We start from the raw sequence: 144179 nt of genomic DNA, 5'->3' as shown, positions 1-144179 counted from the left end.
GTGAATATCTTGCCAAGGTTCGTGTTCTTGTTTCACTGCCTTCCGGTCTTCCTGCCTAAAGCTTTTTTCCGGAGGCTGGAGCGGCTTATCAGCGGGGCGGCACGGTAGCACGGTGGTTAACACTGTTGTTTCACAGCGCCAAGGTCCCAGATTCGATTCCCGGCTTAGGTCACTGTCTGTGCGGAGTCTGCACGTTCTCCCCGTGTCTGCTTGGGTTTCCTCCGGGTGCTCCGGTTTCCTCCCACAAGTCCCGAAGGACGTGCTTGCTAATTTGGACATTCTGAATTCTCCCTCTGTGTACCCGAGCAGGCGGCGGAATGTGGCGACTTGGAGCTTTTCACAGTAACTTCATTGCAGTGTTAATCTAAGGCTACTTGTGACAATAATAAAGATTATTATTATTATATCGCATTCGGATGGAGGTCTTACAGAGGGCGAGGCGGAGGGGGAGGGGGGTGCGTTGGCGCTGTTGAACCTGTTGTTTTACTACTGGGCGGCCAATGCGGAGAAAGTGTTGGGTTGGTTCGTGGACCAGGATGTTCTCTGGGTAAAGATGGAGTTGTGATCATGTAAGGGATCGTGCCTGGTGTGGGGCATGTGTTCAGGTAATTTCAGGTGCGTGATTGGGTCCGGCAAGCGTCCTCGACATCCCCCGAGGTGCTGCTGTCCACTTTGCTGGAAAGGATTGTTTCCCGTGCAGGGTTGGAGGAGGGCATTATGTCTGGGATATACGGATGGATCATGGGGAGGAGCAGGTCTCGGTGGAGGAGGTGATGGCTAGGGTGGGAGGAGGAGCTGGGTCCCATTTTGGAGGAGGAGGAGTGGAGTGAGGCTCTCCGCAGGGTGAATGCTATGCAATCCTGCGGGAGGTTAAGTTTGATACAACTCTAAATGTTCAGGGAACATCTGACCAAGGCCAGAATGAGTTGTTGTTTCAAGGGGGTGGAGGATCGGTGCGAACGGTTTGCGAGAGGGCCTGTGAACCATGGGCACATATTCTGGTCCTGTCCCAAGTTGGTGGGTTTTTGGGGACTAATTTTTAAACTCCATATTGGCAATTATAAATGTGGCCTGCCATTAATTGCAATATTTGGGGTGTAGGAGCAGCCGTAATTGAGGACGGGTGCGATGCCGGATGCGTTGGCTTTTGCCTCCTTGCTGACTCAATGGCAGATCATGCTGAGTTGGAGGCAGGCGTCACCACCCAATGCTGCAGCATGTCCTGGGGAACCTAATGGAGTTTTTGCATCGTGAGAAGGCTAAATTTATGATGACGGAAGCGATTGATGGGTTCTGTCACGGATGGTGTCCGTTTATATTGCATTCAAGGATCTGGTCACTGTTAGCTGCTGGTGGGGATACTATGTTGGGGAGGTTATAATTGTTGGGGGGGGTTGTTTTTCGTTGGGGTGGTTTGGTGAGGTTGTTGATCCATGCTTTATTGTTTGACTGTTACTTATGTATAAAATGTTAAAAACTCAATAAAAATATTTTCAAAAAAAGAGGGGAGTGGAGGGTGGAGTGGAGGCTGGACAGGGGAGACAGATGAAGGCTGGAGGAGGGTTGGAAGGGTGACGTTGGGCATGAGAAAGTGAAACGGGGGAGTGTGGCAAGATGGGGCGGTGTGTTAGAGGATCTGATGTGTCGACGGTGGGTTCCTTGGAAGAGAACTCAGGATACCAGTGATAGGAGGGAACTGGCACAGTCAGAGGTAGAAGTGGAATACGGTACGGTGGGAGGTTCAGGATGTATTTCTGTTAAGCATAGCTGACATCAGTGGGGGTGAGGGGATCATGGCGGGGGAACAAGAAAGGTGGCACGGATAACAGGAAGGGGCAGGGTCGTGGTGGGCATGGACAGGGTAGAGAGTGTGGGCCCTGAAAGGAGGAAAGAAATGTGGGGGTAGTGGCAGGGTCTAGGGTGACGGGGGGATGTTCAAGGGTAACAGAGGAAAGTAAAGATCACATTGTGTGGGTCAATACTGATGGGGAGGATCAATGTTGAGGGGAGGGGTGGTAAAAGGTAGTGGAGCGGGTTTGGTAGGAGATGCGCACCATCTCTTCAGCAACAAGGCAACGCCCTTGATGTCAGACTGTGATACATCAAAGTAGAAAGAGAGTCTTATCAGCTGAGTGGAGCTCAAGGTCAGAACAATGGGCTGATGAAAGGGACAGCCTAATAACCAGGAGGAAACCATGTGACAACAATGGTGAGTTCAGATCCTCTTTCTGTGATGAAATCGGCACAACAGCAGGCTTGTCCCAGAACCACGTGTCTCATCACATCAAGATCCCAGCAAGGTGTGACGCTGCCATTCATTCTGTGCCATCGGCTGCAATCAGAGGCAGGGAGGGAGGGAAGGAGGTGGATGCCTGAAGCCTGGTGGAGGGCTGCCAACTTGTGACTTCCAACCTCCATCCTCCTGGGCGAATTGTCCTGGCTGACAGGAGACCACACTGTTGGTATTCTACACTGCAGAGGCAGTATTCTACACTGCCTCTCTATATAGAATTTCGAGAGTGGTGGAGGCTAGCAGAAGTGTCCAAGTCATGGCTCCCGTCACTCTGGTCAAAGAGTAGTGTCTACATGAGCAATCATGTGAGAAGGGGAGGAAGACCCATCTCTGGAGGACGTCCTTTACCTGGAAAGGATGACCGCAGCAAGATAATCAACAAGGCTGATGAATGATCTCCCACACGCGAATGACGTCTGCCTGAGATTGACGGGTCTTGCTCACCCATCATGGTCACATATTATGCGCCTTTGCTGATGACATAGAAATGAAATGAAATGAAAATCGCTTATTGTCACGAGTAGGCTTCAATGAAGTTACTGTGAAAAGCCCCTAGTCGCCACATTCCGGCGCCTGTCCGGGGAGGCTGGTACGGGAATCGAACCATGCTGCTGGCCTGCTTGGTCTGCTTTAAAAGCCAGCGATTTAGCTCGGTGAGCTAAACCAGCCCCTAGAGGTGGAAACAATGCTTAGCTACTGTGGTGAGATCGTGTGGGAATCAATGCATCTGAAGTTCCAGATGGGAGTGGGGGGGTAGAGGTTTCACCCCTGAATACCCAGGGAATGTTGTATCACTGGAATTTCCTTGACTCCATGAGCTTTGGAGAAGGAAGAGAGCAGAATATATTTACAATGGTGCAATGTATATACCATGGGTGAACACCCCCCGCACCCCCCACCGCCACCCCCCACCGGCACCCCCTTTTGCCACCAGTGTGCATTCAAAATGTTTACATTTTCCTTACTCTTACGCTAGGAATAAGTGCAGCCCCAATATCAGCAGCAGAGGTGGAGGCAGCCAGCTGACTGCTATGCCCTACTGCCTGAAGTGATTTTGGCGTCTGTTAAGGGTCTCCTGCACTGGTGAAGGTGCGTGCTGTGTGCCCCTCGGCCTGACCTGCTGGTGGTGGAAGAATCATTAGCAGAGGAGAGGTGGAGTGGCAGGGCACCCATTGAGTGTGAAACAAAAATAGAAAATGCTGGAAAACCCAACTGGTCTGACCGCATCAGTGGAAAGAGAAACAGAGTTAATGTTTTGAGTCCACATGACTCTTCTTCAGAGCTGAAGAGGAGGTTGGAATGTGCTGGATTTTATCCTGTTGAGGGGTGGAGACATGGAGCAAAAGAGAAGTTCAGGGGTACATTGGAGGTCAGGAAAGATTATAAAGCAAAGATGCCATGGGTACCAGACAAATAGAGTGACAATGATAGTATTGAAGAATAAAGTAATAGAGGCATAAAGGTCAGCCCTGTCTGAAAGTAAGATAGCACAATGTGTTAATAGTTGAACAAGGGTTAGAACTTTCTGAAAGCAAAACGTGAGAACAAGAAACAGACTGGCACTTGGCGACAGTGGGAGGGTGGCGAGAGGGGGCTTGGTAAACAAATTAAGACAATGGAGGACAGGGTTCATGGTCTGCAGTTGTTGAACTCCATGCTAAGTCCAGAAGGCTGTAAAGTGGGCAAACGGAAGATGATGTTACGTTCCTCCAGTTTATGTTGGGCTTCAATGGAATATTGTAGCAGGCCGAGGACAGAAATGTGAGGGTGAGAGCGAGATGGTGAACTGAAATACCAAGTGGCAGGAAGGTCGGGGTCATGTTTGTAGACTGAGCGAAGGAGTTCCTCAAAGTGGTCACCCACTTTGAGGTGGTAAAGGGGCAGGGGTGATACTTCCTGCCATTACATGGGCACGTGCTGTGGGAAAGATTGGGGTGTTGGGAGTGATAGAGGAATGGACCATGGTATCACGGAGGGAATACTCCCGACAGAATGCTGACAGGAGGATGCCCTGTGAGGATGTTTGGCTGGCGCTCCTTCTCCCTCTGGGGGCCTGAAGGATCAGTCCTGATGTATTTGAGGGGAAAGGGTGCTTGGCGGAAGGTCAAGGTGTCCTGTTGCTGCCTCACCTAGCCACAACTGGATTCCACCCACTGCGACAGTGATGGAATCATGTCTGAACATAAATCTGGCAGAAACGGCTGGACCTGGGACTCCAAGGCAGCTGCTTTCCTTCTCATGGAAATTTGCAAACACTCGCATGCCGGAGACACATCTACTGATGGTTGTCTAACAACTCCGCCTGATGTTCCCCTGCCTCCCTTTGCATCGCTATCTTTTGCCCTGGGGCTAATTACAGAAGCTTATCATCAGATTCCGACTCTGCAGGGACCTGGGCTCCTGCAGTTAACGGAATGCCAGAAACCTCAGCTATCGCTGCCTCTCTCCACTGTGGACCTGTGTCTGTGAGGTGATCATCAGATTATAAACACAAGCCTAACATAGATCTGGGACCCGCAAGGCGTGCGTCCCGGCTCTGGTGGAGAGTGCAGGTGAATGCAATGATAGCCCCACCTTTTCTTCCTCCGAGGTGGTCTGGGGGCTGGGGCTTTCTCTTGTGGAGGACAATTTCCTCTCTCTCTCTCCCTGCTGGAATGGAGAAAAGAGAGATTGAGTGACTGTTTAAGCTGGCTAAAACATTACACATAACTCACAGTCACTGTCCTCGAGTGTTGTCTCTGAAAAATGGATGCTTCCTCACAGGGTTGCTTGGGCAGTCCAATCTTGCTTTTGGCACAGGCATGGTCTGTGTCCTTTCCTGCCAGCTCTACAGCCTGCTCCTCAAATTGGGCAATGTGCTGAACTCCGGGGTCCCACCTCCTGTCTTGTCTCTCCCTCCTGTTGTGGTCTGTCTCGTCCTGCATAAAGCCAGGCGGATTGAGCATGCGCACTGTAGATGACAGAGCAGTTCAGGAGGTTGCGTGACTGCTGTGCGTGCTGAGCTCTCACCAGTGAGGCCATCACAGCTTTTATGAGGTGATAATGTTAGAGTGCCTGTCAAATTTGTCCACAAAAACCCAGGACAAATCCAAACCGTCCCATCAATCACTGCTCCATTAGTACACTCGCGACCATCAGTAAAGTGATGAAAGTTGTCATCGACAGTGCTTTAAAACAGCACACTCGGCACTAATTTGCTCACTGATCGATCCCGGCCCTGGGTCACTGTCCGTGCGGAGATTGCACATTCTCCCCGTGTTTGCGTGGGTCTCGCCCCCACAACCCAAAGATATGTGCAGGGTAGGTGAATTGGCCATGCTAAATTGCCCCTTAATTGGGAAAAAAAAAGAATTGGGTACTGTAAATTTAAAATAATAATAATAATTTGTTCACTGAGGCTTACCTTGGGTACTGCCAGGGCCACTTAGCTGCTGACCTCATTACAGCCTTAGTTTAGACATGGAAAAAAAGAGCTGAACACCAATGGGAAGGTGAGAGTGACATTTGATTGAACGTGGCATAAAGGAACCCTAGCAAAACTGAAGTAAATGGGAATCAGGGGGGAAACTGTCCACTGGTTGGAGTCATACCTGGCACAAAGGAAGATGGTTGTGGTTGTTGGAGGAAGGTCAATCATCTCAGTCTCAGGATTTCATTGCAGGAGTTCCTCAGGATAATGTCCTCGGCCTAGTCATCTTTAACTGCTTCTTCAATGACTTTCCCTCCAATATAAGGTCAGAAGTCCTCTACAACAGATGGGCTCTGCAGGGGCTTGGATGCATTAATACCCTGGAAATTACATTTTAATTTAATTTGTTAAGCTTCCAGTTGACCATTTATATTGGTTACAGTGCACCATCATGATCTGTCACCCCTGACATTTTTGTTTAATTTACTGACTAGTGTTTTAGTCAAAAAGGAGTATAAAGGTCAGAAGTGAGGAAGTTCGCTGATGATTGCACAATGTTCAGCAGGATTTGCAATTGCTGAAATACTGAAGCAGACTATCTCTATTTACAGCAAGGCCTCAACAACATTCAGGCTGGGGCTGATAAGTGGCAAATAACATTTCACACAAGTTCAGGCACTGAGCATATCCAGCAATAAAGAATTTAACCATCAGCTCTTGACATTCAATGCCATTACCATTGCTGAATCCTCCACTATCTACATATAAGGAGTTATCACTGACCAGAAACTGAACTAGGCTCACCATATAAATAATGTGGCTATAAAAGCTGGTCAGAGGCTGGAAATTCTGCAGAGCATAATTCAACTTCTGACTCTCAAAAGTCTGTCCACTTTCCGCAAGGCAAACGACAGGGGTATGATGGAATACTCTCCACTTGCATGGATGAGTGCAGCTCCAAACACACTCAAGAAGCTCAAAACCACCCAGGACATAGCAGTCCATTTAAATGGCACCATGTTCGCCATCTTCAACATCCGCCACTGGCCCACAGTGGCGGCAGTGTATACCATCTAAAAGATACACTGCCGCAACTCACCAAGGCTCCTTCAACAACATCTTCAAAACCCACAAATTCTACCCCTTGAAGGACAAGGGCAGCAGATGCAATGGGAACACCACCACCTGCAAGTTCCCATCCAATGATACTGTGGTATTTTCAGGATGGAGATTAAACAACAGACTGAGTTGCGAATCTTAAGGGCGGAATTCTCTCATTCCGCCGGCGGCAGGTTTGGTAACAGGAGTGAAATATCCACCCGCGCAATATCACGTTGCAATTCTCCCACAGGGTGGTTATAAGGCGGGTTCGTCTTCCCACTGGCTGGTGGCGTGAATCCCATTTGCATTCATTTGCATCTCATGAATGCTCATTAAAACAGCTGGCCACCAGTTTGCAGTCGGGCTTTCCAATCTTCTGTTACCCGATTGCTAAAGAGTGGCATACGCAAGGCAGTCCTCAGTTTAAAAGAGACTTTGAGGTGAGTGCAACAGCCTTCTGCCAAAGTACTACTCTGCTCGTGATGCACTGTATCTCACTCTGCCGGGGCAGACCAGTTCCTACCCTCCATCTCCAGCTGGTCTTCACGGACAACACCTTGCTGCTGGACCCATGGACCATCCTGTGTCACCGAATCGGATCAGTACTGCATCTGGAGTTGGGGAGTACATGGGTCTCCTTCTTCCTCGTGTGACAGACCAGTGTCTATCTGGACAGCACTGTGCTGCGGAATTCATGCAGCCACCACAACAAAGGTTCAAAGATCAACTGGGAGTGGAGTGTGATGTGCGGCTGGCGGGGAAGGGATAGGAAGGGGGGGGGAGTGACCTGATGTTGACAATGGGGGCAATGTGGAAGGAGGCTGTGCAAGGAATGGGGGGAGGATGAGGGTTCACAATGCCAGGCAGGGGGCAAGGAGGTGGATGAAGAAGATGAACAATGGAAGGCAGAGGGAAGACCAAGAGAAGGGAAGTTGGACCCTGACAAGGTTCCATGAAAAGCTCACAAATAAATGGTCAAAGGGATACCGCATTGTTTACTAGAAGGGGTACACAAAGACTCGTCAGGCCACATGCACCCCTTCCTCTCCAGCATCACCACGCGATGGACCAACGGGCCTCTCAATGAGTCGAAGGGCCTCTTCTGTATTGTATGACTCGTGATGTGCAGCGTAAGGTCCAAGGGGGGCAATGGCGCCTCGCAGCTGATGGGCTCAGGGGGAGGGTGATTCAATCGAGAAATAGACTTCTTGAGGCTAAAGCTTCTTCTTGACATGCTAGCTCTTTGTTGCTGATGTCCTGCATGGTCTGGTAAATACAGGTGAGTTGGAGAGAGTGATATGAGTGTACTGGACTGGAATCCAAGATTAAGGAAGCAGCAGGAAGACATTTAGGAATCGTAATACACAGAAGCAGAATCAACATGGTTTTATGAAAATGAAATTGTGTGTGACAACTTTATTAGAGTTCTTTGAGGATGTAACAAGCAGGGTGGATAAAGGGGAGCCAGTAGATAGAACATAGAACAGTACAGCACAGAACAGGCCCTTCGGCCCTCAATGTTGTGCCGAGCCATGATCACCCTACTCAAACCCACGTATCCACCCTATACCCGTAACCCAACAACCCCCCCCCTTAACCTTACTTTTATTAGGACACTACGGGCAATTTAGCATGGCCAATCCACCTAACCCGCACATCTTTGGACTGTGGGAGGAAACCGGAGCACCCGGAGGAAACCCACGCACACAGGGGGAGGACGTGTAGACTCCACACAGACAGTGACCCAGCCGGGAATCGAACCTGGGACCCTGGAGCTGTGAAGCATTTATGCTAACCATCATGCTACCCTGCTGCCCACTAGTAATGTAATGTATTTGTATTTCCAAAAGGTATTCAATAAGGTGTACCAAACAAAGTTATTGTACAAGATATATTAGCATGGATAAAGGTTTGGCTAACCAACAGAAAACAGAGTCAGGATGAATGGGTCATTTTCAGTTTGACAAACTAGCTAGTGGAGTGCACAGGCATCAGTGTAGGGTCTCAAAGATTTACAATCTATATCAATGACTTGGATGAAGCAACAGACTGTATTGTGGCAAACGTTTCTGACAGTAAAAGATAGGTGGGAGTTCAAGTTGCGAGGAGGACCCAAACATCTGCGAAGTGATACAAATAGGTTAAGTAAGTGGGCAAAAAAAGGTGTGTGAAAATGTATGGTTGTCCACTTTGGTGGGAAGAATAGTAAAGCAGAATATCATTTCAAGAGAGAGGGACTACAGAATACTGCAGTACAGAGGGATCTGGGTGTCTTTGTACATGAAAAAAAAAGTTAGAATACAGATTCAGCAAGTAATTAGGAAGACAAATGGAAGGTGACCTTTATTGCAAGTGGAATGGAGTATAAAAATAGGGAAGTTTTTCTATAACTATACTTAGCATTGGTGGGACCACACCTCAAGTACTGTGTACAGTTTTGGTCTCCAAACATGCATTGGGGGCAGTTCAAAAGGTTCACTAGGTTGATATCTGGGATGAAGAGGTTGTCTGGGTAAATGTGGAGCAGGTTGGGCTGATACTCATTGGAGTTCAGAAGAATGAGAGGTGATGTTATGGAACCATGTCTGAGGGGGATTAACAGGATAGGTGTTGAGAGGGCATTTCTCCTTGCGGAGAGAACCTAGAGCTAGCAGTGTAACTTGAGAAGGGTTTTTAAAAATGTTTTTATATATGCACATCCCTTGCTGACTTCTTAACTATCCTTGAAGAAGTCGCTAAATGTTTTCCATCTCTGGGCAAACTCCTCCACAGTCTCTCGCAAGGTGAACTTAATTTTTTCTAAACGAGGAAAATTCTGCCTGGTCACTCACCCACACCCCTTGGTTCGGCAGCCCCGAGTCCCTCCATTACAAGAACCGTCTCCGGGCTACCAGGGAGGCAAAGGCCAAGACGTCGGCATCTCTCGCCCCCTGGACTCCTGGGTCTTCCAACGCTCCAAAAATCGCCACTTCGGACTCGGAACAACCTTCACCCTGAGCACCTTAGACATAACGTCAGCGAACTCCCGCCAGAATCCCTCCAGTTTCGGACAGGCCCAAAACATGTCGACATTGTTCGCAGGCCCCTCTGCACACTGCCACACCGATCCTCCACCCCCTCAAAACGCCTGCTCATTCTGGCCACCATCACATGTTTCAGGGTTAGACTTTGGAGGTTGCACTGGAAGTCCAGGCTGAGTAGTCCAGCGCAGAGGTTGGGGAGGGCGTAGAGCCGGAAGTCGCTGAACTCTATCCCTGGATGGTGAGGGTTGCGGTACAGCACTCCCGGATCTCCACGGAGTGGGATCCGGAGGCCAGGGAGATTCTCTGGTTAATTGGGTTTACCGCGAGCGAGCAGCGTCTTACTGTGTCAGGGTGGATGAAGCTCTCGGTCCTCCCGGAGTCAAGAAGGCATGATGTCTTGTGCCCATCGACCTTTACCGTCGTCGACACGGTTGCGAGGTTGTGCGACCGGGACTGGTCAATCGTGATGGAGGCGAGCTGTAGCTGGTGTTGGAAGGCCCCTGGCTGGTCGGCGGCGGTTGCAGGCGATGAGCGACCCGATGAGGTGCCCGACAAGTAGGGGTCGTGAGGCGGGGAAGATGGTGGCGCCCATGGCGGGCGGCGTTAAAGATGGCGGCGCCCACGGACTGCACGAGGCCTGATGGGAGGAAGATGGCAGCACCCACGGGCCGCACGTGGGTCGCGGGGGCAAAAATGGCGGCTCCCACGGGTCGCACGTGGGGGTGCAGGAACAATGAGCCTGGTTACAGCGGCGATCGAGCGGGTCTGGCACACAGCAGCGAAATGTCCTTTCTTCCCACAGGCCTTGCAGAGTGCGCACTGCGCCGGGCAGCGCTGCCAGGGTTGCTTTGTCTGTCCGCAGAAGTAGCACTTGGGACCCCCGGGGTTGGCTGGCTGCCGCGCGGCGCAGGCTTGGGGTTGGCTGGTGGGGGTCACTGGTGGGGTCCACGATGGGGTGTTCGCTGGTGTGATCCAGGATGTCCAAGAGGGGGGCGCCGTGCTGTCGGGTGCGTACGCTTGTACATTATGGCAGGCGACCGTTAGTGAGATCGCGAGTTTCTTGGTCGCCGTGAGGTCGAGGGTAGCCCCTTCTAAGAGGCGCTGGCCGATGTACACCGACCCTATGCCCGTAACGAAAGCGTCACTAATTAGGAGTTCGGAACGGTCAACGGCCGAAAAGGCCTGGCAATCGCAGTCCCTCGCCAGGGCATGCAGGACACGCCAGAAATCTTCCACAGGCTCACCAGGGAACTGATGCCGCGTGGGCAGGAGATGCCTGGCATAGAGTTTGTTGGTCTGCTGAGTGTAGTTCTCTTTCAGTAGCGCCACAGTCTCAGCGTAGGTAGGTATCAGCGCGTCCCTGATGAGGGGAAAGATATCGGAGCTCAGTCGCGTGTACAGGATCTGGAGCTTCTGTGCCTCTGTGGGTTGTTCTGTCGCTGATCCGAAGTAGGCTTCAAAGCAAGCTAGTCAATGTGCAAAGGCCGACTTGGCGCTGTCTGTTTGAGGGTGCAGCTGCAGGCGATCCGGCTTGATGCGGAGATCCATCTTTTAAAAATCTCTGCTTAATAAATTGATGCACTATCAATTACGGCGAGACGAGAGTAGAGTGTAATTGAGGCTTTATTAAGCAAAGATGTGTAGCCTCCCGCAGCTGCTGCTGAAGTGGCTGCAGCTCGGTGAGCACACACATTTATACTCCGCCTACTGGACGGAGCCAGCAGGCAGGGATCTACCCCATACCTGTAGTATTATACCTCATATGTGATATATACAACAGTGGTGACTACCACAACCGGAGCACCAGGAGGAAACCCACGCAGATACGGGTCACACGATGCAGCCTGAAATACCCCAAACTCACCCATATTGTCCTTACACTCGCTGCCGGCGCCTGATACAACCGGACCCAATCCACAAGCCCCTACCTGAACCCAAACCGCCTCAGTATTTCCCACAAATATTCCCATTCTACCCGATCAAAGGCCTTCTCCATGTCCACAGCGACCGCCACCTCCATATTCCATCCCTCTGGGGTCATCATTATAGCATTCAACAAATGGCTAACGTTAGCCGACAAATGCTTCCCCTTTACAAACCCCGTCTGGTCTTCCCTTATTGTCCACGGCTCACAGTCCTCAATCCACGAGGCCAGGATCTTTGCCAACAGCTTATAGAATTTACAGTGCAGAAGGAGGCCATTCAGCCCATCGAGTCTGCACCGGCTCTTGGAAAGAGCACCCTACCCAAGGTCAACAACTCCACCCTATCCCCATAACCCAGTAACCCCACCCTATCCCCAAACCCAGTAACCCCACCCAGCACTAAGGGCAATTTTGGACACTACGGGCAATTTATCATGTCCAATCCACCTAACTTGCACATCTTTGGACTGTGGGAGGAAACCGGAGCACCCAGAGGAAACCCACGCACACACGGGGAGGATGTGCAGACTCCACACAGACAGTGACCCAAGCCGGAATCGAACCTGGGACCCTGGAGCTGTGAAGCGATTGTGCTATCCACAATGCTACCGTGCTGCCCACAATGCTACCGTGCTGCCTGGTGTCTACATTCAGCAGTGATACCAGAAGGTAGGACCCACATTGTTCCCGGTCCTCAGCTGTCTTCAAAATTAAGGATATTGAGGTCTGTGATAATGTGAGGAGGGGTTTCCCCTTCTCCCTCATTTCATTAAATGTCCCAACCAGCAGGGGCTCCAGGTCTCCCAAAACATTTTACAAAATTCTACCAGGAAACCATCTGGGCCTTCATCACCCCATACCCTCCATAACCTCCACCAGTCCAAAGGGTGTTCCCAATCCCTGTACCAGGTCCTCCTTGGGGAACTCCAACCCGTCCAGAAAACTCCTCATTCCCTCTCTCCCTGGCTGGGGGCTCCAATTCATATTCCCTCTCAGAAAAGTTCTCGAACACCCCGCTCACCCCATTGGGTTTCAGACCACTCTTCCCCTCCCATTCTTCACCTTACCGATCTCCTTCACCGCCTCCTGCTTCCTCAGTTGGTGAGCCAACTTCCTACTCGCCTTCTCCCCATACACATGGACTTCCCCCCTGTCCTTCCGTAATCGTCCCGCCTCCTTACCCGTAGGCACCACAAATCCATTCACCGGTGGAGTATAGTCTTCCTCCAACACCCTTGCACCTTTTTAACTTCAAAACATCTGCCGGCAACCAGGGAAAAGGACCGAAAAATCTGCCTCAAGTAGGAGCTGCCAAATCTGTGACCACTCACTCCATGGCCGTCACCGGAAGTCCGCTTGAGAAGGTTAAGACAGAGATGAGAAGGACTTTCTTCTCTCGGAGGATCATGAACCTTTCGAATTCTCTACCCTAGAAGGATGGAGTGGCTGAGTAATTGAATGTAGACTGGGATGGACAGACTTTTGAATTTTAGTGGAATCGAAGGTTATGAGGGACGGGCAGGAAAATGGAGTTGAGGCCAAGGTCAAATTAGCAATGATCTTATTGAATGTTGTAGCAGGCTTGAGGGGCTGAATGGCCTATTCGGGTCCTATTTCTTATGTTCGTAATTTCGTATGAGAGGAGTAAACTCAAAGAACACTCTGCACATAATCAGGATCCTTCCCCTACGCCAATATGCTTATAACTATGTAGTTTTATCAGGCCTTTCACAACTTGCAAGAACCATCAGTGAACCTGTTCAGACGCCAGCTAACATATCTCATCAGAACTTCATAATTATTTTCAGAACTTATTTAATAAGCTCCCAAATAGTCCTTCTTGAAACCCGTTAATAACTGCTTTCAGAATAATATTAATTATCCATTTTAAATCAATATTAATAATCCTTCTCAGAGTTCAAGTAATTCTTCTTAAAGACCGTTAATAATCCTGAATATCAATAATAGTCGTCCTCACAACCCCATTAATGATCGGATTCAAAGCTCTGTTAAGGATTCTTCTCGGAGCCAATTAATATCCATCTCTGCTGGCCCAGCAGTACCCCCCCCCCCCCCCCCACCAATCACCAAGCAGTCCATTAATAACCCTCCTGGCTCCCTGTCAGCTCATTAATAATTTCCCTCAGTAGCCAGTTACTAACCCTCATTACTGCACTATTATTATGCTTCTCCTTTTTTTCATTTGTTCATGGGATGTGGGTGTCACTGGCTGGGCCAAGATTTGTTGGCCATCCCTAATTACCCTTGAAGGTCAACCACATAATAATAATAATAATCTTTATTATTGTCACAAGTAGGTTTACATTAACACTGCAATGAAGTTACTGTGAAAAGTCCTTAGTCGCCACACTCCGGCGCCTGTTCGGGTACACAGAGGGAGAATTCAGAATGTCCAACCTACCTAACAGCACGTCTTTCAGGAAGTGTGGGAGGAAACCGGAGCGCCCGGAGGAGACCCACGCAGACACAGGGAGAGCATGCAGACTCCACACAGACAGTGACCCAAGCCAGGAAGCGAACCTGGGACCCTGGAGCTGTGAAGCAAGGTGCTAATCACTGTACTACCATGCCGCCCATTTAGGCCAGATCAGGAAAGATAATAATAATAATGATCTTTATTGTTACAAGTAGGCTTACATTAACACTGCAATGAAGTTACTGTGAAAAGCCCCTAGTCGCCACACTCCGGCGCCTGTTTGGGTACACAGAGGGAGAATTCAGAATGTCCAAATTACCTAACTGCACATCTTTCAGGATTTGTGGGAGGAAACCGGAGCACCCGGAGTAAACCCACGCAGACACAGGGTGAACGTGCAGACTCCACACAGACAGTGACACAAGCCGGGAATTGAACCTAGGACCCGGGAGCTGTGAAGCAACAGTGCTAACCACTGTGCTACCGTGCTGCCCCATGACAGAGTTCCTTCCCTAATGGACATTAGTGAACCAGATGGATTTTTGCAACAATCAATAATGGTTTCATGGTCATCTTAAGACTTTTAATTCCATATTTTTTTTAATTGAATTCTAATTTCACCATCTTCAGTGGTAGGATTTGAACTCAGGCATTACTCTGGGTCTCTAGTTTACTGCTCCAGTGCTTATGCCACTCCCTCCTCTTGTATCCCATTAGACTGCTACTAGCTCTCTTCAGTAGCTTGTTCTCTAGCTGAGGTAACCAGATGAGTTAAGCCAGAAGATAAATTCACTTGAGGCAGGGGCTTTGGGCTTGAGGCGCACATGTCCTTGGAGTAGGTAGTTTGGATTCTGCACACCAGAACAACATAGGAGGCATTAAAATTTAGGACAAGAAGAAAAGCAAAATTCTTCCTCAGAAAATCTGGATAAAGAGTGATGGTCAAGTATGGAGATGGCGTGTCTGGGGTAGATTGCTTACATCCTAGAAAAGGAGTGCACGGTAACAGATACGCAAGGTTATCCTAATTTATGAGACGACATTCCAGGTGGGAATTATTTTCATGCCAGCCAATCTGAAGCACTTGTGACGCAACATTGACATCTATTGGTGCAGTGGCATTTGGCGCATGAGGATCACATGATAGTATTCTCAGAACTGGTAGTTTCAGAGCAAGTCACCTGGCATTGTTTAAGAGCTGTGCCTTCAAAAGAATATGAACCATTGTCAGTAGTTAATTTGTATTCAACAATGAGAGCTTCCCTGGATAGGTGCAGGTCATTAACCCTCTTGGTATCCTACTTGTGAGCATATAAACCTATAGATTTGCTTATACTTTATATTGATATTACTAAACCAATAAGTAAATTCATCTCTGACATCTGAACCTATACAATATATATTCACCTCCTCGATTAATCTAACAAGCTCTATTGCCGGATGTTTCCTGTGCAATGCAAGGTTCGACAACAGATGTTTTCTGGCCAGCTGTTCCCTGACTGGGGATTTTGCATCCAGCCAAAGCAGTCTCTCCCATGGCAGGACCTAATAAAGGAAGGTGGAGTATCAGAGGATAAATGAAGAAAAAAAAATCATTGCAAAAGACAAAGTTACTCACATTAGACGAGTAGATTTAACAGATGCCAGTGTCACAGGATTCAGCACGGAAAATGTTAACAACAGTTTTGCACTGAGAAGCTCTGACAGGAATCATGTTTAGCAGGGGCCTGGCTCCACTCAATAATGAAACTGAGAATGGATTGTACATTAATAATGAGCAAAGAGGTGGTTGAGAGAAGGATCCCGAGGTAGGCAGTCAGCAGCACCTAGTGGAGCAGGCAAGAAGAGGACACCAAGACAGGCAACCAGTCAGCCCAGCCTAGTCTATGGCTCCAGAGCAGACCAGATCTTTCGGTTTCTCCCCCACAATCCAAAGATGTGCAGGTTAGGTGGATTGGCCATGCTAAATGACCCCTTACTAGTATCTAAAGGTTAGGTGGGGTTACGAGGATAGGGTGGAAGATTGGGCCTAGGTAGGGTGCTCTTCCGGAGAGTCGGTGCAAACTCGATGGGCCAAATGGCCTCCTTCTGCACTGTAGGGATTCTATGATTCCAAGCAAGGAACCAGTCAGGCGAGGGAGGATGTAAATTGGGGCAGAGGCCTACACTGACCTTGGAGTCGGAGAAGCACACCAGTCAACTGTTTGGATAAGCGAGCACTGAATTTGAAAGAGTGAAACTAAACAGTGGCCTCAAAACAGTAAAGTCATAAGTTGATTAGTCAGCATAATATAAAGATCTATGTGCAAAAAGCTAAGATAAGCCGCTACTTTTAGGAAAAGTGTGTAAATAGCTGTATTATAGAAAAGTGTAAAAGTTTTACATAACCCTTATGTTCTGTGGTGATTGTCCCCTTAAAGGACAACACAATCGAGTATGAGTCACATGGTCTGGGTGACCAATTGGGACTCAGCGTGGCAAATCTCTCCAGGGGGAGGAGTTCTTTGGAATAGCTGTGAACAAGCAGCTCCTGTGACTGACTTGTAAATAAATCCCTTTATATTCCACCAATGAAGTCTCTGAAAGTGCAACATTATATCTGGCCACAAAAATCTTGGCATTGCTTCTGACCCAAAACCTGTGAGTATCCAGTTTTAATTGAAGTCTAAGAAAAATAAAAAAAATACACTCACCAGAATGCCTCTCTTTGGGCGAATAGAGCCATTAAACTCCTCCGTGGAGGACTTGGCATAGTACATGGAAAGCTGCAGGTACTATTTGCAAGCAAACAAGATAAGGGAGGAGGTGAAACACAAAGCAATTCTCTTAAGTGTTTGTGGTAGACAGACCTATAACCTAATCCGCAGTCATACTGCCCCAATCGCGCGGTCCTGCCAATTGCATTTGCAAGAATCAAAGGGTGGATGTTAAATCTGTCCGCCGAATAATGTATTTTCAAGCACCAACCTGGGACTCATATAACAAATGTGGGCACTCTTGCGAGAAAGTGCCATATGTACTCTGGTATCACAAGTAATCATCATGGCATTAACTTTTTTAGACATATTGGTAGTCTGTATGAGGCAGATCAGGAATTGGGCCAATTGAGATACACTTCTGTCCAAAGTGAGAGACAAGAAACTTATAGGATGGGTAAATGAGACAGTTTCCGAGGAAATAAAACCATTCGTTTACCCAGGGCCGGCTCAAGGCACCGGCAACTCGGGCTGTCGCCCGGGGCGCTATGTGCTCGGGGGCGCCAGAGACTCGGGTCCCGCGCATGCGCAGTTGGGCCGGTGCCAACCAGCGCATGCGCGGTGGCCGCCCGCCCCCAGGGCGGCCCCCCGGCTCGGTCCACCCCCCCCCCTCAGCCCCCCCCGCCCCGCCCTCGGGTCTGCCCCCCGCCCCGCCCTCGGGTCCGCCCCCCCGCCCCGCCCTCGGGTCCGCCCCCCCTTCGGGTCCGCGGGGTTGGAGCCGGTGAGATCAGACAGTGTGTAACCCGGGGAGGATGGAGCCAGTGAGATCAGACAGTGTGTAACCCGGGGAGGATGGAGCCAGTGAGGTCAGATAATGTGTAACCCACATTAAATGTGCCGAAAGCATGCAGTAATAATAACATTTTGATGTGTACTGTGGATATTTCCTGGAGTCAGGCAGTTGCAGGCATGAAGTAAAAGAAAGTAACCTAATTTATCCTGTCAATATTTGTCTCCTTTTCACTGCTACGATGATCAGATCAGTGAATGATGGAGTGCGGAGGAATCACATGGTGGTTCGTAAACAGGAATGATAGACCGTAGAACAACAGGATTGTGAGAATGTGACGACATGGAGAATGCAACAGGGAACAATTAACTGCAATGGTTTTGTGCTAATTCAAACCACATTGGTTGTCTCTTGGATTTGTGCACGACCCAGTTCACTGAGGAAAGAAGTCCTGTTTATTCTCTCTTTCACATCTCTCTTCCCACCCCCCTCCCATCTGAAGGTATTTGCTCTTACCCTTGACTGCGTGCTTCTCCACCCTGTGCTTACTTTGCCTTGAGCCTTTTCAATTCCGTCCCATTATAAACTGTGTTCACCATTTGCAATTTAACCTTGAGATCTAGTGGGAGTGGAATTCCCGTGAATGGTGGGAGTTGACTATTTCCATTTGCAGTTATTTACTCTCAGTAATTTCCTTCATTGCCAGGGGAACAACCTGTGAGATCTTAGTCCAAGAGTTGGTTGTTATAATTTATACGTGAAAGACAGTGAAACATTCAGTGTCAACTCCTGTCTATGTATTCTCTGGTCTGGGAGTGGGACCATCATCTGGAATCCTGGAATTTCCATACCTGTGAAACAGGGTTAGAACTAGATGGTTCAAAGAAGGGTAGTTTGCTGTTTTCTCCCCCCACAATAGCAGATTATTTGGATGACCCCCCTCGGGTCCGCCACCCCCGCCCCTCCTCGGCCTCGCCCCCCCGCCCCTCCTCGGCCTCGCCCCCCCGCCCCTCCTCGGCCTCGCCCCCCCGCCCCTCCTCGGCCTCGCCCCCCTCACTCCCCCCCCCCCCCCCCCCCCCCCCCCCGCGCCCCCCCCCCCCCCTCGGCCCCGGCCCCGCCCCCTCGGCCCCGCCCCCGCCCCGCCCCCCCGCTCGCCCCCCCCCCCCTCGGCCCCAGCCCCGCCCCCCCCCGGCCCCGGCCCCGCCCCCCCCAAGGGCGCCGAAGTTCAGCTTGCCCGGGGCGCCAGCAACCCTAGAGCCGGCGCTGCGTTTACCTGCAAGAATGAATTGCGTTGTCAGGATGGCATCATAACTCTGGGGAGCAAGAGTAGTGGTTCCTGTACCAGGCAGAGAGCTGCTCCTAACTGAATTAAGCGGCACTCACCCTGGCATATCTAAGGTAACGATGCTCGCCAGGAATTATATGTGCTGGCCTGTCTTTGATGCAGATATAGAAAAGCTTGTGCATCACTGCCAACTGTAACAAGCGTTTCCTGCTACAACCCCACCTAACCCTTGTGAATGACCTGACTGGCAATGGGTACAAATCCATATTGATTGTGTAGGTCCATTCATGGGCACACTGCTTTTGCTCGTGATTGACGCACATTCAAAATGGATTAAGTCTTTTTGAGTTGAAGTCATCTACATGCTAGCATTGAAAGAATAATGCTTTTCAATTCACAGATTATCTTAAGTCATTGAATCAGAAATTGGAACTGTATTCACAAGTGCTGAGTTCCAAAACTTCACTGTTCTCAACAGTATTAAACACATCAGAACTGCGTCTTGCCACCCGGCATCAAACGGACTAGTGGAGAGAGCCGCCCAAACTTGCAAGTCTGGCCTAAAGAAAGTGTCAGGAGGAACCTTGGAAACCAAAATCTCACGTTTCCGACTTAGCAACCGTATCACTCCAACAACGGGAGTTTCACCAGCACAGTTGCTCATGAAATGTTGTTACAGAATGAGACTGGGCCTCAAATTTGTTTACAAATTTGCCAGGGAGGGTAGAGGCCAGGCAAAGTAATCAGAAAATAAGCCATGATTCACATGGTCCAGCACGGTAACTAATGGTAAATGAAGCCATATCTGTGAGAAATTTTGGTAGTGGATCCCTGGTATTATTGTCTCTGGGACTTAACCTCTTTCATACCAAGTGGACGTGGAAGGACAGATCATTTGTAAACACATGAGCCACATGAGGAGCAGAGTGAATCTAGTGTTGGGGTCAAGGATATCACTGAATAGCTGACGGGCATTCTTCAGGAGAAGGGTGAATACCAGAGGTCATGGTTCACACTGATACCAATGACATAGCTAGAAAGAGGGTTGGGGTACTGGAAGCAGATTTTAGGAAGTTAAGAAATAAATTATCTGTGATTACTCCCAGAACCATGTTCCAGTAAGTATAGAAAGGTTGAATGAATGAACTTGTGACTGGAAAAATTGTATTGGATGGAGGGATTTAGATCTCTGGGGCATTAAGACTGGTTCTGAGGCAGGTGGGACCTGTATGCGGAAGACAGGTCACATGTTACCAGGACCAGGGATAATAATCTTGTGGGGATAGTTGCTAGTGGGGAGCATTTAAACAAGCTCTTCAGGGGTAGGAACCCGAGAGGGAATTCAGGCGAAAATTAAATCTGTTAATGGGAGGTAGAAGAGTAGTAAGCAGATGAGGAAGGCAGCAGAAACAAATGCCAGCATAAAAAAAAGTAAAAATTTGGAATAATGTTAAAAAGGCAGAATTCCTGCGTCATTTTCAACAAGGTAGGTGAATTGATGGCACAAATAGAAGTACATGGGTATGATCTAATCTACAGGTCAGAAGCGTGGTTACAGGGTGACCAAAGCTAGGATCTAAACATTCAAGGGTATCCGACATTTAAGAAGGACAGGCAAAAAGGAAAAGGAGGTGGGGTAGCTCGGATAATAAGGGATGAGATCACTATATTAGTGAGAGTGAATCTGTGATTGGAGGAACAGATCCACTGATAGGGCAGTATTCTCCATGGCTGCCGCCAAAATCGGGAAATGCGATTGGGCGGAGAATAGGTCCCGACGCCAAAATCGCGACGAGCACCAATTTGACACCAAATCACAATTCTCCGCCACCTCGACAGCGGCGTCAATGTGGTCCGGAAAGCATGTGCAGTAAACACATTTTGCATATCTGTTATACCGTCAATTTACTGTGGGACCGTGAGAACGAGTGAAAATTATGCTTTATTATCTATGAACTCGCCTGCCAGAGTTGGCTGTACAAATGACTGCCACCCACAGGTGGCCGATCTTATATGTGGCCCCGGTCACCGGGGTTCCAGTACAGTACCTGAAAGTAGCCCGTACCATCACTTCCAGGTCGTAGATCACATCATTCTACAGACAGTATAGACAGCTCATGCATTAGTGAATACATTCACCACATTTACCCCCTGTTTCAAAAATCAAGTCCAGCGGGGGTGACGTGTGGTCATCAAATATTCAGTCTGTCTGGAGGCTGGATTGTTCTTTTAGACCTCCTCTGCTCTAGCGATGCGGCGGGCATGGTTGTTGCAGATGGTGACTCCGGGGGCGTTGCCTCTGGAGCTTGAGCCTCAGTCCGGGATGTCAGAGACGGTTGGGGTATGGGGGTAGACAGGGGAATGGTGGGTGGCGGCAGTGTCGGCGCGGGACAATATAGGAGGTTCAGGGGGGCATGAGGGGCGCTGGGGGTGGCGGTAGGCAGCGGGGAGGGGGGCGCGTTGGCAGGGGAACCAGTTGGCGCCAGGTATCATAGGGAGACCGTATCTTGCGGTCCGTCCTGGTGCACGATCTAGGCGTACTGGGGGTTGGCGTGCAGCAGCTGGACCCTCTCAACCAGGGGATCGGTCTTAGGGCTCCTCATATGCCTCCGGAGAAGGACAGGTCCCGGAGTTGTCAGCCAAGATGGAAGCAAGACCCCGGAGATTGACTTCCTAGGGAAGGCAACCAAAAGATCGTGAGGGGTCTCGTTCGTGGCTGTGTAGAGGAGTGATGTAATGGAGTGGAGGGCGTTGGTGATGCGACCATCAATTCATTCAAAGACATGAGTGAAGTAAACTGTGGATTTAATCGGCTTACAACTGAGCCTGCCTGCGACTAAACTGAACTGAGGGCGGGCTCGGAAGACCGCAGCACTTTATACTTCCTGCTGGGGGCGGAGCCAAGGGCGGAGCCCTGTACATGCCCCTTATCTCCCCCTGTGGGCAGAGCAGATGGAGTCCACAGGGACACAGTAATATACAGTGTGGATTTATAGGTTATAAATTCACCACATTCACCCCCTGTTAAAAAAATCATGTCTGGCAGGGGTGACGGGTCTATAAGTTTAGTCGGTCCGGCGCTTGAATCGTGCGTTGAGACCGACGGAGCACTGGAGTTGCAGCCGCTTCGGATGGCTGTGGACAGATGTTCGGTGCGAATCCGAGGGTGGACTCCGGGGGTGGTTCTTCCAGAGCTTCGTTCTTGCAGACCGGTGTGACGGGTGGAAGGGGGCGCGGAAAACAAGTAGGTGCAGGGGTGCAGGGCGTGGGAGGTCGGGTGGGGTGTAGTGTGAGGGGTACCTCGGCGGTAGTGGTAGTAATAGTGGTAGATCCTGCAGGTGCCAGGTCCCAGAGGGAAACGGTGTCCTGTCGGCCATCGGGGTGTTCGACAAACGGGGTTTGAATGCAGGAGTAGGACCCTCTCTACCAGGGGGTCTGTTTTATGTGTCCGGACGTGCTTCCGAAGGAGGACACGGCCCGGTGTCCTCAGCCAGGATGGAAGCGAGGCCCCCGTGGTAGTGCCCCTAGGGAAGACAAATAATCGATCGTGAGGAGTCTGATTTGTGGCCGTACAAAGAAGGGATCTAATTGCATGGAGCGCGTCGGGCCGGACCTCCTGCCAGTGGGAGGTCGGGAGATTCCTGGACTGTAGAGTCAGTAGGACGGTCTTCCAGACCGTCGCGTTCTCCCTCTCCACCTGCCCGTTCCCCCTGGGATTATAGCTGGTAGTGCTGCTCGAAGCGATGCCCTTGTCGAGCAGGTACTGACGCAGCTCGTTGCTCATGAAGGACGAACCCCTGTCACTGTGGGCGTAGCTGGGGAAACCAAACAGGGTGAAGACAATGTGCAGGGCTCTGATGACTGTATGGGAGGTCATATCGGGGCATGGGATGGCAAATGGGAAGCGGGAGAATTCATCTATAATATTGAGAAAATAGATGTTACAGTTGGTCGAGGGGGAGGGGTCCTTTGAAATCAATACTCAGTCGTTCAAAGGGCTGGGATGCCTTTACCAGGTGGGCCTTGTCTGGTCTATAGAAGTGCGTTTACACTCCGCGCAGATCGGGCAATTCCTGGTGACAGCCTTAACCTCCTCGGTGGAGAAAGGCAGATTGCAGGCCTTGATGTAGTGGGCGAGCCGGGTGAACCCCGGGTGGCAGAGGTCATTGTGGATAGCCTGTAGTCGGTCGTCTTGCGCGCTGGCACATGTGCCGTGGGACAGGGCATCTAGGGGCTCGTTGAGCTTCTCCGGACGGTATACGATATCATAATGATAGGTGGAGAGTTCAATCCTCCACCGCAAGATTTTGTCATTCTTGATTTTGCCCCGCTGCGAGTTATCAAACATAAAGGCAACCGATCTCTGGTCGGTGATGAGGGTAAACCTCCTACCTGCGAGGTAGTGCCTCCAGTGCCGTACTGCTTCCACAATGGCTTGGGCTTCCTTTTCGACTGAGGAGCGTCGAAGTTCCGAAGCGGAGAGGGTACGGGAAAAGAATGCTACTGGCCTCCCTGCCTGGTTCAGAGTGGCAGCGAGAGCGACCTCTGAGGCGTCGCTCTCCACCTGAAATGGGACGCATTCATCCACCGCTCGCATGGCGGCTTTGGCGATGTCCTCCTTGATGCAGTTGAAGGCCTGGCGGGCCTCGGCTGACAGTGGGAAGTGTAGCCTTAAATAGTGGACAGGCTTTGTCCGCATACTGGGGGACCCACTGGGCGTAGTATGAGAAAAATCCGAGGCACCTCTTGAGGGCCCTGGAACAGTGAGGGAGAGGGAGTTGTAAGAGGGACGCATATGGTCAGGGTCGGGTCCTAGGACCCCGTTTTCCACGACGTAGCCAAGGATGGCTAGTCTGGTCGTGCGGAAAATGCATTTCTCCTTATTATAGGAGAGGTTGAGTTTTTGTGCGGTTTGGAGAAATCGGTGGAGGTTGGTGTCGTGGTCCTGCTGGTCATGGCCGCAGATGGTGACGCTATCCAAGTACGGAAACTTGGCCTGCAGCCTGTACTGATCCCCATTCGGTCCATTGCTCTTTGGAACACCAGCCAGAGACAGACACTTTTGCACGCTCTCCTTCTTTGTGTGGGCCCCATCTAACGCCCCCTGGTGACATGGCGGCCCGACACCAATGATGGCGAGCCCCGCCCACAATGATGCCAAGCCCCACTCCGAATAACATCAATGCTTTCCTGACCCCACCCAGCTTCAGCTCACGCAATGCAAGGCATAGAAACCCAAAATCTTACCCTCACTGCCCAGTATGGTTGCCTCCCAGCCCAGCCCTCTCACTCTCAGCCCTGCTGCCTGGCTGGCCTCTGACTCTGGTCAATTCACCCTCCTGCGGCTGGCTGCTGCTCCCCAATACCCCCACTGCCTGCCTTGCCTTCTTCGCAGCTTCTGATCACCTCTCAGCTCTCGCTCATCTGGCCAAACCTCAAGCCTCGATGACTGCATGTGCTCCTGGCTGGCTGACTGGCTGCTGCTGCTGGCTATCTGGCCTGGTAGCCTCTGTTCGTTTTGGTTGGTTGCCTATCCATCCTCCTCAGCTGTAGCCGTGAAGGCAAGAGTCGCTCTGTGGCTCACCTCTACAACCGTTGGCCAACGCCTCCTCCATACCTTGCAGAAGGCTTTGCAGTGGGACAGACTTACATGTCCCCCCCCCCCGGACTCCACTGGCTACAGTGCTGTGTGCTTCATTGTAAGTTGCCTCTGGCCCAAGCTTTTTTCAATATATATCAACAATGTGGATGTGGGAACTAAATGTGAAGACACCTTTCTTCAATTGTGTGGAACCTTGGTTGGACCACATTTGGAGTATTGTGTACCTGAAATTTGGTTCCCTTACCTAAGGAACAATATACTTGTCGTAGAGGGAGTGCAGCAAAGGTTCACCAAACTAATTCCTGGGGTGACAGGACTACTCTGTTTGGACAGACTGAGAAGACTGAACCTATATTGGGGCAGCACGGTAGCATGGTGGTTAGCATAAATGCTTCACAGCTCCAGGGTCCCAGGTTCGGTTCCCGGCTGGGTCACTGCCTGTGCGGAGTCTGCACGTCCTCCCCGTGTGTGCGTGGGTTTCCTCCGGGTGCTCCGGTTTCCTCCCACAGTCCAAAGATGTGCGGGTTAGGTGGATTGGCCATGCTAAATTGCCCGTAGTGTCCTTAAAAGTAAGGTTAAGGTGGGAGGGGGGGGGGGGGGGGGGGGGGGGGGTTGTTGGGTTACGGGTATAGGGTGGATACGTGGGGTTGAGTAGGGTGGTCATTGCTCGGCACAACATCGAGGGCCGAAGGGCCTGTTCTGTGCTGTACTGTTCTATGTTCTATATTCTTTGCAGATTAGAAGAATAAGAGATGATCTCATTGAAAAATACAAAATTATTAAGGGGCTAGAGAGGGTAGATTAGGAGAAGGACTTTCTCCTGGCTGGGGGGGAAGGGGGGGGGGGGGGGGCGGGGGTTGTCTAGAACTAGGGGACACAGTCTCAAAATAAAGGGCAAGCCACTTTGCAATGAGATGAGGAGGAACGTCTTTACTCAGAGGGTAATTCCCCCCCCCAGAGGGCTGTGGAAGCTCAGTCATTGAATATGTTCAAGAGATTGATATGTGTCCGCATAATAGTGACATCAAGAGTTATAGGAAGAGTTATAGGAAGTTATAGGAAGAATGCAGGAATGTGGCATTGAGATTGATTATCAGCCATAATCTAGTTCAATGGCAAAGAGGTTTGAGTAACCAAATGGCCTATTCCTGCTTCTATGTTCCTATGAACACAGGTAGCGTAGATGTTTGATTATTTATCAGCCAGTTAATTAGGTAGTCATATTAATGACAGTAGTTTTTTTTTTCAAATATATTAATTTCATTTAAATTCATTGGCTGATTTTGTTCCGTTGTTAGGGACAGGGGAGAGATACCGACTTAAACCAGACGTCCACAAAAAATAGGAACAGGAGTAGGCCATTCAGTCCATCGAGCCTGCTCCGCCATTTAAGTCCAGTTTCCTGCTTTCTCTCCGTAACACTTAATTCACCAAATGATTAAAAACCAATCAATCTCAGCCTTAAAACTGTTCAAGGACCGGCCTTCCCAGCTTCCTGGGGTAAAGAATTCCAAAGATCCGCCACTCTTTGATTGCAAAAATTCTTCCTCAAATCCGTTTTAAATGAGCACCCCCCTTGTTTTGCCACTCTGCCTCTGGTCCTACATTCTCCCATGAGTGGAAATATCCTCCCAACATGTACCCTATCTAATCCCTAAAAATGTATGTTAGAACATAGAACATACAGCGCAGAAGGAGGCCATTCGGCCCATCGAGTCTGCACCGACCCACTTAATCCCTCACTTCCACCCTATCAGCGTAACCCCATAACCACTCCTAACCTTTTTGGTCACTAAGAGCAATTTAGCATGGCCAATCCACCTAACCTGCACGTCTTTGGACTGTGGGAGGAAATGGGAGCACCCAGAGGAAACCGACGCAGACACGGGGAGAACGTGCAGACTCCGCACAGACAGTGACCAGCGGGAATCGAACCAGGGACCCTGGTGCTGTGAAGCCACAGTGCTAACCACTGTGCTACCGTGCTGCCCTGTTAATCTTATATCAACTGCAAATTCTCTACCCTTCTGTCAATAAGCAGTGTGGTTTAATTTAGGTGCGATGTGTATTCCAAAACCCCACTTTGTATATGATCAGCTTTTCCACAAAGTCACCAACAGCAGACATTCATGGATTTTTAAACCAAGAGCATTATTTATTAATCGGCACTATTCCTGGAAGAATTTATCGCTACTTCGCGCACTACATTAACTCAAGAAATATACAGTAAAAGAAAGGAGTTTCACTTGTACAAATATTAAAACCAAACAGAACAGTTGTCAGTTCATATGTTTGTAAAGGTTCTGTGAGAGGGTAAACTTTTCCACTGTTGAGCTGTGGTGCACACAAGCCCACACAGCTGATGATGGGATTTTTTTGGAGTTTCTTTGGAATAAGAGATGGGCAGGATGTGTGAAAAGCCTCGGTAGGTCTTGTAGCTGGAGGACGCGTTTACTTTTCCAGGTGAGCACAAGATATTTCAGCAGAGGTTTCAAGGAGGCTTCAAACTTATGGCTCCGTAAAAGCCCAATGATACAGCTTACTTTGTGCAGTGAGGTTTCTTCTGTTGTTACTTCTGCATTCTGCAGCCTGCAAAGCCAACAGAACTCTATAATAGAAGGCTTTCCGTTTCAGGGACATGCTCTTTGGTCATGTGACAACTGGCCATTGATGCACAATGGAATGCAATTGATAGACTGTTCATATTAACAAAGTGGCTTCCACCTCTCATGGTCAGAACCATCAACATACAATAGAGGCAGAAAGAGGTTCTTGGCAATTCCTTGTGCATAATCAATATTGGCAGCTCTCCTTTGTAACTTGGCTGATCTGGAGTCAGAAAGTCTGAGGCTTATTGTCTTTATTGTGTTGAGGTAAGTCCTGGCAACAGGTGCAACATTCCACAAGGGTGTTGTCTGGGCATGGCCACCTGGAATCCACCTTTTCAAAGCTTCCAAAATCTTGGCTAACTTTCATTCCCAAAAGTCAGTTGACCTGTGGCAGGCATCTTAATGAGCAGCAGTGTCCTTTTTTAAAGAAGGCATACAGGTTCTTAAAATAACAAGGACTAGGGGACACAGATTTAAGGTTTTGGGCCAGGGATGACGGATGTGAGGAAGAACATTTTGTACGCTGTAAGTAGTAATGATCTGGAACTTCAACCCATGAGGGTGGTGGAAGTGAAGATGATTAATGATTTCAAAAGAAAATTGGATGGATGCTTGAGAGAAATAAAGTTTCAGGGCTATGGGACACAACAGGGATATGGATTGCTCCACAAAAGGCCTGCATGGATTTGAAGGGCTGATTAGCCTCCTTCTGTGGCATAATTATTCCATGACACTCTAACACTCTAGGTGATATAACATTCTGGGTTCTGACATCCCCAGAATCCAAATTACACTTTAGGGACTTAATCTGCATGTTTCTGGAGTTTAATTCCTCTGTGGGTTCTGTGATTCTGTGGGTCACTTTATAATGCTTTCACTGAGTCAAATCTATTGAGAACAAAAGATTGTCAGATGAGATGTAATGTGGGAAAATGTGAATTTGTCAACTTCAGTAGTATACTAGTTAATGTTAATGAGATCACATTTGGAGTACTGCATGTAGCTATGGTTTCCTTACTTGCGAAGGGATATAATTGAATTGGAAGCAGTTCAGAGAAAGTTCACTTGACTGATCCCTGGATTGAAGGGATTAAATTCTGAAGAAAGGTTTAGCAGGTTGGGCTGAGACCCATTGGAGTTGAGAAGAGTGAGAGATAATCTTACTGAAACATACCGTCCTGAGGAAATTTGACAGTGGATGCTAAGAGGATGTTTCCCCATGCGGGGGAGTCTAGAATTAGGGTCACAGTTTACAAATTAGCGGTCTTACACCTAAGGCTGAGATGAGGAGAATATATTTCTCTCAGGGTTGTTAGTGTGTGACATCCCCTTCCCCAGAGAGCAGTAGAGGCTGGGTCACTGAATATGCTCAAGGCTGAGTTAGGTAGATTTCTGATCTACAAGGGAGTCAAGGGCAATGAGGGTCAGGCCAGGAGCATGGAGTTGAAGCTACGTCGAATCATCCATGATGTTATCAAATGGCAGCACGGTGGCATAGTGGTTAAACTGCTACCTCACAACGCCAGGGACTGGGTTCAATTCCGGCCTTGGGTGACTGTGTGGAGTTTGCAAGTACTCCTCGTGTCTACGTGGGTTTACTCCGGGTGCTCCGGTTTCCTCTCACAGTCCAAAGATGTGACAGGAGGATTGGCCATGCTAAAATTGCTCCTTCGTGTCCAAAGGTGAGGTGGGGTTCTGGGGTTACAGGGATATAGCAGGGGAGTGAGCCTAGGTTGGGTGCTCTTTCGGAGGGGTGCAGACCTGATGGGCCGAATGGCCTCCTACACTGTAGAGATTCTATGGATGGAGCAGGCTCAAGGGGCCAAATGGTCTACTCTTGCTCTTAATTATTTAGCTCGAGAACAGACCAGTGCTACTTAAATGGGTGAAACTGAAGGACACTCGGGGAAGTTTAATACAAGAGTGATGTCTGATTACACTTTTAAGCACCTTGGGTGAAGTGCAGAATATTACAGGATTTGTGGGGAGGGGGATACATAACAAATGAGTCAAATAGTGTTTTTGTTGTAGGGTTAGTTGGATAATGCACAGTGTTATCAGTTTACCACGTAAAGCACAATGGGCTGGATTCTCTGAGCCTCCGCTCCGAAATTGCGATCGGCGCGGGGGTGGAGAAATCCGGACCGATGACGCTCCCGCGATTCTCCGGTCCCGGAGGATCGCTCGTGAATCGCGCGTGAGCGGACTATTCGATTCAGGTAGGGGGCCATTGACAGAGGCCCCTCTCGATTCTCCGAGGAGAACTGGCCGAGTTCCTGACGGCGTGGTTCTAACCACCTATCAGGAACAGCTGGTGGCAGCTGCGGACTCATTCAGAGAGGGCGAACAAACGTCATGGACCCACGGGCAACCGCGATCTCCGGGGGGGGGGCTACATTTCTGGTGCCGCTCCGTGGGCTGAGTCCGCCATGTCCCATGGGCTGCCGCTGTGCGCATGAGGGATTCCTGACCGTAAGTATGGGGGCCTGTATCCGCAGCCAGAGCTACGAGAAGCACTCCGGGCCCTGGCAGCCCCCTGCAGGTAGAAGAATCACTCAGGATTTTCTTCAGGAAAGTCCCGAGTGATTCGCCAGCATTTTTACGCTGGCGTGGGGACATGGTCCCATTATTGGAGAATCCCGCCCAATATATCCCATCATCTGGTGGAGTGGTGTCGCTCTAAGCATGTTAATTGCTGTTAAGTAAGCAAACACTCAGGCCGGTAAGAGTTTATTTGTTGTTTGATAGGGAACGCTACAGAATTGAATGTGCTTCAGGATACAGGACCACTGCACAACTATGTGCACCATCCCACATACCTATGCATCTAGTATTGAATACCATGCTGAACAGGTGCATGCTATACTGCACAACCAGGGGCTGGTTTAGCTAGGGGATGGTTTAGCACAGGGCTAAATAGCTGACTTTTAAAGCAGACCATGGCAGGCCAGCAGCGCAAGTTCAATTCCCGTACCAGCCTCTCCGAATTGGTGCCGGAATGTGGCAACTAGGGGATTTTCACAGTAACTTCATTTGAAGCCTACTTGTGACAATAAGTGATTTTCATTTCATTTCATTTTCAAACAGTGCACTGCACGCCTGTGCAACCACTCAGCGCATTCACAGTGTGTACAGCACCAAACATCTGTGCAATAGTACAGCAGGACTCAGTACCGGTGGCAATTTGGTCTTTCGAATTGTAGAATCAGTGCAACACAGAATGAGACCAGTCCTTTGAGCCCAGGTTGACTCTCTGCAATCCCACCTCAACCTTTCCCATAATCCCCCAAAACAACTTCTCCTTAGATAATTATCCAATTCCCTATGGAAAACTATTTGCTTCTTTCAAAGAAATAATTTTTCCAATTTAGGGGCAATTTACCTTGGCAAATCCACCTGCCCTGGACATCTTTGGATTGTGGGGGTGAGACGGGGAGAATGTGCAAACTCCACACAGACAGTGAACTGGGGTCAGGATCGAACCCGGGTCCTCGGTGCCGTGGTGCTAACCACTGGGCCACCGTGGCACCCCCACTATGGAAAACTATGCTTAAATATGACTCTGTCACACTCTCAGACAGTGCAGTCCAGATCCTAACCCTCTGAGTGTAAAACAGATTCTTACGTATTATGTCATGACCCCTTTGGTGCATTTTGTAATCTACTTTCCTTTGTTTCCTGAAAAAAAAGCAGCCATCCAGAAAGCTCTTGGAATAAAACGTCGGCAATGAGCTGTGCGGAGGCAGAGATCCCACCGTCTTTGTCACAAGACCAGCAATCAGTGGGGATGGTCAGTAATCCCTTGTACGAAGTAGTTGACAAGACGCAAAACTCCATCTCAAAGAACGAACAAGCCTTCTTGTGGGACTTGAGGAAAGGTACCCCTCCAAGAGTGGAGAAGATCCCCATTCCTTCCGTTTCCTCTGCTAATCAACTGGCACAGGCTTTGGCAAGCAAGGAATCAAACAGGCCAGTGCTTCCTCCAGTGCCACAGAGCAGGAGCCGATCGTACACCTGCTCGGAGGTGAGAAGGCCAGGCCACAGGGTGCCACACGCCAAACAAGTAGGGACCATGGCTGATCTTTCAGGTTCTGGGCCCACCTCACAGAGTATGGAGCCTTCCCCCACCAGGCCCCCATTGCCGGTGAAGAGTCAGAAAGTGCTGCGGCTACAGAATGCTGTAAAAGATTACAGGGAAACCTCGGAGCTGCCAGGTCACGCCAAGCACCGCGGCAACGGGACCATGGGGCAACAGACTAGCGTGTCGGTAAGTAAAATACATACGTAAAACATGGTTCCTAATAAATCCAATCCAGTAAGGAATTCAGGAGTAACTCAGAGAGTGATTGGAATGTGGAACTCACCATCACATGGAGTAGTTGATGCATTATGGGTGGTCTGATTGGGAAATTTGCAGGTTGGTCGTATCATTCATAGTGAAGAGGATAGCTGTTGACTACAGAATTATATCACTGGTTTGGTTGATTGGCAGAGAAGCGGAAAATGGAATTCAATCTGGAAAAGTGTGAGATAATCCATTTGGGGAAGGCAAACAAAGAAAGTGAATACTCAATAAACGGAAAGATATTGAGAGGGGTTGAGGAAGTGAGAGACCTCGGAGTGCACGTCCACAGGTCCTTTAGGGTGACAGGACAGGTGGACAAGATGGTCAAGAAAACATATGGAATGCTTTCCTTTATTGGGTGGGGTATTGAATATAGAAGCAGGGATATAATGCCGGAACTGTTTAAAACGCTGGTTAGGCCACAGCTGAGGTTTTAGGTACAGTTCTGGTCACCACATTACAGGAAAGGCACAACTGCTCTGGAGAGAGTACAGGGGTGATTTACAAGAATGTTGCCAGGGCATGAAAATTGCAGCTATGAGGAGAGATTGGATAGGCTGGGATTTTTTTTCTTAGAACGGAGGAGGCTAAAGGTGACCTAATTGATGTGTACAAAATTACAAGGCAGGGTAGACAGGAAAGACTTGTTTCCCTCAGCTGAGGGGTCAATAATCAGGGGGCACAAATCTAACATGATTGGTGGAAGGATTAAAGAGGACATGAGGAAACAGGTTTTCACCCAGAGGGTGATGGGCATCTAGAATTCACTGCCCAAGTTGATGGTTGAGGCTGAAATACTCAACCTATTAAAAATGTACCTGGCTTTGCATCTGAAGTGCCGCAACTTGCAAGGCTACGGAACAGGTACTGGAAAAATAGGATTGAAATAAGGGGCTAGTTTCATTTTATTCCTTTCTTGGCCGGCACAGACACGATGGGCTGAATGGCCTCTTCGTGCACCATAACTTTTCTATGGTTTATGGGGAATCTTGTGAAACTCACGAGAGGAATGGAACAGATGGTTCCATTGATAGGGTGAGCAGGATGGGAGGTGGGCTGGAGCTCAAATCTGGCAGAAACTAGTTGGGCTGAATGGTCTGTTTCTATGCTGTCCATTCTGTAACATCTGTACCCAGCGATTAGCCATCGAAAAAGGTGACGACAACAGCACAAATAAGCTGGTTCAACATAAAACCTGGATTCCATTCCAACCCTGATCCTAATTCTGGCCCCTCAACAGTTCTGGGTTGGAATGAGGTAGATACAGAGAAACCATTTCCTCTGCTGGGTAAATCATGTGTGTGTAGGCATCAACTTCAAACGAGAGCCAAGCCATTTCAGATGCGAATTTGGGAAGCACTTTTTCATATAGAGGGAAGTAGAATTCTGGAATTCCCACCCCAAACACCATAACCCTTAATCCCTTTATTCTTCAAAAAACTACCTATCTTTACCTTAACACATTTAATGAAGGAGCCTCAACTGCTTCACTGGGCAAGGAATTCCATAGATTCACAACCCTTTGGGTGAAGAAGTTCCTCCTAAACTCAGTCCTAAATCTACTTCCCCTTATTTTGAGGCTATGTCCCCTAGTTCTGCTTTCACCCGCCAGTGGAAACAACCTGCCCGCATCTATCCTATCTATTCCCTTCATCATTTTAAATGTTTCTATAAGATCCCCCCTCATCCTTCTAAATTCCAACGAGTACAGTCCCAGTCTACTCAACCTCTCCTCATAATCCAACCCCTTCAGCTCTGGGATTAACCAGTACTTTAGCCATTAGCCCTTGGGTCAATTGGAGACCCAGATGTAACTAACTGCATGTCCGATTGATAGGTCATCTTTGGGCCTGTGATCCCAACACTTATTTGGATGCCCATGGGTATGTGAACTTTAACCTTTCTTGGGAAAATACCCACATGAAACAGAGTGCGTGGGTGCTTTTTGGGCCGTTGGGAACCTGAGCTTCCTGCCTCATTGAATCGTGGTCGCTGTTTAAATAAAACGTAAAGTACATTTACATTTATCATGTGTAAGATGTTTTCTACCAAGATTGGTGCATGTGACTATAATGGTATCACTATAGCAACACCTGCAGCTAATCAGCGATTGCAATTGGACCACACTACTCTCACCTATATTTTTGTACTTTTTTCATGGGATGTGAGCATCACTGGCAAGGCCAGCTTTAACCATTCATCCCAAATCGCCCTTGAGACGGTGAACCATCTTCTTCAAGCGCTGTAGCCCATGAGGTGGAGGTACACGCACAGTGCTGTTAGGGAGTGAGTTCCAGGATCTTGACTCAGCGGCAGTGAATCAACGCATATTATACATCCAAGACAGATGGTGGATAACCTGGGTAGGGGGGGAGGGTTTTGGAGGTGGTGGTGGTGCTCCCATGTGCATGCTGTCCTAGACATTAAGGGGTTTAGGATTAGAAGGTGCTTATAAGTGCTCAGGTAGTGCTTTGAGGTTTGCGGAACCCTCAATTTGGTAAATTGGGTGTAAACCCGTGCACCGGCCTGGGATGGGAGTTCCCCGCCAGCGTGAACAGCTGGGAGATCCCACCCACTGTCTCAGAATTATAGACATTGTAAAACAGTTTTGAAATTAAGTTATTTTTAATTTAGGGGAGTCATGGGAGGAGGACAATTGTTGTGCAAATAGCTGAGGCTAGGCCCCAAAGTATTCCTTGAAACACTAGCTTGCATTGCATTGCATTGAAAATGATACTAATCTCAACTTTCACTCGTTCTACTTACAGTGACCAAGAACCCGTCTTGTGGAAAAGCTGGCAGAGTGGGATCCTTGTCAGGAGTTTTTGGAAGAGTGAAGAGTTTCCTGTTGGTCTTTTGTTTTCTCTCTCTTGACAAATGTAAATTCTGGTTGTTCTAAAGACAGAGTCAGCAGTGCTGGTCGTCAGGGATCCTGTGATGATTCTCTCGATCCCCCCCACCCCCGCTCCTCAGTGAGAGTTAGACAACCGAGCTGAGCGCTGATGCCAAGAAGCTCGGAGTGAGGAGGCCTGAGCAAAGCTTCAACATCACAAGATTTCCAGAGGACTTACCGTTCCCTTTAAATATGTATGTTCCTCGTTGACAGCAGGGGGCCAGCGTGGGGAGCTTCACACACTTCATTATGAACTGATTCAAGCCCATTGCAGCACAAAAGCTCAGACTGCTCTGCTGAACTAACAGTTGGACGGTGATAGACTTCATGACAGCCCTTCACTGTACTCACATTCACAACAGTTCAGCTCGAGTAAGGAAACAGTTGGGCATGTACATCATGAATGGAAGAAAGAAAGAACTTCCATTTCTGTGGCACCGTTCCTGACCTCAGGATGCCCCAAAGCCAATGTAGTATTTCTGAAGTGTAGTCACTATTGTAATGTAGGGATGTGGCAGCCACTTTAGACACAGCAAGCTCCCACAACCAGCAATATGATAGTGACCTGATGACCTGCATTAGTGATATTGGTTGAGGATTAAATGTTGGGACACTAACAAAAACACCCCTGCTCTTCTTCCAATAACATGATGGGATCTTCTTCCAATAACATGATGGGATCTTTTACATTTCCTTGAGAAGGCAGACAAAGCCTCGGTTTAATGGCTCATCGGAAAGATAGCACCTCTGGCAGTGCAGCACTCCCCCTGTACACTGAAACGCTTGAACTCATGACCTCCTGTCTCAGTTTCAAGAGATCTACCACTGAACTATGGCAGGAATGACCTTTTCGGTTAAGATATTGGGAAATTTGGAAGAACGTAGTGTTCAGTGGAGCCAGAAGGCAGATTAGGAGTGAGGTTGGGAAGTGTGTTTGTATTAACATGTACTCGAAATCTATTGTGTCTTCAGATTTTATCATTGGCTCATAAATTATGCTGAATAACCTGTTTGTTAAATTGTCCTGCTTTATAGCGTACTAACCCCTCATCCCAGCTGGGATTAGTATTAGAGCTGAGGTGAGAGTGACTGCCTTGACATCAAGGTAGCATTTGACAAAGTGTAGCATCAAGGAGCCTTAGCTAAACAGGAGTCAATGGGAATCAGGGGGAAACTCTCCGCAGGTTAAAATCATGCCTGGCACAAAGGAAGATGGTGGTGGTTGTTGGAGGCCAATTATCTCAGTTTTAGGTCACCTTTGCAGGAATTCCTCAGGATCATGGTCCTCGGCCCAACCATCTTCAACTACTTCACAAATAACCTTCCCTCCAGCATAACGTCAGAAATGAGGATGTTTGCTGAAGATTGCAGAATGTTCACCAGGATGTTGCCTGGTATGGAGGGCGCTAGCTATGAAGAGAGGCTGAGTAGATTAGGATTATTTTCATTAGAAAGACGGAGGATGAGGGTTGACCTCATTGAGGTCTACAAAATCATGGGAGGTATAGACAGGGTGGATAGGAAGAAGCTTTTTCCCAGAGTAGGGGACTAAATTGCTAGGGGTCACGAGTTCAAGGTGAGAGGGGAAAAGTTTAAGGGAGATATGCGTGGAAAGTTCTTTACGCAGAGGGTGGTGGGTGCCTGGAACGTATTGTCGGCGGAGGTGTTAGAGGCGGGCACGATAGCATCATTTAAGATGTCTCTAGACAGATACATGAATGGGCAGGGAGCAGAGGGATACAGATCCTTAGAAAATAGGCGACAGTTTTAGATAAAGGATCTGGATCGGCGCAGGCTTGGAGGGCCGAAGGGCCTGTTCCTGTGCTGTAATTTTTCTTTGTTCTTCGTTCTTTGTTCATTCATGACTCCTCAGATACCGAAGCAGTCCATGCCCATATACATGAAGACCTGGCCAATATTCAGGTTTGGGCTGATAAGTGGTAAGTAACATTCGTGCTACACACGTGCCAGGCAATAATCATTTTCTTATCCAATAAAAGAGAATATAACCATCTCCCCATGACATTCAATGACATTACTATAACTGAATTCCCCACTATCGGCATCCTTGGGGTTACCATTGACCAGAAACTGAACTGGACCAACCATATAAATACTGTGGCCTCGAGCAGGTCAAAGGCTGGGAATTCTGCAGCGAGTAATTCACTTCCTGACTCCCCAAAGCCTGTCCACGAGGCACATGTCAGGAATATGATGGAATATTCCACACTTACCTGGATGCGTGCAGCTCCAACAGCACTCAAGAAGCCTGACACCATCCAGGACAAAGGAGCTAGGTTGCAGCGATAATTTGTGATGCTCTCCTCATCTCTCCAACACAGTGGTTTCGACACACGTTAGGCTCCTGCCAATTTCTGTTTGCCAACATTTATACAGGTAGAGTACCTCAAACCCGGCAGCCGCAGAATCTGTGCCAGGTTTCAGAACTTGCCAGTTTTTAGTAAAAAAAATCAGAACCCGCTTAATTTAGTCAAGAGTGGGCACAGCCAAAACCAAATTATATAATTGCAAAGCACTTTACGTTAATGGCAATGTTGCTGCTGATATTAATTTATATGGGTCCTTCCTGTTTGTTCCTGTTTATTCCTTTATTTTTCCCTTTCTTTTATTTCTGCAATTACAATTTTGATCCGTTGAAGATTACTGGACCTGTGAGTTTTAAGTCAAAGTGACTTTAAGGCAAAGCGGCCTTTAACTCAAACAAGCAGATTCCAGAAAGCCATGCTGTTATAGGCTGGTGTCTGCAGATTGGCTGACACCAATGCTGACTCGATTTGATTGACTTGGCTGGTGGCCAATGGATAAAGCGAAAAGTCTGTATTCTGCCCAGCAACAGGGGGTGGTGGATTGGGTATTTTTCCTCTCAGGTGCTTTTGAGTGCCGAGGCTATTTTTTCCGTTTCACTTTTGGTTCTGAACCCTGGATGGAGAAATTTCAACTCTCTCTCAAAGATCTGATGAATTCTCGCTCAAGATCCAGTGTGAGATGTCTTCTTTCCCTCCAGTAAAGCTGAATGTCATTTTATTCAAACTACAGAAAATTGAGGTCAAACCCGGGCTGGAAGCCGGGTTTGAGGTGAGACAAAGAGTCTTAAGAGAGATGTAGACGCAAAGGTGGACCTTTGAGTTGAAGGCCCAGTTTACTCAAGGCCAAAGTGTCTCTCCAGAAGAAATCCTATTGCCTGTGAATACTAAATAAATGTTTCTGTAAGAAGACCATCACAACTGTACGCCCGTGGCTTCGATCAGTGTACAAAGAACTCATCATCTGGATCAAGGACATGTTTTTTGTCCTTAATCCTTATTATTTCCCCCCCTTTCCATCCCTCTGTGTTTGTCTGTCCTATGTGTGTGAGTAGAGAATGGGACAGTTAAGGGGGGGGGGGGGGGGTTAGTAGGTTAATCGTGCTTGTTATCCAGCTGAAATTGCTGCATCTTCTTTATTTCTGTTATAAATAAACAGTAATTGTGTTTCAACTTACAAATCTGGTGGCTGTAATTATTGGGCAGCCAAGGACCAACGATTTCAGGAATTTTAAAACAAATTATTGATTCATTCATTTGTGTTGGGAGTCTGGGGCCTGTGGAGCTGGAATTGACTGCGCTGTAGCCCAGGGTGTCGTAACATAAAGTGGGAGCTCGTCCGGAATTTTGGGAACGGTAGACGGTGAATTTGGGTTGCACGGTAAATTGAAAAGAGACACCAAGTTTACAGTGACAAAATAGGATGGCTTTGGAAGCTGCTCAGTGTGCTCTGAAGGTGAGTGACTTAACTCTGGTTTATTTAAAAAAGTTTCACAAAGACATGCAAGTCGAACTGATAGGTGAATTAAAAATAGGAGTATCAGCTAGAGCTGGAAAGTGGAGATAATTGAAGCGATTGCTCAACATCTAGATTTGGAAGAGATGCTACAGATTGTGGTGAGCACCGAAGCATCGGGGACATTTTCTGGGTAGGGACATTGAGTGGGAGAGAGTTTGGATGCAGTTAGAGCATGAACGGCAGTTAATAAGAATAGAAATGGAGATACAGCATAAGGAACAGGAGCTGAGGCAAAAAGAAAGGGAAAAAGAAATGGAGATATAAATGAGGAGAGAGGAAAGAGGAAAAGAGAAAGAAAGAGAGAGAGATGTTCAGCTGAAGGCACTACAAATGAGTGGGAAGTTGCCAGAAAGTAGAGGGGAGCTTAACCCTAGAAAGGAACCTAGTGGCGATATGTTTAACTTTACACAGGCTCTCCCAAAATTCAAAGAGATGGAAGTAGAAACATCCTTTAGGGCTTTTGAGAAAATAGCAGCCCAAATAGAGTGGCCAAAAACAAAGTGGACACTACCCCTGCAGAGTAAATTGACGGGGCAGGCACAAGAAGTTAATGCTTCCCTGTCAGACCGGGAGTCTAAGGATTATGAGATGATGAGAAAGGTTATTCTGGATGCATATGAATTGGCATAAAAGCAGAAGTTTTGGAATTTGAGGAGACAGCCGGGACATATCAATGCAGAATTCGAAAGGGTTAAGCAGAACGATTTTAATAGGTGGGTACGAACGTTGGAAGTTGAAACTGACTATGAGTTCTGAGAGAGGTTATTCTCTGAGAGGAATTTAAGAATTCCCTACCTTCTATAATAAGAACCCATGTTGAGGGCCAGAGGGTGATGGCTGCTAGACAAGCAGCAATTATGGTCAACAATCATGAGCTCATCCATAAATTTAAACCTTTGTTCCATCACCATTATAATTTTGATAAGGATAGGAAGTGGGAGAGTGAAAGGAAGGCAGATAGCCAAGGTAATGTATGGATAGTTAGGAATACTTTGTGATCTCCTCCTCAGACCAGGAAGGAAAGTATTGAGGGTGGAAGTGAGAATTGAAGGCCTCGGTGTTACCATTGTAATGAGGTAGGACACGTTTGATCAGCATGTTGGAAGTTGCAAGGAAAGTCCATGGAACCTATAGGGGTTCAGAAGGAGGATTTTGAAAAGGAAACAAAAGTGGTTGCACTATTGCTTCTAAGCACCAGGATCCCAGGTTCGATTCCCGCTTGGGTCACTGTCTGTGCGGAGTCTACACTTTCTCCCCGTGTCTGCATGGGTTTCCTCTGGGTGCTCCGGTTTCCTCCCACAAATCCCAAAAGACGTGCTGTTAGGTGAATTGGACATTCTGAATTATCCCTCATTGTACCCGAACAGGCGCCAGTGTGGCGACTAGGGGATTTTCACAGTAACTTCATTGCATTGTTAATAGTTAATGTGAGCCTACTTGTGACAATAATAAAGATTATTATTATTACTACAGGGCAGACTGGAGCGTTAACTGGACTTAGGAGACGTGAGGTAAACACTGCAGTGGGAGTAGGTGTGAGGCATGAGGTAGATTTTGTCTAAGGGGTGAGTCACCCATTTTCCTCAACCGATGTGGCTAATAATAATAATTTTAAGGGACACAGGCACTACTCAAACTCTTGTTTTGGAGAAGGGTTTGTTTTTTCCCTCAGAGAGCTCATTGAAAGCTGAGGGGCGCGATTCTCCGCTGCCCACGACGGGTCGGAGAATAGCGGGAGGGCCTTCCCGACAATTTTCATGGCCTCCCGCTATTCAACCCCCCCCAACCCCTCCGGCCGCCCCCCGACACGAATCGCTGCTCGCCATTTTTTACGGCGAACAGCGATTCTCCGCAGGCCGATGGGCTGAATACCGCGGAGTTTATGGTAGTTTTCACGGCCGCGATCACACCTGCTTTCGGTGTTCGTGAAAACGGCCGCAAAGTGCCCATCCCGGACAACCATGGCACCGATTGGCATGGCTGTGCATGGGCCTGCGATCGGTGGGCACCGATCGCGGGCAGCGGGTCCGATACCCGCGCACTATTTGTTCTTCCGCAGCCCCGCAGGATCAGTCCACGGGGCGGCTGAGGGGCATGACGGCCCGCGCATGCGCGGGTTTGACGCGTCTGCGTGATGACGTCATCCGCACATGCGCGGGTTGGAGCCGTCCAATCCGCGCATGCGCGGCTGACGTCATCGTGCGTGTCAGCCACCGTGACTCTTGGCGGGCGGAGATAGCGACGTTCGCTAACTCCGCGTCGCCGTGATTCCCCCGGCCCCGATACTAGCCCCGCCCGGGGGGGAGAATCGGGTCACGGGACGAGCTCCGAGGCTGGTGTGAAACACAGCCAGTTTCACGCCAGCCTTCACGGCACGCCGGATTTGCGGAGAATCGCGCCCGAGGTATTTGTGAATGGGATAGGTGGAAGTTGTATCCCAGTTCCATCGTATAAAGTACAATGTACACAGATGTAACTCAGTGATCACTCTATTTACTGTATCGGTATCTCACTGGACATTAACTCAGTGATCACTCTATCTAGTGTACTGGTATCTCATTGGACATTAACTCAGTGATCACTCTATCCAGTGTACTGGTATCTCACTGGACATTAACCCAGTGCCACTCTATCCAGTGTACTGGTATCTCACTGGATATCAACTCAGTGATCACTCTATCCACTGTACCGGTATCTCACTGGACATTAACCCAGTGCCACTCTATCCAGTGTACTGGTATCTCACTGGACATTAACCCAGTGCCACTCTATCCAGTGTACTGGTATCTCACTGGATATCAACTCAGTGATCACTCTATCCAGTGTACCAGTATCTCATTGGATATTAACTCCAATGATCACTCTATCCAGTTAACCGGTATCTCACTGGATTTAACTCAGTGATCACTTATCGAGTGTACCCGTATTTCACTGGATATTAAAAATAATCGCTTATTGTCACATGTAGGCTTCAATGAAGTTACTGTGAAAATCCCCCAGTCACCACATTCCGGCCCCTGTTCAGGGAGGCCAGTACGGGAATTGAACCCGCGCTGCTGCCTTGTTCTGCAATACAAGCCAGCTCTTTAGCCCACTGTGCTAAACTAGCCCCAATGCACCATTATATCACTGGATACTAAGTCAGTGATCACGCTATCCAGTGTATCAGTATCTCACTGGATAATAACTCAGTGATCACTCTATCCAGTGTACCAGTATATCACTGGATATTATCTCAGTGATTACTCTATCCAGCGTACCGGTATCTCACTGTTTTGTCAGCAAAACTAAAGAGCTGGTGATTGACTTCAGGAAGCAAAGTACTGTATACACCACTGTCTGCATCAATGGTGCTAAGGTGAAGATGATTGACAGCTTCAAATTCCTAGGCACATTACCAAAAATCTGTCCTGGTCCACCCTCGTCGACCAAGAAAGCACACCAATGCCTATTCCTCCTCAGGAAACTAAGGAAATTTGGCATGTCCACACTGACTCGTACCATCTTTTACAGATGCACAATGGAGAGCATCCTATCTGGCTGCATCACAGCCTGGTATGGCAACTGCTCGGCCCAAGACCGCAAGAAACGTCAGAGAGTCGCGAACACCGTCCAGTCCATCACACAAACCTGCCTCCCATCCACTGACTCTGTCTACACCTCCCGCTGCCTTTGGAAAGCGGGCAGCATAATCAAAGACCCCTCCCACCCGACTCACTCACTCTTCAAACTTCTCCCATCGGGCAGGAGATACAAAAGACTGAAAACACACACGAACAGATTCAAAAACAGTTTCTTGCCCACTGTCACTAGACTCCTAAACAACTGATGTGACTAATACTGCACTCCTGTATGCACCACTATGTATTTACTCTGTGTACCTTGTGTTGCCCTCTAACATTGTTTTTTTTTCATGTATTAAATGATCTGTTTGAGCTGCACACAGACAAATACTTTCCACTGTACCATAGTATATGTGACAATAAACAAATCCAATCCAATCCAATCCACTGGATATTTTCAGTGATCACCCTAGTGTACCAGCATCTCACTGGATTTTTTTTTTTTGGAAGAGTTATTTTGGTATTTTCCAGTTTTTACAGAGTAATGGCTCAAGTGTGTCAGATATTTATAAATAAAGTTGTTTCTTATTTACAAAGCTTTTTACATGTGGTTTCCCCTGTCCTCCCCTTCTCCCCACTCTCCTCCCCTTCCTTCGTTGGTGGCTTAGTATTCACCTTAGTGATGCCTTTTGCCTTTGACGCCACTGTGTTCCTTTTCTTTCTGTCGGGGTCTTTAGTTTTTTGTCATTGGTGGGGGGAGGGCTACGTGGCCCCTCCTCTCCCTTTACCCCCTGGGTTACCTTCTCCCCTTCCCCTCCTCCGCCTCTTTCTCTTGTCTATGTCTTCCCTTGTCTTCCTTCCTCCTCCCCCTCAACGCTTTTTCCCTAGTTGCTGTTGGCTTCAAACAGGTCATTGGAACAGGCTGATGAATGCCCCCCCACCGTGAAAGCCCTCGTCCGACCCTCGGATGGTGTACTTGATCTTCTCCAGGTGGAGGAATTCCGAGAGGTCTACCAGCCAGTCTGCAGCTGTGGGCGGTGTTGCTGATCGCCAGCCGAGCAGGATTCTCCGGCGTGTGATTAAGGAAACAAAAACTAGGGAGTCCGCCCTCCTCCCCATATGTAATTCTAGCTGGTCCGACACCCCGAAGACTGCCACACTCGGGTACGGCTCCACCCTCAACCGTGGACATCACTTCAAAGAAGGCTGTCCAGAACCCAACAAACCTGGGGCAGACTCAGAACATTTGGGCATGGTTGGTGGGGCCTCCCTGGCACTGTTCAAATTTGTCCTCCACCTCCAGGAAGAACCTGCTTATTCTGGTTCGGTGAGCTCTGTGCACCATTTTGAACTGCATGAGGCTACGCCCGGTGCAGGAAGAGATGGAGTTGGCATTGCTCAGTGCTTCGCTCCAGAGTCCCTGATCCACTTCCGGCCCTAGTTCGTCCTCCCATTTTCATCTGGCTTTGTTCAGTGGTAGTCTTACCCTGTCCAGTAACCGTCCATATATTTTGCTGCAGTTTCCCCCCTCCTTGCTGTCCATGTTTATTAGATCCTCCAGGAGTGTGTCTCTTGGGGACCATGATATCTTGCCATCTCCTTGCGGAGAAAGTGTTTAATAGGTGTCCGAGTTCCTGTCCTGTCAGCAGGCCCAATCCTCTGTCAGTTCATCCAAGGTCGCATGTCTATCTCCTATGTAAAAGTCCCTGACCGCTAGCGTCCCCCCGTCCTGTCTCCATTTTTGTAAATGTGCCGTCAAGCATGGCTGGTGGGAATCTGTGGTTGCTGCAGATGGGGCCATGGAGGGGGGGCATTTATTTTTAGGACATTGCAGTAATAAGCATTCAAACTCTTGCTGCAAGCAGTGGCCACAATGCATGATGGGATTTAACTTGACCGTATTTTTCAGACCAATATGGATTAGGCAGAAATAGTCTGGTCAGCAATAACAAGGTCAGCTCGGTAAACAGTTCTTATCAGTGCTCCCAATATCCTGTCTTAGACAATCCATGGTATAAAGAGGAAAGCAACTTTGGCATCCTGCCCCTGGATGAACAATGAGGTGGACAGGAACTGACTGCGACATGTAGGATGGGAATATAAGTAAAACAACTTTAGAATGGACACAGGATCCTAGTAAATAACAGGTGGCATGATAGGGTTAAATCATGAGCTGATCACAAGTCACCATGTTGCTTAAAGTACATTTTACTGGTCAATATAAAATTGACAACTACAAGGATTGGATCAGGTCTAACTGGAGTGAGCTATTGTTTTGGGGAAACTCTATAATTGGTGTGTTTGTACCAATGTCAGACAGATTGATTTTGGCATTTATCCAGATCTCCCTTCCATGTACATGGACCAAGCTTGGAATAATAAAGCCATCTTAACCAGGTTGATGTGTGTCTGCAGATCTGTATTCAGCTGAGCTGTAACTAAGAGGGAGGAACCCCACGTAAAAACTAGCTCAATACTCAGGCCTTGGAAACGCTCCTACACCCAGGTAGCAGAATCTGTTTTGGGCTCGGTTGAATGGTAGCCCCTTCAGCTCTGTCTCTCCCCTGTTAGGGTTCCCGGGAATGCCTCACTCTTGCCCAAGTTGAGTTTGTACCCCTAAAAGGCTCCAAACTCTTCCAGCAGTTGCATTGCTTTCAGGTCCGAGACATAGAGGAGCGGGTCATCTGCATAGAGCAATACTCTATGCTCTCTGCCCCCTATTTGGATGCCCTTCCAGCTCTTCGCATCTCACAGGGCAATTGACAGGGGTTCAATTGTCAGGGCAAACAGAAGCTGGGATAGTGGGCATCCCTACCGTGTGCCCCTGTGTAGCTGGAAATATTCAGACTGGCAGTGTTGGTCTGAACGCTCGCCTTGGGGTCATTGTACAGGAGTTTCACCCACAAGGTGAACCCCATCCCCAGCCCAAATTGGTCCAGTACCTCTATGAGCTACTTCCATTCGATTCTGTCAAAGGCCTTTCCTGCATCCAGGGAGACGATCACCTCTGTTGCTCTCTCCCTGGGGGTCATTATTATATTCTGCAGCTGCCTGATGTTCGCAGTTAGCTGCCTACCCTTGACAAAGCTGGTCTGGTCCTCTGTGACCACTTCTGGTATGTAGTTCTCCAATCTCTTGGCCAGGTCTTTCCATATCTTCGCGTCTACATTGAGTAGCGAAATAGGTCTGTAAGAGCCATATTCTGTCAGGTCCTTGTCTTTCTTGGGTATCAGCGATATCGAGCCCTGTGTTAGTGTACAAGACAAGGTGTCCCTCGCTAGCGAGTCTGCAAACATGTCCCATAGGTGTGGGGCAAGGGTTCGTGCGCATTTCTTCTAGAGGTCCGCCGGGAACCCGTCAGGTCCGGGCACCTTCCCCGCCCGCATGGAGCTGATACTCTCCATGATTTCTCCCAGATCTATTGGTGCTTCCATCTCCCTCCGCTTGTCCTCCTTACGACTGGCATGACCAGTCCATAGAGGAACCTTTTCAACCCCGCGTCCCAGTCCGGGGGGGGGGGGGGGGGGGGGGTTTGGGAGATGTACCATTCTCGGGAAAAGGTCTTGAATACTTGGTTGACCTCTTTTTGCTCAGTTACCAGTCTGCCTCTGCTGTTCCTCTTCTGAGCTATCTCTCTCGTGGCTGCCTGCTTTCTCAGCTGGTGAGCCAGTAGGTGGCCAGCCATTTCCCCGTGTTTCTAGAAGGTCCCCCGAGTTTGTCGGAGTTGGTGCACTGCTTTCCTGGTGGATAGCAGGTTAAAGTCCATCTGTAGCTTTTTCCTCTCTACAGTCGGGGCCTCGGAGTACTTTCTGTCGACCTCCAGAATGGAGTCTATCAGTTGTTGCTTGGCCACCTTCTCTTCCCTGTGCCTACGTGCTTTGTAGTCTATAATCTCTCCCCTAACCACCGCCTTCAGTGTCACCCAGAGCGAGGTAAGTGAGACCTCCTCGCTCTTGTTATTTGTGATGTACTTGCCTGTGGCTTGTGATATTTTCTGGCAGAAGCCCTTTCGGCCAGTAGGTCCATATCCAATCTCCCCATAGGGCGTTAGGCACGGCCTGTCTCCAACCTCATGTCCATGTAGTGTGGAGCTTGGTCGGAGATAACTATCACGGAATCTTCCTGGCAGCACCGCTTTCCCCACTGCAAAGAAGTCTATTCTTGTGTACGCTTTGTAGACTGGTGTAGTCTGTTTAGATGCGGGGGGTGGGGGGTTTCTTGCACATTCTTGGTGTATTCTTTTGCATTCTTGCAATCAATAACGGTGCAGGATAAAAATGCCTCACCAGAATTTTCCTTAATCCAATGTAGGACTTATCTCCTGGTTTTGTTGGGGGGGACTAAATTTTGAAGCAGCATAAAAGTTTTGCACTCCACCGAACTGAGAAATGTTGCAACCTTTAAGTCCTCCGTTTTCTGATTTGCTATAAGAAATAATTAGAATCTTTCCTCATGTAAGTTCCACATCTCACAGTCTTCATCAAATGCATCCATCGTGTCCACTTTTCCCGCCATTTCAGATCACGGCTCTACACTTCAACGAACTTCCTCCCTTCCAATTCATATGGAAAGTATGGCACAAACAATGCCCTTTATTACAAGAACCTAGACTTATTTCATTTTGCCTGACTGTAGTTCGACTTTTCACCGATAGTGGCCAGTGCAGTCAGTAGACTTTGAAATTCCTGTTCTCTGTGGCCCATTTAGCTTCGCCACTTGCGCTGTCCTTGCAGCCCAGACCCTAATCTCTTCAATGGAAAGCAAGCTTTCTCCGAACTGTTGGTCTTCTTTACTCAGAATTGTAGTCAAAAATGATTTTTTCAACTTCCAGCATCGGCAGCAGTGCTTCGCCCGACATGTGTGCGCACGATTCCAGTCTCGAGAATCTGCCGTTGCTCCCGATGCCATCTCCACTCTTTAGTTGACGAATTTCTTCTTCCAGTGATTGTTTACTGCCTCAGTCCTCATCGCCAGTTTTCTCAGCTGTTATATTTCTTTATTTGCGACAAAGAGAAAAGGTATGGAGGTGGCCACACTCTGGATTCTTTCAAACATGATGAGAGGATTATTAAGAGGTGTTTCATATAATCTAAGAAGGCGAACTGCAAAAACCCACACACTTTGCTGACATCACAACACATCACCTGATGCATAACCAGTAGGGATGTAATCTCTGATACGTAACAGGTATGTCACCAAATTGCAACTCTATATTGGCAATGAATGTGAAGAGATTTGGGATCTTGTATGTACAATGGATGTGAAGGCAAATGGGGTTGGTATACTGGAATAATGTACAATGGGAATAAATATTGAGTTGGATTTATTAGTACAAAAGCAAAGCCAAAACTATTGGTAAATTGGAGATGATAAAACGATTTTGTGCCATGGGAGTGATTATTTAAAACAGATTTGGTAACTGGGTTTGTTATGTTGATGAATTACATTTCAGCAATGTGCATACAACAATAAGGCCCGAGGGAAGCCTGCACCAGAGCACACATGCCACGTAGCAACACCAGCTCTCCATGACTCACAGCTAATCAGTCTCATGCTGCAAGTTGATCTTTCTGTATTTCCTACTCCCTGACACCAGGGCATCATGCATCAGCACAGTGCGCCCCCAAATCAACAGATTTCACTGCAAATAAAGAGTGATTCGATCAGTGTTTTTCAAACTTTTCTTCCCAGGCCCCATTTTGCCAACTGGCCAACCTTCGGGTCACATGCCACGCTCGCTTACCTTTAATGTGACAGGTGAGCCTCCATGATCCTCACGATCTCACTCCGATCAGGTTCACGGGAGGGCAATGCACATACCAGGTGCAGAGTTCAGCCAGTTCCTTTGTGCCATCTTCAACTTTGTGAGAACGGAAAATCCAACCTCACACATGTAGGTCATTGAAAATGAAAATGAAAATCGCTTATTGTCACGAGTAGGCTTCAAATGAAGTTACTGTGAAAAGCCCCTAGTCGCCACATTCCGGCGCCTGTTCGGGGAGGTTGTTACGGGAATCGAACCGTGCTTCTGGCCTGCTTTCAAAGCCAGCGATTTAGCCCAGTGAGCTAAACAGCCCCCTCATTGTGAAGGGCAATAACGACAAAATGCTTGTTTTACCCAGCACTGGATACTCCTGGGAGATGCTACTCCAGAATGCTGACAGCCTCATGGATTTCTGGCGTGTTTTTAATTTGCTGTCACAGGTCAGGTGCAGCAGCTCAGTCTTCTCATTTGGTGTCAGCTGTAAGTTAGTAACTGACTCTGGGGTCTCAAACTCATGAATGGACTTTTCACCGACTTCTTTTCTTTCAAAATCTGAAAACATTTGGTTTGGGAAGTAGTGACAAAAACTGTTGATCAGCACAGCCAGATGAGACTGAATATGGCTTGCCAGTCTATTGGCAGTTCCTTTACTAACACTTTTCTTTGATGTGCCATGTCAGTGTGGGGAACATGTAGTAGTTTTGGTTTTGTACTCACTTGCCAAATGTGGTGAATGTAATTCACACTATTGTATTGTATGGTATTGTGTCCTTGTGGGCTCTGTCTGTGAGCCGTTGCGCGGCTCTGCCCATAGGGGGAGATGAGGAGCTTGTACAGGGCTTCACCCTCGGCTCCACCCATGGCTTCACCCATGGCCCCCATCCACTATCGGTAGTATAAAGTGCTGCAGCCATGTGAGCCTGCCCTCAGTTCCTCTGGTCGCAGGCAGGCTCAGTTGTAAGACTATTAAAACCACAGTTTACTTCCAATCGTGTTCCGAGTGAATTGATGGTCACATCAATTTAATAGTCTTAGAAAACTTGAAGAAAATTACTATGGAATCAGCCCTCAAACCTGATCGACTAGAACTCGACCCGCAGGCTGCAGAGGCGAAGGAAATCTTCCTACACTGGCTTCGGTGTTTCAAGGGCTACCTGGCTGCATCAACCACCTCTGAGACTACAGAGGAGCAGAAACTCAGCCTACTGCATGCACGGGTGAGCCATCGTATCTCAATTGTACCGACTCCTATACTGAGGCCCTTGCTATGCTCGACCGATTGTACGTGTGGCCGGTAAACAAGGTCTACGCGCGGCACATTTTCACTACCCTCCGCCAGCGCCCCACAGAGTCGTTAGAGGACTTCCTGAGCGACTTAAAAGCCCTTGCTCGGGACTGTAACTTTCAGGTTGTAACGGCCCTCCCAGCATATAGAACTCGCTGTCCGTGATGTGATGTGTACGTTGCGGGGCTCCGGTCTAACTATGTGCGCCAGCGACTTCTCGAGAAAGGGACCCATGTGCGACTCATGGGGGCCGCCATCTTGGCAATCCTCCCCCACGCGGCTGGCCATATGCGAGTCATGGGGGCCGCCATCTTGGACGCCATCTTCCTCGCCGCCCGCCATGTGCGATCCACGGGGGCGGCCATCTTGGACACCACCTTCTTCATCACCCGCCACGTGCGATCATCTTGGCCATCACCCGAAGTTCACCTCGACGACTACGACCTCCGCGGACAGTCATCACAGGGCCACTCCAGCACTGCTGATCGAGCCCCGCCGACTACCCGCAACTCAATGCAGTCACGTTGGACCAGTTGCGTCCGAAGCACCTCCAGAGCTCGACGATGTCCGTTCAAATCAATGGATACAAGACACCGTGCCTCTTCGACTCCGGGAGCACCGAGAGCTTCGTACATCCTGACCTGGTAAGATGCTGTTCGCTCCCTATCTTCCCTGCACGGCAAACTATCTCCCTCACCTCGGGCTCGCACTCGGTCCAAATACAAGGACGCACCGTCACGACCCTAACGATGCAGGGCGCCAGATACTCTAATTTCTAGCTGTACGTACTCCACACCTCTGGACCCCACTCTTACTCGGGCTCGATTTCCAATGCAACCTCAAGAACCTCACACTCAACTTCGGCGGACCCCTACCTCCACTCACTATATGCAGCTTAGCGACTCTAAAAATCGACCCCCCCCTCCACTCTTCGCTAACCTAATGGCTAACTGTAAACCAGTAGCCACTCGCAGCAGGCGGTACAGCCTGCAGGACAGAGTATTCATCAGAGCCGAAGTCCAGCAGCTCCTACGTGAGGGAGACATAGAGGCCAGTAACAGCCCCTGGAGAGCTCAGGTGGTGGTCGTCAAGACCGGGGAAAAGTTCCGGATGGTGGTTGATAATAGCCAAACCATTAACCGGTTCACGCACCTCGATGCGTACTCCCTCCCCAGAATTGCAGACATGGTCAACCAGATTGCCCAGTACCGCATATTCTCCACGGTGGATCTGAAGTCTGCATACCACCAGCTCCCAATCCGCCCGGAGGACCGCCACTACACGGCGTTCGAGGCAGATGGCCGCCTCTTCCATTTCCTCCGGGTCCCCTTTGGCGTCACAAATGGGGTCTCGGTGTTCCAATGAGCAATGGACCCAATGGTGGACCAGTACGGGCTGCGGGCCACGTTTCCGTACTTGGACAATGTCACCATCTGCGACCATGACCAGCAGGACCACGACGCCAACCTCCACCGATTTCTCCAAACCGCCCAGAAACTCAATCTCACCTACAATAAGGAGAAATGCGTTTTCCGCACTACCAGACTCGCCATCCTCGGCTATGTCGTGGAAAACGGAGTTGTAGGCCCCGACCCGGACCGTATGCGCTCCCTCTTACAACTCCCTCTCCCTGATTGTCCCAGGGCCCTCAGGAGGTGCCTGGGATTCTTCTCTTTTTACGTCCAGTGGGTCCCCCAGTATGCGGACAAAGCCCGCCCACTATTTAAGACCACACTCTTCCCACTGTCAACTGAGGCCCACCAGGCCTTCAACTGCATCAAGGACATCGTCAAAGCTGCCATGTGGGCAGTGGATGAATCCGTCCCCTTTCAGGTGGAGAGCGATGCCTCAGAAGTCGCTCTCGCCGCCAGGCAGGGAGACCAGTCGCCTTCTTCTCCCGAACCCTCTCCTCTTCGGAACTTCGACACTCCTCAGTCAAAAAAGGAGCTCAAGCCATTGTGGAAGCCGTACAGCACTGGAGGCACTACCTCACTGGTAGGAGGTTTACCCTCATCACCGACCAAAGATCGGTTGCCTTCATGTTCGACAACTCACAAAGGGGCACAATGGCACAATAAAAAACGATAAAATCATGCGGTGGAGGATCAAACTCTCCACCTATAATTATGACATCATATATCGACCGGGGAAGCTCAACGAGCCCCCAGATGCCCTGTCCCGCGGCACATGCACCAGCGCGCAAGACGACCACCTGAAGGCTATCCACAATGACCTCTGCCACCCGGGAGTCACCCGGCTCGCCCACTACGTCAAAGCCCGAAATCTGCCTTTCTCCACCGAGGAGGTAAAAGCCATCACCAGGGATTGCCCGATTTGCACGGACCGCACTTCTATAGACCAGACATGGCCCAACTGGTAAAGGCTTCCCGGCCCTTTGAACGCCTGAGCATCGATTTCAAAGGGCCACTCCCCTCGACCAATCGAAATGTGTACTTCCTCAACGTCATAGACGAATTCTTCTGCTTCCCCTTTGCCATCCCGTGCCCCGATATGACCTCCCACACAGTCATCAGAGCCCTGCACAGTGTCTTCACCCTGTTCGGTTTCCCCAGCTACGTACACAGCGACAGGGGTTCGTCCTTCATGAGCGACGAGCTGCGTCAGTACCTGCTCGACAAGGGCATCGCCTCGAGCAGGACTACCAGCTACAACCCCAGGGGGAACGGGCAGGTGGAGAGGGAGAACGCGACAGTCTGGAAGACCGTCCTACTGACCCTACGGTCCAGGAATCTCCCGACCTCCCATTGGTAGAACGTCCTCCCTGACACGCTCCATGCAATTAGGTCCCTCCTGTGCACCGCCACCAACCAGACCCCTCACGAATGATTATTTGTTTCCCCTAGGGGCACTACCACGGCGGCTTCGCTCCCATCTTGGTTGAGGACACCGGGCCTGGTTCTCCTCCGGAAGCACGTCCGGACACACAAAACGGACCCACTAGTAGAGAGGGTATTACTGCTACATTCGAACCCACACTACGCCTTTATTGAATAACCCGACGGCCGTCAGGACACCGTTTCCCTCTGGGACCTGGCGCCTGCAGGATCCACCACTACCACTGCCGAGGTACCCCTCACACTACACCCCACCCAACCCCACACGCCCTGCGCCCCCGTGCCTATAGGTTTCCTGCCCACACCCCGCCCCTATAGGTTTCCTGCGTCCCCCTTCGCCCGTCGCACCAGTCAGGAACGGAGCTCGGACCGAAACACCCCCGGAGTCTACGCCCATACCCACGCCGACCGTCACCACCCAGCCACCCGAAGAGGCTGCAAAACCGGTGCTCCGCCGATCCCAAAGGACGACTCGGCCACCGGACCGGCTCAACCTGTAGACCCGTCACCCCCGCCGGACTTGATTTTTTTACAGGGGGTGAATGTGGTGAATGTAATTCACACTGTATTGTATTGTATGGTATTGTGTCCTTGTGGGCTCTGTCTGTGAGCTGTTGCGCGGCTCTGCCCATAGGGTGAGATGAGGAGCTTGTACAGGGCTCCACCCTCGGCTCTGCCCATGGCCCCTCCCACTACCGGAAGTATAAAGTGCTGCAGCCGTGTGAGCCTGCCCTCAGTTCTTCTGGTCGCAGACAGGCTCAGTTTTAAGACTATTAAAACCACAGTTTACTTCCAATCGTGTTCCGAGTGAGATGGTCACATCACCAAACTTTCAATTACATTTGGAGAGCATCTATTTCTTCACAATGCCGAAAGCAATCATGAAAATGAAATGAAAATTGCTTATTGTCACAAGTAGGCTTCAAATGAAGTTACTGTGAAAAGCCCCTAGTCGCCACATTCCGGTGCCTGTTCAGGGAGGCTGGTACGGGAATTGAACCGTGCTGCTGGCCTGCCTTGGTCTGCTTTAAAATCCAGCTATTTAGCCCTGTGCTAAACCAGCCCCATAGCATCATCCTTTCTCTGCACTTTGAGGTTTAGCTATTTTAGAATTGAAAAGGCTCAACCAGCCCCATAGCATCATCCTTTCTCTGCACTTTGAGGTTTAGCTATTTTAGAATTGAAAAGGTGTCGGCAAGGTGTCAGCTGTAAACTAATAACTGACTCTGGAGTTTCAAACTCATCAGGTTAGCCTCGAAGTTTCATCACCAAATGAATCAGCCAGAAGGGACGATTTCTCAAGGAGGAAAACGTGGATTTCATACCACAGTTCGTAAACTCTGCCAAGCACCCGACCACTTGACAGCTAAAATACTTGTGTGGAACAATAAATGTGTGTTGTTGGCCCCCATATCAGAACAGCCTCAAAATGCCTAGCATGGAGTGCTCTGCGTTTAATGAACTTCACAACTTTCACAATTCTTTTCACCAACAATTCAAGGTCGGAAGAAATTCCTTTTGATGCCAATGGCTCACAGTGAATAACGCAATGATTCCAAACAATGTCCGAACCATCTGCCTCCCTCATCTTCAACATAACTCGACTGTTTTCCCTGTCATGTTGGTTGCCCCATCGCTTGTGATTCCTCTGCAAAAAAACCCAGTCGAGCCCACACTTTCCAACCACATAGCTATTCAACGCTTTAAAGATCTGTGAATCAGTTGTGCTGGTTGGTCATGTAAGGCAGCACAGCAAATCCTCAACAAATTAATTGTGCCAAATTTACATAATGTAAATGAGCAAGGTTGCACAATTTGAAACATCTGTACTTTCATCCAGTTGCATTGAGAACGCCTGTGATAATTTTAAATGAGAAAGAAGCTGCACTTCTAGATTCTCAGCAATGTCATTAGTTTGGCGATCCACTGCATTATCGCGAAGTGGAATGCATTTCAGTTTTTCAGATGGCATCATCTAGGACTGTGCGAGCGATTAATCTCTCTGCAACAGTGTGGGGCATTTTTTCTTTAGCTACGCAGTAAGCTACCATGTAACACGTTAATTGCGCTTTGTTACATTTTTGCTAAGAACTTCAGGTGATGATTTCAATTCTTGCTGCATCCTTTGAAAAAAATAAAGAGGTTTGTTCTCAAGCTCGCCGTATTTAGTCTTCAGGTGCCATTGCAGTTTTGAAAGTTTTCAACGTTAATTCACCAGCACTTCCCTGCATATAACACACATGGGCTTTGCCGAAATAAATTGTCTGCTTTGTTGCCGATTTAGCTTCTTTGTAGGCTATTCACTAGCTCTGTACAGAGCTAACACTAACTGTCCTGTCGTGGAGTCTCCTGAGCGGCTCTCGACAGCAGATTCTGATGAGATCATAGCCAGTAGGTACACTGCCTATTTGTGTCTCTGTCCGTCTCTTCCTTCTAACAAAACAATCTATGTCCACAGTTCTCTTGCCTTGCTTGAAAGTGAAAGCTCACCTCCAAGTGAGATTGCGCCAAAAGCACGTACGTACAAGGAGCTTGGCGTCAATCGTACATGCAGGGCATGCTAACCTGCTCACTGTTATCTATAATAACCTTTATTAGTGTCACAAGTAGGTTTACATTAACACTGCATGAAGTGCCTGTTTGGGTACACTGAGAGAGAATTCAGAATGTCCAATTCACCTAACAAGCATGTCTTTTGGGACTTGTGGGAGGAAACCCACTCAGACACGGGGAGAACGTGCAGACTCTGCACAGTGGCCCATGCTGGGAGTCGAACCCGGGTCCTTGGTGCTGTGAACAATGCCAACCACTGTGCTACCATGCCACCCAAGTTCGGAGACAGCACTGCTGAGTATGCAGCGGTTGATGCACAGCGAATGCAATTCTATCAAACGAGAGCACTGTGATCCTTCAGACACCAGCCACCACCCCACGGGTTTTGACCCTGAAAACTCCTGAAGAGGGAGCAATAAATGTAATGCTGTCATCCACAGCATCGTTTTCCGAGGTACTGGAGATGTGGTCACGGTTAGATGAACAGCTCAGGGTCAGTATAGATTCATATCTGAGAGCAGAGAGAGACTGGCATGTAGTTCCAGGTCACAGTGACTGCATCAAACATGGCGGCAGGTCTATGTCAGTGTCCAAGCAACTGCCTGGTTGAAGTCCTGCTTTTTAAAGGCACCCCAGCCACTCAGTGAAAAGGAACAACGGAGGCGCCCTAAACTCAATCCCAGGCCGCTGTCCATCATACTTGAACCATTCTTCCCCTGTTTTCCCCTCAGGCGGGCTGTTCACGGCTGTGCGCCGACCTTGTGGAAAGACCCCGGGGGGTAAAAGATGGCGGAGCAGCAGCGGTTGAGGGAGCGGCTGGATCGGCAGGTGTTGGGAGCGCTGCTCAGGAGCTGTAGGTACCGGGCTCTGTGTGCCGCCTTTCTTGCGGGTGGGCGAGCGAGATGCCTCGGGTTCTCCGTTTCTGTGGCTCTGGCTCTTCACAACCTCCCTGTCTGAGCCTCATCCCCGCCCCATCACCAAGACAACCCACCTCCATAACACCCCGCCTGGCACGAGCTCAGCTACTGCGGAACACCTCACCCTGGGTCTTTGGGGGGGGGAGACTGGATATTCCTGGGAATCCGATGAACTCCCAGCAGCTGGGCCCTGACTGAGGCTGTCGGGGAGATTCCTGACATTTCCGGGTCTTTGCCTGTGGAGGGTGTCTGCACTTGATGGTGTTGGCACTGCCCATGATGCTGGGAGGGGGGCACTTGGGGATCAAGCTTTCCTGCTTGCTCCTGTGGCTCAGACTCCCTTCGGCAGTTTGTTGTTAAACGTCAAAAAGAGCGACAGTACAAGGTACAGTGACTGAGGGGAACTCAGTGAATAGGCCCAGTAATGCTAAAAGGAATAAAACTGGAGATGTTAAGATTCAAAACCGGTTTAAAAAAACCCAACATAAGTGTACTTTACCTGAATGCTCGTAGTATTCGGAATAAAGTAAATGAGTTGATGGCACAAATCATCGTGAATGACTATGATTTAGTGACCATTACTGAAACATGGTTAAAGGATGGTCACGACTGGGAGTTAAATATCCAAGGGTATCAAACTATTCGGAAGGACAGAGTGGATGGTAAGGGAAGTGGTGTTGCTCTGTTATTTAAGGATGACATCCGGGCAATAGTAAGGGATGACATCGGTGCTACGGAGGATAAGGTTGAATCCATTTGGGTGGAAATCAGGAATAATAAGGTGAAAAAGTCACTGATAGGAGTAGTCTATCGGCCACCAAATAGTAACGTTATGGTGGGGCAGGCAATAAACAACTAAATAAGCAACTGATGCATGTAGAAATGGTACTGCAGTTATCATGGGGGATTTTGATCTACATGTCGATTGGTTTAACCAGGTTGGTCAAGGCAACCTTGAGGAGGAGTTTATAGAATGTATCTGCGATAGTTTCCTAGAACAGTGTGTAATGGAACCTATGAGGGAACAAGCGGTCCTAGATCTTGTCCTGTGTAATGAGACAGGATTGATTCATGATCTCATAGTTAGGGATCCTCTCGGAAGGAGCGATCACAATATGGTGGAATTTAAAATACAGATGGAGGGTGAGGAAGTAAAATCAAAAACTAGTGTTTTGTGTTTAAACAAAGGAGATTACAATGGGATGAGAGAAGAACTAGCTAAGGTAGACTGGGAGCAAAGACTTTATGGTGGAACAGTTGAGGAACAGTGGAGAACCTTCCAAGCCATTTTTCACAGTGCTCAGCAAAGGTTTATACCAACAAAAAGGAAGGACGGTAGAAAGAGGGAAAATCGACCGTGGATATCTAAGGAAATAAGAGAGAGTATCAAATTGAAGGAAAAAGCATATAAAGTGGCAAAGATTGGTGGGAGACTAGAGGACTGGGAAATCTTTAGGGGGCAACAGAAAGCTATTAAAAAAGCTAAAAAGAAGAGTAAGATAGAGTATGAGAGTAAACTTGCTCAGAATATAAAAACAGACAGTAAACGTTTTTACAAATATATAAAACAAAAAAGAGTGGCTAAGGTAAATATTGGTCCTTTAGAGGATGAGAAGGGAGTTTTAATAATGGGAGATGAGGAAATGGCTGAGGAACTGAACAGGTTTTTTGGGCTGGTCTTCACAGTGGAAGACACAAATAACATGCCAGCGACTGATAGAAATGAGGCTATGACAGGTGAGGACCTTGAGAGGATTGTTATCACTAAGGAGGTAGTGATGGGCAAGCTAATGGGGCTAAAGGTAGACAAGTCTCCTGGCCCTGATGGAATGCATCCCAGAGTGCTAAAAGAGATGGTTAGGGAAATTGCAGATGCACTAATGATGATTTACCAAAATTCACTAGACTCTGGGGTGGTCCCGGTGGATTGGAAATTAGCAAACGTGACACCACTGTTTAAAAAAGGAAGTAGGCAGAGAGCAGGAAATTATAGGCCAGTGAGCTTGACTTTGGTAGTAGGGAAGATGCTTTTTGGGATCCTTAAGGGGGAGCAGCCCCAAGTCGTGGTCCACATAGGTACCAACGACATAGGTAGGAAGAGAGATGGGGATTTGAGACAGAAATTTAGGGAGCTAGGGTGGAAGCTGAGAGCTAGAACAAACAGTTGTTATTTCTGGGTTGTTACCCATGCCACGTGCTAGCGAAGTGAGAAATAAGGAGAGAGAGGAGTTGAACACGTGGCTACAGGGATGGTGCAGGAGGGAGAGTTTTGGTTTCCTGGATAATTGGGGCTCATGCTGGGGTAGGTGGGACTTCTACAAACAGGATGGTCTTCACCTGAACCAGAGGGGTACCAATATCCTGGGGGGTGGGGGGGGGGGGAGATTTGCTAGTGCTCTTCTGGGGGGTTTAAACTAATTCAGCAGGGGGATGGGAACCTAAATTGTAGTCCCAGTGTACAGGATGTTGAGAGTAGTGAGGTCAGGGATAGGGTTAAAAGTTCAAAAGAGGGCACCGGCAAGCAAGACGCTGGTTTGAAGTGTGTCTACTTCAACGCCAGGAGCATCCGGAAGAAGGTGGGTGAGCTTGCAGCATGGGTTGGTACCTGGGATCTCGATGTTGTGGCGATTTCGGAGACATGGGTAGAGCAGGGACAGGAATGGTTGTTGCAGGTTCCAGGATTTAGATGTTTCTGTAAGAACAAAGAAGATGGTAAAAGAGGGGGGGGGGGGGGGTGGCATTGTTAATCAAGGAAAGTATTACGGCGGTAGAAAGGACGTTTGAGGACTCGTCTACTGAGGTAGTATGGGCCGAGGTTAGGAACAGGAGAAGAGAGGTCACCCTGTTGGGAGTTGTCTATCGACCTCCAAATAGTTCCAGAGATGTAGAGGAAAGGATTGCAAAGATGATTCTCGACAGGAGCGAGAGTAACAGGGTAGTTGTTATGGGGGACTTTAACTTTCCAAATATTGACTGGAAATACTATAGTTCGAGTACTATAGATGGGTCAGTTTTTGTGCAGTGTGTGCAGGAGGGTTTTCTGACATAGTATGTAGACAGGCCAACAAGGGGCGAGGCCACATTGGATTTGGTACTGGGTAATGAACCCGGCCAGGTGTTAGATTTAGATGTAGGTGAGCACTTTGGTGATAGTGATCACAATTCGGTTATGTTTACTTTAGCAATGGGCAGGGATAGGTATATACCGCAAGGCAAGGATTATAGCTGGGGGAAAGGCAATTATGATGCTATTCGGCAAGATTTAGGATGTATAGGATGGGGAAGGAAACTGCAGGGGATGGGTACAATCGAAATGTGGAGCTTTTTCAAGGAACAGCTACTGCGTGTCCTTGATAAGTATGTACCTGTCAGGCAGGGAGGAAGTTGTCGAGCAAGGGAACCGTGGTTTACTAAGGAAGTTGAAGCACTTGTCAAGAGGAAGAAGGCGGCTTATGTTAGGATGAGACATGAAGGCTCAGTTAGGGCACTTAAGAGTTACAAGTTAGCCAGGAAGGACCTAAAGGGAGAGTTAAGAGCGAGGAGAGGACACGAAAAGTCGTTGGCGGATAGGATCAAGGAAAACCCTTAGGCTTTCTATAGGTATATCAGGAACAAAAGAATGACTAGAGTAAGATTCGGGCCAATCAAGGATAGTAGTGGAAAGTTGTGTGTGGAATCAGAGGAGATAGGGGAAGCGTTAAATGGATATTTTTCATCAGTGTTTACATTGGAGAAAGACAATGTTGTCGAGGAGAATACTCCGGTTCAGTCGACCAGGCTAGATGGAATTGAGGTTCACAAGGAGGAGGTGTTAACAATTTTGGAAAATGTAAAAATAGATAAGTCCCCTGGGCCAGATGGGATTTATCCTAGGATTCTCTGGGAAGCCAGGGAGGAGATTGCAGAGCCTTTGTCCTTGATCTTTATGTCGTCTTTGTTTGTCATTTTTATAAATGACCTGGAAGAGGGTGTAGAAGGATGGGTTAGTAAATTTGCAGATGACACGAAGGTCGGTGGAGTTGTGGATAGTGCTGAAGGATGTTATAGGATACAGAGGGACATAGATAAGCTGCAGAGCTGGGCTGAGAGGTGGCAGATGGAGTTTAATGCGGAAAAGTGTGAGGTGGTTCATTTTGGAAGGAGTAACAGGAATGCAGAGTACTGGGCTAATGGCAAGATTCTTGGTAATGTAGATGAACAGAGAGATCTCGGCATCCAGGTACATAAATCCCTGAAAGTTGCCACCCAGGTTAATAGGGCTGTTAAGAAGGCATATGGTGTGCTAGCCTTTATCAGTAGGGGGATTGAGTTTCGGAGCCACAAGGTCATGCTGCAGCTGTACATAACTCTGGTGCGGCCACTCCTGGAGTGCTGCGTGCAGTTCTGGTCACCACATTATAGGAAGGATGTGGAAGCTTTGGAAAGGGTTCAGAGGAGATTTACTAGGATGTTGCCTGGTATGGAGGGAAGATCTTACGAGGAAAGGCTCAGGGACTTGAGGTTGTTTTCGTTAGAGAGGAGAAGGCTGAGAGGTGACTTAATAGAGACATAAGATAGTCAGAGGGTTAGATAGGGCGGACAGTGAGAGTCTCTTTCCTCGGATGGTGATGACCAACACGAGGGGACATAGCTTTAAATTGAGGGGTGGTAGATATAGGACAGATGTCAGAGGCAGTTTCTTCACTCAGAGAGTAGTAGGGGTGTGGAACGCCCTGCCTGCAACAGTAGTAGACTCACCAACTTTAAGGGCATTTAAGTGGTCACTGGATAGACATATGGATGAAAATGGAATAGTGTAGGTCAGATAGGCTTCAGATGGTTTCACGGGTCGGCGCAACATCGAGGGCCGAAGGGCCCGTACTGCGCTGTAATGTTCTATGCTGGAATCTATCATCAAGGAAGAAATAGCGAGGCATCTGGATAGAAATTGTCCCATTGGGCAGACGCAGCATGGGTTCATAAAGGGCAGGTTGTGCCTAACTAATTTAGTGGAATTTTTTGAGACATTAGCAGTGCAGTAGATAACGGGGAGCCAATGGATGTGGTATATCTTGATTTCCAGAAAGCCCTTGACAAGGTGCCACACAAAAGGTTGCTGCATAAGATAAAGATGCATGGCATTAAGGGTAAAGTAGTAGCATGGATAGAAAATTGGTTAATTAATAGAAAGCAAAGAGTGGGGATTAATGGGTGTTTCTCTGGTTGGCAATTAGTAGCTAGTGGTGTCCCTCAGGGATCCGTGTTGAGCCCACAATTGTTCACAATTTACATAGATGATTTGGAGTTGGGGACCAAGGGCAATGTGTCCAAGTTTGCAGATGACACTAAGATGAGTGGTAAAGCGAAAAGTGCAGAGGGTACTGGAAGTCTGCAGAGGGATTTGGTTAGGTTAAGTGAATGGGCTAGGGTCTGGCAGATGGAATACAATGTTGACAAATGTGAGGTTATTGTGAGGACTTTAAACTTCTGAGTCGAGGGAAAGGGAAAGCGACAGGGAGTAGGGAGTTAAATGGAAGGATAAGCAGCAGGTTAGCATGTGTGCAGGTGGGTTTAAGTTCAAGGCAGACTAGGAATGAAGCAAAAAGGAAAGATAACTTAGGACATCTCATGATGTCCAATTTGTCTAATAATGATAAAGTCAGCATCAGGGCACTTTACCTGAATGCTCGTAGCATTCGTAACAAAGTTAATGAATTAACGGCACAAATCATCGCGAATGAATATGACTTGATAGCCATTACGGAGACATGGTTGCAGGATGGTCACGACTGGGAGTTAAATATCCAGGGGTACCAGACGTTTCGGAGGGATAGACAGGTATGTAAGGGAGGTGGAGTAGCACTAATAATCAAGGACGACATCAGGGTGGCATTGAGGGATGATATAGGTTCTATGGAGAATGAGGTTGAATCCATTTGGGTATAAATTAGAAATTCTAAGAAGAAAAAGACACTGATAGGCGTAGTCTATAGGCCACTAAATAATAGCATCACACTGGGACAGGCAGTAAATGAAGAGATAACTAATGCCTGTGAAAAGGGTACAGCAGTTATCATGGGAGATTTTAATCTGCATATAGATTGGTCAAATCAGCTCGGTCAGGGTAGCCTTGAAGAGGAGTTCGTTGAATGTATCTGGGATAGTTTTCTGGAACAATATGTAATGGAACCGACGAGAGCGCAAGCTATCCTAGATCTGGTCCTGTGTAATGAGGCAGGAATAATTAATGACCTCATCGTTAGGGATCCTCTTGGGAGGAGTGATCCAGCATGGTTGAATTTAGTATACAGATGGAGAGGGTGATGATAGAATCCAATACCAGGGTCCTATGCTTGAACAAAGGGGACTACGATAGAATGAGGAAGGACCTCGCTAAAGTAGACTGGAAACAAATATTTTATGGTAGGACAGTTGAGGAGCAGTGGAGTACTTTCAAAGAAATCTTTCATAGTGCTCAACAAAAGTATATTCCAGTGAGAAGGAAGAATTGTAAGAAAAGAGGTAATCTACCATGGGTGTCTAAGGAGTTACATGAGGCTGTCAAATTGAAAGAGAAGGCTTACAAAGTGGCCAAGATCAGCGGGAAACTCGAAGATTGGGAAAACTTTAAAGGTCAGCAGAAAGCCACGAAAAGAGCCATAAAGAAAAGTAAGATAGAACACGAAAAAAAACTGGCACAGAATATAAGGACAGATAGCAAAAGTTTTTATAATTATATAAAACTAAAAAGAGTGGCTAAAGTAAACATTGGTCCGTTAGAGGATGAGAGTGGTCATTTAGTTATGGGATATGATGAAATGGCAGAGGCATTGAACAAACATTTTGTATCGGTCTTCACAGTGGAGGACACTAATAACATTCCAGCAATTGACCGAGAGAAGAAGGTAGGTGAGGACCTGAAACCATTACTCTCACGAAAGAGCCAGTGTTGGGCAAGCTAATGGAGCTCAGGATAGATAAGTCTCCTGGCCCTGATGGAATGCATCCCAGGGTACTGAAAGAGATGGCTAGAGTAATAGCAGATGCACTGGCGGTAATTTTCCAAAATTCGCTGAACACTGGGGCAGTCCCAGAGGATTGGAAAACAGCAAATGTGACGCCACTGTTTAAAAAGGGAAGTAGACAAAAGATGGGGAATTATAGACCGGTTAGCTTAACCTCTGTCGTGGGGAAGATGCTTGAGTCTATTATCAAGAAAGAGATAGGAGGGCACCTCGATAGAAATTGTCCCATTGAACGGACGCAGCATGGATTCATGAAGGGCAGGTCATGCTTGACGAATCTCTTGGAATTCTATGAAGACATTTCGAGCAAGGTAGACAAAGGGGACCCAGTGGATGTGGTGTACTATTTCCAAAAGGCCTTTGACAAGGTACCGCACAAGAGACTGCTGCATAAGATGAGGATGCATGGCGTTAAGGGTAGAGTACTAGCATGGATAGAGGATTGGTTATCTAACAGGAAACAAATAGTGGGAATAAATGAGTCCTATTCTGGCTGGCAATCAGTGACGAGTGGTATGCCTCAGGGATCGGTGTTGGGACCACAATTATTTACAATTTATATAGACGATTTGGAGTTGGGAACTACGTGTAAGGTATCCAAGTTTGCAGATGACACGAAGGTGTGTGGCAGAGCAAAGTGTACTGAGGACTGTAAAACCTTACAGAGGAACATTGACACATTGAGTGAGTGGGCAAAGGTCTGGCAGATGGAGTATAATGTCAATAAGTGTGAAGTCATGCATTTTGGTAGGAGTAACAATAGGACGGATTATTACTTAAATGGTAAAAAGCTGCAGCATGCTGCTATGCAGAGGGACCTGGGTGTACTTGTGCATGAGTCACAGAAGGTTGGTCTGCAGGTGCAACAGGTAATTAGGAAGGCAAATGGAATTTTGTCCTTCATTGCGAAGGGGATTGAGTTTAAAAGTAGAGAGGTAATGTTGCAGTTGTACAAGGTGCTGGTGAGGCCACACCTGGAATACTGTGTGCAGTTTTGGTCTCCACACTTGAGAAAGGATGTGCTAGCACAAGAGGGGGTGCAGAGGAGGTTCACTAGGCTGATTCCAGAGTTGAGGGGGTTATCGTATGAGGAGAGGCTGAGTAGATTGGGATTATATTCACTAGAATTCAGAAGGTTGAGGGGGGATCTAATAGAAACATATACAATTTTGAAGGGAATGGATAAGATAGAAGTAGAAAGGATGTTTCCACTGGTAGGTGAAAGTAGGACAAGAGGGCATAGCCTCAGGATTAGGGGGGGCAGATTTAGGACTGAATCAAGGAGGAACTTCTTCACTCAGAGGGTGGTTAAAGTATGGAATTCCCTACCTAAATGAGTAGTAGACGCTACTTCGTTGAATATATTTAAAGATAGGGTAGATTTTTTTTGAAAAATAAAGGAATTACGGGATATGGCGAGAATGCAGGTAAGTGGTTCTGAGACCACGAAAAGATCACCATGATCTTCTAGAATGGCGGAGCAGGCTCGAAGGGCCGGATGGTCTACTTCTGCTCCTATTTCTTATGTTCTTATGTTATACATTTTGGTAGGAATAACAGCAAACTGGATTATTATTTAAACGAAAAAATATTAAAGCATGCCGCTGTGCAGAGAGACCTGGGTGTGCTAGTACATGAGTCACAGATAGTTGGTTTACAGGTGCAACAGGAGATTAAGAAGGCAAATGGAATTTTGTCCTTCATTGCTAGAGGGATGGAGTTTAAGACTCTGGAGGTTATGTTGCAATTGTATAAGGTGTTAGTGAGGCCACACCTGGAGTATTGTGTTCAGTTTTGGTCTCCTTACTTGAGAAAGGACGTACTGGCACTGGAGGGTGTGCAGAGGAGATTCACTAGGTTAATCCCAGAGCTGAAGGGGTTGGATTATGAGGAGAGGTTGAGTAGACTGGGACTGTACTCGTTGGAATTTAGAAAGATGAGGGGGGATCTTATAGAAACATTTAAAACGATGAAGGGAATAGATAGGATAGATGCGGGCAGGTTGTTTCCACTGGCGGGTGAAAGCAGAACTAGGGGACATAGCCTCAAAATAAGGGGAAGTAGATTTAGGACTGAGTTTAGGAGGAACATCTTCACCCAAAGGGTTGTGAATCTATGGAATTCCTTGCCCAGTGAAGCAGTTGAGGCTCCTTCATTAAATGTTTTTAAGGTAAAGATAGATAGTTTTTTGAAGAATAAAGGGATTAAGGGTTATGGTGTTCGGGCCGGAAAGTGGAGCTGAGTCCACAAAAGATCAGCCATGATCTCATTGAATGGCGGAGCAGGCTCGAGGGGCCAGATAGCCTACTCCTGCTCCTAGCTCTTATGTTCTTATGTCCTTAACATTTGGTCATACCCCCTCCAGTTGGACAGAAGTTTTCTTTTGACCCCTCCCGCCAATCTAGGACTTATTTGTTTGAATGCTGACCTTTCTATGTTTTTTGTTACTGAGTGGCGGTGGAATGGAATTCTAAAATTGTTATAACATTTTTGGTGTGCTGTTTGCATCATGCAGATTTCCAGTTTTCCCAGATGCAAAGAGGAGGTGATCCAGATGCTATCTTATGTACACTAAGTGTACACTCTGTCATGTGAGAGTGCCTTTAAGAAATGGGTGTTTATAAATGGGTGTGTATATAAATATCTGTAGTGAGAGTACCTTTAAGAAATGGGTGTTTATTACTGCAGTGATGTCAGAGTGGGTGGAGCTGGCCTGTCAGCTTTTTACTTTCGTTTTAGGCTGATTGCTGCAGGGTGTGTTTTACTTTCGTCTTCAGAGTTGGATAGCTGCAGTCACAGCCAGAAGGTGTATTAGAGTCGCTCTCTGTAACCTAAAGACTGTAAATCGATCCTGGTGGTTTAAAACTAATAACAGTAGTGACTTTAACCTGATGTGCTTCTGTTAAAAAGTGTTTTATGAAATGAAATGAAATGAAAATCGCTTATTGTCACGAGTAGGCTTCAATGAAGTTACTGTGAAAAGCCCCTAGTCGCCACATTCCGGCACCTGTCCGGGGAGGCCGGTACGGGAATCGAACCGTGCTGCTGGCCTGCTTGGTCTGCTTTAAAAGCCAGCGATTTAGCCTTGTGAGCTAAACCAGCCCCTTATGGATGTTAAAAGGAAAGGTTAAAGGATTAATTAGTGTTGTATTCTTTAGGGGTTGTATTTGAATTAATGGTTGCTAAGATGTTCACTGTATGTTTTTTAAAAAGGTTACCTTGAGTTCATAGAATAACCATTGTTTTACTTCAAAAAATACTTTCCCATTTCTGCTGTACCACACCTGTAGAGTGGGCCACACTCTATTAAAGGTTGTAGGTCAGGTGAACTCTTGACTCACTTTGGGGTTCTCTATACCCTGGCCCATAACAGGTCTGAATTTCAATCTATCTTCATTTTGTTCATCAGATGGATAAAAGCTGAGTAGGACTTGCCCTGCCCTGTCAGTGAAATGGCTGGTGGATGATGTCGGGGGTAAATTGTTGGCATGAAGCCAGCAGTGTTCCCTCATCAAATAGAAAATAATCAAGGTGTTATTCCAGCTGTTTTGCCAAATTGAAGTGGATTGGATTTGTTTATTCTCTCGTGCACTGAGGTACTGTGAAAAATATTGAACTATGTTGAGTTCAGACAGATCATTCCATACATGAAAAGAAAATACATAGGGAAAACATAAAATACACAATGTAAATACATAGACACTGACACTGACATTGGGTAAAGTCCTGAAAGATGTGCTGTTGGGTAATTTGGACATTCTGAATTCTCCCTCTGTGTACCCAACAAGTGCAGAATATGGCAACTAGGGGCTTTTCACAGTAACTTCATTGCAGTGTTAATGTAAGCCTACTTGTGACAAAAGATTATTAATAATATTGGCATACAGTAATGTAGTACTACTCAGTAGAGAAGATGTGTGAACAGATCAGTCGATAAGAGGGTTGTTTATAAGTCTGGTAACAGCAGGGAAGAAGCTGTTTTAGGAATCTGTTAGTGCGTGTTCTCAGACCTTTGTACCTCCTGCTCAGTGGGAGAAGTTGGAAGAATGAATAAGCCGGATGGGAGGGGTCTTTGATTATGGTGCACGCTTTTCCAAGGCAGTGGGAGGTATAGACAGAGTCTATATGGATGGGAGGCGGGTTTGTGTAATGGACTGGGCGGTGTTCACAAATCATCAACATATTATGGTTTGGAGATCTTCTAATGTGTGGGTCAGCTTCCTCCTGTGGCTTAGTGGTGTAGGTCATTGAACTGGGAAAACACAAACCTAGAGCAATGCTCTGGGGTCCTTGGCTCAAATCCCATCATGGTAGATAGTTTCAAAAAACAATAATGTGTGGGTCAGCAGCAAACAGGACCTTGTGCATGATTGCCTGCTTAATTCTCATTTTTTCTAGTACCCTGCAAGAGATGTAGTATCTACTCTGGGAGCCTAGCTTGGAGTTCTTTCATAGCTTCCTGAAACATAGTGGAACAAGGCAGGTTGGTTGTCAGAACTCGGCCCCGGTTGAATCTGAGACAATGGAGAAAGCATCAGACACCTGAAGTCAGTTATCACGCTGTCTGATATGCCATAATGCAGCAGTTAAATAAGGCAGATAAATTCTTTACAACAGTTTCCACAACCCCTGTCTGCAAGCAGTGCCAAATCAGAAAACATCGCTTCATTTTTCTCCTAAAATTGCCAGGAATCACAAGCACGTGTTTTGCTTGAATGTCAAACTGCGTTGGCTCTAGGGAAGTGCATTGCCTGTTAGCAATGTCTTGATTTAGATGGATCCAGACAAGGATCTCTCTTTAACATTTAGCAAGATGCCACAGTAGTGTCCATAGTCAGAGTGTCAGTTTTGTGGCTGTGTGGTGTAGCCCGTACTTAGCCAGTGACAATGGCAAGTTTTGAATTGGGAGCTATACTGTGTTTTGTTTACTTATTCTTGGGATGTAAGCTGATGAAAAGATCACACCTGACTTATCATCTTCCCAAGCGTAGAATAATTTTCATAACAAGAGCCAACCAGATAGAGTGAGGTGTTACCAGGCCAAGTAAGGCAGTGAGCTTCTTTCCATAAAGCACATTAGTGAAGCAGTTGGGTTTAGCAAATCATTCAACAGCTCTCGCTGTCATTGTTGTGTGGTTCCAACTACCAGCGATCAGGTTCTGTCGAAAGGATGGCACAACGTGCCATGGTTGTATTTCCACTCTGATCCTCATGGCTGCTAGTCCAGTATTATGACCAATAGGCTGCAGAGCTTCACAGAATGTATACATCCAGGATAATTAATGTGAGTTTGGACGTATGAAGGTAGCATCCCTACTACAGTAGTCCCCCGTTATACCACGCTCCGCAATACCGCGGTTCGCGATATACGGCGGGGGGGGGCTTATGGACCCCAACTTACTCGAAACAGCCGGGTATTGTCAGCTTCCCTCTCCGTATCAAAGTGAGCCGGCCGCTGAAGTTCGCCACCTCTGCCGGAACAATTCACCAGCTTGACCCGGGACGAGCGGTGGGGCAGTGCAGGGGAGGAGGAGGGAATGTGGCGTGACCAGCACCGTCAGCAACGCAGAGGAATAGGCTGCCGATATGTGTGGATGTAGCTTGGGGTGGGAGGGTGGTGTAACGGAGCCAAGGTGGAGCCCTTGCACCCCGGGAGCGTGGGCGTGAAGCCCAAGTTGCCTTGGCCAAACAGGCGCGAGCACTCTTGCTGTCTGTATTGTACAGCATTCGGCCGAGTCCCCAGTCCTTCTGCCCTCAGACGAAAAGTGAGCCGGCCGCTGAAGTTGACACTGCCGGCTGATTGGACATTTCACATCGTGGATATCCGCGGCTTGGATGTAACGCGGGTGGCTGTCTTGGACCCCAACACCCGCGTTATAACGGGGGACTACTGTACCATGATTTGGCTGCAATGCTAATTCAGTCCTGAAAAGATTGACTGGGCTGTGGGACCTGAACTGTGTTTCCACCCAGCCCTCTGTCTCCAGAAGCCAATAATTTGCCTATTGATGGTGGCGGATAGGTGGGGGTGGTGGAGTTAAATATCATAGGTCCCAAAAGTCCTCCTGCACATTGCCCAAGCACTCATTGTTTATTCAACAACAGATTCAGATTGTTTCAGATTCCAGCCCCTGCGGTATTTTGCTATTTTATCCATTTATTGTTGATCTTGCCTGTTATGAGAGTGTCAGCAGTTTATTCCACCTAATTGAGTCTGATCCTGTTCTTCCCCAACATTTTCAGTTTGATCCACTTGATAATACTAGGCAGTGAGAGCGCGGTTGAGTTTTCTGGTACCTCATTACCTCCCCCCCACCCTCTATTGCAGTTTGGCAGCATTGAGGACAGTTACATCTTCTCCCATCACTAATGATGACTGACTAAACACTGCCTATTGAATTAGCTCCTTGTATCCTGTATGGCTTAGGGCAACAACACCTCCTCCACGATAGGTTCAATACGGGGGCCCCGCAAGGCTGCATACTTAGGCTGCGACTATACTCCTTGTACACACACGACTGTGTGGCAAAATTCGGCTCCAACTCCGTCTACAAGTTTGCTGATGACACAACCGTCGTGGGTTGGATCTCAAACAACGATGAGTCAGAATACAGGAGGGAGATCAAGAACCTAGTGGAGTGGTGGAACAAGAACAATCTCTCCCTCAATGTCAGCAAAACTAAAGAGTTGGCCATTGAGTTCAGGAAGCAAAGTACTGTACACACCTCTGTCAGCATCAACAGTGCTGAGATGGAGATGGTTGACAGCTTCAAATTCCTAGGTGTGCACATCACCAATCTGTCCTGGTCCACCCACGTCGACGCTATGACCAAGAAAACACAACAGCGCCTATACTTTCTCAGGAAAATAAGGAAATACAGCATGTCCACATTGATTCTTACCAACTTTTACAGATGCACCATAGAAAGCATCCTATCCTGGTTGCATCACAGCCTGGTATGGCAACTGCTCGGCCCAAGACCGTAAGAAACTACAGAGCCGTGAACACATCCCAGTCCATAACGCAAACCCGCCTCCCATCCATTGACTTTGTCTACATCTCCCACTGCCTTGGGAAAGCGGGCAGCATAATCAAAGACCCCTCCCACCCGGCTTATTCGCTCTTCCAACTTCTTCCATCGTGCAGGAAGTATAAAAGTCTGAGAATACCTGACTCCTAAATGACCCTCTTATGGACTCATCTGATCTCTTCACACATCTTCTCTACTGAGTAGTGCTACACTCTTGTATGCTTCACCCGATGCCTGTCAATGTATTTACATTGTGTATTTATGTTTTCCCTATGTTTTTTTTTCATGTATGAAATGATCTGTCTGGACTGCAAGCAGAACAATACTTTTACTGTACCTCGGTACTAGTGACCATAAACAAATCCAATCCTAGATGCTATGGCTTTGGAAAGGCACCTTGAATTTTTCCAGGGCTATTGATAATTATACAACATATTGAAGTTATGCTGATTAGGAGTGAACAACTTCAGGGTTAGATAATCCAGTAGAACTGAGATGGAGCCTGTGCATTAAACTCTCCAGAATAAGAATCAAACCCAGGCTCATCTGGTACATACAGTTTACTGCTGTGCAGGATGGTGTTTTCACTCAGTAAGCCAGTGGGTTGGGGAGGGGAAAAATTGTTTAAACAGTATTAACAGCAATGGGAATCATACTGATGCCTTGATATTTGCTTTTTGTATTTGCAGACACCAAGGTGCTGGACAAATCTGACCTGCAGGCAGCTCTGACTGAGAGACTTCAGAGTGAAAAATGTGACCTACAGCCGATCAGGTATGCACAGGAGTATCTCATAATGTCGTTTTCACAGTCACGTGTGTGTACGTGGTGTCTCAGGGTGGGGTAACGCAATTCTAAAGTTTTAAATCAGTGTTCCATGAAATGCCACTGAGCAGACACCATGACTTTGGTGGAGGACACACAACTCCGGGTTTATACTGATAGCAGTGTTTTCTTTCATATTTCAGTGTTGACAGCTTTAACAGTAATCTGTTCCTGATTGAAGCTTGACATTGTTATCCTTGTATTCAAATTCATTCATGGGCCTTAAGCCTCCTTATTTCTCTGGCCATCTCCAGCCCTTCCAAGAGTTCTGCATTCTTCCAATAGTGTCCACTTGCATGTCCCCGATTTCTTCTGAGCCATCACTTGTGTTTGTGCCTTTAAGGACGTAGGCCCTAAACTCTGGAATTCCATCCCTAACTCTCTGCCTCTCTCTGCACTAAGAGATTCCTTAAATTCTAGCTCTTTGTACAAGATTACCACCAACATGAATCACTATCAAGTCCTGTGGGTTAACATTGACCAGAAACTGAACTGGAATGGCCATGTGAATACTGTGGTTACAAGAGCAAATCAGAGGCTGGGCATGCTTCCGTGAGTAACTCCCCTCCTGACTCCAAGACTCATCCACCATCTACAAGGCACAAGTCAGGAGTGTAATAGAATACTCTCCACTTGCCTGGATGAGTGCAGCTCCAACAAAAGAATCTTGACACCATCCAGGACAAAGAGGCCCACTTGATTGGTACCCCATCCACCACCTTCAACATTCATTCTCTCTACCGCAGACACAGTGGCAGCAGTGTGTGCATCTATAAGATGCACTGCAGCAACTCACAAGGCTCCTGTGACAGCACTTTCCAAACCTGTGATCTCTACTACCTAGAAGGACAAGAACAGCAGATGCAGAGAAACTCCACCACTTGCAAGTTCCCCCCAAACTACACCCATCCTGATTTGGAACTATATTGCCATTCCTTCACTGTCACCGAGTTAAAATCTTAAAACTCTCTTCCTCTGAGTGTACCTACATGGACTTCAGCTGTTCAAGAAGGCAGTTCACCAACACCTCAAGGGCAATTAGGGATGGGCAACAAATACTGACCTGACCAGCAATGCCCACATTGCGTGAATAAATAAATAAAAACATTTCGGTCAAGTGTCCTAATATCTCTTTATTTGCTTGGTGTCAGGGTTTGTTTAATTATGCTTCTATAAAAATAAATAAGGGCAAGAGTTGGCCCATTGAGCCTGCTCCACCATTCAGTAACATCATGGTTACTCAACTCCTCTATTCCCTTAATTTTCTTACTACACAAAAATCTATCTATCTCTTCTGAATATACAGATTCTGGACAACCTAAGACGCACTTGGAAAATACAATCCCCCATCAGGCAATGCTCTCTGTCACATCAGGGGCGCAGCACACTGGTACCCTGCTCTTGGGGTCTGGGATTAACAGTGGAAACCGGCCTAGTCTGCCTCTCATCTCCTCCTTTGCAGCTCGGCAGAGAAATAAGCCCAGTCTTCAATTATTCTATTTACTGCCCCCAGCCACGAACCATGCTGATGTTAAATGCGAGGGAACATCAAAGGCAACATCAAACACAGATTTGCAGTGGTGTACTTTTTTTTGGTATAATGTGACGAACAGTGTGCAACCCAGTGACGAACAGTCCTGGTGCGAACAATTAATAAAGAATATTAATGAGCTTACCTGAAAGACAATAAAATACACATGGAAAAAGGACTATAATATACTATCACACTTGAGTATACCGATGCCTACACACATTTTACATGAAACTATCCCTTGATCCCCAACCACCTACGTTTATCTAAACTTTGAGACACCCTTTTTCCCAAACAACATCCAATTTTAAGTAATGCTCTGAGCTAAATCCAGCAAACAACAAGGTTAAGGTGGTGGCATCTGGGAAATAATCTTTAGGTTCAGTGAAAGGAGAAAAATGACTTTTTTTCGGGAGACTATATTTGCAACTGGATAAAACTTTGACGTTAGCTCTCTCCCTTTTCCTTTAGTTAGTTCTATAGTTATACTATTTCTTTCCTTTTGGCGTTGTTCACCTCATGGAGTTGGCTTTTGGCGGGTATGTGTCCATTTCCTTTTCTCACTTTGTAGTTACCACCTCTGTAGCTCCATTGTTTTCTCTAATCACATATGTAAATTACTTGATTTCCACTGATAGGTGAATTTGTATCTCGTCGTTTCTCCAGATGTCTCTCGATTCAACTCCCTGTTTTACTTTGTTTTTTTACTTATTTTAATGTTACTTTCCCCCACAACCCCCCCCCCAACCCCCCCCCCCCCCCCCCCCCCACCCCCACCCCCACCCCACCCAACCCCAACCCACCACCAGACCCCCAAATCCTTGGTACACATCCGGTCCTGAGCTTCCCGGGAGTACAAGGTCCGGTACCTGTACTCAGTGAGCATCCACAGCTCTCTGGGGTAGAGAATTCCAAAGACTTACAACTCTTAAGTGAAGAAATTTCTTCTCATTCTCAGTCAGAAATGGCCAAGCTCTTACTCTGAGACTGTGACCCCTCAGTCTCTCCAACAGGGGATATGTCCTCTCGGTACTTAATCTTTCAAGCCTCAGAAGAATTTTGCATGTTTTAATGAGATCATCTCAATCTTCCAAATGCTAAACCCAGTCTACTCAATCTCTCCTGGGAGTAAACCCTCATCTCAGGAATCAGTCTAATGAGCCTCTCTTGCATGTCCCTGAGGGTAAATCTGCCTTTCTTTAGGTAAGCACACCAAAATTATACCCAGGCTTGCAATGTGTGAGACCTTCTTTATCCTTGTATTCCAATCCCTTTGTTTAAAAAAAAGCTCACATAACCATTTGTTTTCCTAATAGTTTGCTGTACTTGCATGTTGACTTTGTGCTTTATCTACAATGACATCCTGATCCCCCTGAATACCAGCATTTTCCCATTCTCACCATTTACTAACTACTACACTTTTCTATTTTTCCTACCAAAGTGCATGATTTGTATTTTTTTATATTCCATCTGTCGCCTTCTTGTCCATCACTTAACCTGCCGAATATCCCGTTGCAGCTTAGAACATCGGACAGTACAGGTTCTTCAGCCCACGATGTTGTGCCGACCATTTATCCTAATCTAAGATCAATGTAACCTACACCCCTTCAATTTACTGCTGTCCATGTGCCTGTCTAAGAGATGCTTAAATGTTCCTAATTACTCTGACTCTCACCAGCTCTGCTGGCAGTGCATTCCACACACCTACCACTCTCTGTGTAAAGAACCTACCTCTGACATCTCTCCTATACCTTCCTCCAATTGCCTTAAAATTAAAATTATGTCCCTTCGTGACAGCCATTTCCACCCTGGGGAAAAGTCTCTGGCTATCCACTCTATTCATGCCTGTCATCACCTTGTACACCTCTATCAAGTCACCTCTCTGCCTTCTTCGCTCCAGTGAGAAAAGCCCTAGCTCCCTCAACCTTTCTTCATAAGACATGCCCTTCAGTCCAGGCTGCATCTTGATAAATCCCCTCTGTACCCTCTCCAAAGCATCCACATCCTTCCTATAATGAGGCAACCAGAACTGACAATATTCCAAGTGTGGTCTAACAAGAATTTTATAAAGCTGCAGCAAAGCCTCGCGGCTCTTAAACTCAATCCCCCTGTTAATGAAAGCCAACACATCATACGCCTTCTTAACAACCCTATCAACCTGGGTGGAAATTTTGAGGGATCTATATACATGGACCCCAAGATCCCTCTGTTCCTCCACACTTCCAAGAATCCTGCCTTTAACCCTGTATTAAGCATTCACATTTGACCTTCCAAAATGAATCACTTCACATTGGGTGACTATCTGTGTGGCGTTTACACATTCTCCCAATGTCTGCGTGGGCTTCTTCCAGGTGCTCCAGTTTCCTCCCACATTCCAAAGATGTGCAGGTTAGGTGGATTGGCCAGAGTCAATGGGCGGGGAAATGTACTTGGGTAGAGTGCCCTTTTGGAGGGTTGGTGCAGCCTGATGGGGCGAATGGCCCCCTTCTACACTAGGGATTCTACGGAAATTTAGCATTTTGTGTTTGTCCTGATGCGTGCAAGATGAAAAACTTCAGCACCATGTCTCTCTTTAGCAGTGTTTATGTTTTGTATTCCAAAACAACTCTTTCTAATCTCCCTGTTTGATATTTTGCCAGTTCAATTTATTAGCTGCACTTTAGAGGGTGAACAGATACAAGGAGCCAATTTATCTTCCAGCGTCTACTTTTAGGATATATGTTGACTTAAGGCTGGTGTTTTGAATGATTTCTGAGTATGGCAACCGTAATCATTTTTCAAATGTATCGGCGCCAGTCAGCTCATACTGAGGACTATGCTTCCTTCATTTGCTGCTCAAAAGCTTTCTCACATTATACGGAGAATTCCATAGTTTGTTTCAAAAAAGAATCTCCTTGTGTGTGTGGATTTGGGGCGGGGGGCATGTAGTGTTCTGATTACTCCTCTCTTGTAGCTTTTGTTTTTTGTTCTGCTCTCTGCAGAGGGTGGGATAGAATTGAATGGAAGAAAGAATATGTCTTTCTCCGGACAATTATTAAACATTCAAAAGAAAGCAATGATTTTTGAAGCCAACTTCTTGCCTCGCCTGTGTTTTGTTGACAGAATAATGTTACAATGCAGAACAATTCTATTATTGGGGCGGCACGGTGGCACTGCTGCCTCACAGCGCCAGGGAGCCGGGTTAGATTCCAGCCTTGGGTGACTGTGTGGAGTTTGCACACACACCCTGTGAATGTTTGGGTTTCCTCCGTGTGCTCCAGTTTCCTCCCACAGTCAAAGGATAGGTTAGGTGGATTGGCCATGCTAAATTGCCCCTTCGTGTCCAAGGATGTGTAGCTTATGTGGGGTAACGGGGATAAGGTGGGGGAGTAGGCCTCGGTAGGGTGCTCTTTCAGAAGGTCGGTGCAGACTCAATTGGCTGAATGGCCTCCTTCTGCACTGTAGGAATTCTACAGATCTATTCTGTGAACAAAAAGGTGGAGAAAAATTAGCCCAATGTTAACTTCACCTGTGAAATAGCCATTCTGTTTCATCATAACTGGGTAATAAAGGAGAGAGAAGGGGATAAACATAAAACCTACCATTAGGAGGAATGTGAATGGAGGGTTAAGCGTGACACTAGGAGATGATGCAGTTTGACCAAGCTTTTGATCACTAATCCTAATGGCGCTCAATGTCAAATTTTGTTGGTTTATAATCCTGTAAAGCACCTTAGGCTGTTTTATGTTGTTAAAAGCAACTTATTGTTGTCATATAATAACACCAATGAGTTTCATTGGTTTCCTTAAAGAAACAAAACTTGTGGATATTCTTTCGGATAACTTTCCTTCACCTAGTGATTCCTTAAATGGGTTTTACTGCACCGGTGTTTTATTAAGTCATTGTTTGTCTAGTTTGTAAGCAGGATGTATCTGAAATCCACTCTTGGACTACAAAAGTCTTGACTGTTATTGCTGATACTTTGTATTTTCTTTCTCCGTATGTTAGTCCAGTCTTGAATGGGATGCAGAACGAAATGCTGCTGCAAAAAGGCACCCAGGCCAGGGTCCGGCAACAAGATGAGCTGATGGAGCTTCATAAAAGTCACAGAGATGTAGGTATCAGTGCCAAATGGGGATGCTTCCCTACAGTGCCTCCCAGTTCTGCTCTGTTTTGCTGCTTGGCGAGATTGAATTGCTGACTCTTCAGTAGATGTGGAGGGTCAGTGACCCAAGCTGTTCACACCGACACTCCCTATTCCCATGAGTTTTATTGTGGTTCTCCACCCCACTTGAAGCCCTCCTGGTATATTCTGTCATTGGACTGTTGCTTGTTGGTGGGAAATTTTCTGTGTTCCTCTTTGGACTGTTGCAGGAGTGCAGTTCAATGGGTGCAAGCCCGCCTTTGGTGTTTCTGCAAGAATTTGTCCATTCTTAATGTGCATGATTCCCAACTATGCATTGAAAGGTTATGGATGTGAGAGCATCAGAAGCCAATCCTGCCTTCACCTGATGCTTTCTCACAACACCGCAAAGGCCAATGATCTGGTGCTGGAACCTTATTTGATTTTACCACCCTGCTTATCCCTCCCTCATCCAACGCCATTGCAGCCAATTGCAGTGCCTGTACTGACCCCTGGCTGTGCCTAGTTCAGGAAAAATCCCTATCTGTGTTCCACAGTTCTTCAGCATCCAAAATTGGCAGAAATGTGCAGATTCCGGTTTATAATGAATTTTTCTGTGAGTCGTGCTGAGACACAAAATCAGGACTCTCGCGAGCTGTGGTCAGGTCACCTAGTGGTGTCCATGATAGATAGGCAGGAGCATCTTGAACAGAGTTCCTTGTCTTTCTGTTTATAGGTTGTGGTATTGGAGAGAGGGTGGGTGTTGGGTTGCTGTGCCCATGGACTGTATGTGTTGGTGTCTTCGGGGTGGAGAGAAAAAGTTAGGCTATATCTTCACAAGTTACGGGTTTGGCCTCAGTTGGAACATTGTCCAATTGTCGGCAACACACTTAGGCCTTACAGAGGGTGCAAAGGGCTTCACTAGAAAGGCATCAGGGATGATGGGATTTCCATGAAGAAACTGGAGAAGGTGGAGCAGAGAAGGTTAAGGAGAGTTTTAATGGAAGTGTTAAAATGCATGAAGGGTTTTAATTGAAAAAGTAAAGTGAACCTTTCCCCTGGAAGGAGGGTCAGTAATCAGAGGAAGAAGATTTAATATATGTGGCAAAAGAACCAGTGGGGAGATGAGAATTTTTGTTGTGTCATGATCTGAAATACACTGCCTGAAAGAGTGCAGGAAGCAGATTCAGTGGTAATTTTTGAAGTGGATAGATAATTGAAAAGAAAAGAAAACTTGGGAAAGAGTTGGGGTGTGTAACTAATTGGATAGTTTTTTTTTAAGGAGCCAACATGGATGTGATGAGCTGAATACTGGTTTCCTGTGTTCTACGAATCTATATTTGGATGATTCTAGTTTTCGCATGCATTTACTGTCACGTTGTGTTCAAGCTCACTGGTTTTTACTTTCCAATGAGGAACTTCTGTGTCAGAAACAAAAGGTACAAGAATGGCAAAATGCATGTGGGACTTTGTTGGTATAACATACAAGGAATCAGCCTACAGCAGGGGTTCCAAACTGGGGCCCATAAAGGGTCTCCAGGGGATCAGCAAACTGGCAGCCACCTCATGACAGACAAACACCAATTCAAAAGGAGCAACGACCAATTTTGAAAATAACCACAACAATTGGAGCAAGGCCCCTCGGAACACACTATGCTGATAGGTTGATTAGGCGGCCTATAAGCAAGCAGTGCAGCGAGAGGTTTTTCTCTGATTGGCAGGTTTGATTTACTGGGTCGTCAACAGCAAAGATTGATCCTAATAATGCAACCAGAGGCAAAAATTAGCAATGAAAGGCTGTGAGGCGGTGGGAGGGTGGGGGGGATATTTGGGGCTCAGAGCGGTGCTTGTGAGAGAGTGGGGGGGGGGGGGGGGGGGCGCCTCAGAGGCCCTGTGTGAGAGAGGAGTGAGTATTTGTGGGCGAGAGAGGGGGAATGGGTGAGTGAGAGAAAGAGATGTGTGTCCGATATGAAGATCCCTTCCAGCATCATTCCTCCCAATAAAATTGACAAAAGGTAGACTTGAGAACTTTTTAATTATTACCAGATTTCCCACACCTAAAGTTGGTACTACTTTCAGCGGTTCATGTTAAAGGGCCATGGGAGGGTTGCTTGGCCAGGGGTTAATGTGAGTGGGGCCATGTAGCTGGTGAATGTCCTTGTGACTGTGTCTCTTTGTAATTCCTAAAATATGCATTGATATAACCAGAAAAGACATTTGATTTCTGTGTTTGCATATATTTCGCGGTAAGAAAAGGGGCATTGACATTATGAGACTACTTAGGGTTTCCTATGCTCGTGGAGGGGCCTCGAGGGGTTCCGCGGCTCGAAACGTTTGGGAAAACGTGGCCTACAGGAATGTCGATTCCTAAAACCTAAATAGTCAGCAGATTTTATATTTGTTCCTTGGAAGTGAGAGTTATTGGAAATGCCAACATTTCTTGCCCATCTCTGTTGCCTTTAAGTAGGGGGTGGTGAGTCGACTATCACCGAGCAGCTTGCGTGGCCATTTCAGAGCGCAGTTAAGAATCATCCACATTGCTGTGGGTCTGGAGTCACGTAGGCCAAACCAGGTCAATTAGGCTCTCACCCCAAATCCCCACACAGTGCAAAAGGCAAAATGGTTGTGGCATTTATTTATGGCGGCAGCTGCCTTAGGCCAGATACGCAAGAGTGCCTTTAATTAGCGAGTGGTGATGGTAGGCCTGTGCTGTTCACTTATTTCACAGAAAGTTAACACACTGAAACAGGGGAGATGATGGCATACTGGTCATGGTCACTGGACTAGTAATCCAGATGCCCAAGCTAACATTCTGGGGCAAATTTTCAAATTGCACCATGGCAGCGAGTGGAATTTAAATTCAATTAACAAGTCTGGAATACAAAGATTCATCTCAGTGAAGGTTGAAACTATCATCGATCATTTTAGAAATTCATCTGTTGCACTAATGTCCTTACTGTGTCTGGCCTACATGTGACTTCAGACCCACAGCAATGTGGTTGACTCTTAACTGCCCCTGAAATGGGATGGCCTCATCCTATGAATGGATTTTTAAAAAATGCCATTGTAGAATCTTAAGATAACACAGAGACAGCTCATTCGGCTCATTAGAGCTGTGCTGGTATTCTACCCAACTTAAATCATTGTTATCCCATTGCCTTGATCACTGCTTAATATTCCCTTTATTAAATAACTACTTAATTCTACTTCAAAAGAATGGACTGTGCTTCAACAACAGGTTGCGATCCAAATTTGCACTCTAACTAGGTCATAACTATAATGAATTTTTTGATATTAAATTTGTTCCCTTCTTTAACTGTTAAGACGGTCAGTCAAAATTGTCCGTCACTGCTTGCCTTATAACTCTTCGCAATCCCGATGGTGTTAGATCCAAAAGTTCACTATTTAAACTAAAGGGCAGCATGGTAGCATAGTGGTTAGCACAGTTGTTTCATAGCTCCAGGGTCCCAGGTTCGATTCCCAGCTTTGGTCACTCTGTGCGGAGTCTGCACGTTCTCCCTGTGTCTGCGTGGGTTTTTTCCGGGTGCTCCGGTTTTCTCCCATAGTCCAAAGATGTGCGGGTTAGGTGAATTGGCCATGCTAAATTACCCTTAGTGTCCAAAAAATGTTAAGTGGCGGTTACTGGGCTACGGGGATAGGGTAGATACGTGGGCTTCAGTAGGGTGCTCTTTGTAAGGGCCGGTGCAGACTCGATGGGCCGAATGGCCTCCTGTACTGTAAATTCTATTATTCTAAACAGAGAACTTCTTTAATTTGTTGCTTCATTTACATCAGTCAAATGTATCTGAAGGAATTACGTATCAATGGTTGGATTTATTTATATGGTTTAAAATTTGTGTGTGGTTGAAGCTTTGGTTTTGCACTTTGTGCAGTTTTATGACAATATTTTTCCTCTTTTCTCTCTTGCCCAGCTTGCACAAAGCATGGTTGAACTCAATAGAAGACTACAGCATAAGGACCGAGAGATCTTGACTAATGAGGCCAAGTAAGTTAGTGGGCTGCTCAGACGCTAGTTCTTTTTAGAGTGAAGAGGGAATGGTTATAATGCCATCTGCTTGAATTTGGGAACATTTTGCATTGAACAACATGACACAAATGGGTCATTGAGCCTCATAATTTATAACCATGGTTAAGTTTTTGATGACGTTAAATTTGTTTCCTCATGTAACTGTTTTAGTGGCCAGTCTAAATTGTCTGTCACTTTTTACCTGGTGGTGATATGGGCTGGACACCGCTGCACAGGGAAAATCCAACAAACAGACTGCCTGTAACTTTTGCACCCTAGGTCCGTGTTTCATGTAATGTGAAGTATAAGAAGGTGCAGTCCCTGTTTTATTATTTAAGGGGGTTGCTGCTCAAATTCTGGCTTCAACTTCAGGGCCTCCTGATTTTTGGCCATCTGGTGTAGACAGGGGTAATTGAGTCTCAGGATCTGCTTCTGGACTGGGCATGGCCAAGGTGACCATACATGGCCCAGGGATTTTGGCTGCCTGCCTCTCTTCCATGGCCTTGTTCACAAACAGGTGGCCCTGAAGATGGACCGTCCACTAATATGCAAGATCCATTCCGTGACTAGTGGACACCGAAGGAGTTAGTGTTTTGTTGACACCAGGAATTGTGTTATTTTTAGTTCAAAGTATTACTTTGAAGTAATTTTTAAAAACTAAATGGAACAAGAATCTGAAAACTTTGGCCTGTTCATTGCTCCTGCAAAATGTCGACAGCTTATGGGCTGTCTTTTCCCTTCTGAGCTTTCAATTCAAAAGCTGATTGAGGTGAAAAAAGAAAATCACCATCTTTGAACGTGTATTCCTAAAACCCACTGTTTTTAACGAAAATATGAGTTTACTCTGCGCTCAACCCTTTGCATTTAATCTTGTAGCTATGTTCCCCTCATTCTAAATCCTTCAATCCCTACATGTATCTGTTTACCCTGCCCTTTTCCTTCATTATTTTAAATATCTGTAAAAATCAAAAGGAACTTTTTCAAATCATCCCTTAATCTCCTTGGTTGTAACAAAAACAGGCACAATCTTTCACAACGCCCTGTAAATTTACACATCCTCAAATAAAGTAGCTTCCTCTGAATATTTGTTGAATCATCTCGGTTCCCTCCATATTGTGCTGGAAAGCACTGTGTAAACTGCAAGCAAAATAAAAGGAGCTCTGAAAAAGCGGACACTCACGATGCCAGTGAGATATTTTTGATCTGTCATGGATTGCAAATAATAATAATTCTGTTAGCTCTACTCCGTATTTGATGACTGCTTCACCTACATTGCCTTGAAAAGGTTTAAATTTATTTCTGCTGGTACTTGTCAGAGTCACTCGCACCGACATTGACAGACAGGATTTTGTAAATGGAGAGATGCGAAGACTATTGCAATCCGGTATTAAGGGCCACAGGCAGGACGGAATACAGAGATGTGCTTTGAAGTTAAATGTGTTATGAGATAGGAGGAATGCATGTATTATCTAGCCCCACTATTCCGCAGGTGGTACCATTAATTTAAAAGTTTAATTTACTCACCAAAATAGCCATTATTTACCTTCTCTTTTGTTACCCAGAATAAATGAGCATTAAACTTCTTAGTTTATTATAAAACAAAACGTCTTTATAAAAGTTGCAACTATTGGTTAACAATGGCAATCTTCTAGTGTTACTATCTATCTCTTCCTAAAAATGTCCCCCAGCATACTTGCACACAGATACACAAAGGACAAACAGTCTCTGTGGAAATGGGCCATAGAGAATAGACATTATAAAATAAAGGATAGATTTAACAGGGTCTCAATACTGTCAATCTGGAGTTCCCTTGTGTGAAGACCAGGCGAATGTCTGGAAGTTCTCACCAATGGGAATTTGGCACAGAGGAGAATAAAGAGCTGGATCAATTCTTCTTGTCTCAGCCTTGCAAGTCTAGATGAGGTGTGGCGGCACGGTAGCACAGTGGTTAGCACTGTTGTTTCACCGCCAGAGACCCAAGTTTGATTTCCGGTTTGTCTGTGCAGAGTCTACACGTTCACCCTGTGTCTGCGTGGGTTTCCTACGGGCACTCCGGTTTCCTCCTACAAGTCTCAAAAGAAGTGCTTGTTGGGTGAATTGGACATTCTGAATTCTCCTTCTGTGTACTCGAACAGATGCTGGACTGTGGCGACGAGGAGATTTTCACAGTAACTTCATTGCAGTGTTAATGTAAGCCGACACTAATAAGGATTATTATTATGAATTCATTGCAGCATATTGACAACCACACAATTTCAGGCAAGGCAGAGAGAAAGGGAATCCAGTAGAATAGCCTTCCTTTTTCTGCTTATTCCCCAACAAGACAGCCTTCACAATCAGCAGGTTCAAAACTTAAACATTCTCTCTGTGATTTTTTTCAGGAAGTCTTTGTCTTTCAGTTTTTCCCCCCATCAATTAAAATGATTGCAATTCAAATCAAACAAACAATCTTCTCAAGTACCATGCAGGTTAGGTGACTTCTTGGAAAAAAATTAGGCTTGCTCCCAGTCCAAGGTGAATATATAACGTTTTAAAAAAAACTCCAGGTCAGCATCCAAGGGTTCAGATAATGCAGTCTCCCTCCATGCTTCACATTTTGGCTTTGAAAGGTATGACTTTCCCAATAAATGTGATAACTCTGTTATTAACATCTTTTTGATTACGTTAAGGCGAGTTGTGTTAATGGAAATAAGTGAATTTGATCATTACAATTGTTCTGTTATTTCACCAAACTCTGAAATATGGCACCTTAATGACTCATATTAAGCCTTGCCTCATTGAATGATAATCAGCTTGACTGGCGAATTAGGTGCTATCCCACTTTTTGATGGGAGAGCATTTGTTCTCGAGATTTGAGTTGGAGGACAAGGTGCAGATAAACATTCTAAGCCTGTTGGATTAGCAGATCAGTTAACATGATGGAGCCATTGCGGAAACTGTGTGTCGTTTCCAGAGATTCAGCTGAAACACAGTATGTTGAGACTGCTTTGCTCCAATAAGAACATACAGGAAGTTAAAACGTAAAGTTATACTAACTGTAACAATTATTATTTTATATAGCTAATCTTTTTCCACATTGACACCTTGCTTAATGTTGCTTAATTGCTTTTACATGTATTTTAACTTGCTTGTCTGTGGTCTGTGGCGGTTTTGAGAAGTTCAGAGGCAATCTTTCTTTTAATTTAAAAAAGAGAATTCCCATTAATTGTCAATTTAGCATGGCCAATCCATTTACCCGGCATATCTTTGGGTTGTGGGGGGGTCAAACACGGGGAGAATGTGCAAACTCCACATGGGCAGTGACCCAGGGCCGGAATCGAACCTGGGTCATTGGTGCTATGAGGCAACAGTGCTAACCACTGCGCCGCCATGCCACCCCTGTTCAGAGGCAATCCTGTGGGACGTTTAATCCAATAAATAATGGAATAATTTTGAGATCAAGTACGATGGAGGGGTGTTTGATAGTGCAACACTATTATCGAGCCAATTTACCTTGCACGATACACCTTTTAGGCAGAGCAATTTTAGACTCAAAGTATAGATGTTTTGGTCTTTCAAATTACAGTCAAATTGCTCTTAAGTGCTGAGTTCATACAAGCTACTAATTAAAATGCCAGGAAAATTCATACGGATGCAACATGACTACGGTACATGTAGTCTGCTTGCAGTACCTTCTGTTCCTAGACAGTCTTTTCATGGCATAGAAAATTTATTTGACCACGTGAGTGTGACAGACATGATGTGAATGCTGGATGTACCATTTGTATGATGGAGAAACTGCACTGGCTCATTAGATTGCATCTTTCATCATTTCATTTTGCCCAATAGATTGAGAATAACAACAGTTTCTGTTAGTATTGTCAATGCCTCTGGTGTAATCTGACCAACTAAAGTATAGAACTATAGGTGACCTCTTGTGGTTTTGTCCATTAATTTGCATTAAAAATATAATTGTGATCCATCTACTTCTTCAGACGTGATCTCTGTAAACTATGCAAGTAAAGCCTGTACTTTGTATTCTGACGGTTGCAGAATGGTAGAGTACCACAAGCGAATTAAGAAGCTGGAGGTTGAATGTCGGGAGCTGCACACTAACCTGCAGGAAATGGAGCGAGCCAATCACGCACTGAAGAATGAATACAACACTCTCCACGTTACCTTCAGCAACCTCGAGGAACGGCTGCAGAAAATGGCTGATGAGAACCGTCACGTAATCACACGGTGGATGAGTGAGAAAACACAGGACGCAAGCAGGCTGAATACGGAGAATGAGAAAGACTCTAGGTAAATGCTGAGGTTCAATTGTGATTTGATTTGCTACTGTTGTGTAAAAGGTGAAATCGTAACAGTGGGGATAAAAGCAAGTGCTTTAGTTTCTTCATCTTACTTCATCTCTCTCCCAGTCTAGTGATGGAATCACTGCATTTTCATAAGTTCATAAGATAGAGGAACAGAATAAGGCCATTTGGCCCATCGAGTCTGCACCGTCATTCGATCATGGCCTAGCCTTAACTCCTGTCCTGCCCATTCTCCATAACCCTTCAACCCATTACCAATAAAAAATTTGTCTAACTCTTCCTTAAATTTACTCACTGTCCCTGCATCCACACCACACTCTGAGTAGCAAATTCCATAGATTTGTAACCCTTTGGAAAAAATATTTTCTCAACTCTAAAATTTGCTACCTCTTATCCGAAGTCTATGACCTCTCGTTTTAGAATGCTCTACAAGAGGAAGCATCCCTTCCACGTCTACTTTATCCATATCTTTTATCTTGTATACCTCAATTTGATCTCCCCTCATCTTCTAAACTCTAGAGAATAGGCCTACATTGTCAACTCTCTCTTCATATGACAAACCCTTCATCTTTGGAATCAACCTAGTGATGAGTCAAATGCTTCAAAATCTTGTTTCTTCCCATTCTTCAAAGATACAGTCCTTCCATCCCTCACACAAACCCAACTATTTCCTTTTCTGTCGATACACCCGCCTTAATTCTCAACATGTCTTACCTCTTGGTCTCGCCATCTCTTCCATTGCTAAAGTTGCATGCAGAATGCTTACTTTCTTCTGCTATAAAATGAAACGTGAAATATCCATTCAGCGGCCTTTAACTCGACAAAGTACAAGTCTGTTCAAGGTTTGATTCCTACTCTCAGTTCTTATACTTCTCATATACTCCTGAATGGGGTACAGGAAAACAAACCATTTTTAGAGTGAGATGAAATAATGGTATGTACATCAGCTTGGCTTATTGAGCAAGGTGCATGTTTCTGCAACAGTAAATTCTGTGTAATCTCACAGTTAAAATAATCTTTATTGTCACAAGTATGAAGTTACTGTGAAAAGTCCCTAGTCGCCACATCCTGGCGCCTGTTCGGGTACACAAAGGAAGATTTCAGAATGTCCAAATTAACCTAACCAGCATGTCTTTCGGGACTTGTGAGCGGAAACCAGAGCACCCGGAGGAAACCCACAAGGATACAAGGATAATGTGCAGACTTCGCACAGACAATGACCCAAGCCGTTAATCGAACCTGCGACTCTGGCGCTGTGAAGCAACAGTACTAACCACCGTGGATAGTTCTTCTATCAACCGTTGTTTCACTTCATCGCATACAAAGACATGTACGGAAACAGTAATGTGGTTGAGTTAGGAAATGTGTGCTTGTAATGTTTTCTTTGTAAATAAATGTAAGACTGAGTAAAGAATGACACCAATATCCAAATGACACAAATATCAACCATACCTTCCAATCTTTGTCAATAATTAATGCCATGACAGTCAGTCTCCTTAGAACATGGCTTTTGTGCTCATTGTTTACAGCAATTAGCTGCTTTGCATGCACTTTCTTCTGTCTGAATCCTCTTTCCCAAAGCTATTTGGATGATATTCTTTACTCAATTTTACACTTATTTACAGAGCAACCATGACGAGCATTTACCTCCTAAACTCAACCACATTAATTGATTGATTGATAGATATTTATTGTCGCATGTAGCGAAGTACAGTGAAAAGTATTTTTCTGCGGCCAAGGGAACGTACACAGTACATACATAGTAGACAAAAGAATAATTGACAAGAGTATACGACAAATAGTGATTGGTTACAATGTGAAACATGGGCCAAACAAGAGCAGCATAGGGCGTTGTGAATAGTGTTCGTATAGAGAACAGATAAGTCCAAGGGAGAGTCATTGAGGAGTCTGGCAGCTGTGCGGGAAAAAGCTGTTCCTATGTCTGGATGTCCGTCCATACATCAGTGTCCATACATCTCTCGTATGTGATCAAGTGAAACCACAATCCGTGTCCTTGGCCTGCATATAATTAACACAATTGTTATATAATTAGCTCCAAATCCTATTCTAAATGACACTTTCCCAGGGTCTCAGATTGCATCTCAGGGCAGCACAGTGTTAACACTGAGCACTGTTGGTTTGCAGTACCAGGGACCTGGGTTCAATTTGTTTTTTCTTTATTTGACCATGGGACCTTGGCATCGTTGGCTGGGTCAACATTTATTGCCCATCCCAGAGGGCATTTTAAGAGTCACCCTCATTGCTGTGGATCTGAAGTTGCATGCAGACCAGACGGGTAAGGATCCCTAAAGGGCATTAGTAAACCAGATGGGTTTTTACAAGTATCGGCAATGGTTTCATGGTGATCATTAGACTTGATTCCAAACTTTTATTGAATTCAAATTCCATCATCTGCCCTGGTGGGATTCAAACCCAGGTTCCCAGAGCATTACCCTGTGTCTCTGGATTACTAGTCCATTGAAGATACCACTACGCCATTGCCTCCCCACAATTCCAACCTTGGGTGACTATGTGGAGTTTACATGTTCTCCCCGTTTCTGAGTGGATTCCTTCCGGGTGCCTCAGTTTCCATAGTCAAAAGATGCCCAGGTTAGTTGGTTTGGTCATGTTAAATGGCCCCTTAGTGTCCAACGGTTAGGTTGGTTACGACGATAGGGTGGAGAAGTGGGCCTAAGTAGGGTACTCTGTCAGAGGGTTAGTACGGACTCAATGGACTGAATGACCTCGTCTGCACTGGATATTCTGACAGCCATCAAGCATTGAACTCCTCAACCTCCCTCCATCTTCAAAATACTTATGTGTTTCACGTTAGCTGCCCTGTGAGCCTGTGCATGCAACTTGCCTTCTGATACACATTGAAGCAAATTGACTCTTGGATACACAGCCTCCTGGTTCATGAGGCCACGGTCGATTGAATGAAATGCAGAATGTTGTGGATGCTGGAAAACTAAAATGAAAATGGAAAATGCTGGAAATAGTCAGCAGGTCAGATAGTGTCTGTGGAGAGAAGTCGAGTTGTCATTTCAGTTGGCTGCTCCATAGATGCTGCCTGCCCAGCTGAGTATTTCCAGCATTTTCTGCTTTTATTCCTGTTCCATTGAACCCCTGCTGAGCTCAGTGACTTGTGGTTTGTGTGTTAGAATCTGATTCAGTAAGAGATTGGTGGGATAGAAATCTCCTCGTCGGATAGATTACCTTGTACTCATTCTTTGCTCCAACATGTTCAGTTATCCATTCATGTTTTGTGCAATTTATTAATTATTTTTTGTCATTAGCCAGGTATCTGTTCCCTGTACAAAATCTGACCGATGCTTCTTTTTATGGCAGATCGTTTATCCTCCTGGGAGGAATCGGAACGTTGCCTGTGATGCCCACGAATCACAAACGCACAGATCTGCCACTTGCTGAGAAGGTGAAAGTCGTTGCAGCCTTACAAGGCCCAAAAGCTTCCTATGCCTCTGTGGCCAAGATGTTCAGCATCTCAAAGAGTCAGGTCGGGCGCATCAGCCAGAACAGGGAGAGGATTCTGGAGGAATGGCGGCAGAATGCCAACCCCAACCGCAAGAGAAAGAGGAAGGGGAAGGACATTGAGGTGGAGGATGCCCTTTTGTTGTGGTTCCAACAGGCTGTGGCTGATGGAGTCCGTGTCTCGGGCCCCATGCTGAAGACGAAGGCCAAGGAGTTCGGAGAGGACCTGGGCCACGATGACTTTGAGCCGACTGATGGGTGGCTTTCGAGATGGAAGGCCCGGAACAATATTATTTTTAAGAAGGACTCCAGCGAGCGACACGATTATGATGGTCCTGCAGCATGTGGGCGGACTCCAGAGAGGGGTGAAGTCAGAACCAGAGTGACTGATATTGGCCATAATGTGAACCTGCTCGATGCAATCCAAATGCTGTATCGGGCCTATGGGAACATGGAGCAGACTGCCTGTGTTGACCCCCTTCATGGAGCCCAGCTGAAAAAGGATGTGACCTGCATGGGTCCCAGGCTCCCTAGGGATGATCTAAGTTCAGCCAATTCTTGTCCCCTTTTGCTCCCAATGAAACAGGAGGAGTCGCCTGGCCTGCAACTCCAGTCTGAAGACAATTGTGTCACAGCCAAGAGGCCCCGACTGGAGGATTTGGTGCAGGCTCACATGGTTGGCAGAGTGTTGCCAAACACGGCCTCTGCGGTCACCAACAACGAGGCTCTAGAGTGCGTGAGCAAGCTGGGAAACTGGCTTCAACTCCAGGGACCATCAGGAATTTACGAGCCAATGCTGTGCATGCTACGGGACATACAGACTGCAGTGGCAACTTCCCTGAGGTAGACATTGGGTTTGCTGGAGTTGAAAAGGAAGTTACAAAAAGCTGGGATTCTGGAAATGAATCTATAATATTTTTAATTAATTTTTCCAATTAAGGGGCAATTTAGCATGGCCAATCTACCTACCCCTGCATATCTTTGGGTTGTGGGGGTGAGATCCACGCAGAAACCTTTTGGGACACTTTGTTGGAACTGGACAAAGAAACGACCAAGGTAGAAAACTCTTACAAGGGTTTTCAGTTCTGATGGGCAGCTGTGGTTTCAGCTCTGTAATTCTTGGCCTTAATTTCTGTCTGTCTCTTTCTCTCTCGCTCTCTCCATCATTAAGATATTTCTTAAGACCTACCTCTTTGATTGTCCTTTATGTGGTTTGGTCTCAGAGTTTGTTTGATTGTACACCTGTTAATTGCATTAGGAACATTGGCACTATATAAGTGCAGGTTGTTGTTGATGGATCTCAGCTGTAACACCAACATCTGGGAGAGACTTGACTGACTCGCTCTGCGTCTCTGGTGATTTCTGTTTTGATTTCCAACTTGAACTGATTTCTTAATAGTTTTTATACATGTATCTGGGATACTTTATATACTGAACAGCGGTGAGGATTTGAAAGTATGTTGTATTATATAGAAAATAAACTCCACTAATTTATTTAGAGAAACCTTTTTTATATTTACAATGATAAACGGGTAGCTGAGTCTTATGCAGGCTACATTTTAACATTTAATACAATTGAGTCACTACGTTACCTGGGTTTAACGTTTGTAATGGTGTCGAATAGATGTTCAATTCAGGACCACATTGTATGTGCAAACTGCTAGACTACATGCTGGACCGAAAAGCACTACACACTTAAATGGAACAGACCCCCCCCCCCCCCCCCCTTACAAGAATAGAAACATTGGGCAGTATTATACCAGAGGTGTGCATGGAATGGTCTTATCTGATGTCTTTTTTAATATTCATTCATGGGATGTGGGCAATGCCAGCAATCCCAGCATTTATTGCCCATCCCGAATTGCCCTTGGGAAGGCGATGATCTACGTTCTTGAACTGCTGCTGCCCATGTAGTATAGGTACACCAACCGTAGAACATTAAACATTAGAACATTACAGCGCAGTACGGCCCTTCGGCCCTCGATGTTGCGCCGACCCGTGAAATCATCTGAAGCCTATCTGACCTACACTATTCCATTTTCATCCATATGTCTATCCAGTGACCACTTAAATGCCCTTAAAGTTGGCGAGTCTACTACTGTTGCAGGCAGGGCGTTCCACACCCCTACTACTCTCTGAGTGAAGAAACTGCCTCTGACATCTGTCCTATATCTACCACCCCTCAATGTCCCCTCGTGTTGGTCATCACCATCCGAGGAAAGAGATTCTCACTGTCCACCCTATCTAACCCTCTGACTATCTTATGTCTCTATTAAGTCACCTCTCAGCCTTCTCTCTAATGAAAACAACCTCAAGTCCCTGAGCCTTTCCTCGTAAGACCTTCCCTCCATACCAGGCAACATCCTAGTAAATCTCCTCTGAACCCTTTCCAAAGCTTCCACATCCTTCCTATAATGTGGTGACCAGAACTGCACGCGGCACTCCAGGAGCGGCCGCACCAGAGTTATGTACAGCTGCAGCATGACCTTGTGGCTCCGAAACTCAATCCCCCTACTGATAAAGGCTAGCACATCATATGCCTTCTTAACAGCCCTATTAACCTGGGTGGCAACTTTCAGGGATTTATGTACCTGGATGCGGAGATCTCTCTGTTCATCTACACTACCAAGAATCTTGCCATTAGCCCAGTACTCTGCATTCCTGTTACTCCTTCCAAAGTGAACCACCTCACACTTTTCCGCATTAAACTCCATCTGCCACCTCTCAGCCCAGCTCTGCAGCTTATCTATGTCCCTCTGTATCCTATAACATCCTTTAGCACTATCCACAACTCCACCGACCTTCGTGTCATCTGCAAATTTACTAACCCATCCTTCTACACCCTCTTCCAGTTCATTTATAAAAATGACAAACAGCAGTGGCCCCAAAACAGATCCTTGCGGTACACCACTAGTAACTGAACTCCAGGATGAACATTTGCCATCAACCACCACCCTCTGTCTTCTTTCAACCAGCCAATTACTGATCCAAACCGCTAAATCACCGTCAATCCCATACTTCCTTATTTTCTGCAATAGCCTACCATGGGGAACCTTATCAAACGCCTTACTGAAATCCATATACACCACATCAACAGCTTTACCCTCATCCACCTGTTTGGTCACCTTCTCAAAAAACTCAATAAGGTTTGTGAGGCATGACCTATCCTTCACAAAACCGTTCTGACTATCGCTAATCAACTTGTTCTTTTCAAGATGATTATAAACCCTATCTCTTATAACCTTTTCCAACATTTTGCCCATAACCGAAGTAAGGCTCACAGGTCTATAATTACCAGGGTTGTCTCTACTCCCCTTCTTGAACAAGGGGACAACATTTGCTATCCTCCAGTCTTCCGGCACTATTCCTGTCGACAAAGACGACATAAAGATCAAGGACAAAGGCTCTGCAATCTCCCCCCTGGCTTCCCAGAGAATCCTAGGATAAATCCCATCTGGCCCAGGGGACTTATCTATTTTTACATTTTCCAAAATTGTTAACACCTCCTCCTTGTGAACCTCAATTCCATCTAGCCTGGTCGACTGAACCTGAGTATTCTCCTCGACAACATTGTCTTTCTCCAGTGTAAATACTGATGAAAAATATCCATTTAACGCTTCCCCTATCTCCTCTGATTCCACACACAACTTTCCACTACTATCCTTGATTGGCCCTAATCTTACTCTAGTCATTCTTTTGTTCCTGATATACCTATAGAAAGCCTTAGGGTTTTCCTTGATCCTATCCGCCAACGACTTTTCGTGTCCTCTCCTCGCTCTTCTTAACTCTCCCTTTAGGTCCTTCCTGGCTAACTTGTAACTCTGCCTAACTTGTAACTGAGCCTTCGTGTCTCATCCTAACATAAGCCGCCTTCTTCCTCTTGACAAGTGCTTCAACTTCCTTAATAAACCACGGTTCCCTTGCTCGACAACTTCCTCCCTGCCTGACAGGTACATACTTATCAAGGACACGCAGTAGCTGTTCCTTGAAAAAGCTCCACATTTCGATTGTACCCATCCCCTGCAGTTTCCTTCCCCATCCTATACATCCTAAATCTTGCCGAATAGCATCATAATTGCCTTTCCCCCAGCTATAATTCTTGCCTTGCGGTATATACCTATCCCTGCCCATTTCTAAAGTAAACATCACCGAATTGTGATCACTATACCAAAGTGCTCACCTACATCTAGATCTAACACCTGGCCGGGTTCATTACCCAGTGCCAAATCCAATGTGGCCTCGCCCCTTGTTGGCCTGTCTACATACTGTGTCAGAAAACCCTCCTGCACACACTGCACAAAAACTGACCCATCTATAGTACTCGAACTATAGTATTTCCAGGCAATATTTGGAAAGTTAAAGTACCCCATAACAACTACCCTGTTAATCTCGCTCCTGTCGAGAATCATCTTTGCAATCCTTTCCTCTACATCTCTGGAACTATTCGGAGGTCTATAGACAACTCCCAACAGGGTGACCTCTCCTCTCCTGTTCCTAACCTCGGCCCATACTACCTCAGTAGACGAGTCCTCAAACGTCCTTTCTACCTCCGTAATACTTTCCTTGATTAACAATGCCACACCCCCCCCCCCTCTTTTACCATCTTCTTTGTTCTTACAGAAACATCTAAATCCTGGAACCTGCAACAACCATTCCTTTCCCTGCTCTACCCATGTCTCCAAAATTGCCACAACATCGAGATCCCAGGTACCAACCCATGCTGCAAGCTCACCCACCTTATTCCGGATGCTCCTGGCGTTGAAGTAGACACACTTCAAACCAGCGTCTTGCTTGCCGGTGCCCTCTTTTGAACTTTTAACCCTATCCCTGACCTCACTACTCTCAACATCCTGTACACTGGGACTACAATTTAGGTTCCCATCCCCCTGCTGAATTAGTTTAAACCCCCCCCCCCCCCCCCCCCGAAGAGCACTAGCAAATCTCCCCCCCAGGATATTGGTACCCCTCTGGTTCAGGTGAAGACCATCCTGTTTGTAGAGGTCCCACCTACCCCAGAATGAGCCCCAATTATCCAGGAAACCAAAACCCTCCCTCCTGCACCATTCCTGTAGCCACGTGTTCAACTCCTCTCTCTCCTTATTTCTCACTTCGCTAGCACGTGGCACGGGTAACAACCCAGAGATAACAACTCTGTTTGTTCTAGCTCTCAGCTTCCACCTTAGCTCCCTGAATTTCTGTCTCAAATCCCCATCTCTCTTACTACCTATGTTGTTGGTACCTATGTGGACCACGACTTGGGGCTGCTCCCCCTCCCCCTTAAGGAGACATCACGAACCCTGGCACCTGGGAGGCAACATACCAACCGTGAGTCTCTTTCGTTCCCACAGAACCTCCTGTCTGTTCCTCTAACTATGGAGTCCCCAATGACAAGTGCTCTGTTCCTCTTCTCCCTTCCCTTCTGAGCAACAGGGACAGACTCTGTGCCAGAGACCTGTGCCCCATTGCTTACCCCTGGTAAGTCGTCCCCCGCAACAGTATGCAAAACGGTATACTTGTTATAGAGGGGAACGACCACAGGGGATCCCTGCACTGCCTGCCGGTTCCCTCTCCCTCCCCTGACGGTAACCCATCTACCTTCTTCTTTTACCTGAGGTGTGACTACCTCCCTATAACTCCTCTCAATAACTGTTCGGATTTTGACCCAGTGACCGTAAAGGAACAGCGATACATTTCCTAGTCGGGATGGTGTGTGGCTTGGAGGTGAACATGGAGGTGGCAGTGTTCCCATGCCTCTGCTGCCTTGTCCTAGATAGCGTGAGGCCAATTGCAGTGTGGTGTAACTGAATGTTTGCTGCTGTTCCCACTTCATACAATAAAATAGTATGGTCTCTTGAGCTTGGAGTTTAATTGCACGTTATTTATGATCCATGTGTCAGTGTCGGGTTGTTGACACTGAAGAACTAAGATTGAGATATAGAAAGAGCAAAGATTTAGCATGGATTTCAAACCCAATTAAACATGGAGCTATTTAGTGTGGAAATCTGCACTGGAGGGATTTGATGGATTCTATGGACGTGCGGTTGCATGGGAATCTGGTTGACAGAATTGTCACTTAGTAATTGATACCGGACACTCTTTTGGATTGAATTTTAGTGACAAATATGCAGATGGTCCCCTGTCAATGTTGCAACTTGTCTTCCTCCAATATTTTTATTCACACTCAACAACAATTAGCTTCCATAGCAGCTGGCCCACACTCCCAACAAACTAATACTTACAAACTTCATGTGTGGTGCAAACGAGTTGGTCTGCTGAAAAAGTATGGCTGCTTTAGTAAGTTATGCATTGATTGGATGTAGAAACACAGAGGTTTTGGTTCAGACGAATCTACAATTTGAGTTTATTACAAGGGGCGTATTTAGATAGGCAAAAGTTAACATATTAAACCGCAGCAATGTGTTAACCTTGCACCAATAGTTTAAATCGTTCTTGCAAGCCAAAGCAGAGTTTTTGAACCCTCAGCTAAAACCTGGATAAATGTTGAAGTTGCATGGAATCCTGTTTCATCAGTAACATGAAAACGGTGAGGATACTCCATACCTGGCAAACGGCTGTCGCAGTCCTCTTTTAACCAGGCAGCTTGGTTCAATTATAAACCTATTACAACCAGAAAATAGTTCAGATCTGTAACAACCGATTGGAATGAGATTGTATTCAGTCAACATTCGCTGTCTGTGTTTACATTATCAATGGCCACTTGGATGAAGCACCAGCAGGGTATCCTGACACTGACATCAACTGAAGTGTACATTGACACATGCTAGACTGGTTGCAATATTGTCTCTGTCAGGTGGCCTCAATGAATATGTACACCTAAACTGAACAGAGCTGCATTGCCTTTGTTAATCTATTGCAGCGACCCCTGTGCAGGCGAGACTCCCAGCAGCATGTTCACAGGGTGGGATTGGGATATGGTTATCACTCTTGGGAAACCCTTGAGGCTGGCTGAAGATATTATGAGTCAATGCTGGGTAAATGGATGTAAAGTAAATACTGTAATGTTCATGTCGGATGGTCTGATTTATATTACAAGAACACCAATAACTAAAGCTATAAACTATTTATTAACATTAACTGTGGATCAAATTATATACAAAACAGAAAATTAACAGTTTAAAAGTTTGTTCATGGGACATGGGCATCGCAGGATGTGCCAGCATTTATTGCCCATCCCTAATTTCCCTTGAGAGGCAGTTAACAATCAACCACATTGCCGTGGGTCTGGAATCACATGTAGGCTAGACCAGGTAAGAATGGCAGATTTCCTGAGAGAACCAGATGAGTTTTTATGGCAATTGGCAATGATTTGATGGCCATCACCAGATTTTTACTGAATTAACATTTCTGAAGTGGTGGGATTTGAACCTGGGACCCAAGGATCTCTGGATTACTAGTCCAGTGACAATATCACTACGCCACCACCTCCCCAGTATGAACATGCACAAGCAACCTCTCTCTCTGCTCCCTAGTCAGTCTGGGGTCACCTGACTCGGTAACATTCACTTATATACTAATGAAACTCCTAGTGGTCAGTTTGTGAATTACAACACAACCATGATATCACTACAAATACTGCTGCTGACTCAACTGGTGATCGAGGACCCAGGGAGGACATAGCTGACCGTTGCAAGTACTATAAATAGCACTGTCAATAATTGCTGTCTCTGACACCAAGCTGGGCTGTAAGGGATTTTGCAGTGAGTTTGAGTATTGTTAATATTGGCTGTCTCCAAACAAATGGCTTTTCAGCTCTGATCATCTTGTACACTGCTCTGGCATATTAGAGAGAGGACATGCTTCAGGTTTCTAAATGCTGAAAGGACCTAATTATCAGGCTGGGTTTTTTTCTCTAGAAAAGAAAAAACCGAGGAGTGACCTAATGCAAATGTTTCAAATTATGAGGTTTAAAAGGAAATGTATAAATAAGATGTTAGCACTTGTTGGGGAATTCGAAACTAGGGACAGAATTTTACGGCCCCGTTGCAACAGGGTCTGAATTGTATAATGCAGCAAGCCGTTGACTTCGGCGGGAATAGAAAAATTCCGCCGTTGGGAGGGTTTAAATCCACCCCTAGGTACAATGTAAGTTAGTCATGAATAAATATAGTTAGGAATTCAAGAGAATCCTCTTCACCCAGGAAGAGATTAAAATATGGAATTTGCCACCACATGGAGTAGTTAAATCAAATTGCATATATGCCTTTGAGAGGAAGCTAGATAAATGCACAAGGGAGAAAGGAACAGAAGGTTTTGCCAACAGGACCATATGACACAGGTCTGTGTGGAGCACCAACATTGTACAAGTAAAGATTTCCTCTTAAGATGAGTTTGTGCGATATAATAAATAGTTGATTCACAGGTGTTGAAAAGCTGGATAAATGCCTGATCAGCAACAGGATTAAGGGTTAGAATGTTAAGTATGGGATAGATATAATCCGCTGTATGGAACACAAGTGGCTGATTCAATGTCAGGTGGGAATTGGGCCAAGTCCAATACGGTAAATTTAAGAGTTACTGAATTGACCTTTTGAATTGGGAAGTAGTTGTCCAGAAATTGCCCTCAACAGATTGTATGAATGGGTAGAGTATAATGAGGTGGGAGAGGTGTCTGTTGAACAATCTTTGCTCACAGAAACAAGATAGGTTATTGTGAATTCATCATTAAATCATAGATGGGGAGGGGGTAAAAAGCGAGAACATTCTATACTGAAAATGCATACTATGCAAATTTATTTTATTTGTAGAATATTGTTACATCTCTATTGTTGATGCTTTCCTGGTTCCCTACATACGGAAAGCTGATACATCTCTGTGGTATGAGGCTGAGTCCCCTCATGTATTTGATAACAAAAAGCAGCACTACTGTTATGTACTGTCGTCCTTGGCTCAGTGGTTACACTCTCACCTTTGTCCAGAAGTTATGGGTCCAATCCGAACTCCAAACACTCAACATGTTATCTCTGCTGACCATTCAATGCAACATTGAGGGGTGAATGTAAAAGATCCCATAACATTATTTGAAGATGATATGAGATCGGATTCCTGGATGTGAGGGCATAGATAATAAAGTCACTCACAGAACAAATGAAGAATTGGAGAGCAAGTTGTTTACACGGAGAGGTGAGAAATGTAGAACTCAGTGGCCCATGCAGTGGTTGAAACAGACAGTATTAAAAAGAAAGACTTGCATTTATAAAGTGCTTTTTACGACTCAAAGCACTTTACAACCAATGAAGTACTTTTTGAAAGTGTAGTCTATAACGTAGGAAACATGTCCACCAAAATGTGCTCAGCAAATTCCCACAAATTGCAATCTGATCTGGTTTTGAGATGTTGTTTGAAGGATAAATATTGGTCAGGACACAAAGGAGAACTTGTCTCTTATTTGAAATAGAACCATGGGATCATTTACATCCATCTAAGGATGGCGCTTTGGTTTAATGTCTTAAAGATGGCACCTGTGACAACTGCACTGAAAGAGTTAGCCATTTTTTTATGTTCAAGTTATGGTGGTGCTGTGGTACATTGGTTAGCACTGCTGCCTCACAGCATCAGGGTCCTGAGTTTGATTCCGACCTCGGGCGACTGTGGAGATTGCACATTTTTCCTGTGTCTGCATGGGTTTCCTCTAGATGCTTTGGTTTCCTCCTACAGTACAAAGATGCGGAGGTTACGAGGATTGGATATGATAATTTGTCCCTAGGTGGAGTTACAGGGATTGGGCCTGGGCTGGGATGCTCTTTTGAAGGGCTGGTGCAGACTTGATGGGCTAAATAGCCTGCTCCTGCATTGTAGGGATTCTATGAAGTCCTGGAGTGGGACTTGAACCTAGAATGTTCTGCCTAAGACCAGAGGCAAGCAACTGAAACATGGGTGGCCAACTCTTTTGAAATAAAATAGGGGCACTTCAACCTTTGGGGGGGAGGGGGAAGAGGGTGGAGTTGGTGTAGGGGGGAGGTGGGATATGTGCTAGTGACCATAATGATTGATGGCACAGTACACATCATTACAAGTAAACCAAAGTGGCTCAATCTCCTACAGTATTATCTATATTAATGTCACAAGTAGGCTTACATTAATATTACAATGAAGTTACTGTGAAAATCCCCTAGTCGCCACATTCCGTCGCCTGTTTGGGTACATTGAGGGAGAATTCAGAATGTCCAATTCACATAACAAGCACGTCTTTCAAAACTTGTTGGAGGAAACTGGAGCGCCCGGAGGAAACACATGCAGACACAGGAAGGACGTGCAAACTCCACACGGACAGTGACCCAAGCCAGGACATAAGCAAAATACTGCATCGAGGACAGTTATTGTAAGATGATAACTATAATACGATAACACCTGCGGTGTTTTTCAGTGGAAATCCAGATTGAAAGCATAAGCCCTCTAATCTCTGTGGTTAATTTCACAGTATTTGTTGACAAAAGTTAAATGTAGATTTTTTTTTTTTAAACTTCAAAGGGCCTGGATGATTGACACTTATTTGCTGTAGTCCAGAGGTTTTTCGAGCACAGATAGTTATCAATGGATTACTTTTTTTGTAAGCATTCCACTATACATTATGGCAGTGTTTTTCAAACTTTTTTACCGGGAATCCATTTTTACAAACCGACCAACCTTTGGGACCCATGCCGGCCAACCGGCGCGACCCACTATTTTCACTTACCTTTAATGCGACTGGTACAATAACCTTTATTGTCACAAGTAATCTTACATTAACACTGAAATTACGTTACTGTGAAAAGCTGTGACGCAACAGTGCTAACCATTGTGCTACTGTCCCTGCTTGTTCCTCACGGTCTCACTTGTTTTGTCATTCAATGTTACATTTCTGTATGGGTTGTTCAGCAGAGGTTCTGGAGCTCAACCACCATTGCTTTGTCCTGTTGTGGACTCTTCTGTACAGCTCACACCACCACTGCTTTGTCCTGCTGTGGATTCTCCTGAGCCACTCTCTCCAGCAGATTTAATTGTGAGACCCTTGCCTGTTTGTGTCTCTGACACTCACTCCTTTTCTACAAAACGATCCATTTTACAGGTCATGTTGCTCGTTTGCTGCTGACAAAATGGATGAATCGCAATCGCAATCGCGCCCAGGGCACATGATGTCAGTGTTCGGGGTGCGAGACCTGTTCTCTGCTGTCGCTTCAGGCAGGACGACTGCATTGAATTTAGAAAAATCTGGGTCTGCACGCTGACGTCAGGAAGAGGCAGTGTTTCTTGCTGGACTCTGGGCATACGCTGATGAGCGGGCATGCATACGCAGCGTGCCTGCATTCTGAAAGCCGGCATTTTTAAAAACTGACTGCTGTGGCTGTTGCGCATTAATTCCCATGATCGGGATGGCCATGATGGATGGCTCTGCGACCCTCTCGATATCTGCCCACAACTCACCCGTGGGTGGCAACCCTGACTTTGAAAATGACCACACTGTGGGGTTCATTAGTTCCCAAATTTGTACAGTGGGTCAATGGGCAGTGAATTGCCATAGCTTGGTGTGAGGGACATAGGGTACATGAGGGACCTGAGAGGGTGGATGGAAGGACAGAGTTTGGCATAGGGGGTGTGAGGGGATGAGCAGAGCTTGACATGGAGCATGAGAAGAGAGGGGTTGGGTGAAAGGGCAGAGCTTGACATTGAGGCCATGGGGGAGGATATGTGGTGGCATGTTAGGGGGGATATTTAGGGGATGTGAGGGGTGGAACCTTTGTGATTGTATTCTCACTAGCACAAAGTCCCATGAAACTGAAGTGGGCCTTTTAAACTGCTTATCTGGGTGCTGCTTCTGCAATTCCTCCCAAATCGACTGGTCAGTCTCCAACCCACACCTGTCCCCCAGAAATTAATGTCCCACCTTTGCAGGAACTCTCTTCCTGAGCGGACGGACAAAGCCAGGAATTTTCCCGACCCTAATTCCAGGCTGTTAACCTCGTTTCTCTCGACATATGCTGAGCATTTCCAACATCCTTTGTTTTTATTTCAGTCTCCTACCACCTGACCAAAAGGACATTGGACAAACAGTCAAAGTAGGGGAATATATGGCACAGTTGTCACCCTGGGTGACTCCCTAATCCTATTGGTGTAATTAAGAGGAATCTTTTGAAACTTAAGGTAGAAGATGTTTATGGGATTAGTATCAGGGATATGGATTAGTATCAGGTCAGTACAGTGGGAGGGAGATTTGCACAGTGATTTCATTGCAGCGCTAATGTAAGCCTACTTGTGACACTAATAAAGATTATTATTACTATGTGGAGTATAAGTAGTAGTGGTGTGCAAATTCGGTGGGTAAAGGTTACTGGGTCGAAGCTGGCCACTCTGGTGCCTTTATCAAACATGGCGGCGCCGGTAACTGACACAGTTCGTGTTTCATTCTGCGCATGTGCAGTATCCCGCGGGAGTGCGCGGCCCCGGGCGGGGAGCGGGGAAGAGAGCGGGCTCCGCCGGAGGAGCGATGGCAGCGGCGGCGGGGGGCTGGAGGAGGAACATCAGCGAGCAGCTGCGGCTCCGCGACCGCCTGCAGCGCCAGGCCTTCGAGGAGCTGATCCAGGCGTGTGAGTGTGAAGTCGGGCCCGATGAGGAGCGCCGGGCACGGCCTGAGTGTGGTGGAGGCGGTAGAGGGGAAAGCTGGGCCCGGAGTGCTCGGCTCAGGGTGGCCTAAACCGGCCGGGGGTTAACTCTACCCCCTGTGCGGATTCCCCGGGAGAGGGTGGCTGCAGCCAGTCTGAACCCTGGCCTTGAACACCAGGGCTCTGGACACCAGGTGAAAGGCCCTGGCACACGGCGTCCACCCACCTCCTGCTCCTCTTCACTCCAACCAATTGCACTCTGTCCTCAATCCTTTTGGGGCATCCTCTCTCTCTGAAGCACCATGATGTTTTCCTTAACCAGCACTGTCCATCCTTTCATTTCCTCGCTTCCCTGTCTTCCCTGAACACCACGCATCCAGCAACATTTAGTGCCCATTTCTGCCTTCTTCTGAGCCAGCTATCTGGTATCACCCATAACATTCTGCATGTGGGCCTCCAGTCTTCCACTGGCAAAATTATACTGTACACTCTGCAGGCTGCCAACTGGTGGGAAAGATAACCGAGGAGAGTTTGCCAGGAACTTCCAGAAAGGTGCAAATCCCACATAGTAGCAATAATAATGATCTTTATTGTCACAAGTAAGTTTACATTAATACTGCAATGAAGTTACTGTGAAAAGCCCCTAGTCGCCACACTCCGGCGCCTGTTTGGGTACACAGAGGGAGAATTTAGAATGTCCAATTCATCTAACAGTACATCTTTTCGGACCCTTGTCGGGGGAAACTGGACCACCTGGAGGAAACTCACGCAGACACGGGGAGAACGTGCAGCCTCCACACAGACAGTGACCCAAGCCGTTAATCAAACCTGGGACCCTGGCGCTGTGAAGCGACAGTGCTAACCACTGTGCTACTATGCCGCCCAATGGAAGACTCACCTTATCCTAATATAGATTGGAATAGTAATAATGTAAAGTGGGGGGTGAAGTTTCTGACGTGTGTTCAGGAGGATTTTTTCAATCAAAATGCTGCCAGCCGAACTAGAAAGGAGCCATTGTTGAATCTGGTTCTCGGGAATGAGGCAAGCGTCACTGGAGGAAAATGATTAGTTTGACAACGAAAAAGGACGTAGACCAATCTGGAGTAAAATTATTTAATTGGAAAAGGGCCAGTTTCAGTGGGGCAAGAGCATCTCGGGGCCTGGGTGTGTGATTAAGGCTAATTGAAGTATGCCTTTCAAATCAGATAAGCAGCCTAAAAGAGAATAATTACAGGGTTTCAAGGTCCAGACAGCTACACAGAAAGGCAGGGAGTGCACCTAGCTAAATTGCTCCGCGGAGCTGGTGATGATTCTAAAAACTTTTAAAGTGAAAGAGAAGAAAGATTAGGTAAATTAGGAGGTGTGGTTAGTTGATGCAAAGCACTTGTTTTAAAGATCTGTTATCTTTAGGAAGAAGGAAACCTGAGGTCTGTAGTTCAGAGACCCAGAGAAAATGCGAGTTAAGTGTAGAACAGTTCTCAAATGGGAGTCTGCAGAATCTCTACAAAATAATGTGAAAGCGGGAGCAGAGTGCCACCACCACCTGCTGTGCAGTGTGTTCAGGTTGCTTTGCGAGGAAAGAGGTTAGATTTGTATCCACTAGAGTTACAGTAAGAGACAACTTAATTGCAACTTAAAGATTCTGCGGGAGGGTATGGAGTGGATGTTTCCATTTGTCAAAGAATCTAGAATCAGGGGCCACTGTTTAAAAATAAGCGGTCGCTCATTTAAGACTTGAAGGAGAAGAAATGTTTTTCTGTGTGTCCTGAGTCTTTGGAACTCTTCCTCAAAAGGCAGTGGAAGCAGAATCGGTGAATATTTTGAAGGCAGAGCTGGATGCATGCAACATATAAATATGAAGTAGTATCAAAATAGTATTGAGGTTTAGGTGGAGGAGATGGCGTTGAAGGATCATAATGGGGGGAGGGGTGTTATTTTAAGGTATGGGGCAGGAGGTTTAGAGGGGATTTGAGGAAAATACTTTTCACCCAGAGGATAGTGGGAGTCTGAAATGCACTGCTTGGGAGGGTAGTAGAGGCGGGAAACTGCCCAGCCCTTAAGAGGTGCGTGGATGAGCACCTGAAATGTCATAACATTCCAGGGCGAGCGGCCAAATACTGAAAAGTGGGTTAGTATAACTTTAGTATAGTTTTGTCAGTGCAGACGCGATGGGCTGAAGGCCCTCCTCTGCACTGTATGTCTAGAAGGGTAGGAACAGTCGAAACCCTTGAGTATAAAGAAAGTAGGAAGGTATTTAAGTGGAAACTAGAAGGGGTCATGAAAAGTCCTTGGCAAAGAGGATTAAAGTGAATTATGTAAAAAGCAAGAGGGTGGCCAGGAAAACGATTGGGCCACTTAAGGACAGTGGGGGGAATCTATGTGTTGAGCCAGAGGAAATGGGTGAGGTAGTAAATGAGTGCTTTGCATCAGTGTTCACCAAGGGAAAGGACTTTGTGGAAGATGATTCTTGGGTAGGGTGTGTGTTCATGTTGACATCAGAAAGGAGGAGGTATTGGGTGTTTTAAAAGACATTAAGGTAGATATGTCTCCTGGGCATGATGGGATTTACCCCAGAATACTGAGGGAACCAAGAGAGGAAATTGCTTGGGCCTTGACTGACATCTTTGCATCCTCATTGGCTACAGGTGAGATCCCAGAGGACTGGAGAATAGCTAATGTTGTACCGGTGTTTAAGAAAGGTAGCAGGGATACTCGAGGAAACTATAGGCCGATGAGCCTCACGTCTGTAGTGGTAAATTATTGGAGAGAATTCTCAGGGACAGGACCTATACCCATTTGGAAACAAATAGACTCATTAGTGATAGCATGGTTTTGTAAAGGGGAGGTCGTGCCTGACTAACTTGGTCGAGTTTTTTGAGGAGGTGATAAAGATATTTGATATGGGGAAGGCGGTGGATTTTGTTTACATGGACTTCAGTAAATCCTTTGACAAGGTGCGTCATTGGAGACTGGGACAAAAGGTGAAGTCACATGAGATCATTTGTGAAGTGGCAAGATGAATGCAGAACTGGCTCGGTCACAGAAAAAGAGGGGAGCAAAAGAAGGGTGTTTTTAGAATGGAAGGTTGTGACTAGTGGGGTTCCACAGGGATTGGTGCTGGGGCCTCTTGTTTGTAGTGTACATAAACGATTTGGTGGAAAATGTAGCTGGCCTGATTAGTAAGTTCGCGGATGACACCAAGGTTGGTGGAGTGGAGATAGTGTTGAGGATTGTCAGAGGATACAGCAGGATATAGATAGGTTGGAGACTTGGGCAGAGAAATGACAATTAATCCAGATAAATGTGAGGTAATACATTTTGATAGGTCTAAAATAGAGGGGAAATATACAGTAAATGGCAAAACTCTTAGGAATATAGAAAGTTAAAGAGATCTGGTTGTACAGAGCCACAGATCTTTGAAAGTGGCAACACAAGTGGTCAAGGTAGTCAAGAAAGCTTGTCTTCATTGGATGGGGCATCGAGTATAAAAACTGGCATGCCATGCTACTGTTGTATAGAACCTTGGTAAGGCCGCACTTGGAATATTGCGCACAATTCTGGTTGCCACACTACCGGAAGGATGTGGAGGTTTTGGAGAGGGTGCAGAGGAGGTTTACCAGAGGATGTTGCCTGGTCTGGAGGGTGTTAGCTATGCGGAGAATCTGAATGGCCTTAGACTGTTTCCATTAGAACGACAGAGGTTGAGGGGTGACCTGATAGAGGTCTACAAGATCATGAGAGACATGAATAGAGTGGATGGGTAGGCACTCTTTCCCAGGGTGGAGGAGTCAGTCACCAGGGGGCATAGGTTTAAGGTCCGTGGTTCAAAGTTTAGAGGAGATGTGCGAGGCAGGTTTTTTTATTCGGAGGGTGCTGAGTGCCTGGAACGCGTGGCCAGGAGAGGATATGTAAGCAGATACATTAATGTCATTCAAAAGGCATCTTGACAAATAACATGGATAGGATGGGTATAGAGGGATATGGCGCTAGGAGGTTCTGAGGGTTTTGACCAAGGGTGGTATCATGACTGGTAGGGCGGAAGAGCCTGTTCCTGTGCTGTCTTGTTCTTTGTTCCATGGGTCTGTAGTTACCAATCCATTTGAAAATGGGCCCTTCAACCACAAAATGTCGAGAACCACTGAATTAGGAAACTACCCAGTGAATCTACTTCAATACAGTCAAACATAGTGATGTGGAAGAGTCTATTGGAAACAGCATTTATAGCTTAGGAGATGGGAACAGCGCAGGGATATGGAATTAGAACTACTGCTCTTGTGGGTGGGGGCGGGGGGAGAAACACCAATATAGACTGCATCTGTACACAGTGCTGGGACCCAGGTTCAGTTCCGGCCTTGGGTGGCTGTGGAATTTGCACTTTCTCCCCACGTTTGCATGGGTTTCCTCCGGGTACTCCGGTTTCCTCCCACAGTCCAAAGTTATGTAGGTTAGATGGATTGGTCATGACAAAATTTCCCCTTGGTGTCTAGGGATGTGCAGGTTAGGTCAGGTTACGGGGATAGGGCGGGGGAGTTCTGTTTCAGAGGGTCAGTGCAGACTTGATGGGCTAAATGGTTTCCTTCTGCACTGTAGGGATTCTGGTACTGAGAGCAGCTTTCCATTAAAGAGCCATCATCCCCCAAAACTAGTTTTAAATTGAAGTGAGCTAAAATGTAAGTTGAATCAAAATGATGTCCTCTTAGTCAGCAGTCCCTTACCCAGTCTGATGATACCTTCTGTAATTAATGCCCATTCATTCAGTTATTCCCACACTTAAATGGTTGGAATGTTTGCTGTCTGTACGCTTCCTGTATAAACTGCCTGTGGACAATATAAATCCAATTCCTGATGAGGCCACTGAAACTGTTTGAAACTTGTACTGGGTTTCTGAAATGGGAAGTATTTCACTCCTTAACACCTTGATGAGGCCATTTTGTACAAGTGAAGTCATAAAGAGAAATATGTTAATAAAACTTTGTGTGTATTGTGTGTTTGTTTTCACCATTTAATGTTATGTCTACACAGACAATAAGCTCTTGGAGAAGTCGGACCTACAGACTGTCCTGGCCGAGAGGTTTCAGGGGGAGAAGTATGACCTTCACAACAGACAAGACATTAGGTATGTAGCATGTGTAAGTGCTCACTTTTTCTAAATACTGTCCCTCTGACCGATTGCATATAGCCCCCAACATATTGTCTCAGAACCCTTTCAGACAGTGTATTAGAATAGAATCCCTTCAGTGCAGAAGGAGGCCATTTGTCCAATTGTGTCTGCATCGACCCTCTGAAAGAGAACCCTACCCCGGCCCAATCCCCCACCCTATCCCCGTAACCCCACCTCGGAGCCATTTAACATGGCCAATCCACCTAACCACATCTTTGGACTGGGAGGAAACCGGGTCACCCAGAAGAAACCCATGCAGACACTGGAAGAATGTGGAAACTTCACACAGTCACCTGAGGTCGGAATCGAACCCAGTTCCCTGGCGCTGTGAGATAGCAGTGCTGGCCACTGTGTCACCATGCCACCCACGATTCTGATAATGATTCTGACTATATCTCTTCTCTTGTCTTGTGATAATTAACTTAAGTCTGTTACACACTCTCCTGCCAATGGAAACAGTTAAACTTTGCATCATTAGGACACCGGTGTTACACTTCCCCTTAATTTTCTCTGCTCGAAGGAGAGCAGCACAGCTTCTCTAGGCTCTCCATATTACATAATCCTTGGTTATATTCTGATAATCCGGTGTACCTATTCTAAGGCCTTTAGCATCATTCCTTTCAAATAGTGACCCCATCTTGGGTCATTGCCAATGTCGATTTGCAAGTGGCATTGGCAATATGGTCAGGGGGGATAATACTGCTGCTGCTGCAGGGGCGGGGGGGGGGGGGGGGGGGGGGGGGGGGGGGGAGGGGAGAGTGAACCCCAGAGGAGAAGTTGCTGGAAAATTGAGTTTGAGTCATTACTGTCAGATACAAAATTAGCCACTGGGCCCAATAGAACTCCCCCACCCCCTTCCTTGCTGTTGAAATACTGTAGGTATTTTCTGAATGTTTTTTATTTGTTCATTGGATGAAACCATTGCTGGCAATGCCAGGAATTGTTGATCATCGCTAGTTGTCCTTCAGAAGGTAGTGGTAAAACATCTTAAACCACTGCAGTCCATGCAGAGGGGGTACCAATGGTTTGACCCAGCAAAAGTGAAGGAAGAGGGATTGGTTCCAGGTCTGGATGGTGCATGACTTGAGGGGAAACCTGTCTGCTCATCTTGTGCTTCTCGGTGGCAAACATCACAAATTTGGAAGGATTTGTTGAAGGAACCTTGGCAAGTTGCCGCAGTACATTGTGCAGATGATACAGGAACTGCAGCTGATTGTGGTCACTCCACTCTGTCCCCAACTCTTTAAATCATGCGATTTGACTGAGAATGTCCAAACAAGGGGTGTCTCCTGCGGTTAATCTTCATTCAGATGTAGATCCCCTAGAAATCAGCCAACATGGTAAATGATTTCAGTTCAATTCTGATTTAATTTTAAAGTGTGCTGTTTCTGTTATTGAGGCGGGCAATATTCAGTGAATGACTGAGCCACAGGGAATTGAAGGATTGAAATTTTGATCCCTGAGCTCTTGTACGTTGAGTAATTCCGTCCTGTAGGGAGCATTGACATGGCTATCGTTCCCTTACCATTAGCGGAGGTGGGAGGATTGGAGAGATTTCCTGCTCCTTCCTGCTTTTTGCTTAACCATACTGAGAATTGCATCTCTCTGGATGTCTGGTGAGGACAGATCAGACTGAGATGCCTACCCCTAATACATGTTCCCTGGGTCAAAGACCCTGTTGGCACCAACTATCTTGGCATTTAAATGGTGGGTGTCATCGAGAAACGGGCAAAAACGTCACCCATGGAACCTGTGCCCCAGTGGGAAATAGGGATGTTTTAAGTGGGTTAGAAAGATGTGTGCTGCAGTGAGAATTATACTTTTCTTTTGGTCCCAAATTAAAGTTTGTGTACTCTTGTTATTTCCTTGGTATTTCAGCCCAGCGTCCGATGGGGCACGGAACGAGACGACACATGAAGTTGCCCAAATGCGAATCCGTCACCAGGTTGAGCTCACGGAACTTCACAAGAAGCGTGGTGAGGTGTGTGTTTGCATGGAACAAAACGCTTCTCATCTGTCCCACTTTGATGTAGCTCCTGTCGTGGACTGGACTGGCCCCTGAACTTCCTGGTGTAGCTCCTCTAAAAGCATTTTTTAAAGGCACTTGTGTCATGGGCAGTGTTTGGATTTGGATTACATTTATTGTCACATGTACCGAGGTACAGTGAAAAGTATTGTTCTGCGTCCAGTCCAGACAGATCGTTCCATACATGGGAAAATGTAGGGCATACATAAATACACAATGTAAATACATAGACACAGGCATTGGGTGAAGCATACGAAGTGTTGTACTACTCAGTAGAGAAGATGTGTGAAGAGATCAGTTCAGTCCATAAGAGGGTCATTCAGGAGTCAGGCAACAGCATGAAAGAAGCTGTTTTTGAACCTGTTAGTGCGTGTTCTCAGATTTTTGTATCTCCTGCCCGCTGGAAGATGTAAAAGAGAGAATAACCTGGGTGGGAGGGGGTCTTAGATTATGCTGCCCACTTTCCCAAGACAGTGGGAGGTGTAGACAGAATTAGTGGATGGGAGGCGGTTTCATATGGTGGACTGGGCTGTGTTCATGACTCTGTAGTTTCTGACGGTCTTGGACCAAGCAATCAGATAGAGTGCTTTCTATGATGCACCTGTAAAAATTGGGAAGAGTCAATATGGACGTGCCGAGTTTCCTGAGGAAGTTTAGGCGCTGTTGCGCTTTCTTGGTCATAGCGTTGACGAGGGTGGACCAGGACAGATTGTTGGTGATGTGCACACCTAGGAATTTGAAGCTGTCAATCATCTCCACCTCGGCATCATTGATGCATACAGGGGTGTATACCATACTTTGCTTCCTGAAGTCAATGGCCAGCTCCTTAGTTTTGCTGATGTTGAGGGAGAGATTGTTGTCGCTACACCACGCCACTAGGTTCTCTATCTCCCTCCTGTATTCTGACTCATCGTTGTTTGAGATTCGACCCGCTGCGTTGTGTCATCAGCCAACTTGTAGGTGGAGTTGAAGCCAAATTTTGCCACGGTCATGTGTTGTATAGGGAGTATAGTAGGGGGCTAAGTACGTAGTCTTGCGGGGCCCTGGCATTGAGGACTATCATGGAGGGGGTGTTGTTATCTTTACTGATTCTGTTTTCATATTGTCCACGATCAAAGTTTTTTATGTGAGACAGTAGTGTGGTTTCTTAACTCAAGAGTGGTTTGTCCCAATTTAAATAATTTCCAAAAGCAAGCTTGTGATGAATTTAAAACAAATAGGATTATTTATTCACACAGCTTTTGTAACAATCCTGTAGTTTTCTAAGATAAATTGATACTTTAGCTGGAGTGGAGGTCTTGTAAAGCAGAGAATTCTTAGGAAAGTGCAAGTTTCTTGTTGTTGAATTGCCAGGGGGGTATTGGAGAAGCCTTCTCCCACTTTCAAAATGTAACCGTTTCATGTTCGCTGCATGGTGTCTTGTAGCTGGTTTAATGATTTTTCAGATGGGTATCTCATGGTGTCTTTAGTCAAACAGATAATAAACATGGCTCCCTTAATCATCTGATCTTTTATGAATTCAAAATCCTTCCCAAAAAACGGTAGCGGGTAATTTTTTTCCGCATTGTGTTTTAGCTTTTCTCACACACGCAGCTTTTCACACAGCTGTGGTTTCTGTACTTGAATGACCCTATTCAGTTTAAATTACCCTTTTGAATGCGTTTCAGGAAAGACAGAGTCTTGATGTCTTTCTGCCCCAGTGTAAAGTTCAAAGGCGAGTCGGCTAATGTGGGACAGTCTTGTTCTGTTAATGGTTCATCCTGAACAAAGAGGCTTGTGAATTTCACAAGTGGCTGTGATCGTCCATATTTTAATTAGGTACTTGATTGATACTAATGTCTGCCTGAAGTCGCTATTGCCATCGTCACATGGTATATTGTCAACATCGTAAAAGCTCTGTCCATTTTAAAAATACAGTTTTAAAATTTGTAATATCTTCATGCCTGTACTGGTCATTATACTTGTAAAAGCTCCAAATTACCAGTGTAAGGAACGTCTTCCTGGCCTGAATGGCCTTTGGTTAGTCTGCTTGGTGTATGTGTGATATGAGGAGGTTTGCACCATACTTGGGTCTGCTAGGTTTTATTCACCAAGTGTTTTTGTTCCTCCTTCAGCTTGCCCAGAACGTGATTGAACTCAATAGTCAACTCCAGCAAAAGGACAAAGAGATCCATGCAAATGAAGCAAAGTAAGTGGCAATCAGCAAGAATTCAGAAATTCCCGTCCTTTACCGTGTACTGAGATTTCTCTGTCCTTTATTTGAGTATAAGTGCCAGTGTGCCATTTTTGTATCACAAGCAAGATGTCCAAGCCTGATCTTGTGTGACAGCAGCCATGCAGTGGATCTCGCTGGGTAGTGATCTGGAACTCAAACACCGATAGATTTGATTGCCTTCCCCAGTATTGGATGTTAGGACCAGCTGCTGTCATGCCTGAGATAGGATAACTTGGACGTAAGTGGGAATTGACCACTGCTCTCTGATTTGGCCATTCACTGAATTAACCTGTGAAACATTGAGATGTGAAAGAGTAGTTCCAATGCATCCCAGCCACCATCCAGAGGAGAGAAAGGTGTTGAGCACATACTGAGCCTTTGAAGTTGGGTAGGTAAGGGCTTTTGGAATAATGTTAAGAAGATGGGATGGTACCTTGAACTGAAACTGTGCTTTCCTGCCTATTTGCCTTAAAGCTTTTGTATCGTTATGCTGTGAGCTTTAATCTGCCTAGCTTTTATGTTTTTTCATTTGAAGGATGCTGGAATATGAGAAGCAAATAAAACAGCTGAGTAGCGAGTGCCAGGAGCTACGGAATAAGCTCCAGGAGCTGGAGCAAGCCAATCAGACGCTGAAGGATGAATACGATGCCCTTCAGATCACTTTCACTGCTCTTGAGGAAAAACTGCGGAAAACCTCTGATGACAACCGAGAGCTAATCTCTAGGTGGATGGCCGAGAAAGCACAGGAGGCTAATCGGTTAAACGCAGAAAATGAGAAGGATACCTGGTACGGTTTAGTCTGTTAAAGCTTATGGCTTTCTGCACAGTGTCAATGTCATTCCATTGATAGTGGCCAGAGGTGGGGAAGGTTAGGTTAGGGTGTGTGTGACACAGGCTAGTCTTTTTAATCAATTGTTCTCTGATTATGGCAACAATGCAGTTATTGGTTATCCCTAATTCACTGACGGTCTACCGGCCTTGAACAAATACTTAATGTGCTCTGAATTGGCCTATACAAGAGTTAACTGAGTAATCTCGAGTCATCTGTCAGCCAGATGAGGTCAACTGAGAAGTTCCAGGGTGTCAGTGAATCACCTCTGGCAGCTTTAGTATTTTATTTTCTCAACCAATGCAGAACTGACCAGATTTATTGAATTGATTTTCACATCTCATGACCTGCTTCAGTATGATGAACTACTGTGCTATATGTCGAGTCCTTTACCAGTGTTGCTGAGGGTGAAATCTGGGAGATGCTCCAAAATCTTTCATGGTTGAGCGGATGTGCCTGTTAGCGCCATAACCTGGTCGTATCTTTTGATTGCAAGAAGTTTGGAATATTGTTAGATTGCCCCACTGATAAAAAGCTAACTGGAGCTTTTGCAGGCATTGGTCTGAATCTGGACCACATGCTGTTTGGGATTGAGTACCATACATGGAAACACTAGGTATCTGGCCATTGTCTACTGCCACATCTCCATGTCATTGAGATTCCCAAGTACAAACTGTAGATACTCTTCGTATTAAACCGGTTGTAGATTGGTGCTTTACTGCACATGTGAGTACCACATTAATGAGTTCTCACATGACGAGGCTTCAGATTTCGGCTGTCAAGCTCTGTGCGCCACTGTCACCAAGGCATTGCAGTAGTGCCCTTCATTATCCTCACAACTGTGCTATTTTCAACATAAGTAGGACGGTGTGTGTTAGGAATAAAAGCTGCTTCTAAATGTTAAGCGCATACGAGAATCAAAGCCACATTCTAGGTTTCAGGAGTTTTAATGATGAGAGTCAGATGAAGTAATAACTTCTGAAGGGACCAACCAGCATTGGCACGGGGAAGGTTGGCATCTTTGCTGTTACTGAGAACTGGTTCCGTGCTGGCCTCTCGACAATTACTTGAACTGGTTCTGTGCTGTATTTAGACTCTGGAAGGGGAAATCAGTTAATTGTTCCTGTACTGTGCTCCATGTGCCTCAGTTATTGAGAGACCTTGTTGTATGATTTAGTCAATCTGTGTCCTACATTCTTGATTTATTCATTTTTTAATCCTTGGTAACCAAATGGACAGCTGTTGCGGCATGGGACTCTCTAATATAAAGATTACCAGTTGAGGTCAAGCCTGGGTTTGCTTTAGTGCCAAATAAGGACTTGGTTTGATTCTCTATTGAGCAAAGCCGAAGCATTTGTTCTGCCTTCAGCCAGAAGTGCCAAATGGATGATCCACCTTGGGTCCCAAGCATCACAGATGCCAGTCTTCAGCCAATTCAATTCACTCCATGTGAGATCAAGAAATAGCTGAAGGCACTGATTACTGCAAAGGCTATGGGTCCTGACGATATTCTAGCAATAGTGCGGAAGACTTGTAATCCAGAACTAGCCGCACCTTCAACCAATCTGTTCCAGTACAGCTACGACAATGGCAAGGTGGAAAATTATACAGGTCCGCCCAGTTCACATAAAGCAGGACATATCCAGTCTGACCAATTACAGCCCCAACTGTCGACCCTTGATCATCAGTAAATTGATGGAAGGGGTTGTCGAAAGTGTTATCAAGTGACACTTAGCAATATCCTGCTCACTGATGCTCAGTTTGGTTTCTGCCTCTTGACCTCATTACAGTCTTGATCCAAACATGGACAAAAGAGCTGAGCTCCAGAGGTGAGGCGAGAGCAACTGTCTTGCCATCGAGGCAGCATTCGACTAAGTGTGACATCAAGGAACCATAGCAAAACTGAGGCCAATGGGAATCAGGAGGCAAACTCTCCACTGGATGGATTTAGAACTAGCATAATGGAAAATAGTTGTGACTGATGGAGGTCAATCATCTCAAACCTGGGACATCACTGCAAGAGTTCCTTAAGGTAATGTCCTAGAGCCAACCATCTTCAGCTGCTTCAACAATGATCTTCCCTCCAACATAAGGTCAGATGCGGGAATATTCGCTGATGATTGCACAATGTTCAGCACCATTCACCACTCATATTGAAGAAGCCCATATACAAATACAGCAAGACCGTGCCAATATCCTGGCTTGTGCTGATCAGTGGCAAGTAACATTTGGACTGCATAAATGCCAGGCAAAGGCCATCACCAACAAGAGAGAACCAAACAATTTTCCCTTGGCATTCAATGGCATTATCATTACTGAATCCCCCACTATCCACATCCTGGGGGGTTATCATTGATCAGAGATTGAACTGGACTAGCCATATAAATACTGTGGCTACAAGAGCAGGTCAGAGACTAGATATTTTTGCTTGTGTGAATCACCTGTCCACCAGACATGAGTCAGGATTAAGATGGAATATTCTCCATATGCCTGGATGAGTGCAGCTCCCAACAACACTCAGGAAACTCCACCCCTCCAGGACAGAGCTGCTCACTTGATTAGCACTCCATCCACCTCCAGTGGCAGTAGTGTATATCATCTACAATTTGCACTGCAACAACTCACCTTTGGTAGCATCTTCCAAACCTATGACCTCTACCACCTAGAAGGACAAGAGCAGCAGATGCATGGGAACACCTACACCTGTAGGTTCCCCTTCCAGTCTGATGACATCCTGACTTGGAAATAAATCCCAGTTCCTGCAGTTTCTGGGTCAAAATCCTGATAGTCCCTTCCTGACATATAATGTGGGTGTACGTACTCCACATTGATTGCAGCGGTTCAAGGTACCTGCTTACCGCCAACACCTTGAGGATAATTAAGGATGGGCAATAAATGCTGGCCTAGCCAGTGACGTCCACATCTTGAAACTTAAAAATAAAAAAGGAAACAAGTCAATTTGAGCGATGTCTTTTTCCATTTAATTGCTCCAAACTGAAGTTTGATGTTGAATTTGTTCCACTGCACCAAGCTATTGCCCTTCTCCCACGTAGTTTTGTTGGATCTGAATTTTACTTTGAAGTTCACTACTGTATGCACGGCGTTTGTCGCCTGTTTTCTTCACCTTTATAACCTGGGCGTTTTCCACCTCTCAGGAGACGGCAGGCAAAGCTGAAAAAGGATCTTGCTGAGGCTGCCAAAGAGCCGTTGAATATTGACCCGTGAGTTGCTTCTCTTGACGTGTCTTTTTTTAGTGCACGAACACTTGATGCCTGCAATGTTCCCTCTAAACCACGCATTGTACAGCTACCGGAAACACAATGCGCAGTGCAACAAACAGTCCCCACATAGCCAACACTCCCTTTGAGATGTATTTTTGCACGGCTGTGTGTCAATCTTGGTGCGAAGTGTGTTTCTGCTGCTCTGTGAAGAGCAGTTGTACTTGTCCTTAGTGGAGTTAATGACTGACATTTGCCTTCCTTCTGCTCTCTGACTCTCAAGGGATGATGATATAGAGGTGCTAGGTGAGGAAGGGCCCGATGCATCTGGAGAAACGTCACCGGTGCGCGCAACACAGAGGACCCCCAGGTGAGAGCTTGGGTCTCGGAGGGTTGTAGGGGACACGGGGACTTAAAAAGAAAATGAGGATATCTGACAGACTGGGTTACAGCTTGGTAATAGATAATTGAGTTCAGTGTGTTTTGCGATTGTTTCTGGTTATTTCTTTAGCTCCACTGATTACTCTGGGATTGAATGTGCTGACCAGTGTAGCACTGACCCAGGTAGAAATAGGAAGGTTCAAATTCTTAATTTTGTTTAGGCAGCTAATTACAGACCGGGTGGTGGTTGGTGTTGTACACATCCAGAGTTCTGGACGGCAAGTAATAGTTGGGGATCCTTCTCCTGATGACTATCTGGTAACCCCTGCTGGAAAATGTATTTGTGCGAGGACATAGATGAAGGTACAATTGTGTTGGTGGCAATAATCCACTCTGTTGTCAAGATTCGTGCGTGTGGATTGGCCACTGGAGTCTTTAAGAGAGAAAATTGACCAAAACACCACACTCTTCAATCATTTTGCTTTTGTTTATTTATTTTATTTTTATTTATGTAACTACATATCTGATTTTCCCATCAGTACCACCAGTGAGAGACCTGTACATGCCAGAATTACACTATTATGCAGGCCTTCAAAACAAAATTGGAAAGACAAAATCTGCAGCTCTGCTGCTGGTTGTTTATGATGGTTTCTGCAAATGGAGGGCAAACGTTTTCTTCCTGAACCGTACACTTCAGGATCAGTGCAGTTCTTCAAAAATGTATGTTTTTTGATGATAGGAGAATACTTCCAAACTCTGTCCCAGCAATAATGTGGGAACAAGATTTTTTTAGGAATGGACAAAGCATAACAAACTTCATCTGTTTCCATAGATCAGCCTTGTCTGCTCAACATCTTCAATCCATTCTCATGCCACAAACGCATTGAATGATTCCACTTAACAGTGTCCATTTCAACAGCCTTTTCTGGCAACTTACAACAGCTGAATTCCCCTTTGGGAGCAAGAAACTCCTCCTAACTTCTTGCTCCTTTCTTTGCCGTTTTAAACATTTCGAATGGCTACAGCACAGAAGGAAGTCACTTGGGGCCCCAGTGCCAACACTGACTCTCCGCAATTCAAGCCTTTCATCCGACGAAACAATTTGTTTCAAATCAGTTTTGATAATTCTCTTCATGATCTTGTAAAATGCAACCCGAGTTTCCTAATTTTTTTCCACCCAAAAAAAAACATGCAATTCGTCAGACTTTTAACCTCTCCTCCGAACTGAAGTTCCCGATGCTTGGAATTCAGACGGAAATTGTTCAGCAGTCACCACTTAATGCACAATTTGTTTGCTATGGGGAGCGTATTAGCCTGAAGGGTCCACCCTACAGAGTGGGATAGTATTTGGAGGGTTTCATGAATTGTGCCAAGTTTCAGTAGATAAAGGGACTGACGCATTCACATCAGAGAGGTATTTGCTTCAGGTCTTGGTCTGTGCAGAGGTAGCCACTCTTGGCTGCAGTGGGATGCTGCTATTGCCCTCGCTCACCAGGATCTGGCCAATGTTACTTTGCCTCCCCGGTATCTTTTATCATTATCACTGCTGCTGGACATACAAAAGACAAAGAAAATTGGTAGGCAGCGTGTGGCTGAATTTTCAATAGTACTGTGAGCTGGTAAGACTCCCTTGCTATCATTGCGGTTTGGTAAAGTGGCCCCTGCGCAGCACCGCAACAGATATAAAATGATGGGACAGAAGCAGAAAATACTGAACAATCTCAGGAGGTCTGACAGCATCTGTGGAGCATCTCGCCATCAATACTGTCAGACCTGCTAAGATTGTCCAGCATTTTCTGGTTTTGCTTAAGATTCCAGCATCCACAGTAATTTGCTTCTATAAAATGATGGGAGGTTGTTCATGGTGAAGATCAGCTTTAAGCGTAACCCAGTCACACATTCATGGTGGGATGCAAGGGGCACTGAGACACAATGACAGGGTAGGGTCGCTCTGTTAACATTTTGAGTGTATGCAGAGGAAACCGTGAAGGTATATGTTGGTGGAGAGCTCTCGTAGTTTGCAATGAGTACGGCAGTAGTGTAAGTGCATGCTGAAGAGCCAAAGCAAACTAAACGTAATTGCGCTTTGCATCTTTTTCTAATTCAGTGACTCACTTTTTGATTCGTAAAGCCAAAAGCCACTTTGAGTGGAGACTGGTTGGATGTCCTATTGACAGTGATCCACCACCACTTTTTCAACTACAGGTGGATGAACTTGCCTATTGGTATTTCCACTTGCAGTGAAAAGGTGTTCGGGTGCTGTTCATATTCCTCCCTTCTCGACAATGCACCATTCATATTTCTCTTCCTTCAGCAGCTGCCATCAGGGTTTCTCCTGAGGACAACAAACCTTGGCCAAGCTTAGTCCAGACTAAGTACACTCTTGGCTGCACGTGCCCAACACAAAATGTATTTTAGCTGTCTCAATGCCAGATCCAGGGGGGGGCGGCAAATGCATTTGTAGAGGTCATACATTGGCATGGCAAATGGAAACGTGATTTCCCCATCCAGTCCCAGAGTGTGAAATGACAGTGTCTGACCCACTGTCCCACCCAGTTCCGGAGTGTGAAAGGACAGTGTCTGACCCACTGTCCCACCCAGTTCCAGTGTGAAAGGACAGTGTCTGACCCACTGTCCCACCCAGTCCCAGAGTGTGAAAGGACAGTGTCTGACCCACTGACCCACCCAGTTCCAGAGTGTGAAAGGACAGTGTCTGACCCACTGTCCCACCCAGTCCCAATGTGAAAGGACAGTGTCTGACCCACTGTCCCACCCAGTTCCGGAGTGTGAAAGGACAGTGTCTGACCCACTGTCCCACCCAGTCCCAGAGTGTGAAAGGACAGTGTCTGACCCACTGTCCCACCCAGTCCCAGAGTGTGAAAGGACAGTGTCTGACCCACTGACCCACCCAGTTCCAGAGTGTGAAAGGACAGTGTCTGACCCACTGTCCCACCCAGTTCCAGAGTGTGAAAGGACAGTGTCTGACCCACTGTCCCACCCAGTTCCAGTGTGAAAGGACAGTGTCTGACCCACTGTCCCACCCAGTCCCAGAGTGTGAAAGGACAGTGTCTGACCCACTGACCCACCCAGTTCCAGAGTGTGAAAGGACAGTGTCTGACCCACTGTCCCACCCAGTCCCAATGTGAAAGGACAGTGTCTGACCCACTGTCCCACCCAGTTCCGGAGTGTGAAAGGACAGTGTCTGACCCACTGTCCCACCCAGTCCCAGAGTGTGAAAGGACAGTGTCTGACCCACTGTCCCACCCAGTCCCAGAGTGTGAAAGGACAGTGTCTGACCCACTGACCCACCCAGTTCCAGAGTGTGAAAGGACAGTGTCTGACCCACTGTCCCACCCAGTTCCAGAGTGTGAAAGGACAGTGTCTGACCCACTGTCCCACCCAGTCCCAGAGTGTGATAGGACAGTGTCTGACCCACTGTCCCACCCAGCCCCAGAGTGTGAAAGGACAGTGTCTGACCCACTGTCCCACCCAGTCCCAGAGTGTGATAGGACAGTGTCTGACCCACTGTCCCACCCAGCCCCAGAGTGTGAAAGGACAGTGTCTGACCCACTGTCCCACCCAGTCCCAGAGTGTGATAGGACAGTGTCTGACCCACTGTCCCACCCAGTCCCGGAGTGTGAAAGGACAGTGTCTGACCCACTGTCCCAGTGTGTGAAAGGACAGTGTCTGACCCACTATCCCAGTGTGTGAAAGGACAGTGTCTGACCCACTGTCCCACCCAGTCCCAGAGTGTGAAAGGACAGTGTCTGACCCACTGTCCCACCCAGTCCCAGAGTGTGATAGGACAGTGTCTGACCCACTGTCCCACCCAGTCCCGGAGTGTGAAAGGACAGTGTCTGACCCACTGTCCCAGTGTGTGAAAGGACAGTGTCTGACCCACTATCCCAGTGTGTGAAAGGACAGTGTCTGACCCACTGTCCCACCCAGTCCCAGAGTGTGAAAGGACAGTGTCTGACCCATTGTCCCACCCAGTCCCAGAGAGTGAAAGGACAGTGTCTGACCCACTGTCCCACCCAGTCCCAGAGTGTGAAAGGACAGTGTCTGACCCACTGTCCCAGTGTGTGAAAGGAGAGTGTCTGACCCACTGTCCCAGTGTGTGAAAGGACAGTGTCTGACCCACTGTTCCACCCAGCCCCAGAGTGTGAAAGGACAGTGTCTGACCCACTATCCCACCCAACCCCAGAGTGTGAAATGACAGTGTCTGACCCACTGTCCCACCCAGCCCCAGTGTATGAAAGGACAGTGTCTGACCCACTGTCCCAGTGTGTGAAAGGACAGTGTCTGACCCACTGTCCCACCCAGTCCCAGAGTGTGAAAGGACAGTGTCTGACCCACTGTTCCACCCAGCCCCAGAGTGTGAAAGGACAGTGTCTGACCCACTGTCCCACCCAGCCCCAGTGTGAAAGGACAGTGTCTGACCCACTATACCACCCAGTCCCAGAGTGTAAAAGGACAGTGTCTGACCCACTGTCCCACCCAGTCCCAGAGTATGAAAGGACAGTGACTGACCCACTGTCCCACCCAGTCCCAGAGGGGGAAAGGACAGTGTCTGACCCACTGTACGACCCAGTCCCAGAGTGTGAAAGGACAGTGTCTGACCCACTGTCCCAGTGTGTGAAAGGACAGTGTCTGACCCACTGTCCCAGTGTGTGAAAGGACAGTGTCTGATCCACTGTCCCAGTGTGTGAAAGGACAGTGTCTGATCCACTGTTCCACCCAGCCCCAGAGTGTGAAAGGACAGTGTCTGACCCACTGTCCCAGTGTGTGAAAGGACAGTGTCTGACCCACTATACCACCCAGTCCCAGAGTGTGAAAGGACAGTGTCTGACCCACTGTCCCACCCAGTCCCAGAGTGTGATAGGACAGTGTCTGACCCACTGTCCCACCCAGCCCCAGAGTGTGAAAGGACAGTGTCTGACCCACTGTCCCACCCAGTCCCAGAGTGTGATAGGACAGTGTCTGACCCACTGTCCCACCCAGCCCCAGAGTGTGAAAGGACAGTGTCTGACCCACTATACCACCCAGTCCCAGAGTGTGAAATGACAGTGTCTGACCCACTGTCCCACCCAGCCCCAGAGTGTGAAAGGACAGTGTCTGACCCACTGTCCCAGTGTGTGAAAAGACAGTGTCTGACCCACTGTCCCACCCAGCCCCAGAGTGTGAAAGGACAGTGTCTGACACACTCACCCACTGTCCCAGAGTGTGAAAGGACAGTGTGTGACCCACTGTACATCCCAGCCCCAGAGTGTGAAATGACAGTGTCTGACTCACTGTTCCATCAGACGATAAATATTCTACAATATTTCTGCTGCTCATTGCAGAACATGGCCTCTGTGGATGCCCCGGTGTGGTTAATGAGTGAGAATAGGATCAGGCTAGACTCTGAAGCCCCCACCTAGTTTAGGAAATAGTGTCCAGATGCTCCTGATTGCTCATGCACATGAAAAAAATGCCACTTTGCTGAGTTTCTGAGATGTATAAACTACGCGCTTCAGACAATGGTTGAGGAGGATTGGAGTGATGAATAGAGTGTCGGATTTTTACGTGAACATAGGAGGGAGTTTCATTGCTGTGTGTTCAGAGTATTTAGCTGTGTGCCTCTGTATTTGGTGAGCAGTGTCGGGGTGAAAGATTTGTGAGCATCACTTTGAGTTTCAGTTAATGCACTGAAGGTGAGTGGACATTGATTGAACTGCACTGTCTCACACTGACGGTCATTTCTTCTCTGTTCTGTGTAGAAGGACTTCGCAGACGTCTGGTCTCTTGGATTCTATCGGTAGTATCTTTGGGTAGGTTAGGATCACCCCACATTTATTTTTCACCGTTGTGTATTTAAAATGTGACTTGACCTAAGAGCTATTAATCAGATATTATTTATCTTTCTCACTGGCAATTATGCATCTCTATCCATCCTACTCTGTGCCATACTCTCCTATTCCATTCAACTATTTCTACTAATTATGCTAATCCGGTGAGCACTTTACTCATGGGGCTAAGTTCTTGCTTTTCACCTGTCTGCAGCAGTGAACCCAAGATTAAGCCACAAGTCCTGCAGCAGTGAAAATTGGAGAGGACTTACAGAAATTAAGTTTGTGAATATACAGTAAAGCATGTTCTGTAGCCAGTGCATATTTAGTGGTACTCTAATTTTTTTTTAAAAAAAGAATCTCCTCTTCCTCAAAAGCCCCCATCTGTTTTATTTTCAATCTTGTGAATCTTCCATTGGCCACATCCCAAACATGAGCACTAAGCCTGCCCCAGAACTGGTCATTTGCACCCTGCCCTGTCTCAATCATTTCGCTCTCTCTCCCTCTTTGGGTGCAGTGCTTTAGGCACCATTTGCTCTCCATTACCTCAACGCGTGTGGCCAATCTTCATGTGTGACTCTCGGCAATGAGTGACAACAGACGACTTTGATGTAGGGTAGGGACCTTGTCCTCGAATACACATGCTCAGTCTCCGGCAGGAGTCGTTGACTAGTGATCAGGAGAGGAAAGTCTGGCCGATTTTTCATCATCTCACCACCAGCCTTAGTTCATTTGTTGCCTGCAACGATGTCAACTAAACCCGCATAGCAATGGAATGGGACCTTTTACGTCTGTAGCTCAGTTTTGTTTGTCCATTGAGCCATTAGAGCTACTTGTATCTCAATATTTGTGTATCAGTATTTCTTCAATAGTCTATAATGTGTTCAAGATCAGTTAATGCATCTTGCTTCGCTACCTCCTTACTATGCCATCCTAGAGCACCTGTATAGTTACACACTTTGTTCCAAATGTATGTTGATACCCGATTACAGATTCTGCCAGTGCTGAGTAAATCAGAGATTCTGTATTTGCCACCTTTAGAAAACGTTCGCCAACATTGCACGGAACTGTGACTGATGTCCCCAGTGTCCGTACGGGACCATGCAATGAGATGCGACTTCCCACCACGGCACGCCACGTATTTGTGAGTATTCAAACAAAAGGCTGGATAAGTACATAGAGAGAAATGAAATAGAAGGACGAGCTACTAGGGTTGAATGAAGTAGGATGGGTGGAGGCTCATGTGGAACATAAACATAAGCACTCATTGGACGAAAAGCTCTGTTTCCGTGTTGTAAATTCTATGCATTCTGGCTCTTCAATAAAAACAAAGGCCAATTTTCGTGAGTCCTCCCTCGGTGTCTCGCTGGGTCTCAGAATTTCAATAATTTTCCGACTGGACTGAGTCCCTGTTCAGTACTGGCTCTGCAGGACCATTGAATTAACACCATGGTGTCCATTTAGGCTAGTTGTGAGTTTTGTATGGGAATGCACAAGAATTAAAAGACCTTTGCAGTCCACCTGACTGGTCTTAATGTCTAGGGAATATGCTGCACAATACCGACTCGAACTATCGGCTACAATACTGACTCATTTGGGTCAAACTAATGATGTATCCATTTCTTTTAATTGAGCAAAAGTACAAGTTGGAAAGGCAAGATAAAATCCTGACATGATAGATCAGTTGATTGAAATGTGACTAAAGAATCACTTGTGTCTGAAATATCACAAAGTGCTTCTCGTTAAGTACTTTCTGAAGTGCAATGAAATCTATAGACTCAAACAGCATTGCATAATGTACATTATTGGCTACTGTTTTAAATATATTTACATGCTTTTAGCACATCAAAAAGGAGGTTGAGTGCTTTTGAGTCTCGAACAGGCCCACGCAACATATTGGAAAGAGCAGGCACCTCAGACTTAATGACCATGTCTCATTCAGCATTTTTATTGAATTCCAATTCCACCGTCTGCCGTGTTGGTATTTGAACCTGGGTCTCTAGATTACTGGTCCTGTGACAATACCACTAGAACACTGCCAGGAAGACCGTACAATTTCATCTGTCATTGCATCCAGCTGTTAAATGATACCCTTGCTCCATCTAGGAGTCCTTTGCATGAATTGACCCACCTTATCATTCTCCGAAACCCCCATACTTCCCATCCTAATCTAGGTAGGCTGTGATGGTAGATGGGTTCCTGATTATTTAATGGGACTTCAGTCCCATGTTTCGGAGAGAGTCCATGGAAGATGTCTGACTGAACGAGTCATGGTCAGGTTGGGCGGTCTGCGGCTGTTTGTGCTGCATGACTCTGATGACTGACCGAGACCCACAGTGTCTCCCTGTTCAGTGTTGGGAGGGTTCTGTGGCAGTACCTATTTGAAAGAATGAAAATAAATAACTTGCAATTGTATTATGCCATTCACCACACCAGGGTATCCAAAAGTGCTTTACAGCCAGTGAAGCACTTAGTAATAGTCACTGTTTTGATCTGACAAACAAAGCAGTTAACCTGCATGTAACAATGGTCCCGTCAACAGCAATGAGATAGATGACCAGATAATCTGTTTGAGTGGTGTTAATTGAAGGATAAATATGGAACAGATCACCAAGGAAACTCATCTTTTCTTCGAATAATGTCAAGGGATTTTATTACAATCAGTTGAGATATCAAATGGCACTTTGTTTTGGATTGATGATTTATTAATGGACAGAAAGCAGAGAATAGGAATAGTGATTTATTTTTGGGTTGTCGGGTAGTAAGCAACAAATGGGGCGGGGGGGGGGGGTTACTACAAAGAGCAGTGCTGGGGCCTCCGCTGTTTATAATCTATGTCAATTTTAGGGTAGCAAGGTATTTTATTTAATCAAGGGGTGGTCATCCCTGCCCGTCTGAGAATTGGCCCAGTTAAGGACCCCATGCTCAGAGTTACGAGCCATGGCCAAAGGTGGAACCAGTGAATTTTTGGTAGTGAAAGTGGATGAATTTGAACCTCGGGGTGACAGCTGCTTACAGGTGGAGGGTCATTCACAAAGATGACTTCTGTTTCCTTTAAGGACACATGCTGGCAGGCCAGCAGCACGGTTCAATTCCTGCACCAGCCTCCCCGAACAGGTGCTGGAATGTGGCGACTAGGGGCTTTTCAAAGTAACTTCATTTGAAGCCTACTTGTGACAATAAGCGATTTTTATTTTTATTTTCATTTCATTTCACATGAGGAAAGCAACATGAAAATCACCATGTGTTGTTTTCCCTAGTCATGTTGCTCAATAGTCATTGAAGCTGAAAATGGGAAGCTCTGATGAGCAATTAAAAGGGAAAGCACAGGACTGCGAGGTGTGGAGAAATGAGTAGAAAGCCTGACCTTGGGAAGATCATCACTTGGCCAACTGAAGCAGGTGACAACGGTGGCGTTCTAATGCCTAAAACTGTCTGGTCAGAGTGTCATATCAATAAGATGATCCCAGAATAATCCATTCCTTTCTTCAACTTTCACCCTGGATTTTCTTTTTTTTTAGGATGCTCACGACGGAGAGGTGAACGCAGTCAAGTTCAGTCCAGGATCCCGAGTGGTGGTGACAGGTGGGACAGACCGGAAAGTTAAACTCTGGGAGGTCTCATCAGGTATGTGAGAAAAATCTACTCTGCAGCCAGGTAATTGGACTAGAGCTGAACCTGGCTCTTGTGCCTGTGGCTATTTGATAATCAACACTATGGCCAATCACAGCATCGTTTTGGGGATTTTATCCTTATACCATCAGCGCTCATGTCACAAGCCTTGAGACCCTAGCTGCCCTTGTTTCCTATTCCCTGCTCTCTCTGCCTATGGGTGTTGACTTCCACCTTTTCACAGATGCCAAGCATTCTTCCAGAGCTTTGCCAAATGGACAATCTCGCCAGCGAGTATCGGTGGACTATTTCACTTTGGGATATATCATAGCTGAGCCTGATGCTGTCCTGATTAAACCTTCACACAAGAACGCTCTCCAGGTAGTGATCAGGAACCTTAGCTAATTTTTGCATTACACCATCCCATCATTCCAGGGGGGCTAAGATGCTGACTTCATAGCACTAACTGAGGGTAAAACTCAATGTATTGCTCGATGTATTGTTCATTGCCTCAGTATGCGATGTGGACGATAATACTTCAGTTTTTCCAAAGGCTAATGGTGGTTTTGTAATTGTCTAAAGCACAGAGGTCAGTGATGATAAGTAAACGGTCTGATGGCACTTTATTAAATGCCCACATACACACTCCCAGACCATCCTGCACTAGTTGCGCTGTGATGGTAACGGAGTTCCTGACAGTAACTGATGCTGCTGTTTCAATCGATGTTCTTGCAGAGATTTGGAATGTCTTTACAGTGAGCATCTCACAAAACTAGACACGCAGGAGCTTTTTGAGTGTTGTGGGATTTATCTCTGGTGCGTGACTGCAAGTTTTCAAGCTGAGACCTCCATTGAGAAAATTAGATGTGCTTTGCATTGGTCTAGATGCTAATATGAATTCCTAGTGATAATTAATCCTGACTGATTGCTACCTGCAAACCAATATTGTGCTACTCAAGACTTGCAATTGAACACTCTTGTTCAGCCATTCAGGGATGCTTCACCCCAATTGATTTTTAATGGTTTTGCTCTCCATTCCAATGAACAAGTGCCTGAAGCTGGCAGTCAATGTCAATGGTTTGGAAGATTGCACTTGGGAATCCCACATCATAGTGCTTTGGAGCTGCAGGATATGGCCTACTTCTAGAGATGAGATTTAATTTTTTTAAGTTGTTTTCTCTTTCTTCCCTTAAAAGTATTGGCTTTCACTGAGGGGCAGAGTCCTCCATTCTCGGTTTTTCTTGCTCACGTGATCTTTCTTCACAGGTTAGGCCAGTGAGTGTGGAGTACATCTTTGCCCAGTCCTACCCGTACGCAATGATCACAAACAGCAGAGTGGAAAATTTTTATTCCAACACCCTGCTGCCTAAGGGATTATACAGAGCATGCCTCAATTGAGCACATCCTCCACCCGGCCTGTGACTGTTACTGAAACTAAGTGTCTTCAATGGAAAGACTGCATTTCCAGCATTCAGATCCCACACCATGAATACAATTCATCCAGAAATATTAAATTAAAGAGAGAGAAGTGTCTGTCGAAGACTGTGGTTGTGACACTGCATACTGACCGATACACTGTTTGCTTTGTACAGGAAGGTGTGAACTGAAGGGCTCACTAACTGGCAGTAATGCTGGAATTACCAGCCTTGAATTTGACAGCATGGTAAGTCAGACTTTTCCTCAGTCCTTGCTGAAGCTACAGGTTAATTTAAATGTACAAAATTGTCCCTCTTTTGTAAGTGTTGCCAACCTTACAGTACCTCAAATAATTGGCCGTTTTTCATGTGTCATCCAAGAAATAGTGCATTATGAGGTTGTGTTTACCATTAGTGGGATGGAGGAGAGGGATTTGCTACCGCCTGATCATATCCCTACTACTCCATCGTCTGTATTAGCTTTCACTAAGATCATGGCAAGGGTCAGGGAGTACTTAAATGGGGCAGTGTCAAGGGGGATCTGGTGTGTGTCAAGGGAGATCTGGTGTGCATCTAGCCAATGGTTGATGAGACTTTGTGGACAGAGCTTACACAGCAGGCCAGTGTTATAATTGACCAAGGGGTATTCAAAATTAAGTGTCCCCCGCCCTCCGTCATATAGGCACATGCAAGCTCATTGCCCTGTCATTGAGGATAATTTTAGTTACGCTTACTAACCTGTTTGAATTAACAATACAGATTGTAAGTGATTGTTGTGGTTAACAACACTCCGTATTAGCCGTGGCGTGTTCTGTTATGGTTTAGCTCAATTTCTTCTTACAGTTTTAAGATAATGTTTTTTGCTCAGGGTGCGTACCTCCTTGCTGCCTCCAACGACTTTGCTAGTAGAATCTGGACTGTGGATGATTCCCGGCTGCGGGTAAGTTAAAATTGCTTGAGCCTGCTCTCTCAATCTGCTGACCAACTTCCTTCATATCCTCCCTGTGTATAGTGTCTTGTGCTGTTTTAGTTTTGTTGGGAATGGAAATAAATTTGAAGTGAGATTTATGTTCATGTGATAAACATTTACTTGGTTTCTAAAGGAGAGTAATGCTTAATGAGCAGTGTCTGTAGATGGCTCCACAGCAGGCGATCATAAATTTGGAATTTTTAACACCTCTTTACCTCCCCTATTCTAATGAAAAGACCCTTTAATCTCTGAAAGCTGAATTTGACCAATGATTTGTGTTTATGTGGCCATCATGCTTAATTGGCAAGGCCAGGTAAAGCTGCCAGACAGAGGTCAATGATGATAGGTAAAAGGTCTGACTGCATGAGACATTACCCCACATCCTCGCTCCCAGGAAACCCTGAAATTTCCATTCTTGCTGTAGATGTGCTGCGATGGCACAGGGGTTCCTGACAGTAATTGATGCTGTTGCTTTAGTCCGTTTGAGAGATTTGGAGTGTGTCTGCAATGTGCATCTGACATAATTACTCACCTCAGGAGTGTTTAGGGCTGTGGGGTTTGTTTCTATTGCCTGACTGCAAATTGAAAACTGAGACCTCGCGTACTAAACTTTGTAGCAGAAGAAATTTTGCATCTAACCAACCATGTCTGTAGTGTGACTTCAAAATTTCTTTTGTATGTGCTTTAAGCTTTGTGGGAAGCATACACTTCCGGTAACACTGCCCTGTCTCACTGTGCTGATTTTACTGAGCAATATTTGACTCCTCTGTGGGGAGAGGCCGTGGAATGACGATGGTAGACATGAGTGCTTGGGAGCGGGATTTGCTGGTCGCTGGACTCCACCAGGAATGGTTACACTGCAGGGATGCAGTGCCTGCAGGTGAAGTGTTCTGTTCAGTGCAGTCTAGTTTCGAAGAAGCGTCACACCGACGCAAAATGATTCTCTCTGTGCAGATGCTGCCAGACCTGCTGAGTTTTTTTCCCCAGCGCTTTTCCTGTTTTCATTTTAGATTTCCTGCATCCGCAGTATTGTGCTTTTATTAACTAGGTGTTTATGGATTTGAAAGTAAAAGTGAGGTGGCTCATGGGGAGCAGTGGGTGGAGTCCTGGCCTATCCGCTGTGGAGAGAAAAACAGATGGCATATCGGAACTGTGACCCATCGTCAGAACTGGGAAATATAAACCACTTAGAAAATAGTTAGCTTAGATATGGCACATGATTTGGCGGGAAAGTGCTACAGGAAGTGGTTGGCCTGCACAAGACTTTGTGCTAAGTTGGAGGATATCCTGTTTTATAAGAGCGTACATTATAATGTTGAAAACACTTCTACTGAAGTGTAATTATGTGTCTTTCATGTTTGTAGCTGAGTGCAGTAGGGATTTATTTACAGCAGTCTTGTTCTTGAATTGACCTGAGAACCATTTGCAGCACACAGTGATCTCCAGCTGAATTACTGCTTCATGTGTCTCCTAACTCCTACTCTCAGCCAGAGTAAATTAAGAATCGTTATTCTATTTTATTTTCTTCTTGCCCGGGACAGGAGTGCTCTTGGTGCCTGGGCCACTCCAGCTTCCAAGTAAAAGAACCCCATTAAAATAGCACCAGCACTTCCATTTTTGTTTAATCCGTGGAGAAGTACCTGACTCCCACACCGAGCCCTCTTGGCGGTATGACTAAAATACGGCTCAGTGCTGGAATTACACGCACTGGAATCGGCCCATTGTCCCATCACTCTTGCAAGTGGCTTTGAGCAAGACGTAGGTCTATGGTTCTAAGTTTTGGTTTTCAAACAAATCTTTAAATTTCTTAGGAATCAAAGCTATGTTCTGGATGCCACTTTCTCCTGTGAAAGACGAAGTTTGGAATTCTAGCCCCACTCTAGGCCTTGAGCACAAAATTCAAGGCTAACACTGTGGCACAGTACTGAGGGAGGTGCAGTCTTTCAGGTGAGGTATTCAACCAAGGTCTGACCTGCAAAGAATCCATGGCACTATTTTGAAGAAGAGTTGGGGAATTCTCCTTGGTGCCTTGGCCACTATTTATCTCTCAATCAACATCACAAAAACAACTTATCTGGTCATTATTGCTGTTTGGGGGAAGTTACTGTCCACAAGTTAGAGACAGACTTTCCTAAAGTCACAATAGTGACTGCACTTAAAAGTATTTGGATGTGAAACACTGATATGTCAAGTAGTCATGGAAGGTGCTGTATCGATGCAGAAAGCTGATCGCACTTTCTATGCTTAATAGTTGTAACATTGACTTCTTGCTCCTTGTGCCTTCTCTTTCTGGAACAGCACACATTGACAGGACACAGTGGGAAGGTGCTATCTGCAAAATTCCTTTTGGACAATGCTCGGGTGGTGTCGGGTAGCCATGACCGGACGCTCAAGCTGTGGGACTTGAGCCGCAAGATCTGTAAGTACTCAGGGCAATGTGAAGAGGAAGTGGCAAGAAACAGTGCAGTGCAAAGCTTCTCCTTCCAATCCAGTGCAGTCACAGACCAAGTTGTATTTTGTTTGGAAAAGCTTAAGATGGCTCAGTCAGCAGTTAAGTGGCCTACTGACCACTGTAGCAGTGAGCCATAACCTCCAGAAAGTCACAAATTTAATTCTCCTCCATTGTCAAGGTAGCTAATTTCAGCAATCGGAGCCATATCTCAGCTATGCATGGGGAAAACTAACCATGGATCCCTATTCCTGATTATTTTCTCAGTAAACCCTTGCATAAAAATGGGCTGAGGGGCGCAATTGGGCATGTGTTATGCGTGATTCAGTCGCCCCTTCCTTCAGGCTTTGTGGCATGTAAGGAACTCGGAGACCACTGGACCAGGTGGAATGTTACCTCAAGAAGGTGTACCGATTTCATTGGAGGATAAAGACAGATTAGAAAGGGGGAGAAATGAAATTTCTAGCAACCCAAAGAGAGAAGACATTCCAAGAAGGAAAATCTTTAACACAACTCAAAGGCAAATTGTTAACCTCTTTTGACTTTTTTGCATTTCCAGCAATTTCTGTTCAAATATCTGGTATTTTGCCTCCTTTTCAGAAAAATTGGACACAGTGTGCCTTCCTCTCCTTTACCAGCTCATTCCCTCTTCCCACATCTGTTTCTACCCGCCATCCACAACCCAACAGAATGAGATTCACTCGCATATTAAGTAGACAGCTTATCAATGTGAACAGCAGATGGAGAGACAGATCAAAATAACAGTGTAGCGCAATGATTTATAGAAAACCGTGTGGAAGTGTATTGTTGAATGACATTTTGACATGTGCATGTATTAGCACACAAGTCATTTGGAAACAACAAAATCAAGCTGTTAAGGAATATTGTTTCATCTTACTTCCGTCTCCTTATTCAGTGTTCACCTCTTCTATTCCAGGTATCAAGACTGTATTTGCTGGCTCGAGCTGCAATGACATTGTTTGCACTGAGCAATGTGTTATGAGTGGGCACTTTGACAAGAAGATTCGCTTCTGGGACATCAGGTGAGATGTTTATGATGGATTTTTCTCCTTGAATCATTTATATGTTTCTGAAAATTTGTCATGTTATCGCCGCAATGCCAAAAGGCAAAGTATTGTAGACTGGACAGTTTATGCAACTGTTGAGCTCACTGAGATTTTTATCAAGCCCTTCAAGGAGTAGATTGAGTATGCATTTGAGTTTCTCACATACTGCAGAAGTGGGGCCAAAGGTTCAAACTTTGAACATTGTTCAGAGGCTGCACAGAAAGTTGTGCAGAGCTTAGTGAACATGTGGAGGAAGCTGCTCATGGGGTGAGACTATGCAGGTCTATCGAAAAAAGAAATAGCAGGAGTTGGCAGTGTGGTCCATGGGACCAATTCTGCCATTCGGTATCATGGCTGAACTTTAGCATTCATTTCACTTTCCCATCTATTTCTATGATTGTCTGAGTGACTAAAAAACAGATCAATCCCAGGGTTGAACATATTAAATGACCAAGCATCCATGGTATCTTGGGAGAGAATTCTGAGTGAAGCAATTTCCCCATATCTCCGTTTTAACTGGCTGGTCCTTTAGCCTGAGATGCTAGACTCTCCAGTCAGGAAAACAGCATCTCAGTGTCTGCTCTGTCAAGTCCTCTCAGAATTTTACACATTTCACTCAAGTTCATCCCTCATTCTTCTCAGTGCCTGTGAGATGCCCATTTAGATAACTATTTAACAGAATGGCCAACTGAGAAGTCTTAGTTTTGGTATTGGCAGACTGCAAGATCTCTTTCAGTTCTGTACTTGCCATATCATAGAATCCCTACAGTGCAGAATGAGACCATCCATTCGGCCCATTAAGTCTGCACCGACCCTCTGAAAGAGCACTCCATTTAGGCCCACTTACCCGCTTAGTCTCCCTAACCCTGGACACTAAGGAATAATTTATCATGGCCAATCTACCTAACCTGCACATATTTGGACTGAGGGGGGAATCTGGAATACCCGGAGGAAACCCACACAGACACGGGGAGAAAGTGCAAACTAGACACAGCCACAATCATCCAAGGCCGGAATTGAATCCGGATCCTTGGTGCTAAGGCAGCAGTGCTAACCACTGTGCCATGGTGCCGCCCCTATATATAGCAGATATATAACAACACACAACAGTTTGGATATTGTTACAATTATGAGATTTGTAGGGTTATATTTTGGCTCTATAGATTTAAATGTGGGATGAATGAAGGTCGGAATGTGACCTGTTATGCAGTCTGCCTGACAAGCCTGAGTGGTTTGATTGCTAGACATGGAGGGGTCTTAGATTGTTTCACTAGGAAAAAAATACAAGGTATTTACTCTTGGAAAGAATGGCAGCAGTCTCTTGAGTTTGCAACGAGTAGATAGAATCTCCCAAAGTCCTAGGGAGGCATTGAAGGTACCAGGTTGTGAACAGTTGCGCCTAGACTGTCCATTTAATTCTAAGATGGAAGGCAGTTGGGATCAAAGATAGCTAATTAATATTTCTACCCAAATACAAACTTATTGTGTATCACATTGCCATAGGAGACCATTTTTTTAAAGATCAGGTTACAGGCTTCCCAACAAATCAATGAATATCACAGAGAACTAGTAGACGTACTGTGTGCTCAGCAAAGAAAAAAAGCTGCTGGACCTTGCAGGCTTACCACAACTAGATGCAGGAAGTAGAAGATGTCTCGTCAAAAAGTTGCATCCGATGTCCTTACTCTGGCATGGCCAGGCTAAGAAGAATTATTTGAACAGGCTTCACTGCCAGTGATGGTTTTGGGAAACTATCCAGAAACTGAGGAAAGTGCCTGGTGACGGTCATTTGGTTACTACTCAGTGAAGCGGGAATAGAGGAATCGGTTGGAAACTGGGAACATTTGTTTGCTAAAAGGACTATAATTCTGTGGAGAGTGCAATGTGTGATGATTATAAATGGGGACGTTTAAAGTCTATAGTTTAACGCTTAAATTGCATATAAAAAGTGTTCAGTTTGGTGTTTAGTCGTCTGTTACAGTAAAAATTTTAAACCATGAATCTTGTTGTGCCATTCTTTCAGCTACTAACTGGAAGTTCAGGGGCGCAATCTACCCAACTGGGAACAGAGTACCGTAGCGAGCACTTTAACCGTGTGTTTCCCGGCGCTCAGAGTGACGAGAAACACCTTGTGATGGAACTCATAGTCGGGTAGATACGGGGCCTTAGCGGGGAATTCTCCGGCAAGCCCACACTTTGTCTCGTTTCCTACACTGAGGAGCTCCGCTCACCGCAACTCCTCAGTGCAGGAGTTCAGAACGCTCCAACTCACCTATAAGTGAGTCCCCAGGCCCACCCATGCAGGGTACCCCAAGCCCAGTCCACAGTGTGGGAAAATGCCTGCTTGGTTCCTTGGCAGTGCCAGCCTGACAATGCCCCTGCTAGTGCCACCTTGGCAGTGCCAGCCTGACAGTGCCCCTGCTAGTGCCACCTTGGCAGTGCCCCTGCTAGTGCCACCGTGGCAGTGCCAGCCTGACAGTGCCCCGCTAGTGCCACCTTGGCAGTGCCCCTGCTAGTGCCACCGTGGCAGTGCCAGCCTGACAGTGCCCCGCTAGTGCCAGCCTGACAGTGCCCCTGCTAGTGCCACCGTGGCAGTGCCAGCCTGACAGTGCCCCTGCTAGTGCCAGCCTGACAGTGCCCCTGCTAGTGCCACCGTGGCAGTGCCAGCCTGACAGTGCCCCGCTAGTGCCACCTTGGCAGTGCCCCTGCTAGTGCCACCTTGGCAGTGCCAGACTGACACATAAGTGGCAAGCCTCCGATCCCCTGGGAGACCCCCACGAGTATCGTTTCATCTGGTCCCCGTTTGTGGAGACCAGCACTGAATGGTGCTCGCCTGAGATCTCCAAGGCGAAGCTTGTGGGAGTGCATGTTAGAGTGAGACTAGTTGTCTCACTCTAATATGAAGATTTTCCAAAAAGTGATCGGCCCACAAGGGGTGAGATTCACATTACGTTAGATCTTGCGAGGTGTGGTGAGCCAGGTAGATCCCGGAAGAGGGATCTCCTGGCTGCGTTGCACCGTGGCGCGCTGCCTTTCGGGCATAACGTGGCTGGTAGATCGTGCCCCAGATTGTTTTTTTGGGTCCTTGGTCTCTATGGAGATAGAAGCAATACCAGTTTTGAATGACTACGGTGTGAGACTAAGAGTTCCATGAGTAATCTAATGCCACATCTCCACAATACTATTAAATCATGTGCATTACATTTTTTGTTCCTACCATCTCCAGGACTGAGAGTATTGTGCGTGAGGTGGAACTGCAGGGTCGTATCACAGCACTCGATCTCAACCCTGAGCGCACAGAACTACTCACCTGCTCCAGAGATGACTTGTTAAAGATTATTGACCTACGCACAAATGTCACCAGACAGTCCTTCAGGTAATTGGAAGGGGTGGCCCAGACTGCTTCAACTCTATAACTGCCAAGCAGAATCTGTCTTTCTTTTATACCAAAGAATTGCAATGTAAGGCTGTTTATGTTTAGGAAGCACTGTTGGGTTTCCATCTGTTTATGTCTAAGGATTGTGTCCATTTATCTTTTCCCATTTGCTTGTGGAATGAGTGGAATTATTACCCATTCCTAGTCCTTGGGAAGATGATAGTGAGCTGCCGCCTTGAACCTTTGCAGACCATGAGGTACAGGCACACCCACAGTGTTTTTAGGGAGGAAGTTCTAGAATTTGACCCAGTGGAAGTGAAGGAATGGTAACATAATTCCAAGTCTGCATTTTGGTTTAGAGGGGAATTTGAAGGTGGTGGTGTTCCCATCAATTTGCTGCCCTTGTTCTGGGTGGTCGAGGTCACGGTTTTGGGAGGTATTGTCAAAGGTATTTTGGCAAGTTGTTTGCAGCGTAGCTTATAGATGGTACACACTGCTGCCACTTTCTGCCAGTGTGGAGGGATTGAATGTTTAAGGTATGTGAAAATGGAGCGCTGAGCAAGTCTGCTTTGTCCTGGATGATGTTGAGCGTATTCCATCACCCTCCTGACTCACTCACTTATAAATGATGGGCATGCTTTGGGATTCAGGAGGTGAGTCACTCGCCACAGAATTTCTGGCTTCACACCTCTTGTACCCACAGCATTTATATAGTTGTAAGTTTCTGTTTAATGGTAAACCCTCCCAAGGAACAGCTGCAGCAAAATTACGACACATACTAGGGATTGATGCCCTACTCTGGCCTGTTGGTTGGTTGCCCATTTTTTCATTCATACACGTGATGTGGGCATCACTGGCAAGGCAAGCATTTATTGCCCATCTCTAATTGCCTTTGAGAAGATTCTGGTGACTTGCTTTCATGAACCACTGCAGTCCGATTGGTGAAGGTACTCCTTCAGTGACCTTTTTAGCAGTTTGGTGCAGCTGAGTGGCTTACTGGGTCATTTCAGTGGGCAGTCAACCACATTACATAGAGTCTGAAGACACGTACAGGACTAGCCGGTAAGAATACCAGATTTCCTTCCTGAAGGTCACCAGTGATTTGTATTTAGTTAACTGAATTTAAATGCTGCAGCTGCTGTATTAGAATGTGATTGTGAATCATTTTGCCTCAGCCACTGGATTAATAGTCCAGTAACTCAGATATTGTTACTGTGCTTCTTCGTTAACACATGTGGGTGATTGGTGCCTTTCTCAGTGCTGCCTTTGATCATGTGCAATCTCTTTCCTAAACAGCGCACAAGGATTCAAGTGCGGGTCTGATTGGACAAGAGTAACGTTCAGGTAATTGAGCTCTAAAGTGCTTTGAATATCTGCTAGTTCACAGATCATTATGATTTAATGAAAAAAGAGAATCATGGAGGATAATGTAGTGGGGATGTGGAGACGCTGGTTGTATTGGGGCACTGGGTGGAGTAAAGGGAGAAATCAGGTGTGTCTAGTGGGTGGATGTGTTGGGAGGGAATGTCAGTGTGCTGGGGTTGGGTGGAATGGGCAGGTCTTTAATGGCAGCAGGCTGTGTTGTGGGTGGTGGTGGAGGGTGGGTTGGGGGGTCAAAAGATGGCATTGGCATATAGCAGGGTGCTATTTATATCCGGTTACAGTGGAAGATTTGTTAGAAATCTACTATCCAGAAGGAGGCTATTCGGCCTGCACCGACCCGCTGAAAGAGCACCCTAACCAGATTCCTACCCTATCCCTGCAAACCTTTAATTCCACTTAACCCGCGCATCCATAGACACAAAGGGGCAAATTAGCATGGCCAGTCCACATCTTTGGACTGTGGGAGGAAACCGGAACACCTGGAGGAAACCCACGCAGACACTGGGAGAATGTGCAAATTCCATGCAGACGGTCATCCAAGACCACAATTGAGCCCGGGTCCTTGGTGCTGTGAGGCAGCAGTGCTAACTACTGTCACCATGCCGCCCATGAGGGATTCATTTTTTTAATGGGAGCCCCATGAAATATCAACGCTCTTGCAAATCCCTGATCCTAAAACTTCATTGACGCTGTCAGGGCAATATTAATGAGGGAACATTTCTTAAATTTCTATGCCTTGATCTTACAAGTGCGCAGACCAGATTCAGGGTATAACTTGGTGACCCCCCACCATATATAAGTTAAAATCATCTTCACATTGCTTTAAATATCCTGTGCTCCTGATGATGAGAGCATTGAATGGCAGCACTTGATTTAGTTTCCCACTTCTCATATCATGGGAAGCATCAGTGATTCTTCACATCGTGCTTCCAACCCAAGCTGATAGCTGGTACAAAGTTAAGCTGGTCCCACTGGCATTTTTTTGCCCCTGCGCCTGAGATCTGAGCCATCGACCACCTGCCGCCAAACAGGGATGTACTCAACTACTAATTGCCTGTGTGGGCCTTCCGAACAGCATGACGAATCATGGTCAGAACCACGAGGGCAAGTAGAGTTGATCTTGTGTTTTCTCATAGCTTTTATAAATAAATATAATGTAAATTTAATAATTTAGGAACAGGTGTTTTCTGGCCCAGGCAGTAATGTAACAGACAGATTCGCCTCTTGAAATTTTCAGATGTGCGTGCGTCCATTCTGAAGGTTTTTAGTCCAATTTGAGCATCATGCTGGTGATTAATGGGTATCAACCAGCTGAAAATTGGCAACAGCACCCCATTACTTTTGCCCATTACCAAAAGCCTCACTTTTTATCTTTATTCTCAGATGTGGGCATTGCTGGCTAAAGTTACCTGGCCTTTAAGCAATTAAATATTTGGTTTGACACTGGGGTCATATCTGAGCCAAACTTAAGGGCAGCAGGTGTCCTTCCATGAAGAGCATTAGTGAAGCAGTGTTTTTTTATTGCATGGTTCGTGGCCACTTTTCCTGATAATCAGCTTTGTATTTGTAAAATATTTTTCAGCTGAACTCAAATTCTCAAACTGGTTTGTGGGGATTTGAACTCTCATTTGCTTGATTAATATTCCAGTAAAAAGTCCTTCCCTTATTGTGCCCCTTGTCCAATTAAGTCCTCGTAAGGCTTTCATGAATACAGCTCATCAGCAAAATAAACAGATATGTCACAGCTCCTCTAACTGCATGGCTCAGTAGAGCTTCTTAATGTTGCTCTCGTGGTCTCAATCATTAACCCTGCAGTATGGCATTGCCCTATAATGTAATATGTGCAACAAGTATTCATGCGAGTCCAGCCCTGTGAAATCACTCTAAACCAATTCATGCTCTTTTCCAGCCCGGATGGGAAGTTTGTGGCTGCTGGCTCTTCGGATGGGACGCTTTATGTGTGGGGTGTTGAATCTGGGAAGACAGAAAGAACCCTGGGAAAGCACCACAGGTTTGTTAGACTGGCTACTGAGTAAGGGCTGTAATAGTTGCTTGTAATGCTGTGTTCGCCTCCTGCCCAAGTGCGTATTTGTTTGATGGACCTTTTGCTTCCCTCGAGCAATTGAGCTGTCATAAGCTCAGCTGTTTTAAAGTGTTTGTCCTGCACCATTTTAGTTGTGTTCCAATACCCTGTCTTCACCAGTGCTAGCACCCTGCCCAAGTGACTTTTATTCATGCGTGAGCCTACATTGCCACGGTCCAAAAGTCTGTGAAGGCCATTACAACTGACCCCAGTCCTGTCCACACTTGGGTCCCAAAACAGGTACTCGCCAAAGAGAGTTAGTAGATATTGGTTCTCGGATCCCATCACCTCCCACTGCTCCATAGAGTGTATTTTCTGAGGACACTACTGGAGTATGGAGATAAAGCTGCATACTCTATTATCACAGGGCATTTGTGACAGGAGTTTTGAGTTCCATCAGAAAGCTAGGTCAGCTGTCAGCAGTGCCGGGGTCAGCATACTTGAGGAGTAAGATTACTCAGTCTGTCATGGGTTTGACACAATTCTTGATCTTCCAGGTTTGCCATGTTGAAGCTGCCTGAGACCCAGAGGTATCCTGTTTATTGTTCCCATCATCCCTCCAGCCATCGGAATGCAAATTCAACTCCTAGGAGAGTGGTGTTTGTTTGACAAAAAACATCTTATTTGTCCACTTGCTCTACACCAAAAAAACCCCAAAGAGCTCTATGCAGCAACATCACTGGGTAGTCCGGAGCTGCAGCGGAATCCATTTTCTCCCTGTGTTTTTCACTGTTCTTCTCCCCCCCCCCACCCCCCCCATTATTAATTGTGCTGTTTGCTATGGGGCAGATGGAGTTGCAGATATTTAAAGTACACCTTTCCCCTCTTCAGATTCATAACTGTTCTAGTTAAGCTCAGTTCATAGCATTTTGACCCAGGGTCAGATGACCATGGGTTCAAGCTCCAATTTATTTTTTGTACCAAATCTAAAACAATTCAATTGCTTGTGATGTGCTTTGTGAGATCCTAATGATATGGAAGGCAATATTGTACGACTATTTCTTTTCAACATTTTCTTTTTGATTGGCATTTTTCCAAATTTTCCCCCTCCTCCTGGCGATGTTCAGGTGAGCTCAGGCTAGCAAAGGGTGGAAGGTGGGATCCAGCCAGCTCTGCAAGGAGGTAAGTACTGAACAGAATCTAATCCTTACTCATACTTTTTGTCCCCCATTCAGCTCCTCTGTAAATGCAGTGGCGTGGTCGCCGTCTGGAGAGCATGTGATCAGTGTGGACAAAGGAAGCCGTGTGGTACTTTGGTCAGAGGCTTAATTTGATGTGACCAGAAGGTGGCCAGCGGTGCCCTTGTATACATGCAACTTCCAGCCGCTCGCAGGAGATTGGCCTGTGGCATGCTCCAAGCTATGAAAGGTGCCGTGGCAGAGGAGCCTCCTCCCATACATCAGCGTCACTGGAAGGGCATTCAGACAATGACTGTGAACTCTTGTACATTTACAATCATTCGTGAAAAGCGTGCTCTCCTCCTGCTGGAGTATATCGCTTTAGGAACTATATGGAGGGTCTGTGCTGTGTACCAGCTGCTGTGAACGACTTTAGGATGTGGGGCCATCCTACTTGACATGGGTTAACCACCTAAGGTGCCCAGTTGTTTACTCTGTCCATGGCTACCATTTTCCTGCTGCCATATCAATGGTAGCGGTTTTTGCCATTGTGTCTGCTTTGCCTCCGTCTGTACACTCTCCCCTGACCTGGATAAATATTTTGATCTTTATTTCTTTGGATGACATGGGAAAGAAATGTTCTGATAGTATGAAGTGTTGACAGGTGGTATGTGTTCTGATTATTTAAGTTTTCTGTTGAAGTAGCTTGAAGTGATGGTTTGATGTGTTGTAACGATGGGGCAGGGTGATGTTGTGTAGTTCGCTTTTCTTTAGGGAGATGTAAACCATGTGTGAGAAGCTTTCCCCAAAAGAGCAATTTAGTAACTGCAACCCAAAGAACAAGCAATTAGAACATAGAACATACAGTGCAGAAGGAGGCAATTCTTTCTGCATTTGTTTTTTTTTTTGTATGTGGATGACCATGGAACGGCTGCATTTACTGTCCATCCCCAATTGCTCTCGAGTTAAATTACAGCATCCTTTGAGTGATGAGTTGAGGTCATGAGCCTCCCGTCAGTAATCTCAACAAGCAGGGAATGTGTACACAATGGCACTGATAGCCGAGCTACACGATTTTGTTCTGTTTATCTTCAATAACACACTGATGGGCTTTGCCCATAGCTATTTAATCACAGCCTCTGTTTATCTTCGATAACCACTGATCAATCTCCCGCTTCTCACCCTATTTAATCTTGCATTCTATTTTCCTTAATTTGCCCTAAATTTACAATGTTTGCACTTAGCAACATAATTGCTCGACCTTCTTCCTCCAGTTTATGTTCAGTAAGCTGAACTTCCAACACTGTATGTTTAATTTATACTCTTTGTACAGAGGAGCAGCTCCCAGGTTTTGCACTTTGGAATTTGTATCTCTGGCACAGTCAGAGCAATCTCATATTCAAAATGTCTCTTCTGAAGACTTATTACCGAGGACGCTGCCAGAATAACACTAAACCCTACAGACGGGAAGATGCTAGGATGGATTCTCAGCCTGTGTTCTTAACTGGCGTTTGAGGCATCTGTTTGGAGCCATAAAGTTGGCATCAGTGCTCCTGGACTAGGTGCAGGAAAGAGCAGCCAGGATTTCCAGGCCTAATCATTGCAGAGTAACCCTGATTGGAAAGTACGGACATTGAGTTGGGGCGGAGAGCATTTAGCTTTGCTGATCCCATGGTGTGCTAGCATCGCTGTCTAGACATGCTCATGTCTAGCCAAGCATGGTTAAGCTGAGCACTAAAAGATCCAGAAGATGCCTATGAAACTGCGCCAAGAGTTGCCGCCTTGAGAAGAGGAGAGGGAATTTGTGCCTAAGATAAATGTACACAAACTTCAAACAGCACATGTTGTATAGGTATTGATCATTTCTAAATATAAAGCAAACTAGGGCAGAAAGCTTCAAGATAATGCGCTCGTAACGTCATGGAGCTCAAGCTCAGCCTAAGTTTTAAAATGAGCTACTGTGTATAATCCACATCAACACCAGCTCTCATTACTAACAGCACAGGCTAACTGAAGAACAACCAGTAATCTGTGCTGTTACCAAGCAGTGTTTGCACTATGACTAAAGGAGTGTTCACAGCTACACATTGTGCTTTGTACAGATACTCAATGATGGTGGAAATGAAAATAAAAAGCTGCAAAGAACAGCAGACCCTTCGGCAGCAGAGGGAAAGTTTGTTGACCCTTTGCCATAACGGACACGATTACTGGAGAGCAGATTGTGGTCTACTGTCATGTGGAATTGGGAATCTGAGTTCAAATTTGGTCCTAGCCAATGGGATGGGGGCTAGTTGAATGTATCTAGTGTGGAATGAGACTGTCAATCCAGCTGTTATTGGGTGCACAGCCACAGCAGAATATTACCCATACTTTGCACTAAACTGACCGGTCGAAAACTTGATGTGATACTTGGAAAAATTTCTCTGCAGCACAGTAGAAGTACTCCGCCTGAGGTCATGGGGAAATCATTTGATTCACACTCGCCCAATGCTGTGCCTAGTCCAGGAGTGCTTTGTGCAAAAGTTTAAAGGGAGTTTTACTCTATAACACTTGTGATATCTGACCTGGGGACATTGGAGAAGTACCTTCCTTCATTGTAGATCTAACCCAAGTTATGCATGATCCCGGAACGCCTGATGAGGCAGTACTCTGTATTTAACCTGGAAATGCTTGTTGCAACTGTGTAGCTTTACTCTGTATCAAGCCCATATTGAACCCGAGGTGGATCCAGTACACGGTTTAAGCACACAGTAAATCTCATTCAGTTTTAGTATGTTTCAGCTTTAGTCTCAGATATATGCTCATACACTGCTGGAAGAATGTTTGAGCTAGGCCCAATTCTCATCAAAAACTGAGACCGTACAATTTCACCTTGCGTGAGTTTAAAGTTTTTAAAAAAATGACAAACTTTCAATTTTTCATCCCATCAGTCTTGCTGGATTCAAACTCATGATGATGTAGGTCAAGAGTTAATCCTCTGCATCATGCTGACCCACATTCAATTAAAATAAAGTCTTCCAATAACTGTCCCCATATCTCAAAATGCAGAATACTGAAAACCTGAATTAAAACCAAAAGCTGGATCCTCAGGTTAAGTAGCATCTGTGGAGAGTGAGAGTTAATGCTTCAGGCCCTGTGACCATCCATCAGAACCAAGAAAAGTTAGAAATATACTAGGTTTTGAGCAAGGGGTGAATGGGATAAGTAGAAAGGGAAGGTCTGTGTTGAAGTGTAAGACAGGATATATTGAAAGACAAAAGAGTTTGTCTTCCAGGACCATAGGAAATGGTGATGGGGAATGAAAATAAATAAGTTGTACTTGGAGCAGGTGTTCTGCCGATAGCGAGCAAAAGATGAGGGGAGAAAATGAAATATGCAAATGAAAGGAAACAACACGGGCAGCGATATGATGATCTGAAATTGTTACACTTAAATGAGTCATGAAGGTGTCTACTTGAAAGAGGTGCTCTTCCTGAGTTCGCCAGAGGAGCATGCATCAAACATTGTTGCTGCTTGTCCATCACAATGAGTTTCGGTAATGCTGAAGGAGTTGTTCATTCTATGAGCATCAGCTATGTAGCTCTGTTCCATGCGTAACAATGCTCATATCGAGCAACATTTGAATCTAGTTTCTGGCTCCATCTTTATTCCACTACAAGCAGAGCATTTTACACCCGCTGAGATTGGGGTAGGGTTGGCGAGATAGGTGTGCTTGTTTTACATGCTCTGTAAGGTTACGGCATCATATTTTGCCCTCAAAGCTGCGCATCAGATGTTTAAACATCTGGAACTTTTCATTACTACTGATCCACATGGAAGAGGGTTCAGTTTTGTTGCAGATGCCCATTGCTCGTCCAGCCGGTTGTCAGTGAGATCCGCTCAGAGTTGAGAAAGAGCAAACGAGCGTCTCTTCCTTTAGTTGAACTCTCGGACCCAAAACCTCCCCTGGCCATTACAGTTTTACCAAATGCCCTATTAAGAAATTGCTTGCACTGTGACTGCAGACTAGATTTGTGCTCCTGAACTGGAGTAGGAAACAACGAAGGCAGGGTCCAACCTTTGTTCTGTGTGTGTAGTTGAGTGGCATGATCCAATTACCTCGTTTGTATGGACGCTTTAAGAGTACTCTCCACAAAGTCTATTTGCACTTTATATTTTTTTTTCTGAAGAGCGCAGCATTGTAACTGCCTCGTTGCCTGGCTGAGATTTGGCTCACTTGTTATGGCTGAATCCCATGTAATCACCATCGATTTTCTCTGTAAATCTGCCAGTGCTGCTTCGTTACAAATGTTTTTTTTTAATAAAGTGAATTCTAAAAGCTACATCAAGTTCTGAATTGCCTTTTCAACTTCAGGTGATGTTTTCTCTTGTGTTTAAATTTGTATATAAAAGCTTCAGGCAATTTGAGAGTCAAGATGTTAAATTGTCTTCCTCACCTTCCTTTTTCCCTTCCACGGTTAAAAGCTGCCCATAGCAGCAGGGCTTGGATTCTCGTGTTGGGACTGGGTGACATAAAATGATATAGTACAGAAGCAGGTCATTGTGCCTGGGCCCTGCAGCAGATCTGAGTGCATTTGAAACTCTGTTTCTGCTAAGTTAGCTGTTCTCAGCTGATGAACAATTGATACTGGACTTGATCAGTATGGGGCTGTTTAGCACAGGGCTAAATCGCTGGCTTTGAAAGCATTTGAAGCCTACTCGTGACAATAAGCGATTTTCATTTAATTTCATCATTGTACCTATTGGGCAAGGGAAATGGGGGATCTCAATTCCTGATCCTACAAGGAGGGGTGTGTATGTTGAGTGAGGAGAGAAATGGTTGTAATATTGATGTTTGAATCACTTGCTGCCACTTGTCGCCTGGGTTCCCATTGGCGTTGGTCACTTGGATAATTCATGTTTAGTCCCCTGTCCGTGTCGGCTCTCTGCAAGAGCAACCCATCTCATCCCACTTCTCTGCCTTTTCCCTGTACCTTAAATTATTTTCAGATAATTATCCAATTCCTTTTCAAAACCCACGATTGAATCTGCCTTCACTGCACGCTCAGGCAGTGATTTCCAGATCCTAAACACTCGCTGGGTTAAAAAGCTATTCCTCATGTTGCTGGCCACTCACCTTGGATCTGTCCCCCATGGCCTCAACTCTTCTTGGAATTGGAACACATTCTCCCTATCGCTCCTGTCCTTCATAAATATGTACCTGTCAGGCAGGGAGGAAGTGGTCGAGCGAGGGAACTGTGGTTTACTAAAGTAGTTGAAACACTTGTCAAGAGGAAGAACGAGGCTTATGTAAAGATGAGACGTGAAGGTTCAGTTAGGGCGCTCGAGAGTTACAAGTTAGCTAGGAAGGACCTAAGAAGAGCCATGAGGGGACATGAGAAGCTTTGGCAGGTAGGATCAAGGATAACCCTAAAGCTTTCTTATAGGTATGTCAGGAATAAAAGAATGACTAGGGTAAGAGTAGGGCCAGTCAAGGACAGTAGTAGAAAGTTGTGTGTGGAGTCCGAGGAGATAGGAGAGGTGCTAAATGAATATTTTTCGTCAGTATTCACACAGGAAAAAGACAATGTTGTCGAGGAGAATACTGAGATACAGGCTACTAGACTAGAAGGGCTTGAGGGCCGGATGGGATTTATCCTAGGATTCTCTGGGAAGCTAGGGAGGAGATTGCGGAGTCTTTGGCTTTGATCTTTAAGTCATCGTTGTCTACAGGAATAGTGCCAGAAGACTGGAGGATAGCAAATGTCCCGTTGTTCAAGAAGGGGAGTAGAGACAACCCCGGTAACTATAGACCAGTGAGCCTTACTTCTGTTGTGGGCAAAGTCTTGGAAAGGTTTATAAGAGATAGGATGTATAATCATCTGGAAAGGAATAATTTTATTAGAGATAGTCAACACGGTTTTGTGACGGGTATGTCGTGCCTCACAAACCTTACTGAGTTCTTTGAATAGGTGACCAAACAGGTGGATGAGGGTAAAGCAGTTAACGTGGTATATATGGATTTCAGTAAAGCATTTGATAAGGTTCCCCACGGTAGGCTATTGCAGAAAATACGGAGGCATGGGATTCAGGGTGATTTAGCAGTTTGGATCAGAAATTGGCTTGCTGGAAGAAGACACAGGGTGGTGGGTGATGGGAAATGTTCAGACTGGAGTCCAGTTACGAGTGGTGTACCACAAGGATCTGTTTTGGGGCCACTGCTGTTTGTTATTTTTATAAATGGCCTTAAGGAGGGCGTAGAGGGATTGGTGAGTAAATTTGCAGATGACACTAAAGTCAGTGGAGTTGTGGACAGTGCAGAAGGATGTTACAAGTTACAGAGGGGCATAGATAAGCTGCAGAGCTGTGCTGACAGGTGGCAAATGTAGTTTAATGCAGAAAAGTGTGAGGTGATTCATTTTGGAAGGAATAACAGGAAGACAGAGTACTGGGCTAATGGTAAGATTCTTGGTAGTGTGGATGAGCAGAGAGATCTCGGTGTCCATATACATAGATCCCTGAAAGTTGCCACCCAGGTTGAGAGGGTTGTTAAGAAGGTGTACGGTGTGCTAGCTTTTATTGGTAGAGGGATTGATAGTGGTCATGTTGCAGCTGTACAAAACTCTGGTGCGGCCGCATTTGAAGTATTGCATGCAATTCTGGTCGCCACATTATAGGAAGGATGTGGAAGCATTGGAAAGGGTGCAGAGGAGATTTACCAGAATGTTGCCTGGTATGGAGGGACGATCTTATGAGGCAAGGCTGAGGGACTTGAGGCTGTTTTCATTAGAAGAAGGTTAGGAGGTGACTTAATTGAGGCATACGGTATGATCAGAGAATTAGATAAATCTCTCTTCCAAGGCGAGGATGGTGAGAGCCCTTTTTCTCGGATGGTGATGCCTAGCACAAGGGGACATAGCTTTAAATTGAGGGGAGATAGATACAGGACAGATACAGAGGCTGTTTAGCACAGGGCTA

At 46.2% G+C, this 144179-nt stretch overlaps 3 protein-coding genes and 2 non-coding genes across 11 annotated transcripts in view; all 5 read left to right on the top strand.

The window, feature by feature from the left end:
• Positions 1-34789, top strand: part of LOC119975612 (phosphatidylinositol 3,4,5-trisphosphate 5-phosphatase 1-like) — a 181103-nt gene extending 146314 nt beyond the window's left edge. Inside the window, exons 24-25 of the mRNA XM_038815401.1 lie at positions 30861-31437; positions 34284-34789. Of these exons, the coding sequence (XP_038671329.1) occupies positions 30861-31437; positions 34284-34286 (580 nt within the window). The 3' untranslated portion in view covers positions 34287-34789. The remainder of the gene's footprint in view (positions 1-30860; positions 31438-34283) is intronic.
• Positions 34790-54970: 20181 nt separating this feature from the next.
• On the top strand, positions 54971-88999 carry LOC119976178. Of its 4 annotated transcripts, none has more exons than XM_038816458.1 (6): positions 54971-55124; positions 69913-69997; positions 75567-75672; positions 79614-79687; positions 83741-83992; positions 87355-88999. In XM_038816458.1, exons 1-6 carry the CDS (start codon positions 55058-55060, stop codon positions 88340-88342), a joined length of 1572 nt encoding a protein of 523 aa, XP_038672386.1. In that variant the 5' UTR covers positions 54971-55057; the 3' UTR covers positions 88343-88999. The 4 variants fall into 4 exon arrangements, with proteins under 4 accessions (XP_038672386.1, XP_038672387.1, XP_038672388.1 ...); XM_038816459.1 differs by having other exon boundaries at positions 55035-55128; XM_038816460.1 differs by lacking the exons at positions 54971-55124; positions 69913-69997; positions 75567-75672; positions 79614-79687 and adding an exon at positions 81880-82703.
• A 10923-nt stretch (positions 89000-99922) lies between these two features.
• Positions 99923-141544, top strand: LOC119975455 (autophagy-related protein 16-1-like). Of its 4 annotated transcripts, none has more exons than XM_038815131.1 (18): positions 99923-100076; positions 105114-105207; positions 107131-107233; positions 109393-109466; positions 110029-110280; positions 113478-113543; positions 113824-113910; positions 119681-119731; positions 120791-120893; positions 123271-123376; positions 124954-125024; positions 125645-125716; positions 128045-128165; positions 129133-129238; positions 132489-132638; positions 133935-133982; positions 135931-136032; positions 137280-141544. In XM_038815131.1, exons 1-18 carry the CDS (start codon positions 99977-99979, stop codon positions 137371-137373), a joined length of 1800 nt encoding a protein of 599 aa, XP_038671059.1. In that variant the 5' UTR covers positions 99923-99976; the 3' UTR covers positions 137374-141544. The 4 variants fall into 4 exon arrangements, with proteins under 4 accessions (XP_038671059.1, XP_038671058.1, XP_038671061.1 ...); XM_038815130.1 differs by lacking the exon at positions 99923-100076 and adding an exon at positions 101530-101674; XM_038815133.1 differs by lacking the exons at positions 99923-100076; positions 119681-119731 and adding an exon at positions 101530-101674.
• LOC119976899 lies at positions 123950-124208 on the top strand. Its single transcript, XR_005463057.1, has one exon.
• LOC119976900 lies at positions 126078-126343 on the top strand. Its single transcript, XR_005463058.1, has one exon.
• Positions 141545-144179: the final 2635 nt, after the last annotated feature.

This window comes from Scyliorhinus canicula, chromosome 13 (genome assembly GCF_902713615.1).
Source record: "Scyliorhinus canicula chromosome 13, sScyCan1.1, whole genome shotgun sequence".
Taxonomy (NCBI): Eukaryota; Metazoa; Chordata; class Chondrichthyes; order Carcharhiniformes; family Scyliorhinidae; genus Scyliorhinus; species Scyliorhinus canicula.
The sequence above is the reverse complement of the archived record's forward strand: the minus strand, read 5'-3'. Positions and strand labels throughout refer to the sequence as shown.

Excerpts from the sequence above, each read along its gene's own strand:
- LOC119975455 (XM_038815130.1), top strand. The coding sequence starts at position 101,545 with ATGCGAGTTAAGTGTAGAACAGTTCTCAAATGGGAGTCTGCAGAATCT. Across the intron at positions 113,911-119,680 it reads GCAACACAGAGGACCCCCAG|AAGGACTTCGCAGACGTCTG; the intron begins GTGAGAGCTTGG and ends TGTTCTGTGTAG. Across the intron at positions 119,732-120,790 it reads TCTATCGGTAGTATCTTTGG|AAAACGTTCGCCAACATTGC; the intron begins GTAGGTTAGGAT and ends TGCCACCTTTAG.
- LOC119976178 (XM_038816458.1), top strand. The coding sequence starts at position 55,058 with ATGGCGGAGCAGCAGCGGTTGAGGGAGCGGCTGGATCGGCAGGTGTTG. Across the intron at positions 55,125-69,912 it reads GGGAGCGCTGCTCAGGAGCT|ACACCAAGGTGCTGGACAAA; the intron begins GTAGGTACCGGG and ends TTGTATTTGCAG. Across the intron at positions 75,673-79,613 it reads TTCATAAAAGTCACAGAGAT|CTTGCACAAAGCATGGTTGA; the intron begins GTAGGTATCAGT and ends TCTCTTGCCCAG.